Source organism: Cupressus sempervirens, chromosome 8 (genome assembly GCF_028749045.1).
Source record: "Cupressus sempervirens isolate cs-2001-9-10 chromosome 8, ASM2874904v1, whole genome shotgun sequence".
Taxonomy (NCBI): Eukaryota; Viridiplantae; Streptophyta; class Pinopsida; order Cupressales; family Cupressaceae; genus Cupressus; species Cupressus sempervirens.
In genome coordinates, this window is record NC_143125.1 from 137490848 (window position 1) to 137635026 (window position 144179).

General features: G+C 34.8%; 1 protein-coding gene across 1 annotated transcript; it reads right to left on the reverse strand.

Moving 5' to 3' along the window:
* Window positions 1–30469: 30469 nt before the first annotated feature.
* LOC149541931 (protein NRT1/ PTR FAMILY 4.5-like) lies at window positions 30470–59188 on the reverse strand. The gene is made up of 7 exons (XM_089796136.1): window positions 59009–59188; window positions 58692–58839; window positions 58306–58414; window positions 57653–57870; window positions 32164–32604; window positions 31794–31918; window positions 30470–31474 (listed from the first exon to the last, which is right to left on the reverse strand). Exons 2-7 carry the CDS (start codon window positions 58692–58694, stop codon window positions 30610–30612), a joined length of 1761 nt encoding a protein of 586 aa, XP_089652262.1. The 5' UTR covers window positions 58695–58839; window positions 59009–59188; the 3' UTR covers window positions 30470–30609.
* Window positions 59189–144179: the final 84991 nt, after the last annotated feature.

Sequence of the window (144179 nt, forward strand, 5' to 3'; positions counted from 1 at the left end):
GCTTGTGAGCAACTCATAGTAGTCATCTTTGACTTTTGCTGGAAAGAAGTCAGGAAATAGGGTTTGAAATTAAAAGCCTTCAATATATCCATCATCCTCATATGATGCAGTATGACATGTCTATTCTATAGTAGCCCCTAAGTTTTTATTTGTACTCTGACTCTTGGTAAAGTAAGATCCAGATGAGAGGCTAATCCTTGTGTAGTGAAATCATTGGATATAGGAATGAGAACAACATCACATTCTTTGTCATGAATAGACTCTTTAGATAATGATTCAAACTCCCACTTAGTGGAATCATCATCATCTTCATTATTGGAGGTGTCCATGAGTAGTTCTCTTGTGTGGTGTAAACCAAGGAGGGATAGATTTATATTTATTATATCAATATCCTTCTTGTTATTTCCGCCTCTTTCTTTTGTTTCCCATGCTAGAGTGGAAGAGGTAGAACCACTATGCTTGGGACAAGACTCAGGGGTGATATGTGCCTTGCCTTGTTTTCTATACCCGATCCCTATTTTGGATTTATTGGACCAAAACTATGCTACAAGAGGTTTGGAAATGCCTTTTCCTTTCCCTAAGGGACCATCTCCTATATATCCCATCTTTTTCATTAGATCAAAACTTTTTCCATGTAGATGGGGGGAGATGTCAATATTTTGTTTATTGATTTCTTCTATTGTGCTTGAGGGTACTCTACTTTCCTTAACAAAATGTGTGTGATAAGGTCTAGTAGTGGATGATGGTTTTCCACGAGATCTTGGAGAAAGTGGGGGATCAAATAAGGAGACTAAGTACTCACCCACCCCTCTGTGTTGCAATTTACACTTCCTATCAAACTCCTTCATCAACCTATCTATGTCTTCATAATGTATCTATTTAAGGTCCTTTGATATTGATGGTGAAGGAAGGGAAGAACTTGAACAACCAACTTTATCTTTGCCCTTAGTCAATATAGATGAGTGGTCATTATTTCAGCTGATAGAACATGAAGTGTTTATTGATGTGGAATGGTTGATCTCATCTATCGAGATGCCAATTTCTTTCCTATTATGAGGAACAAGGGAGTTATAATATTGTGCAAAGTTTTGATCCCTAGGTATGGTCACCTTTTGACCTATGTATGGAAGTTTAAGACATTGATGGTAAGTGGAGGAAACAACTTTCATGTCATGAATCCATAGTCTTCCTAATAGGATGTTATAAGTTAATTACAAGTCTAAGACTTGACAAATGGTTTCTTTCACAACTAGTCCTACCCTGATCGACATAATAACCATGCCTTTAAAGGATCTCTCCTCATCATCATAAGCTTTGATGGTGATTTTCTTCCTTGGATCAATAACATCTTTTGTATATCCTAGGGCTTTTACTAAATTTGGTGTGCAAATATTGAGACCTACCCCACCATCAACCAATGGTCTCTTAACTCCATTTCTATGGATAAAGACTTCAATATGCAGAGGGGAATTTTGTGGCTAGATGATGGACATGTCATCTTGGGCTAATAAGGAGACACAATGAGGAGTGACAAGATTGTTGACCATGTTTTGAAACCTACTCACATCCAGGTCATTTGGCACTAAGGCTTTGGTGAGGATTTCTTTATACTCTGATGAGATTTATAACTCAAAAATGGACATATAAGTAGGAGTATTAAGTAATTGGTTGACCAAGTTGTATTTAGGTAATGAGCAACTCGTAGTTTTATGATCAAATTTTGTCACGAGTCTTGGTAAAATGACTTTAGAGGCCTAGCCTTGGGTAACAGCATTTGATGATTGTTTCTTATTTTTTGTCCTTAATTATGATGACATTTATGGTGTCATCAAATCTAGAGATCATTCTGATGGTGTTATCATAGTGATGTGTGTACTTAACCTTATTATGAGGAGGTTCCTTCTAATTAGCTCTAGAGGATTCACCCTTTTCATGACTCATGAAAGGGTTCTTGAAGGTTGTATGGTCTTCATTGTTGCTAAGGTTATTCACTTTGATAGTTTCATCATCGATTAATTTTTGTATGGCCCCTTTAAGGGAAAAACAATTGTTTGTTAAGTGCCCCCTATTTTGGTGATAGGCACAAATGTGCTTGTCATTCCACCACTTTAGTTTGACTTGGGGTTCATAGGGTTTGGCCTCAAGTAGTACAATGAGTTCATCAACCAAGAGGGTTTGTAAAGCATTCTCATAAGACACCCCAATAGGTGTCTACTCCTTAGGTATATCGAAAGATTGATATCTTCGTAGAGGAGGAGCTTGATTATAAGAAACTTGTTGATTAGATGTTGAGGGAGTTGTTGTGTTACATCAATAAAATGGATTGGCATTATCTTTTCAAGGTGTGTTCGGATTGGTGTTGTTGATGATAGGATAAAGTTGATTTAGAGGGAGTTGAGTTTGAGGTTTAACATGGTTGGCTTCAACCACCCCATCATTAGTGGTGTTTTTGTTGTTGTTTCTCCATAAAAAGTTTTGTTTGTTAGTGGATCAATCAAAGGAATTGTGATTCTATGTGGAATTGTTAACCCTTACTTTCTTTAGATAATTTGATAATGTCATTGTTTATCAAGATTTCTTCTACTTAGTAGCATATTCTAAGGTGGTCCTGAAATCTTTAGGCCCTTGGAGTTAGAAGTAGTAATTTATGGGTTTAGAGAGACTATTGATGAAGATTTACATCTTCTCTTTGTTTGGTATGTCTCTATGATACTTGGAAAATGTGTGTCTCCACCATTGTAGGAAGACCTTGAATGATTCATGAGGAAGTTGTTTTGTGTTACAGAAATCAATCATGGTAACTTTCCTTTTGATGTTATAGGAATATTGGGTGATAAAAATGGAAGCCAATTGGTCAAAGGTTTTAAATTTGGAGGGTAGCTTGGAGAACCACTCATGGCTTGCCCCCTGAGGCTCTTGGGAAACAAACTCATTAGGTAAGTTGTGTTATGGACAAACTCCATACTTAAGGTATAGAATTGTCTAAAATGATCTGGTGGATTTGATGTATCAAAATATTTATCATATTTTGGTATCTGCACATTTTGAAGGAAAGGTGTGAAGGTAATGCTAAATTATCAAATGGAAGAGAGCATACCTTTTTGAGGTTGAATTCTATGGGCTGTAGTTTCCCTTGCTTCATCCCTTCCATTTCTAATTGTAAGTCTTGTAACTTTTGTGTGACAATATCTAAGGGTGACTTTTCTTCATCTCATTTTAGATTGGTCACATCAAAGTCAAAAGACAATTTTTCACCTTGTTGTGCTAATGCTAGTATGTAGCATTCTTTGTGTTTCTCAAGTATCTTGTCCATGATATCGACAATTTTGGGATTTTGCTGAAAGTCTTCAATTTTAGTTTCAATGCTCTTTTCATCCCATATGTTAGATGAACCCATTTTGGAAAAGAGATTTAAACTTTGGTTGAATATGGGTGACTTGTAAGTAATTGTGTTTAGTGAACAATCTTTTGGGGTAACAGGTTCAATGAGCTCTAGAGGTTTCATGCATTTGATGGTTATGCTGGCTATTTTGGCAATCACCCGTATAGGTGATCATTTTGGCTTCATGGTTACACTAGTTTTGTGTAGTGGCATGAGAAGTGAATAGGATTCCTCTAAATCTTATGCATTTTCACAATATGAGGGTTTCTGTTGACCATGATTTGTTTGGAGTAACAAGCTAGGTTGGATAAGGTATTTGTAATATTGATAGGATAAGTTCACTCTCACGAAGTCAGGTAGAGAACAAATGTGTGTCTCTAGACATTTCTAGCTTGATATGAAAAATGAAACAATAAGGACTATTGGATTAATAATATTGTTTGTATCTTTGCTATGTTCCAAACATGGGTGGCTTGCATTCAATTGGGAATGCAAGATTCAGAGGTGTTCCCTCTCACTGACCCTACTAAAGCAACTTGGGAGGTAGCCTTTCTATGGCTAAGTAATCCTACCTAGTAGGAGGTAGGAAAATGAAAATCCTAAATAGGTCCAAGAATTTGATGACTCTAGGAGAGTGAGAGCATATCCCTACTATACTAACCTTTCAAACACCACAAACAAGTTTTGTTCAATTCCAAGCCCTTAACTACAGTAGACAAAGGGGCTCCTTGTTAAATTATGTATTTGTTCTTTCCTTGTTTGACTATTACTAACCCTCATAGAAGGTTTGGCATTCTGATCAACTCTCCTAAGTTGAGAGCATAGGCCTACTTCTGATTAGATTAGTGAGATCAACTATACTATTTAGAATAGGTTATGGATTTTAAAAAAAATGTTGCAATCTAATTAACTATGGTTCAGATCTACTTACCTATTTCGGAGCTAGCAAAGGCTAGGTGCATTTTTTAGGGTCTTCATTCATGTCGTGTATTTTTACCAACCTAAGAGTTCTTGTCAGCTTAGATGAGGTTTGCACATAATAAAAAATCAGCTTTGAATATTAGATGTGAAGATTAATAGCTCGGATCAAATGTATGATAGAAAATAGCATATGCATCATAGAAAGTGGTATATGCACTATAAGAATCATCAAATGAACTATAAGGCTAAGAAGATGTGCTATAATAATAAGAAAATGCAGTATAAAATTGATCAAATGTGCTATAATAATGATTAGATGTGCTATAAGAATGAGAAAATGCACGACAAAATAATTCATATGCATTAAAAGAATGGGCAAAAGCATTAAAATAATGTACAAAAGTGTCACTACATTAGGCGAGTGGCAGATCTGATCTTTGTGAGATTGGAAACATCTTTGAAAGTTTGTTAATATTGTTATGAAGCTTCTCACACACTATAAAACCTATAGAAGGTCAGATTTGCACCAAAAACTAGAGAAAAAAGTAGATCTAAAAGGAAAAGAATAATAGATCTAAAAGAAAAATAATAGATTAGCAAGAAAACTTGAAGTACAGAGAGAATTTAATTCGAAGCCCCATGGTGGGTGCCATTTTGTACATGGTATATTCATATATTTATGAAACTTTAATGCAGAGTGTAGATAAAATGACAACGAACTAGACTAAACTCAAGAAGTCATTGTCAAAATGTAAACTCTACGAACATCCCATGTTTCCCTAACTACAACCACTAAGAACGCTCTCAGACTAGCATCTCAGTGATAGTTCTAGAATGATAGTATGCTTAAAATGCAAATCTACCAATATGTATACAAGATCTAAGATGAAAATTAAAATTATATGCGAGTAACAACTCTTAGAATACGATCAAAATGGACATGCAATAAGCTAAACATGTGTTAAAATGATACTAAATAACATTGAAACAAAGTTGAAATGCTATAAAAATGACATAAACTTGCTAGAATAAAAATGCTAATATGTTCATTATAGAAACTCTTAATATGGCTATAATGCAGATGTCTAAAACTTGGCTCCTTTTGCTCTTGAATTCTCCTTCTATTTATAGGGTTTTAGAAGGGGTTGGGGTAAGGATTTGGGTTTTACCTTTGACTAGTGAATGGATGTGAAATTGAAAATATCTCATAAGAGATAAGAGGAAGAGTCCAAAAGTCTTGATTTTGAGGATAAATGAGGATTTTTCCTATTCTTTCAAATGTAAAAGGGGGATTTTCATTTTTGTGAGGATAAATGGATTTATTGATTAAATAAAAGTTTCATTTATTTTCAAAAGTTTGTCTTTTTCCTTCTCTCTTTTGAATTTTATTTTATGATTTTGAATTATTTTTCTCTTTTTTTTGAAGTTGGTTTAGGTCTTATTAATTTGATAGATGATTTAATTAATTAATGACTTGATGTAATCCTTAATTTGAAAGTCAATTATCTTTCTTTCAATTTGCATTGTGAGATTGAGATTTGTGGTGTTTTATGTCTTTACCAATTTTTGGGTGTCTATAGTATCTACTAGAGGTCTAGAGTTGTTTAAAAAATGGTTTTTAGAAAGAAATATAGATACCCCTTTGAGAAATGTGTAGCAATTTGATATTAGCAAGTTAGTAATTCCTAGGGTGTTCATTGATGATGATCTCTTGACTCATATTGCAAAATGATATGACCCTATATCTAGGTTAGTCAAGAATCATAATGGTGATAACTTATTTAAGGTTACACAAGAATTGATTAGAGAAGGTTTTCATATTAACCTTAATCATGCATTACACAAACTGATTGATTTTAAAGATCTATAGATTAGGTATGAGGCTCAGAATGTGTATTTAAGAAATGAGCCACTGCAAGAACATTTTGTGAGGATAGGAAAATTATCTTTGGTCACAAAAATATTCTAGAAGCTTTTTTGAAAAAATATTTCAATCCCAGAGCACAAGCATTGTATTTCTCTCTTTTCAAGATTTTTGGAATGGATGAACAAGATCACATCCAGGGCTCTTTTGTTTTCATTAGGGAATAGACATTGTAGTATGGTATGAGTTCAATATTTGTTTTTTCTACCTACTTAGTAGAGAAAATTCAAATGGATTGATAGGTATAAGAAAGGCCAAAGTAAAGAAGCCTTCTTACTGGTATTCAATGTTTATGTATTTATGTTTGTATAAAGGCCATTTTGCATTTTCTAAGGAAATGAAACTGGAGATTGAAAGGGATGGAGATAGGCTCCCTGTACAACTATGGAGTGCAAACATGACTTGGGAAGTCACCGATGATAGTTTTGTCAGGTTTGATAGATATTTTCCTGCTAAATTAAGGGTTATACTAGCTAGAATTGTTCCTAGAATACCCTAACCCTTACTAGAATTACAAGGCCAAAGGATTATACAAAGGGTTTAAAAGTAAGTCATAATTGGGGAGACATCATTCCCTATTCAATTTCTACTATATTTAGAGTTTATGGCTTTTTTGGAATGCCACACGTACTACCATATCAAGTGCCTCTAAAGGTGAGGATTGCTGAGATTCTATGGTGAATTGGAGGACTTGAGGAGGTAGAGCTTAGCCACTAATTAGTAGGTACAATTTTCCCAAGTTTCATTGTTATTCATAATTTTGTAATCACTAAGGGTGTATGGAAGCATTTGGTGAAATTTTTAGATAGATATCTAATGGCACAATCCCACTCTCGATTTATAGACACTGAGGGATTTTATGATATGTTTAAAGAAAGGACCAAAGCTAAATCTTATTAGAATTTTGTATATTTTTCAAAAGATATAATTAGGAATGAATTTTTTTTACAAGAACAAGAAGTTAATAAGGGAAAATGGAAAGTATATAGTAGGGTTTGTTAGAAACAATAGTCTCCAAGATAATTGAGAGGGGGGGGTTGGGGGGGTGGTGTTTGAATTAGTTATCCAACAATTAAAACATTTATCGGCCTTAAAAAATCTTATCCATTCAACCAAAGTAAACAACAACCATAACAAGATGCACATAGACAATTACACTAGATATGTTAACTAGGGAAACCTTTGGTTAGAGGGAAAAGCCTGATGGGAATGATGCCCACAAGATGATGTACTAATATAAATATTCCTTGTTAGAGGATGGACCTTGTTAGGAGTTTATTACAATATTTAGTAAATAAGAGTCCCTATTAGGAGAATTTGAATCCATGTTAGGAGATTCCAATCCTGCTAGGAGTTGTACAAGAAAAAAGGACCCATTGTCCAAACAATTTCTAGGCCAAGGCCACTAAAATCACTATCCAACTAGTCTCTCAACTATTTCTTGTAGAATAATTGTGTGTATTATACTTTAAACTTCTTTCTTCTATCCTATCAACTAGACCAATCACTGTCACACCTTGTAGACTAGGTCAAAAACCTCAGATCCAAATTTCAAACCTTGAATCACACAATAAAACTATGGAAATGAAGTTTCCTTCACTTCCACTCTACTCTTCTTATCTTTGCATTTCTCTCTTAAATCATTCACATTCATACATATGTACATCTTATGCGTGTCACTATGATAAAGGAAAATGTCCTTCCTTTATATTGAATCCCTATAAGAACTCCCTAAGTTAGCTATTAGACCTTCTTAATTAATTATTATAGGGCCACATTAAGAACATGTTACACTTAGCAATAACATTAATCTTTTTCCTTGCAACTTAAATAACTTTCTATGCACACAATGTTGTGATGAGCGAGCTTAGCTACATCATCATCAATCACATCCTCGACCTCGATTCTTAGAATAGCAATTTTTCTAGGAGATATAACAAGTTTACCAGAACATGCCTTTGTAAATCTATCTTAGAAAAAACATCACCAAAACTTTCCAGACTTAAAATTTCTTTACCCAATGTTAATTTCATATGCTAGATACTCTGAAGTATCTCCCATAACCTTAGATAGTGAGAATACTCAACTAGCCATACATAGTAACTTGATCTTTCCACTATTCTTCTATCAAATACACAGATGATTGCTATGTTGACATCAATGACAAACTCAGTCATCAATGTAACATATCATCATGATAACATATCTATAATACTCCCCCATAGGAATATCATCAACATTCATGCTTCCAACAGGGTTCTTGATTTTATTAATGCTTTTGAACCTAAATATAATCCCCTTGTTGATAAGAAATACTGGGGAGCTAAGATAGACATGCTGATGAGCAATTTTGCTAGGTTCATGCAAATATTGAATGAAAAGAAAGTAATTTTAGCCTAGAATCATCCTGATAAGGTGATTGACATGGAGAAAAGATTGGCAAGAAGGAAATTTTTAAACCCATGGTAGTATACATTGCATAAAAGGCCTGGTTATTTGGTGGCAAGAAGTGTACAAATAGTACCTCCATACAAGAGACAACTTTTCGAGAGCCCCCCTTCTACACCCACTACCAAAAGATAGAATTGAGAACAAGGTTCTTCTTCTAGAACTAAGGAATACTCCCCTACACAAACTCCTCTTCACATTGAAGATGAAGTGTCCTTAAGGGAACAAATGAAAATAATGGTAGGAGAAAGTGATATTGTAATCACCATAGCTGATATAGATGAAGGAGCCCTTGAAGAACCCATTATGCCTACACTAGCCCTCACTGTGTGAGATTTTAGAGGAAAATAAATTGACCCTATAGTAAAGGAGGCATCTAAAAAATTTATATATGATGAAAGCTTTATGAAGTCAAGAGCTTTCACACAATTTTTATGGAGAAGTAACATTAGCATTTTTGAGACAAGAAGCAAAGCTATTAAAACATAACAACTTGGCAAGTAGGATTCTGAAATTGAGAAGGAGGTTAAGGCTAGTTTCATGGAAGAATTTGCACAAATAACCCCTCGAGGGGTAGGCATCTTCTAAAGGATTCTAGAGTTTTATTATTACCAGAGTGGGATATTGCTAATGCCATGATTTCTGATACAATAAGGAAATCAAAAGACACCTAGTTCAGAATTGAGGAGGAAGTCCTACAAGCCCATAAGGGGTTATAGTATAGTGATGACCGTCAGGCTTTATTAATATGGTCCATCCAAAGAAGAGACAAAGGTAGAACACAAGAAATTTTAGATTCTAAACATAAAAAAAGCCTTATTGTCTATAGAGCAAAGAGAGTGGACCATGAAAAGGTCTCATAGATGACCAAAGAAATGGTAGATTTTGGAGTTGTTGTTACTGCAAAGGATAAAAAAAAATTCATGGAACTTAATGCTAGATTTGAAAAGATACTAGAGGCTTATGAGGAAAGAGGAAACAATATACATCAATTGGAGGCTCAAATTACTCAAATGGATAAGCAATTAGGAAAAAGAAAATTAGGAGAATCTAGCTAGCCCAGGATTACTTATCCTTGTCCTCCAATTGAACCTTTCAAGTCAACTCCCTTTGTAGAAATACCAGATACCCCACAGAGATCCCAATTCTATACAACCAAGGATTTTGAGGGAGAAAAGAACAAATTATGGGCATTGTGTGTGAAATTGGATGTCCAATATGAGGATAAAATAAGAAAGACAATTATGTATATGGTAGACAAGATTGGTTGGCCTAGTTTTTATGAACAATTGTCAAGGTTAATGAATATATGGAATGAGTTGAAGAATAATGAGGTTTCTTTGAAGCCAATTGTGAATAAATGGAATAATAGGGATAGGGGTGTCACTCTTTTATGTTTCTTAGTCATTAGCCTATCTTGTGAGAAAATAGAGAAAACATTTGACATGACTAATGACCTCTCTAATTTTGATGACAAAAGAATTGCATTGTAGAAGATAATCATAAACTATTTCTCAAAATATCTTGATAAAAACTTTGAGCTTTTCCCTCATGCACTCAAAACTATAGATAAATTGAAAGACAAGAAAGAATGGGCCAAAAAATTGGATGATTTGATATGCCTTAGATTCAATAAGGTCATAAATATAAAGGGGCATGCATGGTTAGCCAAAAAAATAAGGAAGTTGTTAAAGTTCAAATATTCTTTGATTCTTTTAAAGGGGAGTTTGTTGAAATAAATAAACTAGGAGAATATGTTCTAAATAAGCAACATGAAATATTCAATTTTAATTGGCTAGATGACACACTTTTCAACAAGTGGATGGTAGATCTTGTACAATCAAATTAGTTGGTATTCAAAGAAATTGATGAAGATGAGGTAGACCAAGATGAATTAAAAATAATTGATGCATCAATTAAAGAAAAAGAGGAGAGAGATAAATAATCAACTGCAGCAACAAGTATTAAAGTTCATAATGATGACTTGGCAAAAAAGGAATCAAGTGTAACTATTGATTTGTCACTACATGATGATCTGGATGGAGAACCATGAGTTAAAATCAATTTTCAAATATTAGAACCTAGTCCATCATAGGTAAATCCAATAGTCACAAAATCTAAGGAATGACAATTGCATCAAGGACAATGATCAAGTGAAGCTCCTCAACAACAAGAAGTTGTAGCAAAAGTGGTCCCACAAAAGGAATTTTCATGATGTAAACATTTTATTGCACTAATTTTTGTCTTTTATGACAGTAATCTTTTTGTAATATCTTTCTATCTTAAGGATAGCTTTCATTCTTCTCTAAGCCTGAAGTTTTTTGCATCTCATGCTATATAAATGAGATCCCAAGGCTAGAGAAAGGGTCAAAACACTTATGTAACTTTTAGTTTTTGCTACAATTACATTCAGTCCATTCTTCTTGATGTTAATTTTGTGATGTATTTTTCTTTGCAAATCTGAGAATACATTAACATTTAAGGATCATGTTGTCTTGTCCTGAGTTGTCCTAAGTTTTACATCATTGTTGTGTCACTTTCAAAGAAAATTAATACAAAGGAGAGTTACCACCATATCTATTTTCTCTGAATCTTGTCTCCATTGTTATTAATTAGTTATCTTGAGGTTGTGTGAGAAAAAGATTATTCAATTTAATGCAACTAGGGTAGGTTGTATATCAATTTGCTATTGCTTGTAATTCAATGAATTAAGTAAATGCTTCAATAAGGCAATAGGATTTCCAGTCAGTAAGAAGGATATGTATAAGAATGAATTTTAAGGTAAACTACTGATAATATTGATTGTAATGAAATTGATTAGGTCAAAATAGCTGGGTAGACTTTGAATGCCAATGGCTGAGACACTAATCAATTATTTCAGTTTGCATATGAAGAGATGATAGATTTTCATCAAGAGAATTTTTAAAAATCAAATCAATTTTACTTTAATGTATGAAGAATTTAATTTTTGGGCAACACTTGATTGCATTTAATCCCTATGTGTTATAGTAAGCTGTTGAAACTCGGAATTATCTATAAATCTAAGAAGAATTGTAACCACATATCTACTATAGGGGATAATTTTTGTAAAAGAATAAAAATAAATGAATGAAGTGTGAAGATAATATGTAGTATTGAGCCCTCTTATCCATTGCAGAACATAAAGAGTAGAAAATCCTTTTGGTTTTGTTGAAGTTGGGTTCAGATCTAAAGACTTCTTAGTTGAACATAGGAAATAGCTAACCTTTAGACTAAGTTGTTCTTTACCATCTTGGTATCAAGTAATTTGTTGCTTGGTATTTTTAAAACACCAACATGTACTTTTTGTGTTTATTTTCATCTTTGTCTTCTATGTTTGGGCACCTTGCAACAATGTGTCCAACTTCTTCACAAGAGAAACATATTAGAGGAATCTTACCTTTATACTTTCCTTTACCTTTGGGATACCTTCTCGCAAGAAATGCTTCAATGGATTCAAGATCACTGTCATAATTGTCTTCCTCTTCACTTTCAGGTTGTTTTCTTTTAGATCTTTTATCTTTATTCTTGAGTGATACCTTGGCTTCAAATGTGGACTCAAGATTGCTAGAACTAGGAGTATAATTGTCATAGTTATCTAGTTCAAATGTTGTAAATCTTCCCACTAGAGCATCCAAAGTTATATTTCAATATTTGGATCACATCTCATCTCTTGAATAGTAGACACTCTGATTGCAAAGATAGAAATAAGGGTTTTGAGTACCTTGCTTATCACCATTACATCTTTAATTTTTCCTCTAGAGGATTTGATAGCACTGACATTGGCTTTGTTTCTTTCTACATATTTTGCAATGTTTTCATCCTCTCTCATTTTCATCTAATCATACTATCCTCTAAGACTTTTATCTTTGAATCTCCTTACATTGTCATCTCCTCCATAGATGGCTTTTATCATGATCCATAATTCATAAGCAATTCTATAATCTTTGACCTCATCAAATTTGACATAGTTGAGAGATGAAACAATATCAATAATCATGATATTATGACTCTTCTTCTGTGCAATTTCTTCAATGGTCATAGTTCAAGTAGGAGCCTTGTATTTGGTGTCTAGATACTTTATCCCTATATCTCCAATGGTTTCCAAGTGTAGCCTCATGAGTTCTTATCATGCCTTGAAGTTATCTTTGTTTAGCTTTGGGATCTCCCTTCTATAAGACAACCTAATATTTAGCTTAGGTCCTTGAAACCTTTTCTATAAGCACCAAAAGATCTGATACCAATTGTTGAAAATATAAGAGGAGTAACTAAGAGGGGAGGTGTGAATTAGTTACTAAAAAAATAAAGCTAAGATCCCTTAGATGTCAATATAAATCAAAACTTTGGTCAAACTATATTCTTCTATAACTTGGAAAACACACATGCACTTGGGTTTATACTAGTAAATGTTGTAACTTGGCAATAGTTGAATATACTAAACTTAATGTTATTAACTTTAAGATTAACTTAGTTGCATACACACAGAAGAAATAGCATGAACACAAGTGACACCAAGATTTAACTTGGAAACTTAATTAGGGAAAAACCACCAATTGCAACTAGATACTAATTTTCACTATTCTGAAATGAGTCCTATTAGGATCCAACCCTATTAAAGGTTAAAAAACATACTGTTAGGTGTGACCCTATTAGAGCATTTAATCACCCTATTAGGATTTTCCTTGTAAGAGGTCTTTATACAATTCAAATAGAAATACCACCTTATTAGAGGATTTACAAATTGCTATTAAGCCAACTGTGTTAAGAGATTTAGATCACTACTATAATGGTTAGAGAGTAACAATGAGATGACTTGATTTTTGATGCAACTAAATTTGTTGATTATAGACCTTAATTCTAGCTTGAATACTTGATCCTTCCCAATTGAATGTATCTTTGTAGCTCAACAAGGATATTCTACTTATCCTTCTAATTCACTCCTCTAAGCATCATTATATCTTCTATTTTTTTTCACACCATTCAATCCTCAACTTGACCTTATATATCTTACAAATTGTTAAGTCAGCTTGAATACAACTTAGAATGCTTAATATTCATCTTCTTATTCAAATAGAACCAAAAACTAAATCAATTGAACTCAATATGCTAAAATAAGAAAATCCTTTGTTAGTCGACCATGCTCGGTAGACACTAACTCAGAAATAATTTTCCTGTATTAACCAAGCAAACTTGATTAACACTACATATTCAAAAAGTTTATTTGGTAATAGAGTGATCTTGATGAACACTGGTTCCATCCAACATTTTCTTCATTAACTGAGTGAGCTCAATTAACACTCAACTTTAGTAAAGTTTCCTTTGATGATAGAGTGAACTCGGTAGACACTGTCTTCTAAACTTGGAAAACTCTAGAATGCTCGACAGACATAGGAAATTGTCCTCATTGCCTGAGTGAACTTGACATACATTGATTGGAAATATATGACATTTTGTGTAACATCAAAGAAAATACACAATAAGTCAATTGTTCTCAACAATTAGAAGGATAGTACAAGGCCTAAATTGAAAACAAAGAGACTGACAAGGAAAAGAGAGATGTGAATGAACTTTTGGCACCTTGTCAAGAAATAAAAGTGGAGATTCATGATCTCCACACTCCTGCAAGACACCCTATGTGATTTGGAGGTTCTTTTATGCAGATGTGTATATGGAGAAAAAACTCATGAGGTTCATTAGATGGAGTTCAGGTATGCTAGCAGGAAGATATGTAGATGTGAATTAGATGGATTTGATGAATTTGGAAGGGTTTAAATGATGGTAGGATATGGAAAGGTAATATTGTACTTTTAAGAATACTAATTAAGAAACAATATTTGAAAGCCAATGTATTATTGTACTTTTAAGATTATCTAAAAAACTTTACCTCAAGTGTTCTTGCTCCTAGTCTCACACCTCTAGCAAAATGAGTACTATGTGGTGTTCTCATATTGCTTGCTACACCCTACATTGCATATTGTTTGAACATATCAATCTAAAGTGCTCTAAAAAAAATTTTAAAAAATTTACTTTTATGACATTTAGGTGATTAAATAATATCATGTCAAAACTCATGAAGTTCATTAGATGGGCTTTGGGTAATGCCAGGAGCAAGAGATGTGGATGGGAATTGGATGGATTTGATGAATGGGAGGGTTTCAATGATGGTAGGAGATAGAAGAAGATCTATAAATGGGTTGTTAGTGTCATATCAATTAAGAAACAATATTTTAAAGCCAATGTATTATTGTACTTTTAAGAATATTTAAATAACTTTACCTCAGGTGTTCTTTTCCCTAGCTTTGTACCTCTAGTTGAATGAGTACTCTGTGGTGTTCTTGTACTACTTGCTACTCATTCTTCTTGTTGCACCTTGCATTTCATATTGTTCACATATCAATCTAGAGTGATCTATAGATTTTTTTTTCACTTTTACAATATTTAGGTGATTAAATAATTGTTGTAAATATGCAAGACTATGCTAGGTTACTAAGAGGGGAGGGGTGAATTAGTAAGCTCAAAAACTTTATCAAATACTCATCTTAATTGCAATAATCCAATAACCATTCAATCATTAAATCAGATCTAACTTAATGCATGAGAAACTAAAAACATAAACATTCATGACACATGAACACAATCATTTTGTGACCCAAAAACCTTCCAAATAGAAAGTAAAACTCAGGTGGGGATGATACCCACAAAAATTCAATACTGCAGCATAAAGTTGGCCTATTAAGGCTTATAATGATCACTTATGATGATCTGCCTTGTTAGGAGCAATTAGGACTACTCGGTCCACCTTGTTAGAGGATTTGCAAACATACAATGAAGTATGCACTCAATAAAGAGATTTGATAAAAAATTATTAAGTCTACCTTGTTAGAGGATTTGAACTTGTTCACTTGTTAGAATGAAATAGTAGATCTCTGACTTACAACTGATTTGCTAATAGAGATTCTTTGATGTACTAATCACCTTTATGTGATAGATATGACTTTGCTACTCCTTTGCTAACATGGCCTTACAATATACTTTGTTGCTAATTCACATTCACATGCTTCTTACTTATTCTTCATTCATGCATACATACATTCATATATTCATTGCTTCATACACACATATTGGTTATGATACAATACATTATATATATATATATATATATATATATATATATATATATCAATCCAATTTTAAAAACTATAAAGTCAACCAATAAACAAGTTAACACCAATATTACAAAGTCAGCTCAAATGAATACACTTGGGTTTTGAAGACTAACTTGGTGAAGTTCTGATACATGGTGTCCATTGTCATTAATCGACATCATCATGCATTTGGTAGCAGTAGAAGCTCGATTCATACTAATCATCTCAGATTAGTCTTGAACTTGGTCTCCACGGGTGACTCGATATATATTGGGTAACTTGGTAAAAACTAAATTACATGTTTACCATGACTGCACTCAGTAAACACTGATCATCACATAGCTCGGTTAACACTATCTTCACTTTACATGAACTTCTAGCTCAATTTGAATTGTGAAGCTTGGTAACCACTGAACTACTCAGGTTGAACTATTGGATTTCACACTACCTGAATTCACTTGGTAACCACTGGGATGCTTGGTAGGAACTATAAAGCTTAGTGGCTACTAAATCACATGGCAAACACTATAGACTGCTCAATGAGCTCGATAGCCATACATAATTTGAATAAGTGTTGTCACTAATAACAAACTTGACTTAATGTCAAAAATATCCCCCTTTGGCATTAGTGACAAAAACACTTATCAGCCAAAACTTATATACATCACAACGTGATAGTGGCTTGGTATTGTATACTATTTTTGAGATTTTTCATTTTTGTCTTTGTAAGTATATACAATATACTTTCCTTTCCTTTGCATGATTCTCCTCCATACAATATACATATTGTTTCTCATATACACATACTGCTTTTCCTATACATACTATTTCTCATACTGTTTCTCCCCCTTTTTGACAATAATGCCAAAGATTTATTCAAAATTTATTTACACAGAGACACCAATATAAGAAAGAAACTTAGAATGTAGAAAACAAAAAATGTAGAATCCAAAATTGTAGAACTTGAAACTATACTTATTGCTAAAGAACAAAAAATTGTAGAACATGCTATACTCATTGCTGATGAACTTGACTCAGGAACTAAAGAAGAGGCAGGTTGTAGCTTGGTAGATGAAGTGGTAGACACTTCCATTAGTGTTGTGCTGAGCTATGAGGGAGTGAAGAGTGATTGGACATTTGATGTATCTATTGTGGTCACAATCAAACTTTCTGAAGCTATCTTTGAACTTTATGTAGCTACTGATTTTCTTGGAGAATGAGGAAGTGATGCAATGACTATTGCTGCTATCTTCATAGGATCAATCTCCTCATCATCTTCTTTGTCTTCCTCGGTAGCTTCTTCCTCTTTATCTTCTTCAACTTCTTCATTGTCAAACTATATTGTCTCAAAGTATGTTCCTTCTTCTTCATCATCATTCTCATCATCCTTGACTTCTACTAGAAAGTCACTCTATTTATGCAAGTGATAAATGTTCTTCCAAATGCCTATAGCATTCTTGACTGCATGCTCTATATCTTTTAACAAAATTAAATAAGTATTGAATCTAAGAGTCATCTTGTCTTCATTTTTATTCATAGACTCTTTTACTTCGGCATTGGTAATGCTCAGTAACAATTGCCTCAAGGTTTTTTCATAGATATCTTTTTTTATCTACATAGCTAAATCCCATCTTGGCTTCAACTTCTCTAATAGCTCATTAAAGATCTGAGAGGCTATCTAATCAAGGGAATACTTCCATTTGCCCATCTTGGTTAGCACCAATTCTTCAATTTGCTTCTTCTTAGCCTTTGTCTTGGTCTCATACTTCAATGATTTGAAGTTGGTTATGCTTGTACCTTCTTCCAATTTTTTTATTTTTTCTTGGAAGGTTGGAGGAGGCTTGCTAAACACAACTTCACTACCTTTCTTCCTAGATCTCCTGGTAAACACTACAATGGATGGCTTGGGTGGCTTGGTGATGATCACCTTGCCTTTCTTCTTTATTGGCTCTTCTTCCTTTTTTGACTCTTCTTCATCCTCTACATTATCATCATCTTCTCCCTTACCCTTGGTTGACATAAGAGGTGTGCTAGATTTGAGTTTTACTATTCTCCTATTGCCTTTGTTAACCACCTGTGGAAGCTTGAATTCAAGCTCTATTCTTGCCTTGCCTCATCATATGTTCCAAAGTGTGGCACCTTTGGATTAACAGGCTCATTTATCAAGGCCTTAATTATGTCTTTTTCTTCATTAATGTTTACCTCATAGGGAAGATTTTTTGCCCATACAACTCTTGGAATTACTGCCTAAATGTAGACTTTGTCACTATCTATGATAAAAAACACATCATCTTTGTAATCTTCAACCAATTTCTTGGGAATCTTGAATCTATTATTCATTTTCTCCTTGAAGAAATCAAAGTAGTTATCCATTATGCCAAAAAAATTCTCACCTATTTTTGCAATATACTCGTTAATCTGATACAAAATTGGCACATCCTTTCTCCATATGACTGTACCTTTAGAAGGGAAAAACTTTTGAACATAGAAAAATAGACATGTCAATAATGAACCAAATTTTCAAGGGTTATTCTTGGATGTACTTATACTTACCATGTTTTTGTTAAACTATTTCAACAAGAAGTCTGCAAGATCATATAACAATTTTTTCTTCATGACTTTGAATGCAAAGTCTACTGCTTCACATGACACACTATTTAGATGACTAGAATTGTAGATCTTGTGTGCTATCACATGTATGAAAATTTTTAGTTCTGCATCTATTACACTACTAATCTTCATACCTCTTCCATCACACTCAACTAGGGATGTATCTAACCCATTTGATTTGGAAACTTTAGGGTAGGTAGGGAATTTGGGTTAAACCTTTATCTTCCAAGTACTTATGTTTGGATTTAAGAACACCAATCACACACAATTCACCTAGGGCATCATCCACCTCTAGGGTTCCAATTTATTGAATTGCACACTTAAAATGATTTCAAATATCATTAATGAGTAGTACCTTAGGAGGGATTTGCGATTGCACTCCATTTGGATCTAGGGTTTCTGCAATTGTTGGCACAAGTTTGAAATCTGGTGGTTTCCATTTGACTCCTTAGACCAATATTTTTTACCCTTTCTTTGCATTGCTACTATTGCTTGATCCTACCATGACTATTCATTAGGTTATGGAAAACTTTAAAAAAATGCACTGCAAACTCCACTCAAAATCACTCTATCACTTTGCAATTCATTTGATCACAATAAATCTTTAAATTTTTTTGTGAAAAATGAATTTGACCTTCTGCTCTTTTGATAACACTTCACCATTTATTCTCAATATGAAGGTATTTGTGATGACATCATTATGCATGACAGGCTGTCATCCACTATCTATTTGGATCACTTGGTGAATGATTCATAACTCAGTAACCAAACATGTGTGACTAGTTACTACCAACCTTGCTCGATAGAGTCCATGACCCAACCTTATTCAATAGACAAAGTAACTTGGTGATAACTGATCTAATCTTTTGTGATCCCTTTGTATCTTGAATAATGATTTGGATCTTTGCTTCCTTTCAATTTTGGAACTATTTAGATGTGATTGTGATAATGTAGTTCCAGTTCTTTCTTAAGAACTTAATTGGAGAGATTCTGCTCATTTAGTTGATTCAATTGATTCATGTCTACTTGGGATTTTATCATTCTCTCATTGACTTGTTTCTTAATGTTTAGGTCATTTTTTAATCTTTCACTTATTTGCTTTCCAGATCTCAGCTCATTTTTTTATTCTTTCATTGATTTGTCTTTCTGAATTTAGATCATTCCTTAATCTTTCATTGATCTGTCTTTGACACATGATTTCTTCATTTGCATTGGAGATTTGATCTATAAGATCTTCATGCTGAATGGATTGGTTTTGGATCTCATTGTTTCTTCCATCCATTTCTTCTTTGATCTTGTTTCTTTGTTCCAAGATTTCACATAGCCTTATTGACTAAATTTCTTTTTATGTCTTGAGCTTTCTTATTTCTTCTTGTAGGAACCATTCTTCTCTAAGGGTTCTTTGCTTGCATCATTTGCTTCATCTGAACTGCTTGAAGGGAAAAGGTCTTCAATCTTTTCTTCAATGTATTGATGATCATTCATCTGATTCGCAAGTTCCTTCCTTCTTTTTAGGGATTGGGAAAGTTGCTCCTTAGCTTTCTTGAGTTGTGCAATGGCCACTTCTAGATCTAGCCTTTCATTGTCAATTGCTTTATCAAGTCCAAATATCTCCATTGTCCTTGATCTTTGTTCAAGTTGTCAAGCTTTATCCTGAGAACCACAAATGCTCTGATACCAATTGTTGGAAATATTAAAGACTATGCCAAATTACTAATAGGGGAGGGGTGAATTAGTAACCTCAAAAACTTTATCAAATACTGATCTTAATTGCATTAATCCAATAACCATTAAATCATTAAATCAGATCTAACTATATGCATGAGAAACTAAAAATATAAACATTCATGGCACATGAAAACAATGATTTGGTGACCCAGAAACCTTCCAAATAGAAAGTAAAACAAGGTGGGGATGATACCCACAAAACTTCAATACTGTAGCATAACATTGGCCTATTAAGGCTTACAATGATCACTTATGATGATCTACCCTATTAGGAGCAATTAGGACTGCTAGGTCCACCTTGTTAGAGGATTTTCAAACATACAATGAAGTATGCACTCGGTAAAGAGATTTGACAAAAGACTATTAAGTCTACCTTTTTAGAGGATTTGAATTGGTTTACCTATTAGAATGAATAAATAGATCTTTGACTTACAACTAATTTTTTGATAGAGATTCTTTGATGTACTGATCACCTTTATGTGATAGATATGACTTTGTTGCTTCTTTACTGATATGGCCTTACAATATACTTTGTTGCTGATTCGCATTCACATGCTTCTTACTTATTCTTCATTCATGCCATGCATACATACATTTATATATTCATTGCTTCATACACACATATTGGATATGATACAATACATTACACACACACACACACACACACACACACACACACACACACACACACACACACACACACACACACACACACACACATACACACACACACACATCAATCCAATTTACAAAACTACAAATTTGACCAATATACAAGTTAACACCAATATTGGAAAGTTGGCTTGAATGAAGACACTCAGGTTCTGAAGACTGGCTTGGTAAAGTTCTAATACACAGTGTCCACTATCATTACTTGACATCTTCATGCATTTAGTAGAAGTAGAAGTTTGGTTCATACTAATCATCTCAGAGTAGTCTCGAACATGGTCTACACTAGTGACTTGGTAAAAACTGAATTACATGTTTACCATGACTGCACTTGGTAAACACTGATCATCACATAGCTCAGTTAACACTATCTTCACTTCACATGAATTGCTAGCTCAGTTTGAACTGCGAAGCTTGGTAACCAATGAACTGCTCGGGTTGAACTATTTGACTTCACACTACTTGAATTCACTTGGTAACCACTAGGATGCTTAGTAGAAACTGTAAAGCTCAGTGGCTATTGAATTACATGGCAAACACTATAGACTATTCAATGAGCTCAGTAGCCATACAAAATTTGAATAAGTGTTGTCACTAATAAAAAACTTGACTTAATGACAATAAATAATAATATGTCAAAACTCAAACAAACAAACCTATGTCCCTTGTCCACCCAAGACCATCACCATCAAATCATCCATGAATATGAAATACCCACCTTCGTATGAATAACAAGTATAGCCACAATGTACATGTGGATGAGATGATACTCCATCTTAAGATGCCTCCATATCTATCCCATCACATATGTGCTGATAGCTAAAACAAAAATGTTGATTAGGCCCCGAAGACTGTAATGATGATGCAAGTGGCACAAGTGAGGATGACACTAGTTGTACATATAACACAAGTGGAGATGACACTAGTGGTGCAAGTGAGATAAGCGGAGATAACATTGGTGGTGTAGGTGATGTTGAAGGAGTTGTCATAGGCTATGATGACTAAGGTGTCATAGGCAATGATGATGGAGTTGTCACATGCTATCATGAACCTTGTGCCATAGGCAATGATGATGGAGCTGTCATAGGTGCATGTGATGATGGTCAAGGTGCCATAGGTATAGGAAAACCACTTAACTATGAGCCATGCTAAATGATAACATTGTCAATGATGCAGCCACATGAAGATTTTGGAAATCAATAGACTCCTTTACAATTGATGGGAACACAACATGAGGCATGGGTTTTCATGTTTTACATCTCCTCTCATTTTGTGATACCACCCTATGAGCCACAAGTCTATCTTGTGAAGAGCCTCTCCCTCTACCCTAGAACTGATGGATGTCAAAGTAATTTGGCTTCTTGCCAAGGGTGAACTCACAATATAGATTTCTAAAAAATTATAGAGGCACCTCATAATTATTACATGGTGGTAGGTCAAATACCATATACCACCTATCCCAAAAACATGATCTCATCCTAGCATGAGTGCACCAATGAATAGAAAAAGTTTTGGTTGTGTGTAATAGTGAGTTGTCATATATAAGATTAGTGAAAAGAGAACATGTATAATACCTTTCTTTATGTCTTTATCTTTCACTTACTGAGATGATAACCCATTGACATAAAATGCATGACACCTATCCCTCCATATACCCTATTTCATAACCTCCCTAGACACCTCATTTGCATTTTGGGCTATTTGTTCATGTGTATTTGCTAGGGTTGAGTGGTGAGAAAGTGTAGATGACTGCAACCTATTAACCATTTGGGTAATTTTAGCACTATTATGTGAGAGGCGTCTTATGAAGTTCTCTTGTATAGTAGTTAAATGATGTAATTTTATGTGTAGAGGGTTTATAAGAGGTGGTGGTTGTTGAATGGGAACATTGAGTGGAGGGTTTTGTGGTCATGTCATTGCGGGCAGAGGGTTTTGTGGTTGTGTCACAATAGGTGGAGTGTTTTGTGTTTATGTCATAATGAGTGGAGGGTTTGATTGTGTAGTAGGTGGTCTTTCGTCTCTCCCTCATTTTATTGGATTCCATCAATATTAAAAAAAATTAAAAACAATTACAGAACATATAAATTACAAAACCACATTATAAAATTTGATTAAAAATACATAAACGATGAATAGAATGAAGACTTACCTCGTTTTTGAGGCACCATGGATGGAAATGCATCAAAAATCATTTTTTATGCTAAACCAACTCAGGTTTTTGGTTTCTTCTCTGTAATCCACACTAGTACTGCCATTTGAGGGTATACAAATACCCTCAAACTGAACAATAGACACAATTTATACTTTTAAAAACCTAATTGAGTTTTTTGGATTATATTATTTAATAACCTGATTGGGTTTTACAATATCTAATCAGGTTTTTAAAATTATAATGGGCAAGCTTGGATACCAAGACTATACGAAATTTCACTTTTAAATAACTTGATAGGCTTATTGAAATTTTTTCTTTTTTTTGGGGTGGTGTCCACTTTTTTGTACACTAACTTGGTGGACACAACTACACTTCACATAACTCTGATGCCTATCATGAGGTCCAATATGTCATCCTCCAAAAATTATTATCATAATCGACTTAGTGCACCTTGTGAATACCTAGGTCTAGCATGCACATTTGTATTCTCGATAATAAATGAATGAGAGAAGGTTTCCCCTAGTGTTTAAAAACCAATTAGAGCTAACAAAGCTGCCATAATGGTCCCATGATGAGAGGATTTAAAGATGCACCACTTAATAATTTTCTACTACATAAAAATGTAAGTTTTAATGTCAAGTGAAATGTGCTCACTAAAACCAAACTATGTGGAGTGTCAAAAAAATGAGGTACACACACTTAGACCTTAGGAACACTTCCTTTGTGCACTTTATGGATCTTTGATACCCATCATGAGGTTTGAGATATCACCCTCCAAAAATCATTATCATAATTGACTTGGTACACCTTGGGAACACTAGGTCTGAAAAGTGTGAAAGAATTCTTGATGCTTGATGAGTGGAATGAAATATCCCCTAGTGTTTAATTGACCAATTAGAGCTAACAAAGTTGATAGAATGGTCCTAGGATGAATGAATTTAAAGATGCACCAATTATTGAATTTCCATTGTGCAGCAATGTAAGTTCTTGTGTCAAGTGAAGTGTGCTCAACAAAATCAAATTGCATGGAGTATCAAAAAATGGAGATACACACACTTAGACCTTGGGAACTCATTTCTTGTGCACTTCATAGAACTTTGATACACATCATGAGGTTTGAGATATCACCCTCCAAAAATTGTTGTCCTAATTGACTTAGTGCACCTTGGGAACACCTAAGTCTTGCATGTGTGAAAGAATTCTCGATGATAAATGAATGAGAGAAGATATCCCCTAGCATTTACTTGACCAATATAAGCTAACATAACTGAGAGAATGGTCCCAAGATGAACAAATTTAAAAATGCACTTTTTAGCAACTTTCCACTATGCAATAATGCAATCTTTTGTATAAGGTGAAACATGCTTGCCAAAACCAAACTATTTAGAGTATGAAAAAATGGAGCTATATTTAATTGGACCTTGGGAAAACATTCCTTGTATAGTTCATAGATCTCCAATAGCCATCATGAGGTTTGAGATATCACCCTCCAAATATCATTGTCATAATTGACTTAGTGCACATCAGGAACACCTAGTTCTAGCATGTACATAAGAATTCTCAATTCTTAGTGAGAAAAATAAGATGTTTCTTAGCATTTACCTATCCAATTGGAGCTAATAGAGTTGACAAAATGGTCCCAGGTGTTAGATAATTGAAAGGGGTTGTGGGGTGGATCAAGTATGGCTAGGTCCTTAATACACTTTTCAACAACTTAGCAATTTCACCTTCCAATCAACAAGTTGGTAACATATCAAAAATTCACTACAATAATCAATTTAATCTTTTCCAATATATTGTTAACTTATATATCAAGTGTTAGAGTAACCTTCTTATATATACCAAGTTTTAACATGAAGTAATAAAAATGAAATAAACATACAACACAATCAAGATCCACACATTTTGATATAAGTATTTTAATGTGGAAATCCTATTTTAAGGGAAAACCATGTAGGAATTGGCAACCCAAAAATTTCACTCTTCTAAAGTGAGCTCTATTAGGAGCCAACATGGTTAAAGGTTACATACACTTTATTAATGTGACCCTGTTGGGGGATTTACACCAAAAATAATGTAGACCTTATCACTCCTTAATTGAATGGCCTGATCTAAAGAACTTACAAACATTCAGAGGAATGCCACCATAAAAATGGATTTACAAATAAGATTGTTAAGTCCACTTGGCTTAGAGAGTTTTTGCTACAATTGTTAGAGAGTACCAGTGGAAAGATCTAATAAAAATACAACTACCTTTTCTATTTCAAATCTCCATTTTACTCATGCTTTCTCCTTTTTTCTTCCACTTCTTTCTTTTGTTGATCCACTCACATACATATCAACTTCACACTTCACTTGCTAGATTTCACAATGCTACTCTTCTTGGTTTAACCTTCCACCTTCTGCTTCACAAATGACTCGATCAACAAAAAATAATGAACATGATGTTTATCCGTTAGATATACAAATTATTTCCACTTCATCAAATTCTCCTATATTTTTCCACTTACTCACAATCATCAAATATTTATCCAACTAAGATACATTGAATCTAGACACTCAGGTATCACACTTTCTCCTTGATTTTTGAGCTTTATTTCAAACCATTAAATCTCTATCATTAGATCTTCTTTGAACTTCTCTAGGCATAGATCTCATAACAAACTTCATCCTTATTGCAGATACTTCTCGATCAATCCATATCTTAAGATAAAATGTTGGACTTCAATTGAATCTTCTCCAAACCATTCTTCATTTCCTTTCTCTATTATCACTAAACTTGCTCAATCAATACTAAGCTCAATTAACATTGTTATTACTTTCCTAATACTATTCATTCTTCATTCACTTTACATATGCCATGTGACTACTATAATAGCTCAGTAACCATTAGTCCTTCATTTACCGACCTTATTGACTAGCTTGGTGCAACTTACTATTTCTTTTTCTTTCTACTTCAAGACTTATTTTCTTCTTTGTCAAACTATGATATTGCTATCAGGATTTAACTATGTAGTTTTTGAGTCAAACTCATTGGCCCATGTTTCATGAGTAGAGATTCACATGAATCCATCTCTCATGAGAATACATGGAACACTTAACACTCATTCGATCTAATTGATGCTTACAGGGGTGAAGGACCGAGAGTTCCTAGGAGGTCACTCATCCTAGTACTACTGAAGCTTGAGCATGCTTAACTACATAGTTCTATCCATGGTTAACCCCACTCTTCTTTCAACCTCATTTGGATGAATAATACATATAAGAGATAGAGAGCGGTTGATTATGTTGAGCTTCAAATGAATTTTTATAGCATGTAAGTTTATGATTAGTTAGCTCAATATTTTGGGTATGTTATCCTAAAGTTTAATATTTAGAGTTTTTGAAGAATTTAGGCATTGGGTCTATTTTATTTCTTTATTAACCTTTAACAAGGTTAGATCCTTCTAACAAGGTTTCAAGGTCTCCTAAAAGGGATTTTTCATCTAACAAGAACTATTGTACTAAATGCATTGTAATTGGCTCATAACATGATCACATCCTTTCACAAGGAACATATATACTAGTACACTCTCTTGTGGGTGTCATCCATACTGAGGTTTTTCCTTTGGTTAACATTTTCCCTATTCAAAAAATCATTGTGTTATGGTCTATGGTTTTCTCTTGTTGTGCATTAGTGTTATAATTGCTAGAGTTGTAATTTATAATTTCTGATTTAAGTTTAATTTGTCACAATTGATTCACCCCACCCACTAGTTGTGTGTGGAATTTACTTCTTAATAGTAATTACAAGGAGGAACAAAAGGCTTTTTGATCATCCATTGAGATAATAAGAGACATTCCAATGTTCAAGCATCCAAGACTATATCCAATCAAGCATTCAAGACATGACAAAGTTGCAAATGGATTGTGAAAATGCAAAGGAGTACTTTAGCCCTTGGGGGCTTTCTATGATTTCATGTTATTTTTAGATCTATTACTTATTTATTCATTTTTATACATTAGCATGTATTCAAACACACATTGACTACAATTTCATGTTAGAGTTTCAATCTTTATGGTTAGGTCTTAGCATTTTATAGTACACATTTCTTTTCCATTTTAGATCCACAATCTATATTGAAGAGCACTAGACATATTACATTCTTCCTAATGACTATACATGGAGGTGGAAATCACCAAAGTAGGGTGTTGACTAAGGTTGGTAGTTGTTAGAATAGATATAAGAGAGCCAAAATCTATATTTCTAGAGTTTTTGACTTGTTTTGAGCCTTCAATAGAGGTTGAGGTTATCCTCTACCTAGGGTCTAAGATGAGGTCAATTTGGATCCTTCAGGTTGACCTTCTCAAATAGAAAATTAAGTTCAATCCAATTCAAATTTTCTAATTTTCGATGAAATTATTCATGTTGGTGCTATGATTAGGAAAAAATAATTCATTTTTTAGCTTTATAATTTCATGTTTCAAATATGATTTACGTATTATCTTTATCACTCTTTAAATTATGAATAAAAAATCCACATAGTTGAGGTCTTGTGCTTTTCTCCTACTATCAACTGTGGCTCTAGCTAGATCTATTCTATGGGCTAGGATTCCTCTTAATTCTCATTTTATTTTGGTTTATAATACACTTTTGGTGAGCCTGTACCTTTTATGCATTATTCCATTCCTTTTAGGTGGATAGTCAGATCTTGCATGCATTTCAATCATATAAAAAAATAACAAAAACATTGCATTTTTTAAAATTCATTTTTCATATCTTGCATATTTAAGAAAAACACAAAAATAATTGCATTTCATTACTTAGTTTATTTTCAACATGTATGATTCCTTTTATGAGTATTTTGATGACTCCATTAGGCATGATGTTAGAACCCTTACTCTGGTGTCAATTCACATAGATGAAGTTGTGATGGATAAAATTTCCCATGATTCCATTCCTTAACATCTTCCTCCACATCTCTTCAACCCAAACTTTATCATACATTTCTTTCTTGCCTTCCTTTGAACAATTCTATGTTTAACATTCAAGCACCTAAAATGGTTGTTCATCCCAAATCATTAATTACAATTAAGGGATGCCCTCAACCAACTAATCTACCTCTTCTCACTATTGAGTGTTGTCCTCAAATATCTATTAAAGGGAAATCTATAAGTCCTTTGGAATTCTTTAATGATAATGAATTAGTTGATCATGCTTACCATATATAGAGTAATCCTCAACCAACTAATGTAAATGGAAGGTAACCTACAATCTATCAAGCAATTGTAGTTAAATGTACTCCTTTTGACAATTTACTCTATTCTTTTTACAACACAAGTTTGACTAGATGGGAAGTTATTATCTTTGTTAGTTTCAATGCTACAATTTGTTATGAATTTTTATTTTAGTATATCTTGTTTCATATTCATTTTATATTCTTTTGTGGTGAGATTTAATAGCCAATACTAGACCCTATATGCAAGCTATTCTAAGATTACTTGAATGATTAAAATAGTTCTATAGTTTTAAATGGTAGGACTACATTATTATTGTTAGTAAACTTACAAGCAAGTCTTAGTTACCATTTAATAGATATAGTGTGAGAGCATCCAATGAACTTGGATCTAGTCAACTTAAAACTACAATTTCTATAATCATTGTGGTTGTAACAATATTGTCAATTGCACTTTTTCCTAAATCTACACTAAAACTCCCTTTTCCTACCAGCTTTTGGCAGAAACTTTATTGCAATACAACTCATTTTTATATTCTTAAGATTTTCAACAACAAAATCAATGAAGAAAATGAGTTGTTTAGATGATGAAAGTTCTAAAGTAAATTTCACTCATGGGTTGTGTTATAGATTGATGGTCACAATCAAGTATATAGTTGGATTAAGATGCATTTGTGCCAAAAAAAAGGAATTGAACCAAAAGGTAGGTATTAAATTCATTGATTATTGAATCAGCATAGGAGTAAAAACTTTAATTCATACCTCACACCTTTGACAGATAGCCAGAGATGTGAAGTACAATTTGTAACTTTAAATGTGACAAGTCAAGATCGAATCCTCTCTTTCAGATTGTTTAAATTTCACACACTAAGGCTTGATTTCTAAACTAAAAGTGTTAAATAGTCAAACCAACTTACTTTTTTAAACTTTATTTTTTCCTTAGTGATACTAAAGCTTGATTCCTAGACTAAAAGGGCTAAATAATAAAAATTGACTTACTTTTTCCATTAGTATATAATGTTTAAAGACAACATGTATCCTCCAATACCTAAATACCTAAACTTGTAAATCACAATTTATATTGTGATTCCTCTAAATTCCTTCCTTGAAATCCCCATTACATGTACAAGAAATGTATGAACTCCCTTATATTTGCAAGGAACCCCTTAAATTGTAGAGATTCGCCTAGATTAGAAAGGCATTTACTTTTAACAACTTCCCTATTTCTTCTATAGGGCCCCATTTGGTTGCAGGAATTGAGTAGGAATAGGAAGATCTAAATACCTGCATTTGTCAATTTAATGTTTGTTTGCAAAATACAAAATTAGAATTAGAATTCACCTATCCTAATTTGACACCAAAATGAATTCCTAAAAAAAGATGGAACAAGAATAGCTTATTATTATTCTAGTTTTTAATAAACCCAATTTGATGGGTTGTTGGGTTCATGATTTTGCCATTTGATTGTATTTTGTCACCCAAATGCATTTTTCGACCATTTTCTCCATTCATCATAAGATATAAACTAGGTCAACATTATTTAACATTTAATATATATTTTTTTAAATGACAAAAAAGAATATAGTATCATCTATTTGATATATTTTCTAAACTTTCATAAAATTATCTTTACAAATAAATCTTGTGTTTAGTCTTATAACTAAAATTATGCTGAAAGATCATTTAAATATCATATTAATGATCATGACTTATTTGTATTTATTATTTTCTTTAATATATTAAAAAATAAAATAATTTTAGTTTTGATCTTATACTCATTAAAATAATTTAATTTAATTTAGAATTAAATTTATATTATACAATATAATGTTCTTTGAATTTCGATGGTTGTGGTATATCTTTCACTTATAAAGTCAATTTAAAAAATTAAATTAAAGGCTAATTAAAATAATTTGGCTTTTTAAAAAAAAAATTTAAAAACCAGTTTTTATAAATAAAAAATCTTGTTTATTTAAAATATTACCAAACTAAAAATAATAATTTAATTACTAAAGTTTTAAAACAGAACTTATTCCGATTCCTATTTCAGTTGTTGCAACCAAACATAGAATATGCATATTTCGACTACTCATGCAGGTCAACCAAATAGGTTCAAATGATATTCCAGAACTTATTTTAAGAATGCTTATTCCAGCATAGATGAATGCTGTATTGAGCAATTCTTGAAACCAAATTGATCCTAGTCATTTCATACATATCAAGGAAAACTAAGATATTTGAACAAAATTTAATTTTCATAAAAAGCAATCGAACTTCATCTTCTTTTTATATTCATATATAATTTGATAATAATTTTTTTGGTTATGACAAAAGGGATCTCGAATTCCACAAGTATGTATGTGATGTTAAATCCCATGGGATTCATGTGGATATCTTCATACATCACTTGTCTTCACAAATAGAGGCTTGTGTTTATACCACTTGGACCAGAAAAGGTAATTGACAAAGTTGAGCACATTGAGTATAGCAAGCAACCAGTAAAACAGATCAAGATGGTTGCGATTCAGATTGTTGCCACGAAGCCAACCTCGACTTTCTGTGATGTTTTTAGTTGCAGCATTCACAATATCAACTAAAATGGTGCTAAGGAAGTAGCCAAGTGCAAGTGAAGTATATGAGAATGCAGTGGCCATGGACCTCATTCTTTCTGGGGCTTCACTGTAGAAAAATTCCATCATACCCACCAAAGTGAATAAATCTGCAATTCCAAAAACAAAGTATTGAAATCCAAGCCAAAACACACTAATTGGAATGGGTGGCATGAACAATGGTATGGAATCCACCATTCCATTTTCTATTGCCACATTTCTTCTCTTTACCTCAACCAGAGCAGCAATGGTCATGGATATGGCAGATAACACCAATCCCACTCCAATTCTTTGCAGGTGGGTAATCCCTGTTTCATGACCAGTGAATTTTCTTGCAAATGGGACGAAAAATTTGTCATAGATGGGTATAATGATCACTAGAAATACGATAGGAACAATTGGGAGAGAAGCTGCTGGGATTTCGAAATTATTCCCCATACTTCGATCCATTGTCAGGCCTTGGGCCACAGAAAATGTCTGCAGTTGTGCTAATCCTGTACTCAGTATTATTGAGCTTCCAAATATTGGGATCATTCGAAGTATTATTTTAGTTTCTTCTACTTGTGTTACATTGCACAAAAACCACTTGCTCGGTTCGATTTCCTCATAAGTGGAAGGTATTTCTGTATATATTGCTGCTTTGTCCAGGAATCTGTTCAAGTTTCCCAAACAATGAAATGGTTGTTAAGATTGAAATCTTTTGAAGCATTAGCAAATTTTCACTATCTTGAGCTGTGCTTTTAGAATTGACTGTATAAAGATTTTTTTTATCAATGTTTCAAATTGATCGATCATTCTCAATCATCAGAATGGAAGGGAGAAAATAAAAAGAGAAAACAGATCACATCAATGTCTCCCAAAACATTCATGAAAAAATCTTTATACAATCGATTCCAGAAACACAACTGAAATATCTTTTAAAATCACTAATTTATGAATAAATATAGTGGTTTCCTGGAAAGACAACTTACTTGAACTGTTCTGTATTGAGAAGTTTCTGAGTCTCCATATTCGCCTCCTCATAAGATAACTCAAATAGGTCGTTGGGATTCTCTGGGAGGGCGAGATTCCGGTTATATATAGCAGCTACAAACACCTACATAAGGATGGAACCATTTTCATATATTGCACTGATAAACATTAAAATGTAAATTGTACTTGCTGTTATATTATTAGGGTTTTCTTTTGGGATTATTTTCTTAATGAACTACCTCCTCCAACTTTGCCTTCAAACAAAAACATTTCTTGATTTTGAAATTAAATCTTGAGATGGGTTTTCTTCAACTATTATTCAGGAGACGTGAGCCAATGAAGAATTCTAATATCTTAAGGTAAACATACCTGTAAAATGCGAGTAAGAGGGCTTCCTTGTGGAATTCTATTACGATAAGTTGTGGTGCCACTGACGAAGGTTAAGGTTGCAAGGAAGACAGAAACTGCACATATGCCGAATCCTATATCCCAACCCTTGGTGTTCATAAGCCACACTACTACTGTAACGCCGAGCGCTCCTCCTGCACTAATGCTGAAAAAAAAGGTGTTGAAGTAAGTGGAGACTTTTCTCCTCTCTTTGGGATCTGAGTAATTGAACTGATCTGCTCCAAAAGGTAGGAGAGAACCCTTGAGACATCCACTCCCAATAGAGATCAAATAGAGACCAGTGAATAAGATTGCAGCTTTGCCTCCACTTACTTTCTTACAGTTAGAGTTGGGATCGACTGGGTTGCAGGGTGGAGGCTTTAAAGATGGATGGTGTGCTTGCACTAACAATATAATGAAGCCCTGCAGATTAAAGAAACAAATGATTAGTATGACATGAGTCTTTCACAGTGGATATATATATATATATATATATATATATATGTATGGTGAGATGTGTTGTCGGTATTTAAGGATCTTCTTCTTTCTATTATTTTCTCACTATTTAGTCGTTTTGTTTATGTAAAGAAGTTTTAAGAGGTTGGCTATTTCTATCTATTTTTGTATTTATCAATGTATAACATAATATCATTTTATAAATGGTAATATGAATTTTCACTCATTAAAAAGTTTAAAATATGGTATAAAAAATATTGAGATTAATTGGTTAAGGATTTATTTTTCATTGTACATGTCCAATTTCAAATATTAACGGATATCATTAGAAAATCAGATGTTTGGTGATATTCCTCGTAGACATTACATGATCACCTTTCCACCATTTCTTTCATATTAATTAAAATTCAAAATATAACTTTATTTAATAAAATGGTAAAATCCGTCATTGATAAAAGTTCTTTTAATGCCTTAATAGGAAACAATTATTAGTGTAATTACCTACTTTTATGAGAACAATCATAAGAATTTGATTTCAAGACAAGTTCTCAAATATGTTATATATTATAGCAGGTGTTAAAGATAATATTATAAAGAATAATAATTACAAATAAAGACTTATATTATTATATGTACTCTACACTACTATATAGAAAAAATCCAGACTAACATGATTAATCTTATGAAAAAAATCAAAATCTTGTATGATCCTCTTACATCTTCTCCTAATGGGTACTTAAATAGTAAAAATCAAAAGTTTGATTTATCCTATCATATCCTTATTGTCCTAAGTGAATTTCAATATTTTATTTATTTATCCAAAATAATATATAGAATTACTAAATTCTATTTTAGATGTAAAACTCTAATATTGATATATAATAATAATAATAAATATTACAAATTATCATTAATAAAATAAAATAATTACTTTAAAAATAAATACAATCTTGGAGGTTGAGTAGGGATTAGCTCAAGATAGTGCATCAAAATTGGTAAGTGGTGAAGTTGAGCCCTTTCATTCTTAGAAAGTTTTATGCTTTACTTTGTCTCATTATTTGAAAAAGTTCTATTGGAACTATGTTGTCTTCTCCTAGTTTTAGCAACTGAAGTATAAGTTTCTCCTAGAGGTTCCCTTCTTTTGTTTTCTTCTTCCTTGTTCTTCCTTTCTGTGGAGAAAAGGTTTCTCTTAGGTTGTTGGTTTGGGGTTCCCACCTAAAATCCTATGTTTTCAAAGTTTAGTTTTCTTGGACTTAGGACAATGTCCCCAACATTTGTTGCTCTGTTCAAAAGTTTCTTTTGAATTGACACCCTATGAATTCTTTTTCTACTATCCTTCTGACTTGATGTTACTTTTTTGTTGGGGTTTGGTTGTCTAATACTAATTTATCTTGTTACAAAAAGTATACAAATACATATCTCCTAGTATAAGATACCAATGTTGTTTCAACATCAACATGTAAGGAACACTATTGCACAAAATAAATATAAAAAATACATGCTCAAAACTTGTTATAAGTTATTGAACTATGTAAAAACTAGAAATGTCCTTTGCCCATTTTATCTTCCTTGTGATCATATTCTTATTATGCTAGTTAAATTTTTTTTTAATCCGTAAATGGCTGAAGCCTAGATTCATTATTTTTCTTTTTTGTAATTTTTTATTTTATGTGTTAAGAATTTGAACTCAAGACCTCCCAGATGAGAGGCTCACAAGTTACCATTGTGTTGTAGGCTCTTGCCTATTATGCTAGTTCAAATCCAACTCTTTATCTATTTATAAATAATTTTAAAGATTTTTAAAATTTATTAAATATATTATTGATATAAAATATTAAGATTTAAAATGTATATCAATATAATATTATTGAAAAATAATGTATAAATATATAATATTTGTTAAATGTTTAATGTAAAAGTAAGACCATATATTATCTTTACACATAGTAGTTGTGAAGATTTAGGAAATCAAGCCTATATAATTTATAAGAAGCAACCTACTATACCCACTTTATCATTAACATAAGACTTGATTTCAATGCTTGTTGATCTTTACAATAAATTGAGTCCATGAAATCTTCTTTCATGTTAAGTTCTATTAGTCTTGTAAGAATTTTTCAAAGGGAAAAATTCACCCAAGAACTAAGAACTCAAACACAACCACACAACAGACCAAAGAGAGAGAGAGAGTATGATCAGAATGACAATGTATTCAATATGCCATGCAATTTCCAAGTACACTAGGAGTGCCTGTATATAAAGGCCCTTGAGATACATCCAAAATGCCTCATAATCAGAACCATGATGTGTCATACAACCAAGCATATGTCCACCAGATATGGGTTATCCTCCATTAAGCATGGAAGTAAGTGCGGTGATGAGAGGATAAGCCTACAAGGGTGTGACACGCAAAATAGTGTTGTAGACACCATGTGCTAAAATAGAGTTGCGTACTCCTTTGTTGTCTACATGACAACTCAAAAGGTGTGCAAACTCCTAAGTGTCTCACAAATAAAAATAATAAAATAATGCAAAATAATAAACTAATGCATTAACCTAAGTAAACTTAAGTAAGTGTAATAAGTAAATACTTATTTACACCAACACGCCCCCTTAAGTGCAACTTAGGGGAATGCCCTTAAGCTTACGAACTAGGATGAAGATGCATAATAGGCCTTGGCTACAAGGCCATGTTAGGTACCCATGTACATAATGAAGATGTAATCTCCCATAAAGTGGGGAAAGAGGGAAAACCTCATGGGAAAAATCCTCCCCCAAAAAGAGAGATAAATAAGGATGCATTGATGGATGGAGTAATCAAGGGCCCCCCATTATGACATAGATCCAATATATACATAAGAGAATAAGTGAAGGAAGAGAGATAGAATAGGCTCCCCCCGTAAAAGAAGAATGCCAACAAGCGAAAGCTACTCCAATGAAGAAGCTAGTCCATGAATGGAGAAAGGTGTTCCTCCCCTTAGGAAGAAAAAAAGGCAAAGGTACATCTTCAGTGCTAGCCCTAAAACCTACTCAAGTATCCCTATGCTGATGCTGAAGTTCATCCCTTCCAACTGTGCTGAAAAGAATGAATGCAAATCTGTCAAGGATGTCCGCTAAACCTGTTCCACTGAACCATATGTCTCCTCTACTGAGAAAAAAACATCCACTAATTGTTGTTCATAAGGATCTACAATCATGCCAACCTATGCAGATTGATCATGTAGAGAATGGACATGAGGGTCAGAGTGAGCCCTCGCAACAACTGTAGAAGAATCATCATCAATGAGAAGATATAAGTCCTCAAGTCTGTCTCCCAAGTCAAGTGAAGCTGGAGCTAAAAGATGAGATGTACCATGTTGTGTTGGACCTTTCACTATGGCAATATAAGCACATGGACTGGACTGATGTGACCTCTCACTATAACTGTTGATAGAACCCCACGTGTCTAAACCTATTGAAGCACTATCGCTGGTATCTTTATTAGTTTCCACTATGTATGATGTGCAAAGAGGAGTAGAGGAAAAACTTGGTGGACTTTCCTCAAAGTGAACATCCTTCTCCACAAAGATCTCATGTGTCTCTAGATCCATTGGTTTGTAAGCCCTCACATTGTCTTCATAATCGATAAAGGTACAAGGCGTAGGTGTCAGTGCCTTGTAACTCTTGGAAGAAAGGTTATCCCATGCTGGACAACCGAAGACTCTAAGGTGACTCACAACTATTTTTCTACCGCACCATGCCTCAAAAGGAGTCTTGCCATCTAAGGCTGGATGAGGAGACCTGTTAAGTATGTGAGTAGCACTGCTAATGGCTTCAACTTCAAGTGTAGGATAGAAAGACTTGGCCTTAATCATGCAACTTGCCATGGTCTTGAGAGTCCTAATCCTCATAGTTGCAACATCTGTCTTGTGCGGACTAAATGCTAGTGAGTTCTAAAGATCAATTCCCTCAATTCTACAAAAGTTCTTAAGTCTTAAGTGTACATATTTGTTCTTATTGTCCACCCTTAATACTTTGATGGCTTTTCTTGACATGTGTTCAACATGAGTCTTGAAATCTTGAAGCTTATGAACTAATTCATTCTTATGATGAAGGAAGAAGACCCAAGTGAATCTTGGAAAGTCAGCAACAAATGCGAGTATGTAGCGGCCTTGGCTGACTGAAGTCACTGCAAAGGGTCTTGCTAATACCATGTAAACTAGCTGAAGAACAACTAGAGCTTGAGACAACTTCTCTTTATCATACTTCTCCTTGAGATTCATATCCACTGAACAAGATGAACACTTTCCCTTAGAAGAGCTGATATTAGGTAGACCTTTGACCATGTGTTTTGAGCAAAATTGCTGAAGAGAGCGAAAGTCAAGGTGACCAAACCACTCATGCCATAAGTTGATGTTTGAAGTAGAGTGAGTTAACAAGGCTTGGGAAGGACTCTTAGGCACAAAGTGGGAGAAGGAGTATAACTTCTTATCATCATTGACTTTCCCCACTACTACCAATGAATCATCTTTGAGACTTCGCACCATCACAGAATTTGGAAGGAACTCAACCTTATGACCATCTCCTAGGTGAGTGATTTGGTAAACTAATAGGAGATTGGAGCTTAGATTTGGAACATAGAGAACATCTTTGAATTCCCCATCTTCTATTTCCACATGTCCTTTCCCTTCAACTTCCATCTTAGCATCATCTCCCATGAAGATGTGTGGTACCTTTGACTACTTCAATGAAGAAAAGTCTTCCCTTGAAGAACCCATGTGGTAAGAGGCACCTAAGTCAAGTATCCATTTCGAAGAACTTGAATTTTCCATAAGTGCTTGACCTTTACCCTTTGAAGAGGTTGGAGTAGAATCCTTGGAAGTACTTAGCACTTGAATCTCGTTCTTCTTGAGCAAGTTTTCTAACTCATCGATTCTTTTTGTCTTGCAATGATGCTTGTCATGATTTGGCTTTTTGTAATATGCACAAAAGATTTTGTCCTTCTTTTGATTACTTCCCTTCTTATTTGAAGAAGAACTGCCTTGTTGAGAGGAGGATTATTGTGTCTTAGATTGTGATTTCTGCTTCCACTGCTTCTTGTTGTTGTTGTTCTTCCCCCCTTGACTTGATTTGTGATCATCACTAGCCACCAAGGCTTTGGTTTTTGATGACTTGAGAAGTCCAAAATCTAGCAAGTGAGATTGTTCAACAATCAACATGTCTAAAAATCCACCAAAGGAAGGCTTATGGTAAGAAAATCCCATGGTTAACCTATGAGTATTAAAATTCAAAACAAAGTTAGTGTACTCAGAAGGTAGCCTCTTCAGGATGTGATGAATCAACCTGTCATCCTTTATGGGATTTCCACAATCTTTTAGAAGTGCCCTATACTCATTGACTTTGATGATATAATCCTGAATTGTGTCATAATTTTTAGGATCCAAGAGAAGTAGATCATCTTCAATCTGAAATCCCTTTTCTTCATCCACTTTACCATACAATTGTTCAAGTTTATCCCAAGCTTCTTTAGATTTTGAACAATTTTTAATGTAAAAGAGAAGATCCCCATGTACACAACTCCTGATAACACCTAAAGCTTGTCGGTCTTGTCTTTTCCAATCAATGAGTTCTTTAGCATTAGTAGGTTTGGTAATTGTACCATCAACATAAAGACTATATCCTTTTTCCATTAATCTACTCCATGCAATATCTTTCCATGTAGAATAGTTGTGTGAAGTTAGAGGAGGACATTTAAAACCCATGATGTAGAAAATGAAAGAGCACAAGAGAGAGACACAAAAACCACATTACACACCCCCCCTTTTCACTCAATCAAAAGACCCCCCTAAAAAAGATGCTTTGGCACTTTATAAGTAGTGCATTTATAATGAGCCACTTGTCAAAATGAACAAAGTGGACTTTCTAATTTTTCTTTTACAACTACCTTGTGAGGCGAAAATCTATCACTTAAGCACTGTAGCTCAAATTTACAACAATTTTGAAAAAGAATCAAAGCTTTACAATGCCAAAGAAGGCCTAATTCTAAAAGTGAGAAATTGGTCCACACAACCCTAGAATTTGACTTTAGATCTGGAAAGTAGACGAAAAAATACACACTTTCAAAAAAAAAGAAACCTTAAAAAGTGACCATATGTGCCTGTACGGAGCTTTTGAAGTTGCAAAATGCAAGATTATGCAGGTACAATCACCAAAAAATGCAATTTTTACAAAATTTGTGCACCAACACTAGAAATCAATACCACCACTAGAAAATTTAGGAAATTTTACTTGATTTCAAAAAAAATTGCACTTGAATCGGAGTCCGAATGTCCAAGATATGAGTTCGCAAAGTCAAGCTGCCAAATTGAAAAGCAATCTAGGGAGGGGCTTGGAAGGAAAACTGCGAGTCTAAATTTGAGGATCAAATGGCCATCAACGCAGTTAAAAATGCTTGGGAATGACGGTCAAATGGCCATCAATTTTAACCTAGCATTCTACTAACATCAACACAAAATTAGTGCCCTTGGGTGACGTGGCAAGCTTAGCTATCAGTCCATACTGTACGGAATGTACGGTTTGGCACGTCTCAAAATGTTAGGTTCCATGGGTGATGTGGCAGTCCCAAATTGGATGACAAAAAGAGATTGACATGTCACTGTGCAGTGTTGACTAATCTATCCACATGGCAATGAAGAGAACGATACAATGATCCCATGTGGCCTCTCTAGATTAGTTCGTGTGGACTGTTTCTAGGCGAGAATTTTGGACGGGAAGTCTGGAACCATGTGCTAGGCTAGAAGACATGTAGCGAGGGTCGAGGAAAATTCTAATAGGGTCGAGAAATAAATGCAATGGCCGGCAAATAGGAAACCCCCACTGAGAAATCACGCAGAGAACCAGATCTGATGGGTTTCATCCAAAGCACGGCCGAAAAAAGTGTAGGTTGCCCGAAAACAATAGTCGTAGGCAAAAAGTGAAAATGTAGCGCCAGATTCTTCATCGCAAGAATACTTTTCATGAGTTGCAGGTTTTTAAAAATGACGACGCTGAAAATTTGATCCAAACCCTGTCATGCCAGCTGGAAGAGTAACTGCAGACGCAAAAAATGCTTCACCATTTTCTTGTGATGAAAAATAGGGTTCAGGCGACTAAAAAAAGGCTGCCTAATTTCGAGATTTAATCCCACATGCAGTGGGTTGGAGCGCAATGCACTATTTAAAACCAAAATGCTGCTCAACCCAAAGCAAAGAGATTTTTTCTAGTTGTAGGGTTATCCGCCGGTTGAAGGCGTTTTGATGCGGCTGCCAAGAAAAGGTATTCAACAAAATTGTGAGAATATACCTGTGGCTTAGTACGGCTGCAAAGTGCATAGTCGAATCAATAAAATATGTGACTTGCAAATGCAAAATATACCCTCCAAATGACAGATCTGAGGTGTCACTGCCCGGGTCTACTAAAAAACTTTCTCTGTCGAGCAATGAAATTTCCACAAATTTGGACAAAATATATGACAGAAGTACAGAGAAAAATGATAGATCCAAAAAACTAAATTACAGATCTAAAAAAAATACCATACCCATACTGCAAATCAAGGCCTCCGGGTTCTGATTGCAAAAAAATTTCCTCACAGTTGACTTTGGGCCAAGGTAGCTGAGTTTGTAGTCAATTTTCACTGGTTCAGTGTTTTGGACGCAATGGCAAGGTCAGATCTAGCTCTCGATGCTCCCAATTTCTGCAGCACTCTAGATTCAGGCTGAGGTGATGAAGCAAGCAAGAGGTCTCAACAACTATGTGATGAGAAAGTCTCTATGCTCTGATACCATGTAAGAATTTTCCTAAGGGAAAAATTCACCCAGGAACTAAGAACTCAAACACAAGCACACAACAGACCAAAGAGAGAGAGTATGATCAGAATGCCAATGTATTCAATATGCCATGCAATGTCCAAGTACACTAGGAGTACCTGTATATAAAGGCCTTTGAGATACATCTAGAATGCCTCGTAATCAGCACTATGATGTGTCATACAACCAAGCACATGTCCACCATATATGGGTTATCCTCTATTAAGCACGAAAGTAAGTGTGGTGATGAGAGGATAAGCCTACAAGGGTGTGACACGCAAAACAACATAGTAGACACCATGTGCTAAAATAAAGTTGCATACTCCTGTGTTGTCTACATGACAACTCAAAAGGTGTGCAAACTCCTAAGTGTCTCACAAATAAAAATAATAAACTAATGCATTAACCTAAGTAAACTTAAGTAAGTGTAATAAGTAAATACTTATTTACACCAACAAGTCTATCTCAACTTTTTTTCTATTTGTTGAAAGTAGATTGTTTCCCTTAACAAGATTGAGTGAAAGAGGGGATAGTTGAATCTTTTAATGAGTAATGTTATCAAAATTTTGCAATATATGATATTTCTAGTATTATTTTTTGTTGGTGTAAATACGTACTTTACTATTTACACTTACTTAAGTTTACTTAGGTTAATGCATTATTTAATTATTTTGCATTATTTTATTATTTTTATTTGTGAGACACTTAGGAGTTTGCACACCTTTTGAGTTGTCATGTAGACAACACAGGAGTATGCAACTCTATTTTAGCACATGGTGTCTACAACACTATTTTGCGTGTCACACCCTTGTAGGCTTATCCTCTCATCACCGCACTTACTTTCGTGCTTAATGGAGGATAACCCATATCTAGTGGACATTTTCTCGATTGTATGACACATCATGGTGCTGATTAAGAGGCATTCTAGATGTATTTCAGAGGCCTTTATATTCAGGCACTCCTAGTGTACTATAATAATCGAATTATTGAATACACTATTATTCTGATCATACTCTGTCTACTTTGGTCTACTATGTGCTTTTGTTTGAGTTCTTAGTTCTTGGGTGAATTTTTCCCTTAAATAAATTCTTACATGGTATCAAAGCAACTTGAAAATTTTCTCATCACATAGCCATTCGAGACCACGCTTGCTTCATCACCTTAGCCTGAATCCAGAGTGCTACAGAAATTGGGAGTGTCTAGAGTCAGATCTGACCTCACCAATGTGTCTAAAATGCTGAACCGATGAAAATTGATTGTAACCTTGGCTACCTTGGCCCCAAGTCGATTGTGAGGCAAATTTTTTTTGCAAATCGAAACTCGAAGGCCTGATTTGCGGTATGGGTATGGTCATTTTTCTCATATTTATTTGATTAATTTCAAATCTGCAATTAGTTATTTCTCTCTAATTTTCGTTAGAATTAGCCTAATTTTCGTTGCCCCTTTAGGCACTAGCAAAGAAATTTTTTTAGTAGACCCGAGTAGTGACACCTCAGATCTGCCAATTTGGAGGTTTATTTGTTGTCGCAGGTCTGTCACTTTCCATTTTCTACAACGAGGTTGAACAAATCAGTGAGCTTCATATTTTGAAGCGGCTCATTACAAATCTGACCATGGCCATCTAGATTATACCTCTACCGGTGACTCAACGCTAGTGGCGTCCTCCACACCAAGCACCGCTAACTTTCCAATGGCCTCTGTTGCCTTTGTTTGATATGGTGGACTTATGTTTTTAAGCAGTGCTCAAATTGAAGACCTAGTAAATGTGGGATTAAAAATCTCAAAATCTGGCATCGCTGCTACGATACTTCGGTGGGCAGTCATTTTTCAGCATTGAGGTTCAAAAATTGGGCAAGGCGTAATAAATTCTGGTGCCCCACAAGGATCTCTAGCTTGCATAGTTGATAGCATATTCTGGCAATTGTAACAAGGTTTCTGGCTCACTGTTCTGACTCCCGTGCATCCCAGAAATCCTATCGGTGTTGTCTGAGGGTTTTGGCGACTACATTCAACTTTGCGGTCGTGCTCTACTATTTTCTAATGGTGATCTATTATTTTTGGTGAAATATTTTCAATTTCCCACCCACCCACATGACAGTGGACACACGGTCAAACAACAAGCCGCCACACGACACTTTCTAGCCCTCCATGCGGAACAAGTAATATTCTGCCACGTGTCCTAGTTGACATGCTAAGTACTACACATTCTGAACTACCATGTCACACATGAAACTGGAGACTAGTGACACATTAGCATATGGAAATCTTGACACGTGTCAACATCGTATAGTGTGGATAGTTGAGTCAACTGCCACGTCACCCAAGGGTGCAAATTTTTTGCTGATGTCATCATTATGGTGTGTTAAAATTGATACCCATTTGGACATCATTCTAAGGCATTTTATAACTACATTAATAGCCATTTGACCATCAAATTTAGACTCACAGTTTCTCCTCTAGACCCCTCTCTAGATTGCTTTTCAGTTTGGTAGCCTAACCTTGCGAGCTCATATCTTAGACATCCAGACTCTGATTCAGGTGTAATTTTTTTTGAAATCAGGTAGAATTTCCTAAATTTCCTAGTGGTGGTGTTGTTTTCTAGTTTTGGTACACAGATTTTGTAGAAATTGCATTTTTTGGTGACTATACCTACATAATCCTGCATTTTGCAACTTTAGAAGCTCCGTATGGGCACATTTGGTCACTTTTTCAGGTTCTATTTTTTTTGAAAGTGTGTATTTTTTGTCTACTTTCCAGATCTGAAGTTAGATTCTAGGGTTGTGTGGACTAATTTTTCACTTTCAGTATTAGGCCTTTATCGACATTATAAAGCTTTGATTCTTTTTTAGAATTGTTGTAAAACTAAGCTACAGTGCTTAAGTGATAGATTTTAGCTTCATAAGGCAGTTGTAAAAGAAAAATTAGAAAGTCTACTTTGTTCAATTTGATAAGTGGCCCATTGTAAACGCACTACTTATAAAGTGCTAAAAGCATCTTTTTGGGGGGGGTTCTTTTGATTGAGTGAATAGGGGGAGTGTGTACTATGTTTTTTGTGTCTCTCTTATGCTCTTTTCATTTCTGCATCATGGTTTTTAAATGTCCTCCTCTAACTTCACGCAACTATTCTACATGGAAAGATATTGCATGGAGTAGATTAATGGAAAAAGGATATAGTCTTTATGTTGATGGTACAATTACCAAACCTAATGATGCTAAAGAACTCATTGATTGGAAAAGACAAGACCGACAAGCTTTAGGTGTAATTAGGAGTTGTGTACATGGGGATCTTCTCTTTCACATTAAAAATTGTTCAGAATCTAAAGAAGCTTGGGATAAACTTGAACAATTGTATGGTAAATTGGATAAAGAAAAGGGATTTCAGATTGAGGATGATCTACATCTCTTAGATCGTAAGAATTATGACACAATTCAAGATTATATCATCAAAGTCAATGAGTATAGGGCACTTCTAAAAGATTGTGGAAATCCCATAAAGGATGATAGGTTGATTCATCACATCCTGAAGAAGCTACCTTCTCAGTACGCTAACTTTGTTTCAAGTTTTAATACTCATAGGTTAACCATGGGATCTACTTACTAGAAGCCTTCCTTTGATGGATTTGTAGACATGTTGATTGTTGAACAATCTCACTTGGTGGATTTTGGCCTTCTCAAGTCATCTAAGACCAAAGCCTTAGTGGCTAGTGATGATCCCAAATCAAGTCAAGGGGGGAAAAGCAACAAGAAGAAGAAGTAGTGGAAGTAGAAAACACAATCTGAGACACAACATGACTCCTCTCAACAAGGCGGTTCTTCTTCAAACAAGAAAGGAAGTAATGAAAAGAAGGACAAACTTTTTTGTGCATACTACAAAAAGCCAAATCATGAAGAGCACCATTGCAAGACAAAAAGAATCGATGAGTTAGAAATTCTACTCAAGAAGAACAAGATTCAAGTGCTAGGTACTTCCAAGGATTCTACTCTTACCTCTTCCAAAGGTAATGGTCAAGCACTTATGGCAAACACAAATTCTTCTTCAGAATGAATACTTGACTCAGGTGCCTCTTACTATATGGGTTCTTCAAGGGAAGACTTTTCTTCATTGAAGCAGTCAAAGGTACCATACATATTTGCGGGAGATGATACTAAAATGGAAGTTGAAGGAAAAGGACATGTGAAAATGGAAGATGGTGAATTCAAAGATTTTCTCTATGTTCCAAATCTAAGCTCCAATCTCCTATTAGTTCATCAAATCACTCACCTTGGAGATGGTCATAAGGTTGAGTTCCTTCTTGATTCAGTGATGGTGCAAAGTCTTAGAGATAATTCATTGGTAGCAGTGGGGAAAGTCAATGATGAGAAGAGGTTATATTCCTTCTCCCACTTTGTGCCTAAGAGTCCTTCCCAAGCCTTGTTAACTCACTCTACTTCAAACCTCAACTTATGGCATGAGCGGTTTGGTCACCTTGACTTTCGCTCTCTTCAACAACTTTGCTCAAAAAACATGGTCAAAGGTCTACCTAATATCAGCTTTTCTAAGGGAGAGTGATCATCTTGTTCAGTGGATATGAATCTCAAGGAGAAGTAAGATAAAGGGAAGTCTTCTCGAGCTCTAGTTGTTCTTCAACTAGTTCACATGATATTAGGAGGCCCCTTTGCCATGACTTCAGTCAACTAAGGCCGCTACATACTCACATTTGTTGACGAATTTTCGAGATTCACTTGGGTCTTCTTCCTTCATCATAAGAATGAAGTGGTTCATAAGCTTCAAAAATTCAAGGCTCATGTTGAACACAAGTCAAGAAAAGCCACCAACGTACTAAGGGTAGACAATGAGAACATATATGTAGATAGAAGACTTAAGAACTTTTGCAAAATTGACAGGATTGATCTTCAGAATTCACCAGCATTCAATCCGCACAAGACAGATGTTGCAGCTATGAGGATTAGGACTCTCAAGACCATGGCAAGTTGCATGATAAAGGCCAAGTCTCTCGATCCTACACTTGAAGTTGAAGCCATTAGCAGTGCTACTCACATACTTAACAAGTCTCCTCATCCAGCCTTAGATGACAAGACTCCTTTTGAGGCATGGTGTGGTAGAAAACAAGTTATGAGTCACTTTAGAGTCTTTGATTGTCTAGCATGGGCAAACCTATCTTCCAAGAGTTGCAAGGCATCAGTACCTAGGCCTTGTACCTTCATCGGTTATGAAGACAATGTGAAGGCTTACAGATTGATGGATCCAAAGACTCAAAGGATTTTTGTGGAGAAGGATGTTAACTTTGAGGAAAGTTCTCCCAGCTAATCCTCTACTCCTCTCCGCACATCATACATAGTGGAAACTAATAGTGACACTAGCGATAGTGCTTCAACAGGTTTAGACACATGGGGTTCTATCGACAGTTGCAGTGAGACGTCACATCAATCAAGTCCACATGCTTACATTGCCATAGTGAAAGGTCCATCTCATCATGGTACATCTCATCTTCCAGCTCCAGCTTTACTTGACTTGGGAGACAGACTTGAGGACTTACAACTTCTCATTGATGATGATTCTTCTACAGTTGTTGTGAGGGCTCACTCTAACCCTCATGTACATTCTCTACATGATCAATCTGAATAGTTTGGTGTGATTGTGGATCCTTATGAACAAAAATTAGTGGAGGTCTCTTTGTTAGTAGAGGAGACAAATGGTTTAGTGGAACAGGTTCAAAAGACATCATTGCCAGATCTGCATTCATTCTTTGCAGCACAGTTGGAAGGAGTGAATATCAGCATCAGTACAGGGATACTTGAGTAGGTTTCAAGGCAAGCACACATCTTCAGGACTATACCTTTGGCTTTGTTTCTTCCTAAGGGGAGGAACATTATTCTGCATTCTTGGACCAACTTTTTCATCGGAGCAGCTTTCACTTGCTGGCATTCTTCTTTTGGGGGGGAGCCTATTCTGTCTCTCTTCCTTCTTTCATTCTCTTATGTATATACTAGATGCATGTTGTAATGGGGGGGTCTTGATTACTCCATCCATCGATCCATCCTTACTTATCTCTCTTTTTGGGGGAGGGTTTTTCCCATGAGGTTTTCCCTCTTTCCCCACTTTATGAGAGATTGCATTTTCATTATGTACTTGGGTACCTTACATGGCCTAATAGTCGGGATCCATTATGCATCTTCATCCTAGTTTCGTAAGCTTAAGGGCATTCCCCTAAGTTGTACTTAAGGGGGGTGTTGGTGTAAATACATACTTTACTATTTACACTTACTTAAGTTTATTTAGGTTAATGCATTATTTAATTATTTTGCATTATTTAGTTATTTTTCTTTGTGAGACACTTAGGAGTTTGCATACCTTTTGAGTTGTCATGTAAACAACACAAGAGTACACAACTCTATTTTATGTTGGAAATTATTGAAAAGATCATGAGGGAGATTGTTGGAAATGATTGAAGAGATCATACATAAAAAGTAATGGAACTAGTAAAAAATGTTTTCAATCATTGTTTTGTCATTGATGTCAAACTTGCTACTTGTAGGAATGAAAATTGCTTTAGTGATCCAAATACTATCAATTGGTTGATTGACAAGGAGGCAATCAATAAGATGTAACTAGAACACCTAGAGAAAGGTTGAAGTTATGATGTTACAATGAAGTACAAGGATTAGCTAAGTCATTGATGAAAAAGTGTATTATGATATACTCTAAGACACAGAGAATGGGCACGCTAAAACACACCAAAGATGTAAGGTTTTAGCTAAGTCATTTGTAAAGTCTAACTAAGTTTATTAGAGAGAGAGCCAAGCAAGCTAGTTAGTGCCGAACAGATTCCTAGTTGAAGACGAGCAAGTTCAACTTTAGTAAGTGTCGAGTAAAGAAATAAGTGCCGAGTCAAGATATCAAGTGCCGAGTAAAGATCAGATGCCAAGCGAAGATTAGGTGCTGAGCAGGATTCAAGTGTCGAGCATCAATAAACCAATAATACCGAGTTGCTACATTATTTCAAAGATTGAAGATTCACCAGATCTAAGCCGACAAGGTTGTTATCTAGAATTCTGTGGATCAAATAGAAGATAAGAGTAATGAGCTAGTGGCACAGAACACCATATAAAACATTTTTGGAGAATACAACTGGACTTTAGACGAAGTTTCTAGATAAGAGAAAGATATGGGGTAGATACATTGTACCCTACCTAATCTACCTGAAACCCTAAAATTGGAGAGGAAGAATCGAGCAGGAAAGGGACTCCAAATTTCTATTTAAGGAGTCATAAGGTCACGAAGCAAAACAGGAGTAGGTCAAGCATGAAAGTGCTAAAAGAGGTACTAAGGAGTAAGAGAGAACAATTACTCTGCTTTGATAGATGACCAAAGATATAGTTGCATTGGTATGATGAGTAAGAAGACTCAAGGAGACAAAGCTTGAGATGACAAGCTGTCAGAGCTGAAGTGATTAAAAGCCAAGCAAAGGATTGAACTAAAGTGTGATTTGAAATTTGCAAAATATGTTGTAAGTTGTATCAGATCAAAAAGCTATTATTGTTACTCTCTAGCAATTGTAATAGTTAGTTTAAATCTCATGGACTTAGGTTGGTTTAATAGCCATGTTGTAAATCCTTTAACAAGGTGGCATTCCAAGAGAATGTTCTAAAATCCTTTGACCAAGCCCATTCCTAATAGTATGGTGAAATCCTCTAACAAGGTCACATTTAATAGTGTGTTGTAAGCCTTTAACAGGGCAGGCTTTTAATAGGGCATCACTTTGGAAGAGTGAGAATTAAGTAGCATGTTACTGGTGGTTTTTCCCAAATTGGGTTTCCACGTAGATCACTGTGTTATGTGTTGATCTTGCATGTTTTATTCCTGCATGTTGATTTGTTGTAACTTGCTAAGATGATTGATTTAAGCTTGGATGGATGAAAAGTTTATGTGCTCACTATAATTTGAGAAAAAGTATTATTAGGGCATTTAGACCTTGGATAACCGATTCACCTCCCTTCTTAGTTATTCTAAATAATTCTAACATTTTAGCACATAGTGTCTACAACATTGTTTTGTGTGTTACACCCTTGTAGGCTTATCCTCTCATCACCGCACTTACTTTTGTGCTTAATGGAGGATAACCCATATCTGGTGGACATGTGCTTGGTTGTATGACACATAATGGTGCTGATTACAAGGCATTCTAGATGCATCTTAGAGGCCTTTATATTCAGGCACTCCTAGTGTACTCTAATAATCCAATTATTGAATACATTGTTATTCTGGTCATACTCTATCTACTTTGGTCTACTGTGTGCTTGTGTTTGAGTTCTTAGTTCTTGGGTGAATTTTTCCCTTAGGAAAATTCTTACATTTTTGAACTAGATTGTGTAAGAATTTCTTTAATTAATGTTTTGGGCCACATTGTGTTGCATCATTAAAATGTTTAGAGGTTGGATGAAGATGAGAAATATATAAGAAGATAGAGGTGCTATTCAATAGCAATTGAGTAAAACATATTTCTATATAAAATGATGCACATAATAATCAACTCTCTATTAGCTAAGAAATGCATGGATAACTGAATTGAGCTCATAAGATCATAGAATGGTGGGACTTCTTTCTTAAATTTTTTAAAACTTTGGTCAAAATATTTGTTTTCCCATTTGATGGTCTTAAGTTTTTTAACCCACATGAAAGGCATATGGAAGATAGACATATCTAAACTTTATTTCTAATTGTTGAAAGTTCAAATGAGTTTCTCTTAATAAGATTGAGTGAAAGAGGGGAAGTTCAAAATAGTCAAGAATCACGTTTATAAATTCCCACAACCTATGAGATTTCTTGTGTTGTTTTTGAACTTGACTGTGTATGAGTTTCTTAAATCAATATTTTGGGTGACATTTTGTGATGCATCATCAAGATTGTATGACTTGATAAAAATATATTAGAAGATATAGGTAATAGCCATTAGGAGTTGTGTAAAACACTTCTATAGGAGAGTATATAGATAATAATTAGCTTCCCAATAGCTAAAAAATGCATGAAAAACTTAATTGAGCTCCAAAGAATATAGAATGAGAAGGCTTTTTTCGTAATTATTCTAACTTTGATTAAAATTTTTTTGTTTCTCTTTTATTTTTGAGTCCTACTATTGGCCAAACTTGTCCCTCTTTTCTTTATAATTATTATTGTTATAATTTGTAATTTATATAATGAAAACTTATAGAAAACTTAATGTTCAAGTTGTCCTCCCTAACCTTTCTATTTCCACCTTGACCCCCCAAATTTCAACTAAGATTATGTCTACTATTGATACTAAAATCCGTAAGACCTCTCCAGACCATATCCTTTAGCAAATAAAAATAGAGAAAGATATTCATATTATGGACTTGGATGTGGAAATAGAAGGGTGAAATGTCCCTTTTTATGATTTTCTATGATATTTCAATCCTCTAATCAGATTTTCAAAATCAAATAACCAATATTACAAAGATCCACCAATTTCTCAATAAACCCCAAATCGGGTATGTCTGAAATAGTGCCAAAAACTTCACAACTTCACATATTATTAATAAATCTGAAAATGAACATTTAAAAAAAAATTTCAGCAGCATAACAGCCTACAAAATGATATTTTCATATCTGTATAGCATCTACACAACAGCTCACAAACGTAGGACAAAAACTATGCTCATCGGGCTCCCGAAATAACACAAAAATGTCTGGAAACACCACAAAAACACTAATAAAATATCTCAAAAGTTTAACCATGTCCCAATACATATATTCAGCTCTATTTTAACATCTTAAATTCTGAATTATAGAAGCAACCCAAACTGATATGAAATACCCAACCGAAAACACCAAACTCTTACAAAAAACACACCCGAAAACTCACAAATTTGCACTGTTCAGCACAAAGGCAAACTCTGCATGATCTTGCACATGGAATGGCTTCAAAATCCCATCCTTAGCCTTCCTAGAAACCTTAAAACTCTCATCCTTGGGTCTCCTTCTCCACAAGTTTGGCAGCCTCTGAAGAACAACAAAGCAATAAGCAAAAATCAAGTTCTGAAATGAGCTCAAAATTCCTCCAAATCCCTTAAAAGAGGGCATAAACCTAACTCACATCCAAGAGGGGTTAATAAAACATATTTTAATAATAATTTTTATTTATTAGTCCATTGGTTTCCAAAGATTAGCCCCCTTTGCTGAAACTTCACCTTTTTTGGGCCTGCCTACGTTAGCAAAGATTATTATTTTCAAATATTTGAAAAGGGGACATGACAAGTCCTCCCCTCCAAAATATTGCTTGTCCTCAAGCAATGAAGGTTGGAATGTTCAAGAATATGTGCTCCTTCCCAAGTTTCATCCTCCAGTGGTAATCCTTTCCATTTGACCAAATGCTCCTATTTCTCAATCTTTTCTCTCTTGTATCCAAAATCTCTTCTGGTATCAAAACTAACTTCCCTTCATCATCAAGAGGTGGTAATTCTGTAGATAGTATGGTCTGCTGGCCTAGAACCTTCTTCAGGCAAGATACATGGAAAACATTATGTATTTTTCTATTTGGTGGGAGCTCCAATTCATAAGCTACCTCTCCTACCTTCTCGGTGATCTTATAAGGCCCATAGAACCTTGGCTTGAGTTTCTCTACCCCACTCCTCTTCAAGGTGCTTTGCTTATATGGCTGCAACCTGAAAAATACCAAATCTCCCACCTCAAAAGATCTTTCTTTTCTTTTTCTTATCAGCATACAACTTTTGTTGGTTCTGTGCATGTTGTAGATTATCCTTGAGGGACCTTATTATGTCTTGACTTTGCTTGATGAAATCACTTACTGTAGGTACTTTGCTATCTGAAAGTACTAAATCAACAAAGGAAAGGGCATCATAACCATAAAGAGCATGAAAAGGAGGCATACCAATAGACATGTGATGAGATGTATTATAACAATACTCCCCTAGGTGTAACCATTTCACCCAACCATGTTGTTGATTTGAAACATAGTTCCTCAAATATCTCTCTATCCATTTATTAACTATCTCTGTTTGTCCATCTGTTTGAGGGTGATAGCTAGTACTGGGAGTGAGTTCAGCTCCTACCAAATGAAAGAGCTCCTTCCAAAAAGAGCTGAGGAATCTACTGTCCCGATCACTGACAATGTTTCTAGGCAAGCCATGTAATCTAAAAATCTCCTTGAAGAACAATTCAGGCACTTGTGATGCCTTGAAATTAAATGTGATGGGAAAGAAATGTGCATACTTAGTTAGTCTATCTACCACCACATATATGCAATCCTTACCTTGAACCTTGGGCAACCCGGTGATGAAGTCCATGCAAATACTTTCCCATTTTTGTTCAAGAATAGGAAGTGGCTGCAACAATCCTGTAGGAAAATTTTGCTCACTCTTGCTTTGTTGGCATACCATACATTCCTTAATGTGTTTAAGAAAATCCACCTTCATACCCTTCCATGAAAACCGCTCTCGAATTTTCCTATATATCTTGAAGTATCCCTGGTGACCAGCCAAAGGTGTGTCATGAAAGGCCCTCAATATCCTCTCCTTAGTTTTTGATCCTGGCACTAAGAAGATCATGTTCTTGTAATAAATCAATTCATCAACAACCTTGTACCTATTATCATCCACTAACCTATCCAAAATCTTGGTGGCAAAGGAATCTTTAGCATACTCTAAAATTATGGAGACTTTCCAATCAGCAGAGATAGATGTTAAGGAACACAGAGTGGGCTTTCTTAAGAGAGCATCAACAACCACATTATTCTTTCCTTTCATGTATTCAATATCAAAATCATAATCTTGTAATTTGCTTACCCATTTTTGTCGATGATCATTCAAATCCCTTTGGTTCAAGAAGAACCTGAGGCTATTATGGTCTGTCTTTACAATGAATCTCCCACATGCCAAATATTGTCTAAACTTATGAAGTGCATGCATGATTGCTAACATTTCCTTATCATAGATGGAGTAATCTTTCTTTGATTGATTTAGTTTTCTACTTTCATATGCTATTGAATATCCCCTTTGAGTTAGGATAGCCCCTCTACCTTCTCCAGAAGCATCACATTCAACAACAAAAGGTAAAGAGAAATCTGGAATTGCAAGCACAGGGCATGAACTCATTACCTTCTTAAGCTTATCAAATATTTTTTGTGTCTCTTTTGTCCAAAAAAAAGCTCCTTTCTTTGTCTAATCAGTCAAGGGGGCAGCAAGCTGAGAAAATCCCTTGGAAAATCTCCTATAGTAGCTACACAACCCAAAGAAACCTCTCAACTATGTAAGATTAGTGGGTGGAGGCCAATCCAAAATTGCTTGGATTTTTTGTTGATCAACTTGTACTCCTTTAGAACTTATAATATGTCCCAAATATAGGATCTCTGTCAAACCAAACTCACATTTAGATAGCTTAGCATAGAAAGATTGCTGCTCTAAGATTCCCAAAATAGTGTCTATGTGCTTTAGATGCTCTTCCCATGTTTTACTGTAAATCAAGATATCATCAAAAAATACCAAAACAAATTTTCGAAGATGCTGGTTGAATACTTTATTCATACAAGATTGGAATGTTGCAGGTGCATTAGTAAGGCGAAATGGCATAACAAGAAATTCGAAGTGCCCATAGTGACATCTGAAAGCAGTCTTTTCCACATCGTCACCCCTCATTCAGATTTGATGGTACCCTGATCTTAAGTCAATTTTTGAGAAGTATACAACACCATGTAACTCATCAATGAGTTCATCTATGCGTGGTATGGGATACCTATTTTTTATGGTCTTCTTGTTTAGAGCCTTGTAGTCTATACACATTCTCATTGTACCATCCTTTTTCTTGACAAGTACCACAGATGATGCAAATGGACTGGGGCTAGGCCTTATGAATCCCATGTCTAGGAGTTCCTTAATAGCTTTTTCAATTTCTTCCTTATAATCTCTTGGATGGCGGTATGGGGTTGTTATAACTGGTTTGGCACCTTGTTCTAACTCTATAACATGCTCAAAACCTCTATCTGGTGGTAATCTTGGAGGCAAGTCATTGAAAACTATACTATGCTTATCAAGAATATTTTGAATTTCAAAATGGAAATTACCTTGATTCTTTGGAGAGCTTGTTGGATGGATTATGACTCCTGCTGCCCATGTTACTTGTCCTCTTCAAAAAGTCCTCTCCATCCTCGTTGCAGAGACCGCCTTAGGTGCTCCATTTGATAAGCCTCTCAATAAGACTTCTTTCCCATTGGAATGAAATTTAAACTCCATAGTTTGATGGTTCATGTAATAGCCTCCAATAGAGTGCAACCATTGAACACCCAATACAAGATTTGTCTCCCTAATGCCAACAACATAGAAGTCATCACATAACTCATAATCTCCTATGGTCATCTTGAGTTGTTTCACCACCCGTGTGCAAGGCATAGTGAATCCATCAGCTACAGTAACATTGAATGGACTTCAAAATCTTCTACTTTAAGCCCTCTTTTCATGGCAAATCCCTCATCAATAAAATTGTGAGTTGCCCCACTATCAAGAAGAACTGTCAACCTTTGCCCTGCTAGTACCCCTCGAATTCGAAAGGGATGGTATCTTGGGACTCTTGATAATGTTGCTAAAGTGCCATCCTTTCTGATTTCTTTTTCTTTCTCTTCTTCTACCTCCTCCTTAGTGTCATGAAATTCCTCATGCTCATTTGAATCAGATTCTAAAGCAACTTCAATATAGTGCACTTGATCTTTTTCCAAACATCTGTGTCCTGGAACCCATGGTTCTCTACAAGTAAAACAAAGCTTTTTCCTTCGTAATTCACTCCTAATCTCTTCATCTACCTTCTTTTTTACCACATTTATCACATCTTTTGGTGGTAGTGTTGGGAAAATCTTTTTTTGAAAATTTCCCTTATGTTGCCAAAGATTTGGGGGTTTTTGATTAGTGACTAGTTTCATAGGCACGCAAGTTTCAAGTTGCAAGCTTCTTTTGATAGCTTCCTATAAGGTTGAGGGTGAGAAAGCCTTAACCAAACCCTTAACAGAATCTTCTAAACCATCAAGAAAAAGATAAACAATCCTCTTTTCACTCATATCAGGTACCATAACAGCCACTTTTTGAAACTCTTCTATATACTCATTAACTGATTTGGTTTGCTTCAACTTTGACAATTCTTTAAAGTACTCTTCATCATCCTTGAGGTCAAATCTATCTATCACTCTTTGACTGAAATCATCAAATGTAGTTACCTGATCATGACCTTGAGTAGTCATTCCATGATACCACCAATCATAGGCTGCATCTTCCAAGTGTAGACTTGCAAATTGAATAGAATCACTCTCCTTCATGGGGTTAAGTGTGAAGAAAGTCTGTAATTTTTGTAGCCATGCTCTAGCTGAAATTTTATTTGTTCCATCAAAAGTAGGTGCTGTAAACTTGCTTATTTTATTTTTGAGCTCTCTTCCACTTATGTCATGCTCCCTCCTGTTCTCTTTCTTGGGCATCAAAGTGTTCATCATATCCACATATTCTCTAAAAGGAACCGAACTAGAAAAGTCATCATCTAAGCCATTGTAAGTAGCTCTTAATGCAATCAAGTTACCTGTAACATCTTCCACGAGATTAAGGGCTAGATTCGGTACTGGTGGCTCATCTGCAGGCAAGAAAATAGTTTTGGTTGATTTAGATGGTGTGGATTTTAGATTTCTTGGCTCCTCTGAAGTGCTCCCTTTCTCATTAATAGATGCAACTCCTTGCAGTTTTTCTGTCAATATTCACAAAGCCTCTCTAGTTTCTGCCAAACTATCTACTATCTCATCTGGATCAACCATACTTTTTCCTTCCTTGGATTTTGTACTTTTACTTTCAACTGAAGATTTGATCAAAATTTCTTTATTCTTTTCTCGCTGCAAATATCTCTTTTCTCTTTCACTTGGTTGCATGCAAACTTCTACAAACCCTCAGGTTGGCAAGATCATAGCTCTGATGCCACTGAAATGTCTCTTTTTCTGATTTCCTATGATATTTCAAACCTCTAATCAGATTTTCAAAATCAAACAACCAATATTACAAAGATCCACCAATTTCTCAATAAACCCCAAATCGGGTATGTCCAAAATAGTGCCAAAAACTTCACAACTTCACATATTATTAATAAATATGAAAATGAACATTTTTAAAAAAATTTCAGCAGAATAACAGCTTACAAAATGACATTTCCAGATTTGTATAGCATCTACACAACAACTCACAAACGCAGGACAAAAACTATGCTCATCGGGCTCCCGAAATAACACAAAAATGCCTGAAAAAACCACAAAAACACTAATAAAATATCTTAGAAGTTTAACCACGTCCCAATACATATATTCAGCTCTATTTTAACATCTTAAATTTTGAATTACAACAGCAACTCAAACTGATATGAAATACCCAACCGAAAACACCAAACTCTTACAAAAAACACACCCGAAAACCCACAAATTTGCATTGTTCAGCACAAAGGAAAACTCTGCATGAGCTTGCACATGGAATGGCTTCAAACTTCTGTCCTTAGCCTTCCTGAAAACCTACAAACTCCCGTCCTTGGGTCTCCTCCACACGTTTGGAAGCCTCTGAAGAACAACAAAGCAATAAGCGAAAATCAAGTTCTGGAATGAGCCCAAAATGCCTCCAAATCTCTTAAAAGAGGGCATAACCCTAACTCACGTCCAAGAGGGGTTAATAAAATATATTTTAATAATAATTTTTACTTATTAGTCCATTGGTTTCCAAAGATTAGCCCCCTTTGCCAAAACTTCACTTTTTTTGGGCCTGCCTGCCTGCGTTAGCAAAGATTATTATTTTTAAATATTTGAAAAGGGGACATGACAAAGGGGGATGATGGAGGTCCCTAAGGAATAAGAAAACAAATGTAAAAATGGATCCTAAGGGTAAACACGAGCACCTTGCTAGTTCAAATTCCACTGGTAGTGGAAAAAGAAAGCCCTCGCAGAAAAGGCAAAAAAATAGTGCTTCCAGGAAGAAATAAATTGAGGATGAAGAAGAGGAGATGACTAGTGAAGGGAAAGGGGGAGAAAGTATCCCTACCGATAGCCAGTTAAGCCCTATTCCATCCCATGTTCCAGATACTATCAAGAATGGTACTATTGACAACTCTAAACATGTTAGTGATAAGGGTGAGACTCTCACCTCGCCTCCTCATCAACATGAAAAAGGAAAGATCCAGGATAAGCACCCCCAAGGGACTCCTGAAGGTGCAAATTAGAAACATGGTAAAGAGTTGGTGACCATTGGGAAGAGTTTCAAGAAACAGGAGGAGAGGCAATATATTGTTGAACAAAGATTCGATGATGTGGCCAAGTTTGCTGTCAAGGTCATGCACTCTATGACATCGATGCTTCATCTCTTGCATACCTAAAAAAGAAGGCCTTATTGCTTTGGTGGGGGTAGATACCACATGCTCTCTTTATAGGTTCCTTGTTGATGATTGGCTACAACTGTTGTTGGACAAATTGGAGGGGAAGGAGAAGAACAAGGAGAGTTAACTCTCCTCATTTTAGTTTTAGTATCATTATGTTTCCTAATTTGGCACTTGACCCTTTTGGGCTTTGTTCATGGTGCTTTTAGGGACTCTATTAATACTGGCTATGTGTATATTATGTTTATGACTGCTTGTATTTTCTTAGCGATGATTAGATTTTGGGACACTCTAACATGGGGGCTTTTGAAATTAAGAAGGGAGGTAGTGTAGTATGTGTTATATTTGACTTATAGTCATTCTACAACATTTTGTTTTATGGGTCAGCTCCCATTTTTTGTTGGTTTTTAATTTCAAAAACTTATAGAAAATAATATAACTATTTTGAACAATCTATTGAAAGTGTTACGTTGACTATAGATTTTTAAACAATTAAGTCCCATATTCATTGAAAAGGATTACAACATCTAAAAGAGCCAAGATGCACCATTGACCATAATTATTGATTAATTAATGATAAAAAATAATACAAAATTCGTTTAAGGGTTTTGCATAGGGTTTTGTTTATGCAAAGTTCAAAATTGTTGATTAAGACTATTTTTTTTATTGTTCTGCACAGACTTTTCCCAAAAGAATTGTAGGGTGCTAATAAAACAATCAGTTTAACCCAAGCCAGAAAAAAAGGTAGTTCAAGCACACAGGAACTTGAGAAGTTAAAAGAACTTACAACTAGTTCTACAAAAACAGAAGAAAAGCTCATCTTGTATCTGTCGATGTAGGAATCAGAAATCAGTCCTCCCAGCAGCGCCATGAGAAATGCAGTGCCAACGAAATTGGTGAGCGTTGTGGCTGCTTTCGCGATTTCCATATGCATAACCCCATTGAAATATGTCACAAGGTTCACAATTACAGTAAAGAAAGCCACGCTATCAAAGAATTGTGTCACTGCGAACAAGCAAAGCCAAATGGAAAATCATTTAAGAATCATGTCACAAAATGCGAAAACATAATTTGAATTTCAAAGATCTGTAAAGAAAAGGCGAAATTTCATTGAGATTTGTCACAAGGTTCACAATCGTAGTAAAGAAAGCTACGCTCTCAAAAAATTGTGTTAATGCAGAGATGGAAAATCATTTAAGAATCATGTCAAAAATGAGAAATCCTATCTCGAATTTCAAAGATCTGTAAAGAAAAGGCGTATTTTCATTGAAATATGTCACAAGGTTCAGAATCATAGTAAAGAAAGCCACGGTCTCAAGAATCTCTGTTACTGAGAGAAGCAAAGCCAGATGCAAAATCAATTAAGAATCATGTCACAAAATGAGAAATCTAACTCGAATTTTAAAGATCGGTATAGAAAAAGCGAAATCGAAGACGTACGATAAACTAAGATCGCGGCTTTTCCACTGTTGTGAACCTTATGCAAAGGCCTTCCTTTCCAGTCAACAAATCTTTCCACCTCATCGCTCTCGCCTTTCATGGAGTCTCCCTGCATATTATCAGTATAAAATCTCACTTCTAACAGTATTATAAAAAACAAATCCTAAATATTTTCAATTGAACTATGAATTGAGCATGAATATTTGTGGATCGAATTATGAGAATATCTTTCTTCAGCTCTTTTCAAATTGCATTCCATTATTTAGGATGAATAAAGGTAAAAGAGATTACGAAATGTAATTAAAACAGTTACGATAAAAATCTGGCCTAATCTTTTCCAAAAGCGTTTGATATCTTAAAATACAAAGCTATTTGCAAACTTTTACCATCAAGTTTGCAGAATGAGTGTCGATGCAGTTCGCCTCTTTTGGGCAATTCTGTTCAATTTCTCAACTGTAATTTGAGCACTTTAAAGAGCAGAGGAGGCTATATTTTATTTGAAAGCAGGCCCCAGTGATTGGCGCTAATGGCAAGCTGCCGTCCATCAATAAAACAAACTGTCTTTATAAGAGATCGTGAAAGTTCTCTAATGGAGGATTCTTTCACTATTACATTAAGAATCGTTCCTTACTGAAAAAAACATGTCTAAGATAACTACAAACAGACAACTTAAATCTCAAATCTTTAACAAAGTAGAGGATACCTAGAAAAGATATACTTAGAACTCCAAAACCTGCAGAGAAAACAGAAGAATATTCCAAAACGTATCCATTAAAGACTCTTCAAAGTATTATATTATTCATAAAATGAGGAAATTCCGATAATAATTTCCTGTCAGAGCTTCAAAATTTCGGTTTCGAAATCTTAGAAGGCTGTTGTAAATGTAAGATTTCTGTCCGAGGTTGGTGTATATCTCAAAGGCATCTTTTAACAGAATCTTCCGTCCTTGTTTGTCCATGTTAGTAACGGCAGATACCTTGCTTGCTTTTATATATATTTATAGTCTGGGATTAAATGAGAGAAATTGGAAAGAAAAACAAGTCAAACTATAAAACAAATTGAGGGCAACAAACATTTAGGATCAATAGCTATTTGATTTGATGTATATGTTATTTTAGAGATAATAGGATATTGGTACATATTATTTATTAATTATTTTATTATATTTAAAACGAAAAAGAAATTGGAGAGAAAAACAAGTCAAAGAAGAATATAAACTATAAAACAAATTGAGGGCAACAAACTTTTACTACTTGATTTGATGTGTATGTTCTTTTAGAGATAATAGGATATTGGTACATATTATTAATTATTTATTTTATTATCTTTTATACTTATAATTAAATACTATAAATTTATTAATCATTAGTTTAGATATCTTACATACAACAATATGAGACAAATAATTAATTTAATTAACAAGATTTTTGTTTGATATAATTTTATGTAAGATCTTTAAAGTAATTATTAATATTTTTATGTTATTTAGGTATAATATATAATAAATCAATGTTGACTCTTGGTGACAATTAGTAGAAAACATCCACTAAAATCTAAGAACAATTTTGAGTGGTCAAATCAAAGGAAAGAATGGAAGAAGTAGGAAGTACAAAAATTTACAAACAAAAGAAAGTATGCTTTTATAGAGAAATGATTATTATGGTAGAAAATAGTTACTTTCAAACATAAACTACCAACTCTATAAATGTAATACATAAAATATTCTTCTTGCAGCTATATATTCACTTCTCAAGGGTAGGTGGACAAGAAAAAAGGGGAGGATATTCATAAAATTTTCAAAATTGCTCAACTCTTGTTTCATTTCATATCTAGATGAAATAAATACATAATAAAAAAGAAAGAAAATATAGGTGGATTGTGAGGAAAGTGATTTAAAAGGAAAACCTCAAGGATAGAAGTTGGATCAAAGATAGGGGTCACAAACGATCTCCTTCCTAACAACATTCCATTTTCTTTTACCTCTAAGCATGCGACTTCTTTAAACCCTTTGCTTCAAAAGTATAGTCAACATCTTATTGGGAAATATTTGCAAGAAGGAATTGATTATTAAAATAAAGGTTGGATGGAATTAACATGAATATTGTTTGATTGGATAGAATTTCAAAAACAAAAGGAGGATTCAAAGTGTGAGAGTTGTTAGGTTGTAAAGATGGGTAAGAAAAAAATGTGAGCAAGCTGAAAAAAAATTCCTTGATGGGGGTTAGCAATTTTTCTCACAAAGGAGTGGGGAGGAATGAGGTAGAAAAGAATAAAGGTAAAGCTTCAAATTAGTTTGAAAGGGAGGTAGAAAATGTGGGATTGGATGCAAATGAAAAATGAAGAGACTAGGAGCAAAGTTTGATATCAAACCTAGAAGAAAATAGACATTATAGATCAAATTAAATTAGGAATTACATTTTCATATGAGATTTTGTAGTTTCAGTTCAAATACTTATCCCAAAAAGCTTTAATATGTAAATTTTAGAGTACCTCTTTTCATTTAGGTGAGATATCAAAGTGGATAGAAGTTAATTGGCTGGAGGTGGAAAGGTTCAATTTTTTAGATAAAGAAAATGGTATTTTCTTAGTGATTTTCAATTCTAATGAAGGCAAAGATAATGTAAATTATAATATTTTTTTTTTTTTCAAGAACTCTAGATTTCATATGTGAAATTGGGAACCCATTTTTTCTCTTAGAGAACTTAAATATAAATTTCATTTCCTTTTGTATTCAACTTAAGAAATTATTCATGCAATACATAAAATAATAATTTTAGAGTCCATATGTAACAATTTGGGAGTTTTTAAAAAACTAATCCACTCCTTTCGGAGAACCTCAAGTTATCACCCTTGATTTATATCTTCTTGCATACAAGTGAAACTCTCTCTTATACCATCAAAATCTTATCAAAATTTGGCACATGGGAGAAGAATATTTTTTTAATGAGGAAGATGAGTTATCCATAAGTAATTATCACTTGATAGATATTTAATTTAATCATGAAGAAAACACTATGTTACAAGAGGATACCTTCCGATAGTCAGAGTTTCTCAACACAATTAAATTAGGTTTTAGAAGTAGAAGAAATAATAACACAAAACATTTACCATAAATCCCATTTCTAGAGATCCAAATATGAGATGTGAATGAAACATTTATGCTTAAAAGTCTGAGGAAAAGTGAATGAAACATTGAAGTAAGTGATGAAAACACTAAATTTTAAATTTTTTTTTTTTATATATAAAGTGGATCTTCTATTATTTTATGGATACTATTTTGGAGCATACAAAATAATTTTTTTAAAGAAGGGGCCATTTGTATATGGAAATTAAGAAGAGAAAGAAATTAATTCTATTTTCTTTCTCATAATACATAAGATGTTGATTTGTCAAGAGGAATTCACGGATCATTATGTATACATCTTGAATCTCTTTTTCCAATGAACAAACTACCTCATGGAAGAATACAAAACTGAAAATATATCTTAAAAGGAATGGAGGATCTACAAGAATGATAATTAAATTCAACAATGGGATTTCAACCCAAAAATGTCAAATTTAGATGGTCAAAAAGAGAACTCATAACCTAGTATTGTAAAGATGATTATGAATATCAAGATGACTTAGAAGAACCTATAAATTATAGAATTATTGGCTACTTCTTTTCAAAGTTTTGAAAAAACTCTCTTGCCTCAACAAAATGTCAAGGGAAATCAAATAATCTTTTGAATTATATAGTTAACACCAAGAGGGAAACCTGATTGCCCAGGACATGGACAATTTTGTTAAAGAATGTATTATGAAAATAGAGTTAGGTCTATTAGTAGATATTTTAGATCATGTTTTGGCACATGTCCCTCCATTGGGGAAATTAGTTACCAACAAAAGAATCTACAGATATCAAATCCAATAAAGTAGACCTTTGGAAAGTTCTAGAAAGGAATTAAGGAGAGCATAATTAAATTTTGATATTTCTAATTCTTCGATAACTAAAAAATCAAATTTAGGAGGTAGAAAATATGTGAAACTAATAGAAAAAAATTATCATGAGAAGAACAAAATTAATATCACGAATTTGAAATAAAGACTATAAGGAATGATTAGGATAACTACAAAAGGAGAGAAAGAGTAGGGGAGGGAGGAAAATGATATGCCAAAGGAAGGGGATTCAAAATAAGAGATTGATATACAAATGGTGTTTCCCCTTTGAATAAAATTCTAGAGGAATCTCTTGTAAAGAAGAAAGTATGTGATCACTTAGAAGAAAAGGGGAAACAAATTCAAATGGATATAGAGGTATCTTATGCCTTTCATGGTTAAAATGAGCAATATAAGAAGGTTTAGGAAGAAAGAGGAAATAGAATTTAATATCTTATAAAGAATTGTCAAAGAAAACTGAGTTAAGAATGAAAATCGATAATGTATCCCTATCAATGAAGAATGATTTCTATTAGAACATAACAAAAAAATAAATATATGTTAGATAAATTCAATAAAAGTAAAATTAAAGCTAGGGAATTCAATGAGAAAGAAAGGAAGAAAATCTTCTCTAGACATTAGGAAAATAATGGAGGGACAAGTCTTTGACCAGACTAGAACCAATGAGTATTGACATATAGGAACTTGGGGAAGTTCATTCCTAAGGGAAAATCAAGATCATATCATGGAACACTGGGGACATGAGTGATCCTAACCAAAAATATATAATACAATATCATATTTTTTAGTTAGAGCATATATCTTCTTGTTATAAGAGACAAATTCATAGGCATAACAATGAAAAAAGTTTAAGGAAAAGAAAAGGATAATGGGGAGATAAAGTACTTGAGGCAATGGGAGACTCAACTGGAATGACTATTATTTGGAATTTAACTAGAACTAGCTTTCACAAATTAGTAGAAAATCAAAACTAACAAGGTGGTTTCAGTCTATGCTATAATAGTAATGTAAAATTCAAAAGTATAGAGTTTAATAATAAAAATAAAATAAAATTCAATAAAAAATAATAAAAAATAAATGTATAAATATATAATTAATAAATATAATGATCAATTAAATCTTACAAATTAGATAATAGATATGTTGACATGTTAGAGATGTCAAGAACCAACTTACTCTACATTTAGTCATCTCTAAAATGATTGGTTATCATATTTATAAAGGAATGACTACGAATGGTGAAAATTGTAATACCATGATAATATTTAATTAAGGAGGAGCTAATATTAACCACTTACTATATAGAAAGGGTGAAATTTCTTAAGAGAGAGAATATGTCATTAGAGGATTAAAAGACATTCTCACATCATGTCCTATTGTGGAGTATTTAAGGGTTGACACAAGATCTCCCATAGGCACATAGAATATACATGATACTATAATAGATCAAATAATTATGAATAGTGTAGAGCTATGGAAGTTAGTATGCAAAGAACATTAAACAAAGGTTATAACATTCACAAACCAAAAACTAAACCCACACATAGATTAGATGAAAGAAGGTGTAAAATGGAATGCAAACCAAAAGGAGAGCACCCAACAAGCATCCATGATTGTGTAGATGTGTCCAATGATGGTGATGTATTCTCAAACATGCTTCAAGCCTTCAATGGATGAGAACCTTAAAAGGGTAAAGCATGGTGTATAGGGTGAGTGTATATTCCTGCATGGTAAGGGCATGGTTGGGTGATGTGTTCTCCAAAGGGGCATTATGAGTTTGCATGAAAGTTAGTTCTCTAAAATGGCATTATGACTTTAGTTTCAAGGGTGGATGATTTATGAGAGGAAAGGGGTTTCATTTATATGCCAAGGATGTAAGCATGGAGGAATAGGATACAAGGATGGAGGAAGGATGAGGGAGGGCTAGGATAGAAGTAAAGGGAAGAACATGGATTGCCCTTCTTCAAATCCATAGCCTTGTGACAAATGTCTTAAGGGGATTGGATGTGAGGGGATGGTCAAAGTAGAGGGTCAAAGGGATTTATGAGGGAGAAGGAGTGTGGAAGAGGGATGTAAGAGGCCTTAAAGAGCCTTCAAGTCATGTAAGAGCCTTTAAGTATTTTGGATAGGAATGTAAGAGGGATGGGATATAAGTTTGACTTTTCTTTGGCTTAGGATTTCTTAACCCCTAGTTAAAGTTTTGCACATTTTTAGGGAAGGGATTAGGCTAGGTTAGGAGGGGATTAGGATGCAAGTGGTATGTTAGAGGGATGCAAGAGGGCTAGCACTTTTGAGGTGGGTTAATTAGTTGGCTAAGCAAGGTTAGCATGGGTGAATGAGTTGGATTTAGCTAATGATAGGGATTTTGGGATAGTTGGAGGTTGCGGATTTGATTTGAAATGATTTATTAAACCAAAGGGGATTTTAGGATTAAATTAAATAGATATTATGTATTTATTTAATTTAATAGGAGAATAGGGATTTAATTGACAATTAGACTTTGGGTTTGTCATTTGATTTTATCAATTGGGCTATAGTTGATTAACTGAATTAATTAACTATGGGATTACTTTGAACTAATTAATTATTTAATATTTAATCAATGATACTTTAGGAGATGAATAAATATGATTACTTGAGTGATGTAATCAGATTTAGGTGTCTACATTTTGCCCATCTTTGACGCAGTGTTGGAACAATACTATTTCAAAGAAGATTTTTAAAGAAATAAAGTTTCCCTTGTCTCAGATGCAAAGAATAGAGACTGAACTATGTGATGCCCCCTCAAGAAGGTAGTGGGGAGAGAAGATGAGGCCTGACAATTTCTTGAAAAGTACAAAAATTTGGGGCAAGAGGGAGGACACATATTGATTAAGAGAGGATCAAAAGTGACTTAGACTCTCACTATAGGAGAATGAGACAAAAGAGAACTATGTATACAAGAATACCATGCGTTAAGGACTCAAGTTGGAGATGGGGCGGGGGGGGGGGATTGGCTTTGTAAAATGAACTTGGGGGGAACAATGTGGGAGATGGAAAGAAGTTGGGAAACTAGGGATACTTTTGGGATCGATGGATTTTCTAGATCATGATTGTAGGATTGATTTTATTAGATGCTTGGATAGGATGTGGAAAAATAGTTGTGGATTTGTTGGAATGCAGACATGAGGGAATCCATTGAATCTTGAGCATGGGGGTGTTCCAAAGGGGAGCACCACCATGTAGTTGAGAACTTATTTTGATATAAGAATATTGGAGACATGCCATGGCTAAAAAGAACAACAAGTGTTAGGATTAACCTTAGATAGAAATAATAGTTAAATGTAAAAATAACCAATACTAGAAAATAGTAGATTGCATAAAAGAGAACACAAGACAACAAGATTTAACATGGTTCATCCAATCCCTAGGCTATGCCCACCAACAATAAGTGCAATATTATTATTTGCAGTGATTACAACCTGATTACAATTTGTAATCCCTTATAGCTCAATACCATTGCAAAAAGCTACAATATCACCATTACCTTATGAAATCCCTAACCCTAAGCCCTTTTATATAAGCTTTTGTCACTTACAAAATTAGGGCCAGAATAATAGAAAAAATAGTAGCCAATGCCTTTTATAATATAAGGGTATTTTTGGCTTTGGGGGTGCTACCCTCAAGAACCCCTGTGGGGGAGTTGCCCCTCAACCCCACCCTATACTACAACAGGGAGTGCACCTGGGGTGCTACCCAAGAAACCCACAAGGGTGATATCCTTTGTCCCCTTCTTGGGGGCACTACCCCCAAACCCTCATAGAAATAATATGGGAAAAAAATTGCACCAAATAAACCTCTAACTCTAATTAAGTTCCACATCATAATAATCTCCCACTAGGAGACTAATCAAGATCCACAACAATAACCTCCCACTTGGAGATTGATCATAGCACTACTAAACCTGTAGCTCGCATTGGAATATCTCAAACCACCTTGGACTTTGATGTTCTTTTATTCTGTTCAGTCGAGAAGACCAACCAAAGTTGAAGAGGAATTCAGCTTCTCCCTTGTCCCTACCTTTGTAAACATATCCACTAGATTGTCACTTCTATGTATCTTCTCTAGCTTTAATTGTCCATCATCCAAAACTGATTGAATGAAATGGTACCACAATGGTATGTGTTTTGTCTTTGAATGCAAAACTGAATTCTTTGCAAGATGAATGACACTTTGACTATCTATAAACAAATAATTATCCTTCTTAGGGTGTCCCAATTATTCCAAGAAGAACTGAAGCCATATCATCTCCTTAGTTGTCTCTATAGCAGTAACATACTCTACCCTTGTAGTGGATTAAGCATTAACCTTTTGTAACCTAGAAACCCAACTCATGGCTGCCCCACCAATAGTAAACATAACATGTAGTACTCTACATGGTATCAATATCCCCTACCAAATATGACTCAACATAGCCCTGCAAATCAGTAGTAAAGCCCCCAAAGAATAAACACTTATTGGATGTTCCTTTCAAATATCAGAGAATTCATTTAATTGCATTCCAATGCTCAAGCCCTAGATGACTCATATACTTGCTAATAACTCCCACTGCATGTGCAATATCTGGCCTAGTACATACCATAACATACATCAAACTTCCTACAACTGAAGCATAAGGTACCTTAGTCATCTTGTACTCCTCTTCTTGTATCTTGGGACACATCTCCTTAGTCAACTTCAAATGATCAGGTAAAGGTGTGATGATAGCTTTAGCTTCTCCATAGAGATATGTTGCAACACCTTTTCAATATAATCAACCTAAGATAATGTCAATTTCTTGTTCTTCCTATCTCTGCAAATCTTCATACCAAGGATTTGTTTTTCTGCCCCTAAATCTTTCATAGTAAATGAATGTGCTAATTGTTCCTTTAACCCCTTAACATGATCCATGTTAGACACAACTACAAGCATATCATCAACATATAAACATAAAATAATATAGCTATGATCATCCAACTATATGAATGACACCTACTATATCCATGTTCATGCATAAAATTGTCAAATTTTAGATACCATTACCGAGGTGCTTGCTTCAAGCTGTATAAACTTTTCTTCAATCTGCACACTAAGTTCTCTTTACCATTGAACTCAAATCCCTATGGCTAAGCTATACATATCTCTTCATCCAAATCATCATGAAGGAAGGTTCTTTTAACATCAAGTTACTCCAAATACAAATCTTTAGTAGCCACGATACTTAAAATAGTGTGAATAGAAGTCATTTTAAAAATAAGAGAGAATATCTCATCAAAATCGATGCCTTTTTTCTATGCAAATCCTTTTACAACTAAATTGGCTTTAAATCATTTCTTACCTTCATCCTCTTCTTCCAACCTGTAAACCCACTTATTCTGTAAAGCCTTTTTACCTATAGGCAACTTGCATAAATCCCATGTCTTATTTTTAAGCAAATAGTCCATTTCTTCTTTCATTGCAGACTCACATTGAATCTTTTTATCAATCAGCATAGCTTCATCATAACATTCAGGTTCACCAACATCAGTAAGTAAAATAGAATGCAAGGAAGGAGAAAATATTTTTGAAGGTCTACTCGTCCTTGTTGACCATCTAACATTCATTGGGGTGTGTGGTGTTTGTTGTTGTGGTTGTTACACATCATGAGGAATTGTTGGAACATCAACTTTTGGAGTTCCGTCCAACACTACATAATCATTTTCTTTCTTCTCATGTTGTTGCAATAGATCTTTGTTAAAAACTTTGTCATTGAATATGACACCCCTATTTCTTATAATTTTACAATTTTCAAAATCCCAAAGCCTATAACCAAATTCATTAATGCCATATCCAAAAATTACACATTTATTTGACTTAACTTCTAGCTTGGTTCTATTTTCAAAATCTATATGAGGAAATGCTTCTCAACCAAAGGTTCTAAGGAAAGAACAAATCACCTTCTTACCAGCCATGCATCCTATAGAACACCACAACCCAAAGGAGTAGAGGGACCTTGATTAATCAAATATACAACAATATTAACCGCCTCTACCCACATGTTTAAGGGCAACCCTACATGCAACCTCATGCTTCGTGCATGCCCCATTATAGTCATGTGCATTCAGCCAGTCCATTTTCTTGTGGAGTCTTTGGAATATTTTTCTATCTATGAATTCTATTATCAGAACAATAATCTTCAAATTCATGATTGCAATACTCACCACCATTATCAAATTTGAGACATTTTAATTTCTTTCTAGTCTCATTTTCAACCAAGCATTTTCTTTTCTTAAAATTTTGAAACACATTAGGTTTCTATCTAAGGAAATAAACCCATGCTTTTCTAGTTGCATCATTAATAAATGTAACATAATAATAAGAGCCACCAAGGTAAGATACCCGAGCTGGTCCCCATACATCTGTATGCACAAGCTCTAATTTCTCACTTTTATTTTCCTTCCTAGTCTTCACAAAACTCACTCTCTTTTGTTCTTTTGAGTCCAACAATATTTCTTCTTATACCCTAATTTCCCATAGTGCCAACAATCTCTTGGTCCTCATGATTGATACCTCTTCCCCTTTGAGTTTCCTCTTGATTTCCCATGATTTCTGGAATTATTTCCTCTCTCAATTGTTCTACCTCGACTTTGTGCATTCAAAGCACTTCTTGATGTAGATCCACCTAAGGTTTTTCTATGAGTTTCCTCACTCAAAATAACATTGATTACATCATCATATTTTAGGGTACTAGATCTAGAAATAGAATTACTCACAGTCATTTCAGCTTTCAAGAAAAGAACACAAAATCAAGAGAGCCCTAATTTCTTCATCAAAATTGATATGCACAGAAGATAACTAGATAGTAATAGTATTAAACTCGTTTTAATGATCCACAACAAATACACCTTCTATCATTTTCATATTAAATAAACATTTCATGTGAAATACCTTGTTTGAAGTAGAGGGATTTTCATACAATTTCGCTAGGGTTTGCATCAACTCTTATGTTGTCTTCAATTTTGTAATACTAAATGCCACCAATGGTGCCAAGCATAATCAAATGCTTCCAAGTGCCTTTCTATCCAAAATATCATAGTTGTCATTTGTCTTAGATCCCTAATTCTTAGTTTTTCCTTCCAATGACTTCCATAAATCCTTTTGATAAACATAGTTCTCCATTTACATTTTCCATGACTAAAAGTTCTACCTATTAAACTTTTCAACCATTAGCATACCCTCATCTTCGATCACTCCCACTCAACTGTGAGACCTTCTTGTAGAGGATTGCCAAAAGAAAATGACAACCATCTAGCTCTGATACTACTTGTTAGGATTAACCTTAGACATAAATAATACTTACATGCAAATATAACCAATACCAGAAAATAGTAGGTTGCATAAAAGATAACATGGGACAACAAGATTTAACATGGTTCACCCAATCCCTGGGCTACATCCACCAACAAGAAGTCCAATATTATTATTATCTAGTGATTACAACATGATTATAATTCATAATCCCTTACAACTCAATATCGCCACAAGAAGCTACAATATCACCATTACCTTATGAAATCCCTAACCTTAAACCCTTTTATACAAGCCACTTACAAATTAGGGCTAGACTAATAGAAAAAATAATAGTTCATGCCTTTTAAAATATAAGGGGTGTTGTCCCTTGACCCCATCTTGGGGGTATTGCTGCCAAACCCTCATAGAAATAATATGGGGAAAAAAATGCATTGAATAAACCTTTGAGTTTGATTAGGCTCCACATCACAACAACAAGACCTTTTCACCAATATTACATAGGACTGACTCAAAATAAGCACACAAGGATTTTCCTTGCATCACACATGAATCCCACTAGAATTAGAGTTGAAATGATACTTGGTAACCCACATGTAAATGATATTTCCCAAGTTCATCATGTAACCACAAGTGATAACATGTTTAAAACATGAAAGGATCACATCCAATTGACTCAAAGAAGAAAAGAAAAGATGAAAATAACTCATCGAGACCATGCTCTCAAATTTCCCTATTCATAATACACTAGGATATAAAAGATCATGGAAACCTTGAGGAGGGAACAACCAAATTTCTTGGAAAAGAAAATCAAGAACCAAGATTGAAGTCCAACATTGAAAGAAAGAGTAAATCCATAGAAAATAACCTTTTTCCAAAGAGATTGGTTGGACGGGAGACACATGGGCCAAGATCAAATGAGAGGAAAGTTGTATCCTACAAGGATCTATCAATGGTATCTAGAGTGGTGATAGGATTTAGGCAAACTAAAATTTTTAGGTGAAAACTTGGATGATAGAACATCTTGTGTTAGGACTTTCTAAAATTCATAGCTAGGAAAACTCTAGATTCTAATCAAATGTGAACTGATAGGAAAAGATGGGATATATACAATGGGATGAAGCTAAGGATTAACACTCAAAGAATATACAATTGATTGACCAAGGTATTTACAAGGAGCACTATACAAAGGCATAGTAGGATAGGATAGTGGAGCTGATCTGATATGGTACAATGGGAAAAATCTCAGAATGAGTAGATAGAGGGGATGAAAAATCTCAGGATGAGGAGATAGTAGAATGAAAAGCTTAGGATGAGGAGATAGAGAAATGGATTGGATATGGTACACTAATTATAAAATAGGGGTATGATACAAAAATATGATACATGTAGGAATGTCATGATATAATACACTACCTTGATTCAATTTCCAAGCTTAGTAATTGGGATAGTGGTACAGACATTGCAGCAACTTGATGCTGGGACATCATGGGAGGGTGTGGATTGCTGATAGATAATGGTAAGGCCAAGTAGATATGGCATCTATTGCTAGGTTTTTACCAAGGTACCTATCCAAGGCACTTTAATTGCCAAGTTTTTACCTTTGGATGCTTAATTTTCTTTACTATTGTCTTTTTCTTTTTTAGATTTTTTTTTTTGGGGTCTTTTTCTAGGATTAGCAACATACATTGATGGGCTTAGACATAGAAATTCTTAAGGTGAATGATGTTGATGGGATCATTTAGAGTTTCACCTTCAATTGTTGTTAGTTGATATGCTATTGAGCCAAAAGTGTTGTGACAACATATGGACCAAGCCACGTGGACTCAAACTTTCCCTTATCTTCTTAATCTGCTTGGACTTTCATGCTCACCTACTTGAATCCTTGTGGGTGAAACTTTTTGTTGAAGTTGTGCTTGAGCCAATTATAATGGGCTATGAGGTGGTCATAGGCCTATTGTCTTCTTTCATCTAGTAGATCTAGCTGTGTGAGTTTGTCAACTATGTAGTCCTCATCTAATATTTGTCCTTGTAAAGATATGTGCAAAGATATTAGTTCAACCACAATAGGGAATAATACTTTAGCACCATAGGCCAAGGAGTATGGAGTTGTACCTATAGATGTATAGAATGAGGTATGGTAAGCCCATAAGGATGGGTTAATTTGTAGATGCCAATTATAGCCAGAGTCATTGACAACTTTTTTGAGGATTTTAAGCAGGGTTTTGTTAGTTTCCTCAACCTAACCATTACCTTGTAGAAATTATGGGCCAAACAAATAGTGATGAATGTGGAGGGACGTGCACAACTCTACCATATTAAGGCTTTCAAAGTTACCTCTGTGGTCTGTGAAAATGGTGGCAAGGATATTGAAGTGAAACATAATATGATAGAGGATGAATTTAGATAATTGAACACCTATCATAGTGACAAGTGGAACAACCTCAACCCACTTGGTAAAATAGTTTGTGGTAGTGATGATCCATTTGTATCCTTTTGAAGATAGGGGTGTAATGACACTAACAAGGTTAAACCCCCAACATGAAAATGGCCATGGTGGTGTGATAGGCTGGAGATCTTGAGTCAGGGCTTGTATCAAATTTGCATGTTGTAGACAAGGTAGACACCTTTTGAAAAATTCACAAGAATCATGTTCAATATTAGGCTAATAGTAACCAACTCTCAAGATTTGTTGTACTGGCACTATACCACTCATGTGAGCACCACAAAGTCTAGAATGTACCTCTTTTAGTGTCATAGTGGCCTCATTTTGGTCTAAACAATGAGAGAGTATCATGATAACCTTAGCAATATAGGATGTTGGCCATGATAGTGTATCGAGATTCTTTGCGAATGAATTTTTGGTGTTGGTTTCATGTGAGGTGAGGGGATATGATACCATTTTAAAGATATTCATGAATTTCATGGTACCATGAGGATTGGGGACCAATCAAGATGCATACCCATGTCGATTCATCATTATCCTATGCTAGCTCAAGTAGTTGCTCGACTATGAACTCATATTGTGTAGCTTCCTAAGGAATCTCCAAGAGTGAAATATTAGTGGCCATTTTATCTACAACTTTTTTTTGCAACCATGGTATTTGCATGAATTGGATCTGGGTGAAATATTGCTTTAATTGACCAACCAATGCTTTGTTGGGTAGAAAGTTGTCATTCTTTGTTTGGTATTGATCAAGAACCTATTTGATAATCAACTATGAGTCTCCAAAGGCTTGTAGTTCTAATATGTTCCATTGAACTCCTCTTTTGAGCCCTGTAATTAGAGCTTCATACTATGAGATGTTATTGGTGCATTAGAATCATAGCTTGAATACTTTGGGAATGTAGTCACCTTGAGGGGTAACCAATAGTATGCTTGCTCCTAATCCATAGGAGGTATAAGATCCATCAAAATATAGCTTCCTCGATGGTTGTTCTTCTATCATGTAGAGATGTTCATCTGGAAACTCCATAAGTAGAGGATAGCATCAACTAATGGTGCATCAACCAAGTGATCTGCTATAGCCTATCCCTTGATTTCCTTTCTGTCAACATATTTTATGTCAAATTGACTAAGGAGCATGACCCATTTTTCTAGGTCGCTTGTGAGTGTTGTGTGTGATACCATATATTTTAAAGGATCAATCTTGGAGATGAGTTGCATAGTATGGCTCAACATGTAATGGTGGAGCTTCTAAGTGGAAAAAACCACAACTATAGACGAATTTTCTATAGGAGAGTAATTAAGATCATATTCAACCAAGGTGCAATTGATATAGTAGATATCTCTTTCTTTTCCTTTGTCATCAAGTTGTGCTAGAATTGCACCTAATGTTGTTGGCTTAGTTGTGATGTATAGTATCAATGGTTGCCTGATAGATGGTAGAACTAAGATAGTTGGATTGGAAAATTATTGTTTGATCTACTCAAAGCTAGATTAACATATAGGATCCCATCTAAAATTTTGATCCTTCTTGAGCAGATGTGTAAATGGTTGGCATTTATTGGTGAGCTGTGAGATGAATCATCTTACTAATTGTAACTTATCCTAGAGAGTACAAAGCTATCACACTGTCTTGGGAAGAGACATGTCCATAATGGCTTTGACCTTATAGGGTTCGATCTCAATGTCACACTATGATACAATAAATGCAAGGAGCTTTCCAAATGTGATGCCTAAAATTCATTTCTTGGGGTTAAACATGAGGCGATACTTTTCTAACCAATCAAACACTTCTTCAAGGTGAGATAGGTGATCTAGGGCATTAATAGATTTGACCAAGATGTCATCTACATAATTCTCAAGGGTTTTGTGGATGAGGTCATGGAAGATGACCATCATAGCTTGCTAATAGGTTGCCCCTATGTTCTTTAACCCAAATGATATCATGTTGTAGAAAAAGGTTCCCCAAGGGGTGGTGAATGATATCTTATATTGATCCTCTTCTACTATCTATATCTGATTATACCTAGAGAATCCAACCATGAGGGATAATATCTCATGGCTAGATATGAGATCCATAATCATGTCAATGTTTGGTAGAGGAAAGTCATCCTTGGGACAAGCCTTGTTGAGATCCCTGATATTAGTGCAAATCCTGATATCACCAGAGGGTTTGGTGATAGGTGTCATGTTAGAAATCTAGTCTGAGTGATCAATTAGGAAGATGATCTTCACTTCTAGCATCTTTTCTACTTCCTCTTTTACTGGTAGAGTGACCTTGGGATGCATCTTTTGAAGCTTCTTCTTGTCTAGTTTGACCTTTGGATCTACTACAAAATGATGTACCACTAATTTAGGATATAATCCTAACATGTCTTGGTAAGACCATGCAAAACAACTAATGTTATCTTAGATTACCTTAATTAGAAGATTTGTCTGATCTGATGGTAAAGATGTTGCAATGTAGGTGATCCTAGGTGTTTATGTGAGACTGATGTTGACTAGCCTGGTATCCTTAGTTAGGATTGATGACACTATAGGCCTTTGATCTTGTGGGGGGAGGATGAAATATCCATCTTCAAACACCTCAAAGAGGTTTTCACCATCAAATACGTCCTTTATTTTTTGAATGAATCAATGGTGCTCTAGAAGTGTTTTCACTAGAAGAGACCTTTTCTTTTATTTTTAATTTTTTTTTCCTTTATTTTTATCACTTTTGTGACTAGATTTTCATCTTCCCAAAGTACCCCTTTGAGTCCAACTTTTAGACATAAGCTGATGGTGGCTTTGGTTTCTTGTGTGGTGTCTTGACCTCGATGAATCTTAGGAGCATGTGCTCCATAGAAAAACCATCAATAAGGATTACACTTGGTTGGTCCCAATCAATGTGTTTAGAATAAGTGAGGGGAAGGTTGATGAGGTTGATGGATAGCTCACAGAGAACATAAGCTCTTAAGGTGATTTCATTAAGGAAACAATCACCATAGGCTTTCTTTTCAACTTTTGCCAGGATGTCTTCAACTTCTCCAATGTCACACTAGATGTTTAAGAAGGCATGACCATTCTCAGTAGTTCCCTTAGTTGTGGGGAGTCCATAGCCTAGACCTTTATTTTATTCCTTATATGCTTCTAGTAGTTATCTAATGCCTGACTCCTCTTTTCCTAGGCCACCACCTTGATAATCTCATTGTTCAATAGCAAGTCAGTATGAGTGCAAATATTTCTATTTGAATTAATCATGGAGTTTTAATTTTTTTTAGGTGGATCCTTGTATAATCATGTAAAATTTCAAGGGTCATTTATTCTCCATTAAGGATCCCATTGGAAAAAAATGTGGTGGGCCCAAGTTATTTGAGCTGAGAAGTTGTATCTATCTTTGGCCCTTGATAGGTCAAGCACCCTTGAGTATGTCGGTCAAGAGGTAGAGAACCAAAAAAAAAGCATCTCAGAGACTATATTTAGCACAAATTTGGTGGTTGATCTTAATAGTGGAGAGTGTTAAGGCTAGGATAGTGTCAGGATCATGGTAGGTATTGAAAAAACTAGCGATGGTAGTGCCCACCTAAATTCTAGGGCAATGATTATCATAGGATTCTTCTACCATAGTGCAATATGAAAAGGGTTCTAGATTGGCATGAATGGTTATCTTAGTGCCATGATGCAAAAATTTGATGCACTACTAATAAGTTGATGGAATGAACTTCATGGCATGAATCCATGGGTGACCAAGGAGGATATTGATGGGTAGTTTAAGATCAACCACATGGAAAATAGTTTCCTGAGTAGCAAGCCCAACTTTGATAAGAAGCAAGATGGTTCCTTTAGTGGTGCACTCATTGTCATAGGCTTTGATGATGATGACTTTATCTATGATGTCTCCCTCAATGTACCCTTCTTGTTTGATGAATTTCAATGTGTATAGGTTTAAGGCTGATGCATTATCTATCATAACCCACTTGACAAAAATATTGGAGATCATGATAGATATGTGGAGTGGAAGGATGCGATCTACTTCAAATATTAGGATATCAGAGGTTTTGAAGGATAGTTCACATGGAGTGGAGAGGTGGCCTACCAAATTTCAAAATTCTATAGCACTCATATCAGTAGGGACACAAGATTCATGAAGTGCACTGTCAAGGATTTCTTTATAAAGTGGACTAGTGTAGAGTAAATCTATGATGTAGATTTGGGTTGGCATATTCCCAAGATGTTTCAGAATATTGCATTACACCATTGAAGGAATGTGTTAGATTGTGGTGACTGATCAGGAAAGTACCATACATACTTCATAAATTCTTTGGGGTTTAGGGCTGGCAAAATTTTTAGGCCATGGTTGACATGTTGTAAGCCTAAAATGGCATAAAATAATAGTATAAAAGGGTTTAGGGTTAGGTATTTTCATTATGTTGTGATGTGAAATTGCTTCTTGCGGCGGTATTGAGCTATAAGGGATTACAGATTGTAATCAAGTTGTAATCACTGGATTGTAATAATATCGGACTTGCAGTTTGGTGGACATGGCCTAGGGATTGGGTGAACCATGTTAAATATTGGTGTTTTGTGTTCATTTCTGTGCAATCTATTATTTTCTATTATTGGTTATATTTGCATGTAATTTTTATTTCTATCCATGATTTTAATCCTAACAAGTGGTATTAGAGTGAGGTTGTCATTTAGTTATCCTCTGCAGGAAAGTCTCACGGTTAAGTAGGAGTCTCACAGTTGAGTGGGAGCAATGGTAGATCAAGGTAAGTTGAGGGTTGATAGGTTTAATGGGAAGAACTTCCAATTATGGAAGATGCAAATGGAAGACTATCTTTATCAGAAGGATTTATGGAAGCCATTGGAAGGTAAAGCCAAGAATTAGGGATCTATGTCAAATGATGAATGGGATCTTTTGGATAGAAAGGCACTTGGAAGAATTCGATTATGCTTGGCACCATCAGTGGCATTTAACATTACAAAAGTGAAGATGACAGAAGAGTTGATGAAAACCCTAGCGACACTATATGAAAAGTCCTCTACTTCAAACAAGGTATTTCTCATGAAGAATTTATTTAATATGAAAATGGCAGAAGTTGGATATATTTTAGATCATTTAAATGAGTTTAATACTATTACTAGTCAGTTATCTTCTGTGGGTATCAATTTGTATGAAGAAATTAGGGCTCTCTTGATTTTGTGTTCTTTTCTTAAAAGACTAGAATGGCTTGGTAATGGCAGTGAGTAATTATGTTCCTGGATCTCATACCCTAACATATGATGATGTGATCGGTGTTGTTTTGAGTGAGGAAACTTGTAGGAAATCCTCAGGTGGATCTACATCAGGAAGTGCTTTGAATCCACAAAGCAGGGGCAGAATGACTGAGAGAGGAAGTAACTCTGAAAATCGTAGGAAATCAAGAGGAAAGTCAAAGGGGAAGAGGTCTCAATTGAGAGGACCGAATGACTACTGGTACTGTGGGAAACCAGGTCATAAAAAGAAAGATTGTTGGAATTGAAAGAAAAATGAAGGAGATAAATCAGATAGAGACAAGGAGGTAAATGTGGTAAGTAACAAATCTAAAGAGGATGCTTTGCTTTTATCTTTAGAAAGTGTTGATGATTCATGGGTTTTAGATTCTGGTGCTTCATTTCATGCGACACCTCGTAGAGGTTATTTCATTGATTATGTCCAAGGGGATTTTGGGCTTGTTTATCTGGGGGATAATGAACCCTGTCAAATTGTTGGAAAGGGAAAAATTAAGATTAAGTTGCAAAATGGGAATCATTGGCTACTACATGAGGTAAGACATGTTTCAAGGCTGAGTAGGAATTTAATTTCAGCAAAGCAACTCGATGATGAGGATTGTGTAGTTACTTTTAATGATAAAAATTGCAAGGTTTCAAAATGTTCCCTTGTAGTAGCAAAAGGTGTGAAAGTAGGAACTTTATATCTTTGTACAGGTCATATTGTTCCTTCTACTTTGATTGTTTTAGAGAAAAAAGAATGTTCAAGAACAATTGCTACCGTTGAGCAGGGAGAACAAATAGCTGTTGTAGATTCTGATACAACATTGTGGCACAACAGACTTGGTCACATGAGTGAGAAAGGTATGAAATTACTTCATTGAAACAAAGTTTTACCAGGTCTGAAATGTGCTAATATGGATTTTTGTGAAAGTTGTGTGTATGGAAAACAACAGAGAGTGAGTTTTATAAAGATTGGGAAAGAAAACAAAAAGGAGAAATTAGAGCTTGTGCATATAGATGTATGGGGACTAGCTCAGGTATCTTCCCTTGGTGGCTCTCATTATTATGTTACATTTATTGATGATACAACTAGAAAAGTATGGGTTTATTTCCTTAAACAAAAATCTAGTGTATTTCAAACTTTTAAGAAATGGAAATGCTTTGTTGAAAATGAGACTAGTAAGAAATTAAAATGCCTTACATCTGATAATGGTGGTGAGTATTGTAGTCATGAATTTGAATATTATTGCTCCACTAATGGTATTCATAGATAGAAAATTATTCCAAGGACTCCATAGGAAAATGGAGTGGTTGAATGCATGAATAGGACTATAATAGAATGTGCAAGGAGCATGAGGTTGCAATTTGGGCTGCCCTTACACATGTGGGTGGAGGATGTCAATACTACTATATATTTGATTAATAGAGGTCCCTCTACTCCTTTGGGCTATGGTATTCTAGAGGAGACATGGACCAGTAAGAAGGCGAGTCATTCTTTTCTCAAAACCTTTGGTTGTGAAGCATTTGCTCACATAGATTCTGAAAATAGAACCAAGCTAGAAGCTAAGTCAAAGAAATGTGTATTTTTTGGATATGGCATTAATGAGTTTGGTTATAGGTTTTAGAATTTTGAAAATCATAAAATTGTAAGAAGCATGGATGTCATATTCAATGAGAAAGTGTTGTACAAAGATCTGTTGCAGCAACATGAGAAGAAAGAAGATGATTATGTAGTGCTAGATGATATTCAAAAAGCTGATGTTCCAACCATTCCTCATGATGTGCAACAACCGCAACAACAAATACCACACAAACTAGTGAATGTTAGATGGTCAACGAGGCAAATTAGACCCTCACAAAGATTTTCTCCCTCTTTGTATTCTATTTTACTTACTAATGTTGGTAAACCTACAAGTTATGATGAAGTTGTGTAGGTGGATACTAAGATTCAGTGGGAGTCTACAATGAAAGATGAAATGAACTCTTTGCTGAAGAATAAGACATGGGATTTGTGCAAGTTGCCTGTAGGTAAAAGAGCTTTATAGAATAAGTGGGTTTATAGGTTGAAAGAAGAGGAAGGAGGTAAGAAAAGATTTAAAGCCAGGTTAGTTGTAAAAGGATTTGCACAAAAAAAAGGAATTGATTTTGATGAGATATTTTCTCCTATTGTTTAAATGACTTCTATCCGCATTGCTTTAAGTCTTGTGGCTACTGAAGATTTACATTTAGAGAAGCTTGATGTTAAAATATCCTTCCTTCATGGTGATTTGGATGAAGAGATATATATGGCTTAGCCACAGGGATTTGTAGTCAAAGGTAAGGAGAACTTAGTGTGCAAATTGAAGAAAAGTTTATATGGATTGAAGCAAGCACCTCGGCGATTGAATCTAAAATTTGATAGTTTTATGCATGAGCATGGTTATAGTATGTGTCATTCAGATCATTGTGCTTACTTTAAGAGGTTGGATGATGATAGCTAAATTATTCTATGTTTATATGTTGAGGATATGCTTGTAGCTGGGCCTAACATGGATCACATTAAGGGGCTGAAAAGTCAATTAGCACATGCATTTTCTATGAAGGATTTGGGGGCAACAAAACAAATCCTTGGTATGAAGATTTGCAGAGATAGGAAGAATAGAACATTGATTCTATCGCAGGTTGATTATTTTGAGAAGGTGTTGCAACGTTTCTCTATGGAGAATGCTCAAGCTGTCAAGGCACCTTTACTTGGTCATTTGAAGTTGACTAAGGAGATGTGTCCTGAACTGCCTCACAATAGGTGTTCCACAGTCATGCGCTAGGCCTGGCTTAGGAATAATCTATTCAAGCTAAGGACTACTTTTCCCCTACCATGAGGTGCATTTAGATTGTCAACCCAAGGACGTATACTTGAAATGGTCAGCAAAGTATGTGCACTAGGTACTTTGACGAGTCATTATGCTTGTGCTGCAGGAAAGTAAAAATGCAAAGGAAGGAAACTACACTACTGCTATGGAAAGGAAAATACTGAATATATGAATGTTGAAAACACAATGACAAGATAACAGAGATTCCATCTTGACTCATTCACTAGACTGTTCTCACAGATGTTGTAGGAATGTTCATGAAGTGTGATGCTACAGGAAGGAATTAACTAGCTATGTCTTACTTAAAATACTGCTAATGCTAGTAAAATGAATCTATTCTATCCTAATCTAATCCACCTTCCAAGTGGGCCCCCTTGGTTGGCTTCTCTAATCTACCAATGTAGGATAGAAGCTAAAGAGAACTAATTCATTTCATTAATTAGTCATCACATGATCCAGAATTGTAAAATACAACTGCAACAAACTATGAATCAGTGTTCTCTCTTACTCGATAAAACTTATCAAAAACCAAAACTAAAAAAACTTCACACATAGGAGTCGATCCTGACATATATAGGGAATCTACTCTTTATTGCATAACAGAAAAGTAACTATCCTAAGTTAAGTCCATAGGAGAGAATATAGGAGAACAACTGAAAGTGAAAAAGGAAGGATAATGGAATTGAGGAGGGAGCAATGAAGTCTCAGCATCTGCTTGTTACAACATAAATGCAGAGAAGGTAATGGCTCATAAAAGCTCCTCCTTATTTGCTGCCATGTTTCCTGGAGTGGTTATAACTTCCTTTTCATGGTTGTTCCTTGATGCTCGTTTCTCCTTGAATGCTGTCGGCAACCAACTTCTAGATTCTTCCGCTCATCCTTTAATCCTTATTATCAGGTTAGTTATGATATAAGACATATTTGCAAATAAACATCCATCAAACTAAATTCAATCATAAGAATGCACATTTGGATATTTATATGAAATACTACATATTAGATATAATTTAGGCAAAAGATGACATAGTTTTTCTACCCCATAAATCATCAAAGGTTTACCAAACATAGGCTTATAAGTGTTAAAACAAAGATAAATAGAGTATCACAAAGTATCTTGAACATAACAAAATAAAGGCATTTTTTAAGACTCATCATCTGCCCACTACTAAAATAATGCTTGTTTTCAAGCATTACACTTCTTTGTCAAAGATCTAAACTCCCCAACTTCTGTCTTTCCCTTTCTACTACTCTTGAAGGTGTAATAGAATCCTCTAGTCCTTTCCCATACTTCTCGCCTGTGGTCTTCCTGCAACTTATCAAGTTTGTCAACATCAATATCATATAGGGGCCATAAAAGCATTAGAGGTTGCATAGTCAAAGGACACCATAGCTCTGGCCTTAGTTGCTTTCCCAGTTCTAAATATTTTGGAACTCTATATAGTGCTGCTTCCAAATTAATAGGACTGTGCAGCTCTAATTTCTTGAGAGAATCAGGTAACCATGCCCATCTACCTCTTACTCTAGTCATAGCTCTTTGGAATGCAAAGTAGGGAAAGTTTTCATATTTGGCATTAACTTTGGCTCTAGCAGCAAATACTTTCTTTCTAACTTTTGGATTACTCTTCCCATAGGTCAATGTAAACCAGTCTCGAAGCATTTCTTCTGGTTGTTTACTTTCTGCCCTCAAGGGTAACGATTTTGTTCTCTCCTCATCTCTGTAATTAACCAGTTGTCTGTCATAATTCACCTCATTAGACATCCATGACATTAAAGCTTTCAAATGCACATCTCCTATATAGAGCAAAGGATTCCACTTAGTTTCTGCAAGAATGAAAAAATTATGAATATACAACTCACAGAATAGATTTTGCTGCCATGGTGGTAAGGTTTGATATAGCCCATAAAACTCTTGTGCGGTTTTGAATTCTGCATTTACATTTATGAGGGTTAACATCAACTGAAACAAAAGATATTGTTTTTCCAAACAAAAAGCATATACTCGAGGAGGTGGTCTGCAAGCAAGAGCTTGATCAGCTAATTTAAGTGCATATTCCATGTGCTATTTCTATCTTTCTAGCTATTCTTTCAATTCTTCAATCTCCTCATTTTGTGATGTTATGATCTTGCTCATTCTTTTCTTCTCCTCTTTTCATAGTGCTTCAGAAAATAAATGCTGTCCATATAATTGGAAAAGGAGTTTTTGCAAGGTGACGGCACTATTATCCTCTTCATAATCCTTTTTCTTTTTTTGTTCCCGCCATAGATGTTCTGCCAAACTATTGATCCATGTTAACTTATATGGGACTAAGGCAGTATTCAAATCATGACATTCAGGAACTACTTCATTCTCATGGCTTGAAACACCTGGTAAATCCATTAAAATTTTGTTAATTTCTTGCTCACATGCTACAAGAGGATTACCAGAAGCTTCTGTCATCTCAGTGTGAAGGGGAGAATGGTCAAAAATTATCTGCACAGGAGACTCTGGAGCAGGTGCTTTAGACAATATAGGATCTTTAAAAATCTGCCCTCTCATTCTAGGGCTTCTTCGCAAAGGAGTCTCTTCTTGTACAACTATCTTTTGCCTACTTTTCTATTTTGGTATCACTACTGCATGATTAGTTTCTGCAAGAACCTTCTTTGTTTTCTTTTGTTGCTTAATTGCAGACTAGATTTTTGTTGAGCAGTAGTTTCTTCTGGAGACTTTCGTTTCCTTTTAGCTTTACTAGTAGTGGGTTTAGGGATGTCTTGTTCAGGTGGAGGCACATTCTCTTGAATGGAAGCAAATTCTGGTTCAATCCCTTGTGCGTTTTCTATTTCAACTCCCTCAATATTTTGTTCTACAAGCTCACTACTGGGAACTACATTTTCCTCACCTTGCCGTTCACTAGGGTCAACTTGGGGTTGTAGGGTTTTAAATTTCACAAAGTCGTCCCATGTCAAAGGGGATACATCCCTAAAAGACCTTTCTATTAACAACTTAATCAAGGCATGGTGAGTGAAAGAATTATCTTTCCCTTTTTGAGTCTCTTTTGCACTAATACAAAGCATATTATATAAAAAAATTTGGAAGATTCATGGCAATATTGTGCCTTATACAACTAAGCAACTTAAAATGGTGTGCATGTAAGTGAAAAAAATCTACCTTCACAAGTGAAATACCTGATGATATGTATTGCTAGCTCAGGGTATGGAGGCGGCAAAGAAAATCTCTTGCACCCCTGCTTTGTAACATCCAATGGAGGGTCATGTGGGGTAGTGAACTGGGCCCTTGCTGACCTAGCATCATGCAAGCTCGGATAATGCTCTCCAAAAGAAGGTAACCCTGTTACTTCTATAATTCATTCTTCTGTTGCAATTACTGTCAAACCCCACACAGAAGCTTCATCTTCATCAAATGTCCTGGTGAATTCTACAGCTGCTTCTTCATCATATGCTATTAAATTCAAACAATAACCTAACCACCCGCATGCATTGAATCTTCTTACTACTTCTATGTCAGAGAGCAACAAAATGTGCTCAACTGGCTCTCTTCTCTATAAACCTCCTCCAATTTCTTGATACTTCTTCTACTACTCCGTTTCTCTCTCCCTTTCTGAATGCAAACTTCAAGACTCTGCGTTATTTCTTAAATGGTTCACCGCTTCTTTTTGGGGACATTAATTGCCATAACCAATTGTTATGTGCCATTATTAAACTTTAGGTAAAAGTAAATCATGAATTTGTGTGGGAATCATCCAGAAACATGGTTCAAATGCCAAAATTTTAAAAATTAGTCACATCATGGCTTAGCAAAAAAAGTTTAAAAAAATTCATTCAAAAAGTGGGAGTACAACACTTGACATGGCATACTTATGGCAAAAAGTTCTCATTAATAAAGGGTAATGCCAAGATTTTAGAAAATTATCACAATTAATCAGGCATGTCATTGGATAATAAGGCACTCCCCTGCCCCTTGCTAATTTTATGACAAGTGTCCTCACTTGTCAAACTAGTATGAGTGAGGGACTGGAATACACCATAATTATAGAGACTATGTAGTATTATATATAATTAACAAAATCTGCAAACTTATAAATTAATAATAGTTTGAAAATGTTTATACCTGCCAAGTGGATTGTCACATGCTCAAAAAAAAAAGGTGGCCGAAATAATGTAAATGACAGCATCCATCAGCATGTGCAGATTTGATTGAAAACACAAAAACTTAATTATGTAGAAAGTGAGTGGATGAAAGATTAAGAAATGGAGTGGGGTGGGTGGATGGAAGATTAAGATATGAATGGAAAGAAATATCATGAAAAGAAAATGGACTTTATGCGAACATAAAGTTATTATTATGGACATGCAAATTAGAATTAATGTTGAAGAGGAGCAGGCAGAAGGTTTTCACCTTCTGCTGCAGGAAGAGATACTTGAGTTGTTGTTGGATCCGATTGTTTGAACTGTTGCATGAATTCAACTTTTGTTTGAGGCTATTTGTAAAGTTTAAGTCAATGACCATTGATCATCATTTTAAAAGGCACATCATCAATTGTGGTTAGTTGAACTATTCCATTGTCAAAGACATGGATGATTTGATATGGTCCTAACCATCGCGTATGCAACTTCCCTGGCATATCCTTAAAGCGAGAATCATACAATAATGCCCAGTCACCAGCTTTGAACTGTTTGTTGAGGATATGAGAATCATGCCAGTGTTTTCTCTATTTTTTCACCAATTCAGTGTGTTCTAAAGCGGTCTTGCGCATTTCATCCAAAGAATTAAGATGCAGGAGGCATTCTCTTTGTGCTGCAGGAAGATCAATATCTAAGGTCAAGATTGTTCTTAAAGTCTTGTGTTCAAATTCAATTGGAAGCATTACCACTTTCCCATATAAAAGCTCAAATGGTGTGAATCTGGTAGTGGTTTTCCAAGTTGTTCTATAAGTCCAAACAGCTTCTTGTAATCGGCTAGTCCAATCCCGACGATGCAAATAGACTATTTTAGTTAGAATATTTTTCAACTCACGGTTGGTAACTTCTGCTTGTCCATTGGCTTGTGGATGATACGGATTGGATCTGCGATGCCTGATGTTATACTATTTCATCAATTCTAAAATCAAGTTGGAAGTAAACTGTGTGCCTTGATCAGTAACCAATTCTTTAAGAACTCCATAGCGTGTAAAAATCTCTTCATATAGGAATTCGGAAAATTTTTCATCACGGGCATCCTTCATAGCGTTAACCTCAACCCATTTGGTTAGGTAGTCAGTACAAACCAAAATATAAGACTTCCCATTGGATGGAGGATCAATAGGACTGATGAAGTCCATTTCCCATTTGTCGAATGGTGTTAACACCGCTTGAGGATTCAGAGGCATTTCATCTATTTTGGTTGGGCGACCCATTCTTTGGCATTGGTCACACTTCCTTGTATAATTGATTACATCTTTATGAAGGGTAGGACAATAGTAACCAGTGGCTAAGATTTTGAAAGCTATTCTTTTGGCTGCAAAATGTCCTCTGCAGGGCTCATTATGACATGCATGCAAAATATCATATGTCTCATCTTCTCTTACACATCTGCGCATAACTTGATCAGGTCCAATATAGAACAAAAAATTGTCTATCCATGATAAATGGAAGCTTTTTTGTATGAGAAGCTTTCTCTCCTTATAAGAATAATGCGTTGGTGTCTTATTAGCTGCAATGTAGTTAGCAATATCTGCATAGCATGGAACTTTAACAGCAATGTGAAACACATGTTCATCTAGAAATGCATCATCTACCAGAGTAGTGTTAGTATCATGATGATTGATTCTTGACAAATAATCAGCTACAACATTTTTTTTCCTAGGCTTATCCACTATGGTTATGTCAAATTCTTGTAGCAATAATAACCATCTTGCTAACCTACCAGTTATAGCAAGTTTGTTCATGAGATATTTGATTGTTGCATGATCAGTATGAACATAGATAGGATAACCTGTGATGTAATGCTGAAATTTATTTAGAGCATAGACTACTGCTAACAATTCTTTTTCAGGCACTGTGTAATTCAGTTATGGACCTTGAAGACTCTTACTGATATAATAAATGGCATTCTCCAAATTTGACTGTTTTTGTGCTAAAACTACACCTATGGCATAATCAGAAGCATCTGTATATATGTGAAAAGGTAGGTTCCAATCAGGGCCTTGTAAAATTGGGGTTGTGGTCAAAAGTTGCTTAAGCTACAAGAAAGCTTTATCACACTCAGGTGTCCAATTAAATTCAGCTTCTTTGGTGAGCAACTTGTACAAAGGACTAGCTATTTTACTAAAGTCTTTTATAAAATGCTTGTAATATCTAGCATGTCCCAGAAAAGATCTGATATCTTTTAATTTAGTGGGTATGGGTAATGTTTGAATTACCTCAATTTTAGCTGGGTCTACTTGTATACCTGCAGTAGATATGAAATGACCGAGTACCACACCCTCTTGCATGAGCATGAAACACTTTTCACTATTTAGTGCCAAATTACATTCTTGACATCTTACCAGAACTTTTTCAAGATTTATAATTGCTTCTTCAAAAGTAACTCCAAATGTTGTAAAGTCATCCATATAGATTTCCATACAATCATGTGATATATCAGCAAAAATAAGAATTACAGCCCGTTGAAACATTGTAGGAGTGTTACAAAGAACAAATGATAAAATAGAGTATGCAAAAGTAGCCCATGGATAGGTAAATGTAGTTTTGTCTTGGTCTTCAGGAGCAATACTGATTTGATTATAGCCACTGTATCCATCTAAAAAGGAGAAGTACTTCTTTCCAGCTAGTGTATCCAAAACTTGATCTATGAAGGGTAAAGAAAAATGATCCTTTTTAGTAGCCTTATTCAACTCTCTATAATCTACACAAATTCTCCATTTTCCTCCTTTCTTAGGTACTATAACCAGCGGTTATACCCATTTACTATCAGATATAGGATAGATAAAGCCAGCATCAAGTAGTTTTTGCAATTCTGTTTTGACTATTTCTCTGAGGCTTGGATTTATCCTCCTCTGAGGTTGACGAAGTAGTTGAAAACCTTCATTAATGTATATCCTATGGGTACACAGTATAGGGCTTAATCCTTTCATATCACCATAATCCCAAGCAAAAGTCTTCTCATGCTTCTGAATCGATTCTTTTAATTGTTCCATCTGTACAGATGTCAATTTGGGGTTAACATGCAGTTTATGGCCTTTACTCAATTCAATAGGAATAGTGGATTCTACCATAGCAATTCCAGAGATTGGGCTTCCTTCTAATTCATAGGGAAGTAGTGAACAAATATTTTCAAGTTCCTTAAGTAAAGTACAACTTGTATCACACTCCTCATATGTAATCAATTCTAATACAGAGCTTTCAGACACATCTTTTCCTACCACACAAGTGTTGGTAAGGATGCTTTGGATTACTGAATCTTCTTCTTGCAACTTTAGAAAAGATTGCCTATGTAACATCATAAGTTGTACTATGGAATTTATCTCTTCTTCTTCATCTCCTAATTTTGGCCAAAAAGATGTACTCAAATCTGGTAATGGTTGTGTAGGAGGATATAGATCAAATTGCTTGGTTGCTTGGCCATTTGATATGGTCATATTCCCTGATTTGTAATTTATGTTTGCATCAGCTATGGCCAACCATGGTCTACCTAGAATGATAGGATAGCCAAATAGGTTTACTTTAGGGGACAAAATCATGAAGTCCGCAGGATATTCTAGGGAATCTAAGGTCACAACAATATTTTCTATCATTCCATCAGGAATGATAGTGGAACTATCTGCAAGCTGAAAAATAGTTGGTGTGGGCCTTAATCCTTCTATTTGTAACTTCTTCATGGTTTCTTTAGTCATCACATTTATAGAAGCTCCAAAATCTATTAAGGCATTTTTAACAAATTGACCATTTATGCTGACACTTACTACTGGACTCCCTAGGTCAGAATATTTTGGTGAAATCACTCTTCCTAACATGATATCAGCTAAGTGTCCAACAACATGAACTGTGGTAGGATCCTTCTTCTTCCCTCCTGGTTTCTTTAGACAAGCTTCCCTTATAGCTTTTCCATAAGCAGGAATGTCCTTAATAGCTTGAAACAAAGGTATTTGGACATGCATATTCTTTAACTGATTAACAATGTCAAAGGGTTGTTCCTTTTGTATTAGTTGGTCTAGAAATGGAGGCTCTACTGCTGGTTGAGCTGGTATTGGTATGGTAACATTAGTTGGGTCTACAAGTTCATCAACCAAAGGTTCTGATGCTACAGGAGTTTCTGATACTTTAGTTATAAGAGGTGGCTTTGGTACTAGTAAGGTAATTCCAGATCTCAAATGTATATCTACGACATCTAGGGCATAAGCAAGGTACTACTGGGTATTAGCACTATACATGGGCTACTGTGGTTGACTATTTGGATTTGGCTGAGACTGTGTAGGTAGCTGTGTTTGTTTTTGAGGTCCACTATTTGTAGGTGGTGGCATTAAAGTAGGTTGTTGAGCTAGAGGGGGTAATTGTGGAGCACCGTTATTTTGGTTAGGCCATTGTTGAGATCCCTTCCATTGGTTTGGAGATTGCCAATTCCCTTGGGGTGGTTGCCATTGGTTCTGCTAGTTCTGGGGCCATTGGTTATTCTGCTGGTTAGGGCAAGGTTGTTGGGAATTTTGAGACCATTGAGACCGTTGTGGGTTATTTTTCCCAACATTATTCCAATTGGGATGATTTTGTGGAGGACCTTGGGTATTGCGGTTTTGCTATTGATTACCATATGAATTTGAATTTTGCAAGGGGTCTTGAGGCATACCTTGACATTGAGCCCATGGTCAGCATTGAGAAACAAAGAATACTTGCTCATCATCCCCATCTATCTTTACATATCTAGTTGGTAGATGCTGGTTCTCCATGCTTGCAACCAATTTACAGTGGCAATCCTTCTTTTGCTTTCGGCAATGTGGACAGTACTTAGCTAGTTGTAACTCACCCTTTTCTTGCTTCTTCTTTGCAATCATTGTATCCCACTTTGTAGTGACATTATTAATGATGTCTTGTTTGAAATCTGACAACAAATTAGATATTTCAAGTTTTGAAATGCCTTGACTAATTCTTTTTGTAACCGTAGAACGGGTTCCTCGACCTTTCTTCATGGTTGACCTTGAGTAGTTCTGACATATCTTTTTGAGGTCATCCCATTGAGCTTGATATACATCTCCACCGGCCATCAAGTCCAATGCTTCCAAATAGTCTTCATTCACTCCTCTTAGAAAGACTATTTTTTGGGAATCTTCAGACAATGTGTGTTGAGGATTCATTTGTAGTGTATATAAAAATCAAGAAACATAGTCTTCTAATGTCTCTTCCTCCTTCTATGATATCTTAAAGATATCATCTCCTCTTGTGCCAGATGCTTTTCAATATTCTTTATATTTTTCCAAAAACAAGGCTTGCATTTCATCCCAATTTGCAGCTGCATTGGCTCCTAAGCCCATGAACCATCGTAAAGCTAATTCTTTTAATGTGGCTAGAAATAATTTAAGCTTATGGAAATCAGTGTTGTAGTCGAAATTGCGACAAAGGATGTTGAACTCAAATAAGAAGGTATCACGTTCTTTAGTTGCAAGGCCATAGAACTTCGAAAGAGCAGTGGGAGGTATATTCTTGAGATTGGCATTGGTTATGAGACTTGGAAGTGGAAATGGAAAAGTGGGTTGTGCCATGACTGGTGGGACTAGATTATGAGGTTGCTGCTGAAAAGGAATATTAGGCACTGGATGATTAACAACTAGTGGATTTGAGGTAGTGCTATCAAGAAGACTGGTCAATACTTTAGTGAAAGGGTGGAGACCAGATATATCTAGGGATTCAGCTCTTAATGATGATACTATGGGGAAAATAAGACTTGCGTCTTCAAAGGGCAACTCAACTTCTTCTTCAACTTCTTCATTCAAATTAATAGATCCTTGTGGAAGAAATCTACCATATTCATCTCGTCATCTTCCTCTTCAATGCATGAAACTAAAATTTTCACACTGGTAAAAAGAACTTAATCTAAAAACTATGACTCAAAAATGCTCCTAGCTTGACACCATCCCTAGCAACGGTGCCAAAAATGAACCACCTCACAATAGGTGTTCCATAGTCATGCGCTAGGCCTAGCTTAGGAATAATCTATTCAAGCTAAGGACTACTTTTCTCCTACCATGAGGTGCATTTAGATTGTCAACCCAAGGATGTATACTTGAAATGATCGGCACAATATGTGCACTAGGTACTTTGATGAGTCATTATGCTTGTGCTACAAGAAAGTAAAAATGCAAAGGAAGGAAACTACACTACTGCTATAGAAAGGAAAATACTGAATCTATGAATGTTGAAAACACAATGACAAGATAATAGGGATTCCATCTTGACTCATCCACTAGACTATTCTCATAGAATTAACTAGCTACCTCTTACTTAAAATACTACTAATGCTAGTAAAATGAATCTATTCTATCCTAATCTAGTCCACCTTCCAAGTGGGCCCCCTTGGTTGGCTTCTCTAATCTACCAACGCAGGATAGAAGCTAAAGAGAACTAATTCATTTCATTAATTAGTCATTACATGATTCAAAATTGTAAAACACAATTGCAAAAAACTGTGAATTAGTGTTTTCTCTTACTCAATAAAACTTATTAAAAACCAAAACTAAAAAAACTTCACACATAGGAGTCGATCTCGACATATATAGGGAATCTACTCTTTATTACATAATAGAAAAGTAACTATCCTAAGTTAAGTCCACAGGAGAGAATATAGGAGAACAACTAAAATCGAAAAGGAAGGATAATGGAATTGAGGAGGGAGCAATGAAGTCTCAGCATCCACTTGTTACAACGTAAATGCAGAGAAGGTAATGGCTTTTAAAAGCTCCTCCTTATTTGCTACCATGTTTCCTGGAGTGGTTATAACTTCCTTTTCATGGTTGTTCCTTGATGCTCATTTCTCCTTGAATGTTGTCGGCAACCAACTTCTAGATTCTTCCGCTCATCCTTTAATCCTTATCATCAGGTTACTTATGATATAAGACATATTTGCAAATAAACATCCATCAAACTAAATTCAAGCATAAGAATGTACATTTGGATATTTATATGAAATACTGCATATTAGATATAATTTAGGAAAAAGATGACATAGTTTTTCTACCCTATAAATCATCGAAGGTTTATCAAACATAGGCTTATAAGTGTTAAAACAAGGATAAACAGAGTATCACAAAGTATCTTGAACATAACAAAATAAAGGCATTTTTTTAGACTCATCATGTCCCAAGACACAAGAAGAGGAGGATAAGATTTCCAAGGTACCCTATGCTTTAGCTATAGGAAGCTTGATGTATGCTATGGTATGCACTAGGCCAACTATTGAACATGCAGCGGGAGTCGTTAGTAGGTATATGAGTCATCCAGGAATTGAGCATTGGAATGCAGTCAAATGGATTCTCAGATATTTGAGAGGCCGATCCAATAAGTATTTACACTTTGGGGGCTCTACTACTGATTTATAGGGCTATGTTGACTCAGATTTGGCAAGGGATATTGATACCAGGCAGAGTGATACAGGTTACGTCTTTACTATTGGTGGGGAAGCCATGAGTTGGGTTTCTAGGTTATAGAAGATTAATGCTCTATCCACTATAGAGGCAAAGTATGTTGCTCCTATAGAGGTAGCCAAGGAGATGATTTGGCTTCAATTTTTCTTGGAAGAATTGGGACATCCTCAGAAGGATATTATTTGTTCACAAATAGCCAGAGTGCCATTCATCTTGCAAAGAATTTAGCTCTGCATTCTAAGACAAAACACATACAGTTGCAGTACCATTTCATTTGGTTAGTTTTGAAGGATGGATAGTTAAAGCTGGAGAAGATACATACAAATGACAATCCAACAGATATGTTGACAAAGGTTGTAACAAGGGAGAAGTTGAACTCCTTTTTAGCTTCAGTTGGTCTTTTAGACTAAACATGAATAAAAGAACAACAGAGTCTAGGGTAGTTTGATCCAGTGGCAGCCCCATGTGGTAGTGGTATTGCTATCGGATTAGTCTCCGAGTGGAGATTGTTGTTTAGTGTGGAGCCTGATTAGTTCCCAAGTGGGAGATTGTTAGATTGTGGTGACTAACATATGGTGGACATATGGCTGACATGTTGTAACCCTAAAATGGCATAAAATACTTGTGTAAAAGGGTTTAGAGTTAGGTATTTTCATTATGTTGTGATGTGAAATTGCTTCTTGCAGTGGTATTGAGCTGTAAGGGATTACAGATTGTAATCAGGTTGTAATCACTGGATTGTAATAATATTAGACTTGCATTTTGGTGGACATTGCCTAGGGATTGGGTGAACCATGTTAAATCTTGGTGCCTTGTGTTCATTTCTATGTGATCTATTATTTTCTATTATTGGTTATATTTATATGTAGTTTTTATTTCTGTTTATGGTTTTAATCCTAACAGAATGAGTGGAGGTGTAGGTGGCCTTGTGATGTTGAGTCAAGTTCTTTTTGTAGTGACTACACATTGAGTATCATGGCCTTTGATATTAATTACATTAATAATGGATTCCACCTATGATAGGTATCTAATTAAGCTACCTTAATCTAGGTATGCAAAAGAGTAATCTTGAGATGTGTAATGATTGTTACCTTGCTTGGTCTGGGCATTGTTTGTTTGGTTGGTGTTGTTGGTATTGTTGTTTTGGATAGGTGCCTTGCCAACATTTTTATTGTTGTGTGGTGGTAATGCATTTTGATAGATTAATAGCCCAAAAATTGAAGAGGCTTGTGCTCTAACCATGATTTCGTTATGATTGATTAGATCTTGCATGCAATATTTGAGTTGCATTCATCTGAGGGTGAGATTCCCTTTGACACAATTAAAACTGTAGAACTCATTCTCTCTATGCCATGGAGCTTTGGATTGATTTGGGTCTAGTGGTTGTGTTTGTGCGTAGTGGATGAGATTATCCTTGGTCAATTTGTCAAAAATGACATCTAGTGGTTCCCCCAAGGAAGTGTATTCTTGGGATTTTCTTGGGACTTGTGGTTTTGGTCCGACTGTGATAGTGAGAGCATTGGTTTGATTTGGTTGTCCTTGGTAAGTGGGTGCTAGTGTGTAATGTTGATATTGGTGTTGCAAGGATTGTTGATATGGTTGTTGATAGAATGTGTTTAGTTGATATGATGGTTGATGTTGAATTATTGGTTACTATGGTGTTTTTTGTGTGTTAGGCATTGTACTGACCACTTGGACATGTCGGGTGTTAGTGGCACTGTCTATGATAGTATTATTGTTCATGTTCGAGTATCATGGTTTTTTCATTAGAATGTCCTCACTCTTGGTTATTTTCTTTATGGGTCTTTATGATTCCATCATTATAACCCCTCACTCAAGGCCCATGCCTTTCTCTTTCATCTCTTTGTATGTTTGTAGACAACTCATGACCATGTGGTCAGAGAGTCTAGGATATGTTTTGTCAATGAACATTTTTACAAGGTGGCACTTTGGTATTTTGCAAGAAATTTGGGTTATTAGAGTTTTCCATATTTACAAGTAATCAACAAGGCTTTCACATTCTTCTTTTTTGGTGTGGACTAAGTCGACTACAAATGACCCAGTTTCAACAAGATGGACATATTGCAACACAAAGAAAAAGTGTTAACTGTGCCTTGGGGTATACGTCATAACCATTGAAGAGATGGACCTCCTAGACTTTTAGGAAAGAGTCACATGAGGAATATGTCATTTTAGGGAACTTATTGGAAATTAATGTAAAATTATTTGACATGCATGATTAGATCTCCTTTCCCTCTTAATTTATCAAATTTGGGGATTTCAAAGTGTTCAAGAAAAGGTATCATTGTGATAGCTCTATCAAATGAGTACAGAAAAACATCTTCAAATTTGAAGCTCTTGGATTTAGTTCTATCTTTGACTACTTCAAAGTGTTCTTCATTTCTTCCCACTTAGGGTTGATATGTGTTATTGCTAGTGTCCCCAATCTCGATGCTCTCGGTGTAGGGTATGCATTAGATTGAGTTGGTAAATATGGGTAGTTTAGATGAGTATACTCTAGTGGGTGGAATGTGGATTGAATTTTCATTTGGATGGGATCTATGGGTTGTTGGGGTGGTAGTTTTATGTAGTGCTATATTTTTTGGGTAGATTAGTGATATTACAATTTCTTCTCAGGTGGATAGTTGTTAGATTGTTATCCAAATGGAGGATTTTGTATGGGTTCTTTCACATACTGCTACTCTAGGGGTTTCTTCTAAAAAGGTCATGGTGGATATGTGTATGCTATACTTTGGGTTTACACATTCTGTCCAAAATAGGTTCGTTGCACTCATTCTTAAGAAGGTAATTAGGTATTGAGGGGTGCCAAATAGTTGATATATGGAATAAATCATACTACTAATTGTTGTTGTTGCGGTGTCATTTGGCTACTTCCTAAGGTTGGCATAGAAAAGTAATTGGTAATAGGTGGTAATAGCTTGGTTTTTGGTGGTGATTGATGTGCTTGAAAAGTTGGCATGAATGAAGTACTAAGTAAGAAGCTTGTGGTGGGTCCTATGATTGTCCAAAACTCCAAAGAACAAGTGTGAATGAAGTGGTGCTGTTTGGAATACATGTAAATGGACTAGGCATAATGAAAGGTGGCTTGGTAGGCCTTGACAATGGCATCCCTATAGTGAATTGCAATATTGATTGGGTGCTTGACTACAATATGCTAGGTGCACTACTAGTGGGCATGTATAAAGTGGAAGCAACAACTTGGGAGGTGGAAAGTCCTATGATATTGAATGAGATGGATGTGAATTGTGAAGTAGTAGAAACAACAATTATAGAAGTGGTTGTAAGTTGTGTGATGGTAGGTTGTTGAGGTGTTGTGTGGACCAATGACTGTGAAATTGTGGGTTGGTTATTTTATGGGATAGAAGCATTGAGTTGGGTCGATGGTATATTTGGATCCACAAGTTTTGGTTGTATTGTTTAATTTCTTCTTACTAGTATGAAAAAGGGGTCATTGGGATCAGATGGACCAATGGGTGGTGTTAGTTTACCAAATAAGCGATGGACATGATCTGATATGTCCAAAGGTGGTGGTCTCCCAAGCCAAAGACACGAATGTTGTCTCTCAGGAAGCTTTCCATGATGGTTTCTCTATTCCTATCTATGATAGCATTGATAATGTTTGGATGTCTTGGTTGATTCATAAAGGAATCTATGTCTAGTGAGGGACCCAAATCTTCTAGATTTTGTGGTGGTGAATCATGTGTATTTGTAGATACCATTGGGTATGGTTGTGTGCTAGTTGAACTACCACTAAGACTAGATCCATGTCCTTCTTCCTTTTGTTCTTATCGAAATGTGTGGTAGGTGGAATAAAATGATAATGCTCCTAAGGATGAAATGCAAGATGGTATGATAATGGGCATAAATATGTAAAGGGGTATTTTTTTGTAACCTTTCTAAGGACATGATCACTATAATGCAAGAAGTTTCTAAGATGTATGATAGATGCAAAGGAGGATCTTTACTTCTAATGGTATGATATCTAGGGGACCTAAAGGTTGAATGATGTGATCTCAAAGTGAAAAAGAGATGTTTTTCTATGTGGAAGCTCAAGATGTGATGGTGATGTCAACTTTAGGATAGACTAAGGACCCTTTGGAAGACAAATGATGATCAAGTGTGGAGCCCAACCTTTAGCTCAAGGTGATGAGGGACACAAGTGACAATGATGGACTACCCTAAACAATACTTATTCAAAGGGATAAATCCTGATGAGATGATGGATGGAGGATGTAGGATAGACAACTCTATCAAAGTGACACCAAAATGCTCAAGGGCAATGGGGATGGACTTCTGAAGCATGATCTAGGATAATGAATCTATAAAATGGCTAAGGAGGATAAGAAACTATATGATAACTAATGTAGATAGCATAACTAAGAAGCTTCAAATGGGCTTCCCACTCTTATAATGAACCAACTGGCTATCAATTCTTCAACTTTCTTACAAGGTTTCAACATACCCCAATCCTCCAATGGATCAAAGAAACACACTCTCCAACATCACCAATAATCCAAGGACAAATACAACCAATCTTGCCTACTTTATGGGTTTTGCACCAATCTCCCACAACTAGCTCAATACAAGGAAAACACCCTATAAGTTTGTCCCAAGGGTTCTAATATGTTAAAGAATCTTAGGGTGCCTATTACCACAAACTACACAACTAGTTTGAATCATAGGCTTGCACAAAGCCTCAAACCCCAATTTGGCCTAGTAGCCCTATGATCCCCTTTTAGCCTTGTTGGAATGGCTATTTGGATCTAGCTTCACAAAGTTTCAAAAAAAACCTCCCAAAAATTAGGTTTTTAAATACCCTTTTCCAAGTTTCTTCAAACCTTAAAGCACAAAGTTATAGCCCCACTCTAGGATTCCTTTTCCTTCACAAAGCAACATAGACCTAATGATCAAGTTAGGCTTGGTTTACAAAGGACCTAGTAGGAAATGGGGTCATGGAAATGAACTCAATACTAAAGAATGATGGGAAAAACTAAATATAACTTACTTCCAAATGCTCATCCCTTCACCAAGTCCCAAACTCCTATCATTCATAAATCAACACACTACAAGAGGTCAAATCCTTCATGACACTTGACTTAGGGATTGGTTGGAAAAATCACAAAACATGTCCTCTAGTTTTGGAACCTTGGAATATTCAAGAGGACCCTACTAACTAGCATTTCCTAAGTGTCCATGAAATTCCAACCAAGGAAATTATAGTTAGAGGCCCATCTTTATTGAATGCACCAAAATGTTGTCTTAAAAACCTAGTTTCACTAAAATTGCAATAACCTAAACAAGAAAACACTTATAATGATGAGACTAGAATAAAAAGAAATATGATTGAAAGATCTATCTCAATAACCCATCAAATCTTGTTTGACAATATGTATAGTACATGCAATGTGCAAACAATAGTAAAAATGACTCCAAAACTGACTTTTCTTCTTTGCAACTTCTTTCAATCCGTACATTAATGCCCTCCATACCTCAAAAATGAGGTATAAATCTCCCCTATTTCTATTTCAATGGTTACAATCAATATTTTAATAGTTATATCCCTTTTCCCACTAAGTTACAATTTTGAGCAACTTTTTACAACTTTCAACAATGCAACTTTGCACAAAAAGTGCAATTTTTAGTTTTTTCACTTGATTCCACTTCTAAGACTTGGAAAAGGTTCCAACATACCTAAAACCACCTAATCCTAGGCTTTATTTACCAAAAACATTAATAAACCAAAATTTTCCTAATGAGCAACTTTTGCTTATAAATTATATAAAGTGCCTTAAGCATACAAAATGGTGTCTTGCTTTGACAACCATGGACTTTTTATCTAGGGTTTATTTACTATAGCCTAAGTAGGTGAAAAAAAACATAAAAACCAAAATATAAACAAAGTGCCTTGGTGCTCTGCATTGTACTCCCCAGGAGAAAAGAAACTCAAGTCTCTTGAGTTGGAATGTCTTCAAGTCTACTACCAAGCTTGATGATATCTCTCTTTGAAGGCCAACTTGCATCCTCTAATGGTTTATTTTCCCACATGACCAAGTTTTCATAATATCTTTTTCTCCTTATCTTTTGTTTTTTCCTTTTAGCCAAAATGGCTTCAATGGTAGGTTTAGGAACTTGTGGTAGCTCTTGTAGTAAATTTGATCCTTCTTGTTGCTACACTACCTCAACTTCCTCATTATCCTTTGGACCATTGAATGCATAGATATCTACCAAATTAAAGATAGGAGATATCCTTAAATCAAAAGGCAAGTCAATATGATAGGCATTTTTGCCACATTTCTTCATAATTTTGAATGGTCCTCTCTTCTTCATCATTAACTTAGTATACTTCTCCCTTGGAATTCTCTCCTTCCTTAGGTGAATCATTACTTGATCCCCTACTTGAAAATGTAAGTTCCTTCTCTTCTTATCAACATGTTCATTTTACTTGCTAGCTGAAAGGTCCAACTTTTCCTTAACTTGCTGATGGATGTCCTTCACAACCTTTGCAAAATCTTTATCTTGTGTGCTCCTACTGTGATTATCTCCCAAGTCTCTCAACTCCAAGACTCCTCTTGGATGGCCTCCATATATAATTTGGAATGGAGTTAAACCTATACTTGTTTTCACTAATTCATTAAATGAGAATTCAAACTGTGGAAGAACAACATCCCAAGAAACTCCATATTTTTTGGTTAGACATCTTAGTAGGTTACCCAATGACCTATTGATAACTTCATTTTATCCATCTAATTGGGGATGGTATGCTGAATAAAATGATAGTTGTGTGCTCAACCTCTTCCATAATTTTCTCCAAAAATTTCCAAGAAATTTAGAATCTCTATCAGACACAATGTTCAATGGTAATCCATGGATTCTAACAACTTTTTAAAAGAAGATACCAGCTATGTGAGAAGCATCATGAGAATGTAGAAAGTGACCCATCTTAGAGAGCCTGTTAAAAACAAAAAATATGCTATCAAATCCATTTTTAGTCCTAGGATACCCCATGAAAAATTCCATGTTGATGGAGTCCCATGGCTTAGTGGGTGTCGGTAAAGGAGTATATAGTCCAACATTTGATGATCTCCCTTTGGCCTTTTGAAAAATCATGCAACATTCTACAAACTTCCTAATATCTTCCTGCATATTTGGCCAATAAAAAAATCTTCTAATCTACTCCAATGTCTTATCAATGCGAAAGTGCCCTGCAAGACTCCCACAATGCTTTTCTTTGACAATGTTCTCCCTAAATGATCCTTTAGGTACACAAAGCTGATTACCTTTAAAAAAATAAAATATCTTGTAATATAAACTTAGAAAAATTAGTATGATACCTTTCATTCATGGCTTGAAAAACCTCATATGCCTCCTTGAAGTCATCATCTGTTGCATTTATGTTCTTCATGGCTTCAATACCAACACTACTAACTTGAATTTCTTTTAATATTAAATTCCTCCTGCTAAGGGTGTCTACAGCTTTGTTTGCTATCCCCTTCTTGTGTTTTATGGAGAAAGCATAAGCTTGGATGAATTCCATCCACTTCATGTGCCTGTCATTCAACTTTTCCTACCTATTCAAGAAGCTAAGAGCTTGATTGTCAGTAAAAACAATAAATTCTTTGGGAAAGAGATAATGCCTCCACTTTCTCAAGGACTAAACCAAATCATACATTTCTAAATCATAACTTGAATACTTAGTTTTTAGCTTCATTTATCTTTTCACTAAAGAATGCTATAGGCCTCCTTTCTTGGCTTAACACTCCTATTTCCTTGTTACTAGTATCACATTCCATTGTGAACACCTTGTGAAAATTAGCTAATGCTAAGATTGGTTGCTCTATAACTATCCTCTTAAGATAATCAAATGACTTATTTGCCTCATTATTCTATACAAATTTACATTTTCTTCCTCCTTTTATAGTATCAATCATAGAGGAACAAACACCACTAAAGTTCTTCACAAATTTTCTATAAAACCTTGCAAGACCATGAATTTTTTTTACCTCAATGCTTGTCCTAGGTGTAGGCAAATTCAAAATTGCTTCGACCTTGGATGGATCCTTCTTGAACTAATTTTTTGAAATGATGAACCACCAACTCTTCTTGCAAAAATGAACACCTCTAAAAATGTATCTTCAATTTCTCCTTATGTAACCTTTCAAGGACTAACTTCAAATTCTTTAGGTTCTCCTACTCGCTCTTGCTAAAAAAAAGAATGTTATTTAGATAAACAACACAAAATTTGTTAATAAAATGTTTTAAGACTTCATTCATAATAATCATAAATGTGCTAGGTGCATTGGATAGGCCACTTCTTTTTCTTGAATTTTTTTTTCCATTCATCACCTTCCTTTATATTGATTTGATGGTAACCACTCTTTAAGTCCATGTTTGAATAGTGACTTGCACCTGCTAGACAATCCAAAGATCTTCAATTCTTGGCATGGGGAACCTATTTCTGATAGTTATATTGTTAATGGCTCTAGAATCCATACATATCCTCCATGTACCTTCCTTTTTAGGTGCTAGTACAATAGGTACATCACAAGGACTAACACTCTTCCTTATAAAGCCCTTGATCAATAATTCTTCAATTTTCCTTGCTAATTCTATATTTTGTTCAGGGGTAAGATTGTAGGCTTTCTTATTTGGTAACATAGCACCAAGTATCAAGTCTATGCAATGACTTATCTCCCTTTGTGGTGGTAAGCTTTCTAGTTCCCTACCTACAACAAGACTCTTATATTGTTCCAACAACTCCCCAACCTCTCTAGGTCCTACTTGATGTTCCATATTCTTTGCTTGGGGCATAACTTTGAATTCCTTCTTAAGTCTGACTATGATGGAAAAAAATGGTGTTTTTTTCTCCTTTTGGTCTACGAAAATTCTTTACCTCCTACCATCATGGCATTAGTCACCCTATGGCTTCCATCATTAGGGAGTGGCCTCATAGTGTATGTTTCTCCACCCTTGGTTATGCTATAAATTTTTTTTTTCCCATCATGCCTAGCATCTACATTATACTTCCAAGGCCCCCCTAAAATAAAATGAAAAGCATCCATTTTTGTCACATCACATAGAATTTTATCTTTATACTCCCCAATCTGAAATTGTATCCATACTTGTTCACTAATCAAGGCATGCTTCTCCTTGTTCAACCAAGACACTCTATAGGGGTAAGGATGAGGTATTCTTTGCAATCCTAACTTTTCTACCATCTCCTTAGAAGCCAAATTATCAATTGAACCAAAATCAACAATAAATTTACAAACTTTACCACCTACCTTTTTGTGGTTCTAAACAATCACCTTCTTTATGGTGACTTCTTATCAATGGGTACCCTCAAGAGAGTTCTTTTCAGCATGAGGTACTCTCCTATCTTTGGGTCTATTGTCTTGGCATTAGAACTTTCACTTTGTACATCCTGATCTTGAAGTAAATTAATTCTTCTTTCACTTGGGCTGCTCACTGATCCTTGCTTCTCTGGACACCTAAAAGATTGATGACCCACTTGATTGCAATTGTAATACTTTTCTATGAAAACACTTGTTCCCCTTCCACAAAATTTTCCTCTTTGATTAGGTTTCCTTCCTCTAAGGGAACCTCTATTACTATTATCATTCTCATCCCATTCACAACTGCTAGCTTCCCTTTGGTTTTTTGGGTAGTTTCCTCTTCCTTTGAAAGAGTTCCCTATTCATCTACTACTTTGCTCACCTTTTCCTTTTTATTTCTCCTCAATCATAAGGGTAGGCTGATAACATTTATAGATTGATTCTACTATCACCAAGGTTAGTTCATCTTATATACTATATCTAAGCCCACTAATATACCATACAAGCTTTTTCTTTTCATTTTCATACAACTTAGCTCTAAGAGTCGAAGTATGAAATTCTTGAGTATAAGCACTTACATCCATGTCCTTTTGGTTGAGGTTGTGTAGCCTTTTGTGGAGCATCACTTCATAGTCCTCTAAAAAAAATTGCTTCATGTTTTCTGCCATCATCCTCTTCCATCTATAAATGGGCTACTTCTCCTCTTCTACCCTTTAATTTTGGAGAAAGTTCCACCAACATAGGGCTGGTCCCTTCAATTTGGATTTTTCCACTCTCACCTTCTAATTTTTAGGTATCTCCTATTCTTCAAAATGGTTTTCAAGATCCTCCAACCATTCCATGCATGCCTTAGGTTCCAACTTTCCATCAAACATAGGTAAATCCCCTTTGTCTTTTCTTCCTACCCTCTGTAGGGCTTATATCATAATACTTTCATCTTCAAGAATGCTAGGAAAGTTATCTTTTTCTTCTTCTTCTTCTTCAAACTCCTCATGGTCTCCTATTCATACTTTCCCTTTCAACTTATCAATCTCTCTTTTCACTGCTCTATTTTCTTCTCTAGCTACCCTTCTCTTAGCCATTTTTTCTTACACTATCTTTTCCAACTCAATGTTGGTTATCCTCACAAGTATATCTTCCCCTTCTACCATATTTTCTTTCCCAAAAGATACTTAGTGGCTCTGATACCACCTGATCCAAAGAGAACAACTAAGAAGCTTCAAATGGGCTTCCCACTTTTACAATTAACCAACTAGCTATCAACTCTTCAACCTTCTTAAAAAAATTTAGCATAGTCTAATCCTCCAATGGATCAAAGAAACAAACTCTCCAACTTCACCAAGAATCCAAAAACAAAAAGAACCAATCTTGACCACTTTATGGGTTTTGTACCAATCTCCCACAACTAGGTCAATACTAGGAAAACACCTTAGAAGTTCATACCAAGGGTTATAAGATGTTAAATGATCTTAGGGAACCTATTTACCATAGACTACACTATTAGTTTGAATCATACACTTGCACAAAGCCTTAAACCCTAATTTGGCCCAATAACCCTCCTGAAATGGCTTTTTGGATCTAACTTCACAAAGTTTCAAACAAGACCAAAAAAAATTAGGTTTTTGAATACCCTTTTCAATTTTTCTTCAAACTCAAAAGCACCAAGTTCTAGACCCACTCCAACATTCCCTTTCCTTCACAAAGCAACACTGACCTAAGTGATCAAGTTAGGCTTGGTTTACAAAGAAACTAGTAGAAAATAGGGTCATGGAAATTAAATAAATACTTAGTAATGAATAGATACACTAAAATAACTTATTTCCAAATGCCCAACCCTTCACTAAGTCCCAAACTCCTACCATTCACAAATCAACATACTACAAGAGGTCAAATCCTTCATGGCACTTGATTTAGGGCTTGGTTGGAAAAATCACAAAACACATCCTCTAGTTGTGGAAGCCTAGAATCTTCAAGAGGACCCTATTAACTACCATTTCCCAAGTGGTCAATAAATTCCAACCAAGGAAATTGCAGTTAGAGGCCCATCTTTACTAAATGCACCAAAATGTTGTCCTTGAAACCTAGTTTAACTAAAAATGCAATAACTTGAACAAGAAAAAATTTAGAAGAATGAGACTAGAAGAAAATGAAATATGATTCAAATATCTATCTCAAAAATCCATCAACTCTGGTCCGATAGTCTGTATAGTGTGTGCATTATGCAAACAATAATAAAAATGACTCCAAAACTAAATTTTCTTCTTTGTAACTTCTTTAAATCCATACATTAATGCCCTCCAAACCTCACAAGTGAGGTATATATCTCTCCTATGTCTATTTCAATGGTTACAACCAATATTTTAATAGTTATAAGGGGATTACATTGAATTAATTAAATATTTAATATTTAATAAATGATGCCTCAAGAGATCACTAAATAAGATAATTTAAGTGATGTAATCAGATTTAGGTGTCTACAAATAGATCAAATATTTATAAGTTGATATGAATAGTGTCATGTCCCCTTTTCAAATAATTAAAAAATAATAATCTTTGCTAAGGCAGGTAGGCCCAAGAAAGTGAAGTTTTGAAAAAATGGGGTTAATCTTTGGAAACCGTTGGACTAATAAATGAAAATTATTATTAAAATATGTTTCATTAACCTCTCTTGGATGTGAGTTACAGTTATTCCCTCTTTTAAGGGGTTTGGAGGCATTTTTTGGGGGGGGGGGGGGGGGGGGGAGAACTTGATTTTTGCTCATTCTTTGTTATTCTTCAGAGGCTGCCAAACCTGTGGAGAAGGAGACCCAAGAACGGGAGTTTGCAGGTTTCCAGGGAGACCCAAGAATGGGAGTCTGTAGGTTTCCAAGAAGGCTAAGGATGGGAGTTTGAAGCCATTCCATGTGCATGCTCATACAGAGTTTGCCTTTGTGCTGAACAGTGTAGATTTGTGGGTTTTTGGGTGTGTTTTTTGCATGAGTTTGGTGTTTTCAGTTGAGCATTTCATATCAGTTTTGGTTGCTGCTTTATTTCATACTTTAAGCTGTTAAAATAGAGTTGAATATATGTATTTTGACATGATTAAACTTTTGAGATATTTTATTAGTGTTGTGTGGTGTTTTCGGGCATTTTTGTGTTAATTTCGGGAGCCCGATGAGCATAGTTTTTGTCCTACATTTGAGAACGGTTGTGTAAAGGTTATACGGATTTGGAAATGTCATTTTTTAGGCTATTATGATGCTGAAATTTCTGTAAAAATTTCCACTTTCAGATTTATTAATAATTGCTGAAGCTGTGAAGCTTTTGGCACAATTTCTGGCATACCCGATTTGGGGTTTCTTGAGAAATTTGGAGGATCTTTGTGATATTAGTTGTTTGATCTTAAAGATCTGATTAAAGGTTGGAAATATCATGTAAAATCAGAAAAGGGACATTTGAGTGGTATCAAAGCCATGATCTTGCCAGCCTGAGGGTTTGTAGAAGTTTGCAGGTCAGTTTTGACAACTACCCAGATCTTGCATTTCAGTTTTGAGAACTACCCAAATCTTGCATGTCATAATTTATGATTGCATGTTGCTTCTAATCAGCTGCATGTCAAAATTTATGGTTTCATTCTACTTCTAATCATTTTCATGTTAGTTCTTGGTGAATTTGGTGGTTGTAGAAGTTTGCATTTCAGTTTTGACAAGTACCTAGATCTTGCATGTCAGTTTTGACAACTACCCAGATCTTGCATGTCATAATTTGGTGGTTGCATGTTGCTTCTAATCAGTTGCATGTCCAAACCTATGGTTTCATGCTACTTCTAATCATTTTCATGTTAGTTCTTGGTGAATTCGGTGGTTGTAGAAGTTTGCATGTCAGTTTTGACAACTACCTAGATCTTGCATGTCAGTTTTGACAACTACCCAGATCTTGCATGTCATAATTTGGTGGTTACATGTTGCTTCTAATCAGTTGCATGTCCAAATCTATGGTTGCATGCTACTTCTAATCATTTTCATGTTAGTTCTTGGTGTTTGAAGAAGTTATATCCTATTGGGGTTACACTCTACTTTATCCAAAATGGACAGGTATAGTATAGAGTCTCAGAGGGAACGATCTTGGACAATTGATAGCCAGAGTCAAAATAGTAGAAAGGATGGTTATTTAGACATTCGAGATAAACTTATGAAAATAAGCCATGACATGTCTAAACAGTTGGTTGAGCACCACCATATAATGAATGACATGTTATCTGACCCAGCTAAGGTGGATAAGTTGACAGATGACACAATTCCCAAGAACTTGCACGAAGAGTTTGAGAAACTAGCTGATAGCCAGTTAGAGGTCTCAAATTCTACTCTGCCACAGGAGGTGGTGGGAAAGGATATTACACAGATTAATAGTAACGGTCAACTTGATACTCAAATTGAGACAATTGTTTACAGGTTGTCAAAGGGTGATGCCACAGGTATTCAAGATGGTATAGTTACAACAGGCAGTGACTACAGTGTAGTGGGTTCAGATGATGATTATGAGGATGTTGTTGTGCAGGATGGTGAGATACCTGGTAGAGATGAGCAAACATTGAGCATTCATGACTTTGCTGAGAAAGAGTACCAGGCATAGTTAGATGCTTCATCACATGAGGTTGAGGCAGGTAGTACTTCACATGATTTATCCTGCTAGCTGAAGGTGAGTGAAGATAGTATTTTGACTTCATTATCTCATCATGATAGGTATGTGGAGTTAGTTGGTATTGGTCATATTACTCAAGTGAGGATTTTTCTTGAGTTACTAGCTGATTCTAGTTTACAGATATGGACTCAAGTTTGTTATATTGGCATTTGGGGATTCAGTTGACAGGAGATCTTTAACACTTTTTGGTAGCAGTGTTTGTTTGGGTGCTATCATGGATTTGATTAGCAGATTGTATGGTGTTGTCTTTTCTTGTACTAGCAGCTTGTCCAATGTTGGTATTAGTTTTTATACACCGATGTTGGGCTTTGTTCATATATCCAGTCGACCATATTTGCTAGAATGTGTTGATGATATTTCATATTTGGCAGTGTGTATAGATGAGTCCCAGGATCATATTGGCATTGATGACATCCAGGAGGATGCACTGGGAAATTTTGAAGACTTAGTTCCTTGGGTATAGAGGAGTTGGACAGCAATGCTAATGTTTTTGATACTCCGTATGTTGATATGAGTTTTAGATTTGATTCACAGGATATGGATGGTAATACTCTAGAGACTAGTAACTTTGACGATACTCCTTTAGACAGTGCATCAGAGGAGGTTTTTAGGAGACAGTCAAGCCAGTGCCATCATGTGTCTAATCAGTTGAGAGTTAGTGACCAAGACATTGCTATCACTTGCCAGCATTTCGATGCTGCTCGTCAGTTGTTAACATTTTATGGATGGGATTCTCCTACTAGTGATGAGTAGGGAGGCAGTTATCTTTCCTTGACAGAGTTCCACTCTTTATGGGAGGCTATCCAGATTCTAAGATAGGATTATATGCAATTGGTAGCCGACAGAGATTATCTTATGAAGTGGGGCAGTACAACATATGATGCATTGTTGGCCAAGGAAGATGAGGTGAGTGAGCTTACTGAGCAGCTTGTGGTGACTTATGAGATTCTTGAGAGTACACAGTTGGCATTCAAGGAGTCACAATTTCATTTGGCTAAGGCGACCATGGAGTTAGAGTGACTACAGTCTTCAGCTGATTCTATACAGTCACAAGCAATGGTGTTTGGTGATCCGAGGATGTCCATGGCCGAGATTGTCAGAGACAGTGGAGATGGGGATGCATCCATTCTTGATACTAACATTGGAATATCAGGTTCATTCCCACTAGAGTTAGGTTCAGTAGAGTTGGGTGTTGTAGCAGATTGTTGTATGCCTGACATGGTGGTGGCCTCTAGTATTGATGGCACAGAGACTAGAGATTTATCAAAGATCATGTGTGATGTTGGTGAGTTGGCATTTGGCATGGTTCCTACTAGTAACACTACTCCCTTGGTGATATCTTCGGAGGTAGTAGTTAGTTCCAACATGGTTAATGATCAATTGCAGTTAGTTTCATCTGGATTACAGTCTGAGCCACTGACTGAGATTGGTGCATTCTATTGGCATTACACTATGAGGTATGCTCATCAATTTACCTTTGATGACCATGTTGATGAGATAATGATACAAAGATGTACTTTGGTTCCTAGTGCTTATCATCAGTTATGGGACAATTTGATGCCTCAAGATGAGAGTTGTGATGGGCATGACATGGCGATAGGTTCTACAGTTGATAGCTTGATAATACATGACTTAGAGCAGGAGTTTCAGAGTGATGCTTCAGCAGGTGTTGTTATTGATTCTACTCCTTTGGCTATGACATCTCCTGACTTAGCTGGTGATTAGTCACAGTGGGTTGTATCACTTGTTCATGGTGAGTTGTTGACTAAGGTTGGTTTTTTTTATCAACATTATATTGCAAGGTATGTACATCAGTTAGCATTTGATCCCTGTGTTGAGGAGTTGATGGCAGGAAGATTTGGTTTGGGTTCCAATTCTTGCTATTTATCTTGTGATGGCTTTTCACCATCAGGGGTGCATGGTAGTTATGGTTATGAGATAGTGGCCGGTGATTTGCAAAGTTGTGTTGACTGCAGGAGTTGTACACTGTGTGGATTCTCCATACTTGGTACAGTTTCATTCGAGAGCATTCACCATTGTTGCAGAGTTGGATTGTGCATTCTGTATAGGCCAGTGGGATGCGTTGATGGTATTTACTATGTTGGTAGTTTGATTTGTCCACTTTTCTTGGGTTCTGATGTTCTAAGAGTTTGTGCCTCATGGGTTTTTGATTGTGGTAGTGGTGATTTCGGAGTTTGGTTGAACTATAATTGTCAGTTTGATTATGGATTCCTATTGGTCATATTGCAGAGGATATTGCAGGAGCCTGTGTTAATTGGTAGTAGTATAGTTCATGACTACATTTGGGATCTAGGTGGATTGATTGGTTTATTGTTCAACCATTTCTTGAGGACAAGAAATGTTTGGGAGGGGAGGACTTTTCATGTCCCCTTTTCAAATAATTAAAAAATAATAATCTTTGCTAAGGCAGGCAGGCCCAAGAAAGTGAAGTTTCAAAAAAATGGGGTTAATCTTTGGAAACCGTTGGACTAATAAACGAAAATTATTATTAAAATATGTTTCATTAACCTCTCTTGGATGTGAGTTACATTTATGCCCTCTTTTAACAGGTTTGGAGGCATTTTGGGGGGGGGGGGAGAACTTGATTTTTGCTCAGTCTTTGTTATTCTTCAGAGGCTACCAAATCTGTGGAGAAGGAGACCCAAGAACGGGAGTTTGTAGGTTTCCAGGGAGACCCAAGAATGGGTGTTTGCAGGTTTCTAGGAAGGCTAAGGATGGGATTTTGAAGCCATTCCATGTGCATGCTCATACAGAGTTTGCCTTTGTGCTGAACAGTGTAGATTTGTGGGTTTTTGGGTGTGTTTTTTGCATGAGTTTGGTGTTTTTAGTTGAGCATTTCATATCAGTTTTGGTTGCTGCCATATTTCAGACTTTAATTTGTTAAAATAGAGTTGAATATATGTATTGGGACGTGATTAAACTTCTGAGATAGTTTATTAGTGTTGTGTGGTGTTTTCGGGCATTTTTGTGTTAATTTCGGGAGCCCGATGAGCATAGTTTTTGTCCTACATTTGAGAACTGTTGTGTAAAGGTCATACGGATCTAGAAATTTCATTTTGTAGGCTATTATGCTGCTGAAATTTCTGTAAAAATGTCCACTTTCAGATTTATTAATAATTGGTGAAGCTGTGAAGCTTTTGGCACAATTTCTGGCATACCTGATTTGGGGTTTCTTGAGAAATTTGGAGGATCTTTGCGATATTAGTTGTTTGATCTTAAAGATCTGATTAAAGGTTGGAAATATCATGTAAAATCAGAAAAGGGACATTTCAAATAGACACGAGTTATATCTTTTACACATGACCCTTTATCCAACGTATATGATATACTTGAAAGAATTCATATCTGAGGAGAAGGGGTGATATAAGAGATCATACAAATGAAATAGGAAAATATAGACAACTTAAGCATCACACACTAAGGCTTGATTCCTAGACTAAAAGTGTTAAATAGTCAAATTTTACTTTTTTTTGCAAGATTATTTTCTTCCTTAGTATGTGATATTTAAGAGTGGTCAAAAATAATATCAAGAGATGGTGGTGACTATTATAGAAATATCTAGAATCATATATATAATCAACTAGAAATATAAATTATTAGTATATATAAATATTTGTTAATGAAAAAGACCAATAAAAAAATCTAACAGATGACATGGACAGATTTTTTTGAAAACCTGAATGGCAAGGAAATTGTTCAGAGAGGTAAACGATAGTTAGAGAGATGTAAAGGTGAGCAAGGGTTCATAACAAATGACTAGTAGAATAGTAGACATCTAGTAAGTACATTCATATTTTCAATCATAGTGGAAAATTTAAAAATTGTAGAATGGATAGACGACTATTTTTGACATATGTGAAGGTACCCACATGGTCTCCCAAATATAATAATAATAAGATAGAAGTTGATCAGTCAAAAGGGTGTTCATGGAAGTTTAACTGGTTGAATGGGTAGGGAGATGAAATATCAAACAATGAAATGGTTCAAATTATAATATTAATTTGAATTAACACCATGTCTCACCTCAAATTAATTTCTTTTAAGGGAAAAAACTATCATTGGTATTTTTTGGGACCATTTGTTACATATCACATAAAATCATGATTGGAATAAATAATCTTGGAAAGGAGTCAAGGATGTTCCTCACTTTCATGCAGATTCAAAATATTTTATTTCTCTATTTGATTCTAAAGTAAATAGAGATACAATACATAAGTTTAAGGGATGATTTTGCAAGGGGTTAGGGGCATATATTTTGACATGGATTCCAAATTTTAAGCTTGGTCCTAATTTGTTAACTTCATGCCATTTTTTATTACATTTTCATCTTTACCTTTAGAGTACGGTGATCATGAATTTACTAAAAAAAATTTCAATAAGTTGGGAGTCCTTATTAAATATGATGTAATTCCCTTTGATCATAATTATATTCTAGTAATGGTATATTTTCTTCTTAGTTCGACCAAACCATTTCCCAGTACATTATCTATCTATTTTGAATGGGGTGTTTGGAATAAGAAAATAGAAATGCAAGATGATGTTAGACAAGCACAATTTTATTTTTATTTTTAGGGAATTATAATATTCAATGTCAAGGCCCTGATCATTCAATCATATAAATTTGCAGTGATTTTTCTACTAATCTATTTCAATGTAACTTTTTTCATATTAAAAATATAGGAAGACATGTTACAAATTGTGCAAATGCACTGGGGGATATCACAGGACTCTATCAATGTGCCTCACCAGATGGCCATGATAACAAAACCATCATGATAATACAATAAGTTGATGAAAATCTTTCTTAATTTAATTCTTTTGGGGACACAAATTTCTTTTTAAGCTTATTTTTATCCTAGATGGTTATCTTAAGGTGTAGCCATGAATAAGTAAACATTGTATTACCAGAATAGAACAAAAAAATGACATTTCCTTAAGATATGAAATTCCTTTGGAGAACCCAAATCTAAACTAGTCTATTGGCCCCTCAACAATAATAATAGTGGCATTTTGGAAACATCAAAAGGTAAAGGAAGTGTCACTATCTTAATGCTCCTTGGGGAAATTTTTCTCTTAAGTTCATGTTAGATGTTGATGTCAACTTTCTGCTTTATGGTTTATGGAGCTTTTAGCCAAATGGAAACAAGGGTTTGAACTTGAATTGGATCTTCACTATATGGCCCCTCTTTGGGTTAGAATCCTAAGGCTTCCCCTAGAATTCTAGGATGAAAGGGTCCTCTTAGGGATTGGGAATTCACTTGGGAGCCTCATCACTCTTGATGAGGTAACTATATCTAAAATTGAGATTGGTTTTTTCTGGTATCTCTATTAATGTTTCCATTAACCAAGCCCTTCCTACCTCTATTTCCCTCAACTCTAAGCGGGGAAATAATTCTCAAGCTTTGGTGTATGAGAATGCTACATTTTTCTGTCAATAGTGTTTAAGATATGGTCATCTAGACCTGGAATGAAAAACCTTTTTGCTCAAAGAAAAGGTAAAATTGTCTATCCCTAGTGTGGTTATTGTTTACAAGAATGAGGTGGATTCTTCCTTAGTACCCCCTCAAGCATTGGGCCTACTTGAGATGTCCTCCTTGGTAGCTCCCTAGGTGGGTGAGAAAGTATCTACAGTGGCTTTCCAAGTTGTAGGGAAAGAGACTACTCTGGTGGCCCCACTGGTGGTAGACTTGTAATAAAACATGGATATCATGGTGGCCTTAGGGTATTACCCCTTTCTAGAGGATATTAATGTGAGATCCCCTAATTCTCTAGTTAATCCTATTTGATGATGATTAGGTTAGAAGAAGGAGAAATACCCTTTCAACATCTAGAGGTGGTCCTCAATTTAGAAACTAAGGCGGGGAGTGATTTTGTGGTGTTTCTATCCATGTCACCTACCTTGAAAGGATCAATCAAACAACTTTGGTAGATTCTTCCTTGGTCTTTCCTTGTTCTACGTTGGGAATTCCTAGAAGTTTGGCTAGGCTTAATCCCACCTTAGGTACACAAATCATCACTACCTCTAATGATTTGGGAGGATGAGAAAATTGTTAAAGGATAGCTTATTGACACTCAAAGGCAGATGTGGGAAGTGAGGTCAAAGTTGATAGACCCAATGGTAGAAATGCAAGATAAAAAGAAAAAGAAATGAAAATTACCAACAATAAGATTGTTGGCAATTTGGATAGGGTAGATAGTATATGGTTTTTATTTATGGAAACATATACTTATTATTAAGTGATAAAATTATGAAGATGAAGTTTTGGTAAGAAGACTTCGAAAATTTTCTAAGTATCATAAAGTTTATCTATCAATAGAGACATCATTAGCATGTACACAGTTAGAAGATGATAGAGTGGATGTTATACTACATATATGTAACTACACAAGTCATTTGGATCAATACAAACAAAGTTATTGTACTTTTACTAGTTGCAGTATGAATAGACAAAACATGACAACGTTAAGAAATTGGATATTTTATGTTAAGGAATTTTTTTTTACCAAAGTAATTTGTTGACTAATTAGGGATGACATCCTAGATATAATTTGAGACATGTATGAAACTATGAATTTTGATAGAACATAAGAATATGGAATAAAGGAAAAATTTAAAGTGCAAAATTATGTGTGACAATGTGTAAGTGTTATGAATGTAATGTGATCATTTGTGATGCAAAATTTGGCGTTGAAAGAAGTAAGAAGTAGTACATAAAAAGTCAGTGTAGAGAGCTATTAAGATCATATTAGATATTGAAGATATCAACATTGAGAAAGAGGGTTTTGTATCTATTCCTTTTATATACAAAATATCATTGTTTTTTGCATGTTTGGTCAGTGAGCTCATCTTGCACACATTTTATAATTGTAATAAAAATTCCTAACAAGGTTGAGGATTCTAACAAGAGATAGTCCTCTAAAAAGGACAAAGACACTATACAAATGTAATAGACTCCTAACAAGGTTAATATCTTCCACAAAATACTTTTGATTAGTGGATCATTTTGGGAATACCATCCCCACCGGGGTTTTCCCTTGCACATGGTCTCCCTAGTTAACAAATAATGGTGATATGCGTTGCATTACTTTATGGTTTTATTTACTATTCAGCTTAATCAATTTAATTACTTATGAAATTTATAAGATTGTTAAAGATATCCATAGCTAGGCAAAAAATTTTGAAATATTGATTCACTCCCCCTCTTAGTATTTCCTATTTCTAATAATTGGTATTAGAGCACTGTTACTTAGAGAAGGCCTAACAACTTGAGTAAGATCTCTATGGATATAGATTAGTTACAGAAGAACTTGGATGAAGCTATTAAGAAAATTGATGTACTCACAAAAGAAAGAAATACTCTAAAGCATAAATATGAAAATGCAAAAGACTACATTGAGAAGATGAAAGAAAAGATATAATCTATTAGTTTCAAGAAATAGTCTAAAGATCAAAACAAGGATATAAATTAAGTTTCAAGGATTAAGAAAGGAAATGATATCCTAAAGCATGATCTAGAGATTAAAAATATGAAGTTGAGTCTAAAGGATGATGAGAAATAAACTAAATCAGATTTGAGATATGAGAGTGTAGATCTAAGATCAAAGCTTACAAAGGTGACACCTAAAATTCAATATTTGAAGTTATAATATAGAGAACTTGAGAAGTACAATGCAATTTTTAAAGGAGCTCTTACAAAATCTAAACAACATCTTGAAAGGTTGTATTCAAGAAGTGAAATCTTGATGAGCATATTTTGGCACAAAGGCCTTCTTATGATTAGACTAGTCTTGGATACTTTGGAGGAGAATCATCTAAGAAATTTGAAGTTACTAATGAACTAGATCTTGTGATCCAACCATGTGAACCATAGAAATAATATCAAGTAAGAAGGTTGAGTCAAATTAATTTGAAGATGCACCTAAAAAATTTGTACCACCTAAAGAAGTTAGGAGGAAATATACTAGAAGATGTTATGGATGTAATCAAATTGGTCATAGAAAGAAGGATTATATAGGAAAGTGTACTAATCCTATTTTTGGTTATTGTTATAACTATTGTGGTTTTGGATATAAAGCTAGTGAGTGTAGGAAACCTATATTTAATAATATTATGTATCAAGGTACTAACCCTATAACTAGTCGACCTATTGGAGGAACCAATGTTATAAGAAATGGTATAATATGTTATAAATGCAACAAATTTGGACATATTGCTAGAGATTGAAGATTATAGATAAATCAGTTAGCACCTAGATATAGAAACAATGTAATAACATGTCATATTTGCAACAACATGGGACATACAACAAGATTTTGTTGGATGAAAAATGTAAGAATAGTAAATAACTTGAGGAACACCATGAGAAAACCAAACTTTAGGAGGACTATGAACAATTACTGAGGGGATGAGAATACAAGCAACAATCAGAAAGAAAATTTAAAAGAACATGTAGAAAATCTCAACAAGACATTTGCTAAGTCTAAGACTCTAGAAAGTTCACAAGATTGTGTAGAAGTGAAGTGAAGTGAGACACTTGAAAACAAATTCAAGTCATTAATTATTGCTAACTAACACCTATCTATTTGAGCAACTTTTTCATACTTGTGTACCTGTGCAATTAATGCAAAAGTTAATTTAAAAGGATTAAAAGGATGAAATCAAATTTATGTGTACCATTTGATAGAGAAAGAAGTTAAGGACAAACCAAAAGTTTAATTTTAAGAGTACTTGAAGTGAGTTCAAGAAAATTTAGAAATGAAGTCAGTGAACCCTAATTCTACAACTTCATAGGTATTTTTATGATCTTGCATGATTAATTTGTGAAGTTGTGTTGAGTCTTTTATTACAACTATGATTCATAGTGTTGATGACACTCCTAGACCTAAGATCAAGTTAAACCCTATTATGCCATTAGAAGATGAACCCACAACCATGTTTTTCCAAACCCTAGACAAAGTGTTATATTTGAAAGACATTGGTAGTTATAAAAGATATAAATTTGAAATAGAAGGTGAAGGAAACATAACTAGTGAATTTCACAACATTTACAATCAAGACATGTCATTCAAGGTAGCTTATGAACACCTAGGTCAAAATGATGTTATAAAGTGCATGTTCTGCTATGAATTTGACAAAAAAGACTATACAAAGCTAATCCTTAGCATAATTCATGATGGAAAGTTTTGGATGGGAGGTAATGTAGTTGAGATTTCAGCCAACTTGATACATGAAGTTACTAGTTTAAGAAATGAAGGCTCTATCCCACTAAATGAGAAAAATGTTAAGAAGGTTGTACTTGAAAACACTAAATCAACATACAATGGCAGAGGCATAATTCTTAGTACGATTAAACAAGATGATGTGATGTTTGTAAGAAAGATTATGGAAACCAAGTTGTGTTAAATTTCAAGAGATGATGACATGAAAAATTTATTTTTTCATGTAGCATACAATATGTGTATTGAGAAAACCAAAGTTAATATGTGTGAGATTTTGAGAATTCAGTTGATAAAGAATATAGAAAAAATCAATAAAGTGAGAAATTGATAGTTTAGATTTCAATCCCTAATTACTTATATATTTTTCCACTTGTTGAGAAGATTCCCTTTCATGCCACTTTTTGATTTGAACAATAGTGACAAGTTTAATATGGAAAAGATCACAGGCCTACACAGAAGACACTTAATTGAAAAAAAATGAGAGTGGTGCAAAACCTAAAGTAAAGGCATTTCAAACTAAAATAAAGGAAAGATTTAGATTTCCACCCACAATTATAAGAAAGTATAAGGAAGATATATGTTTTATGATTGACGCAGACTTTTCCTACATTGAGGTATTTGAACCCAAAATGCTATATGTTGACTCTCTTGGTTATGAGACAACTCAAGAGGAAATTGAAAGGTATGTTAAAGCTATTTTGAAATCAGAATTAGATGATGAATTTGACAAATTTGGATCTTTTGAGGATAACATGCATCTAACTTATCAATCTAAGCTTGAGAAGTCTGCTAAAAGAAAAGCATAGAGAATAATGAAGAAAATTATTGATGAAACATAGATGACACCACAACAATTAACTACAATAAGGAAGACCACATTTGGAATGAAACTAATTAGATAGGAAAACATTATGTTTGTGCCACCATTGGCAGTAGTAGGACCTAGATATTTAGCACCATTAGCTATGCAAGAAACAATTTCTAAATCATCAACAAAAGCATCTTCAACACTATATGCAATAGTTGCATAATACAACCACTAGTTATTCTAGCTCTACTAGTTTAGTCTAGTAGAGAAGAAGAAGAAGAAGTCAGTATTGTAGAAGTTAAAAGAATTTCATGTAAATAAATAAGGAGATTTGTGAGATTAGTAGAAGTAAATAAATAGTTAGTGGAGGCATCTAGACCAAACAAAATAAAGGAAATGGCTATTGGACCAGTTAAAAGGTAGAAAGTGCTTGTATCATATGTAGGAAAGAAAAAGATGAGAGGATAAGTTATCACTCTCAAGCTTAACGAATAAAGACAAGAATCAAAAGAGACAAACAACCCTAAAGGAAGAAAGACATGGAAGGCAAAGATTGAAAAGTCAAATTAGATTATCATTGATGATGAGAAATTTGCACAATTGAATAATTTTTATCCCCTATATGATAACTTTGAGAAATTTTAGCTACAAAACACAATTATTATACACACAATCTTGTCTAATAAGAATTTCATATATGCTGAAAGGAAAATACCTAAAGATCTATATGAAAAAATAGTAAACAGAAAGAAACAGGTAGCAGAAGAAGACAAGGCAATAAGTGAAAGACTGATAAGAAAGCTTTGTGAAGTAGAAAATGAAGAGCACCTTCAAAGGATAATGAAGATTCTTAAACCCTTACTGAGAAACTAGATAAGAATTTTCCTAGTCATGGGAGATAATTATGAAGATCCTAGAAGTTGATAACACAAGCATAAATATTGACACAATAGAAGATCCATTTTTGGGATTATGGCCCTAGTGTTAATAATTTGGTAGGGTACACTAGTTCTAAGAATGAAGAGGAAGATAAAGATGAAAAATGAGAGGTAGATGAAGAAGGGAAGGATGAGGAAGGTGAAAAGAAAGATAAGGTAGAAGAAGAGAGGTAAGATGAGGAAGAAAATCTTGGAATTTACAAGTGGGAAGATTTACTTCTTGGGGGGGGGTGTGAATCAAAAGTAACTAACTTGAACCTTTTAAAAACCTTTTAATTAATATCATTCACATGCATCTAATTCATCTAATAACCATAAAAGTGAAGACATGCATGAAAATAGATGACACAAGAATTTGGTAACTTAGAAAGCCTCCAAAATGAGAAGGTAAAACTGGGGTGGGGATGACACCCACAAAGTATCACTGCAACAATATGTAACTATTCAAGGTTACAAAGTTTGACCACTTCCAATGGTCTACCCTATGAAAGGCATGTCCTATTAAAGACTCTACACCCTATTAAAAGTGACCTGGTTAAAAGATTTACAAACATTCACTTGGAATGTTACCCTATTAAAGGATTTAGAACATTGTTTAAAGGCTTACAACATGGCTATTAAACAAACCTATCATCATAGGATTTTCATTCCTAATAAAATTTCTAGAGAGTATTAGAAAGTATTCACCTGATGACTTGCAATCCTCAATTGCTAATTTTAGATCCTTGTTTTGCTCTAACTGCTCTGATCCTTGCTTGATATTATATGTCTCTTCTCAAAATTTTGATAATCTATTCTCAATCAACTGAATTCTGTAATGTTTTTTCTCTTTCTAAGTCTTTACACCCTTTTGCACTTTGCTATAATTCACCCATACACTTCTCTTATCTATGCATACAGTGGGGTTTCATCCTCCTTTTAAAGGCTTCAAAGACTTAGGGTTAGGTATGAATTTATCATCAATATTTACTCTGCATTTCTCGCTCAATTCTTTCACTTTTCCTATTGGTTGCATGCCTTCTCCATTTTTCTTATTGGTTGCATGTTGATTACATAGGTAATGAAAAAGATTTGATCTAATCATCAAGATCCTTTGAGATTCATCGTATGTCAGCTCAAAAAAATGGTTTACGTCTGAGTTTGTGAAGGCACAAACTCATATGTTGATTTTGTGTTACTCGACACTTACTAGTTGTTGATGCTCAACACATATAGGAATTCTTTCTCACTTGGCATCTATACTTTTCTCGGCATCTATAGTGACTTGGCATCACTTATCACTCAACACTTAAACTTCACTCGGCACCTGAAGTTCACTTGGAACCTATTGAATCTCTAGCTTGACACACACTCTAGCTTAGCTTCTATATTATATTTGACATCATCTTGAGAATTTGGTTAAGTGTGTTGATACTCAAAAGTCAAAACCAATTTGAGACCAATAGAAAAATATAAATAAAATGAGGAAGAGCAGAGAACATGAAGATAATAGGACCTTGTAGCTACAAGTAGTCACACCTATTAAGGACATTACAAGAGAACAAACTAGTTCCTCAAAGTCACCCTTTGATACTTTTATTGAAAATATAATGAGATCTACACCATAGACACCTATAGAAGATCCCAAAACGGAAATTCTCAACAAGATATCATCTTTGTCCACCATTAGGGTGGTAGAGAAAACCAAAGGGATTACGAGCACACTTGAAATTCTTGATAACATGATCACGAAGATGGAGATTTTAATGAGTATCTAGGTAAATGAGGAAAATCCATAGAAGAAAGAAGAGTTTTGGTAGTCACCTCAAGACTATTGTAGAAGTAGCTATAGTCAAGGCCTAAGCAGAGCATGATGAAAATAATTTTAGAAAGGTATGCCAAAACATGAAGGATAACTAACCTAATTTGGATATTTAGATTAAAGAATTAATCAAATGTATTCACGAAGGCAAGGAGCTATATATAAAATATGCACTTGCACATGAGAATATGAGTTCCTTCACATATCAGATCAAGGCAAAAGAGGATGAGTTAAAAAAATGTGATTAGTGAGCTTAAGTATGTAGATGTTCTAGAGAAAAATATCAGTATGATTCAGAATGAAAGGAGAATTTTGGATTAAAAAAAAAGAAAAATTATTGGAACAGTTCTCTTTGTTGAGAGACCATCTACCTTTGAAGATTGTCACAGTACAAAGACAACTTGAAGATTTTTTGAAAGTGAAGGCATCGTATGAACACTTCAGAGATCCATAATTTCAAGCCATTGAGTTATCATCCTATGGATTGTGTGTGCTTTCAACAGTGTCAGATTAAATGAAAGGAACATGGATCTAAGGTCTAACAAAATTGAAGAGAAACTTTTTTGATTATATTGCATTGTCAAATAGTTCATCAGAAGAATGGTGGTAGTAGTAAAATTTAGATTTGTACATATATTTTCACTCACCTTTTTCATTGATGTCAAAGGGGGAGTATAGTATGGAAAATTGTATTTGTACTTTGTAAAGGGAGCTATAATATAGAGTATAGTCAGAGGAAGAGTAATATGATTATTGTAATTAGGAGATATAAGGATGTAAGATGGTATAGATAGAAAATGATCCACATTTAGAAATTTTGTAAAAAAAGCCATGTGAAAATTCACAAGTTTTAAAATTTTGACTTTTAGGTTTTAGCTAATTTTTCTATATGTTTCCATCAATGACAAAGGGGGAGATTGTTGGAAATTTTGCCAGGGTAGATAGTATGATGTTGTTTTTTATGGAAACATATACTCAGTATTAAGTGAGAAGATTATGAAGATGAATTTTTGGTAAGAAGAGTAGAAAATTGTCTAAGTCTCATGAAGTTTATATGTCAGCAGAGACACTATGTTGATTGGAACGCTTCACCAATACATCATTAGAACATACACAATCTAAAGATGATAGAGAGGACATCATACTACATGCATGTAAGTGTAATGGATCATTATAGATGAAGTCATTGTTGTTGTACCATTTACAGTATAAACATACATGTAACAAGACAAAGTTAAGAAATTGGATATTTTATGTCAAGGAATTATTTTATTTACCTAAATAATTACTTGACTAATTAGGGATGACATCCTAGATGTTAACCCTAAGTGGAAAAAGTATAGTTTTATATTTTGGGACACATGTGAAACTATGAAGGCTAACATCATAGAAGTGTTAGAGTGGGTTTCCATTGCACCAAAAGACCAATCTATTAGTGCTTGATACAAACCAATCAATTTATAGTAGATAGGTGGTGGTTACGGCCTTGTCACAAATCCTAAGGGGAGCACTGTAAATTTTTCCAACAATCTCGCCCTTAGTGTTACTCGAAGGTTTGAGGATTTGAACCTATGACCAAGCTCTGATACCACTTGTTAGAGTGGGCTTGTCATTACACCAAAAGATGGATCTGTTAGTGCCTTATGTAACCACTCAATTTATATACATAGGAGGTGGTTAAGTTGTTGTCACAAATCATAAGGGGAACATTATGCATTATAGGAACAAGAAGAATATGGTATAAAGAAAATATTCGATGTGCAAAATTATGTGTGATGATTTGCAAGTGTTATGAAAGTAATGCAATCATTTTGTGATGTGAACTTTGATGTTGAAAGTAGTAAGAAGTTGTACATGTGAAGTCAGTCAATAGAACTATAAAGATCATATTAGATATTGAAGATATTAACATTGAGAAAGAGGTTTTTTTATCTATTTCTTTTATATATATAATATCATTGTATATTGCATGTTTGGGTAGTGAGATCATCTTGCATACATTTTATAATTGTAATAACAAATCCTAATAGGGTTGAGGCTTCTAAAAAGGCCTAGTCCTCTAACAAGGACTAAAACATTATATAGATCTAATGGTCTCCTAACAAGGTCAATATATTTCACAAGATACTTTTTTTTAGTACATCATTTTGTGGGCACTATCCCCACCAAGGTTTTCCCTTGGCTAGGGTTTACCTGGTTAAAAAATAATAATTTTATGTGTTGCATTACTTTATGGTTGTATTTACTATTAATCTTAATTAGTTTAATTACTTATGTAAGTTATGATATTGTTAAAGATATCCATAGTTGGGAAAAAGTATTTGAAATATTGTTCACCCACCTCCTAGTATTTCCTATTTCTAACAAGGATATTGACCCTAGAAGGATCTCAAAGGGAAAATAAATGAAATTCCTATCCTAGAACATAAGGGGTCTAAACAACCTCCAAAATAGTTTGTGATTAAATTATTAGAATTCTTTAGAATAACTGAGGGGGGGGGGAGTGAATCAGTTATCCAAGGTCCAAATGCCCTATTAATATTTATTCATTACTTTTAATGAATCCATACACTTTTCAACCATCCAAACTTTAAATCAACCATATTAGCAAGTTATAGTAAATCAACATGCAAAGATAAAACATGCAAGATCAACACATGACACAATGATTTACGTAGAAACCCAATTTGGGAAAAACCACCAGTAACATGCTACTTGATTCTCACTCTTCTGAAGTGATGCCATGTTAAAAGCCTACCTTGTTAAAGGCTTACAACACACTGTTAAATGTGACCTTGTTAGAGGATTTCACCAAACTGTTAGGAATGGGCTTGGTTAAAGGACTTTAGAACATTCACTTGGAATGTCACCCTGTTAAAGGATTTATCTCATGGCTATTAAACCAACCTAAGTCCATAGGATTTAAACTTTACTGTTACAATTGCTAGAAATTAACGATAATGGTCTTTTGATCTGATATAACTTACAACATACTTTGCAGATTTTAGATCACACTTTTAGTTCAATCCTAATGCTTGGCTTCAATCACTTTAGCTCTGACTGCTTGACTTCTTCTCAAGCTTCGTCTCCTTGAGTCTTCTAACTCATTGTACCAATGCATCCATATCAGGGGTCTTCTTACTAAAATAGAGTTACTGTGCTCTCTTATCTCCTTAGCACCTCCTTCAGCATTTCATGCTTTCATGCTTGACTGCCTCTCTCTCTCTTTTCATTAACTTATGACTCCTTAAATAAAAATCTGATTTTCCTTTTCCACTCATTTCTCCCTCTCCAATTTTAGGGTTTCGAATGGATTAGGTAGGATACAATGTATCTAACTCATATCTTGTTCTTATCTTCAAACTTCGTCAGTTGTATCCTTAAAATGTTTTACATGGTGTTCTGTGCCACCAGCTCATCATTCTTATCTTCCATTTTAATTCACAAACTTCTAGATAACAACCTTGTGGGCTTAGATCTGGCAAATCTTAGATTTTCAAAATAATGCAGCAACTCGGCATTATTGATTTACTAGTGCCTGACATCTCTGTGTTACTCAACACCTATCTCTACTTGGCACTCGATATCACTCGAAACTTGAACTTGTTTGGCACTTGAAGTTTACTCAACACTTGAACTTGCTTGGCACTTGAACTTTACTCAACACTTGAACTTGCTCGGCACTTGAAGTTTACTCAGCACTTACTAGGAATTTTCTCAGCACATACTAGCTTGCTCGACTCCTTCTCTCTAATGAACTTAGTTGAGCTTTAAAAATGTCTTATTAAAACCTTACATCTTTGATATGTTTCAGTGTGCCCATTCTCTGTATCTTATAGTATGTCATCAAATACACTTTTTCATCAATGGCTTAGTTGATCCTTGTACTTCATTATAACATTATAACTTCAACCTTTCTCTAGGTGTTCTAGTTACATCTTATTGATTGCCTCCTCCTTGACAATCAACTAATTGATAGTATTTGGATCACTAAAGCAATTGTCATTCCTGCAAGTAGCAAGTTTGACATCAATGACAAAACAATGATTGAGAACATTCTTTACCAGTTCCATATATCATTCCAACAACTTTTCTTATGATCATTTCAATCATTTCCAACAATCTCCCTCTTTGGCATTGATGGCAAACCAAACTAATCAATTGATCAACTTAGTACCACTAAGATTGTATACGTTGTCTGCTATATTTCTTTGCTGCTGCATCTTTTACTATTGATCTCATATATCTCCCTCTTTCATATATATCTCCCTCTTTCTTATATATTGATAAGGTTTATGCACATTTCTCCCTCTTTGACATAAATGCCAAAGATGTAGCATCTTTATCATGATAAATATGAGCTTTGGCTTCTTGTTGTTTTCTCCCTCTGTCACCATGCTTGTGACTGATTTGGAGTTTTTGCTCCTACTGTCATCCTCTGCATCACTCTTTTGATATTTCAATGATTTGTTTCTGTTGATGCAGGGCAGCATCCTTGTTGGTTTAAACTACTTTAGTTAGGGGTATTACCCCCAACTTGCCTCTAAGATATTCATAAGGATCCTTGAGCAATGGTTTGGTGAAGATATCTGCAGTTTGTTCCTTTGTGTGAATGTATTCCAACTTCACTTGTCTATCTTCTACCAATTCTCTGACATAATGATACTTGATTGTGATATGCTTGGTTTTTGCATGCATCACTGGATTTTTGGATATGTTTATAGCACTTGTATTATCACAATATAATATTATAGGTTTTGTTACCTCTTCTTTCATTCATTTCAATAGATGTGTGAGCCATACAATGTTTGTGCAATTGACTATAGCTGCTACATATTCTGACTCTGCAGTGGACTGGGATGTACATGTTTGTTTCTTGCTAGTCCAGGTAACTAACCTTTTGCCTAGAAATAATGCACCTCCACTTGTGCTTTTTCTATCATCAATGTTGCCTCCCCAATCTGCATCTGTATATGCATTGAGCTCAAATTTTTCATTCTTTTTGTAGTATAGACCAAAGTTATTAGTTCCTTTAAGATATCTCATTATTCTTTTTACTACTATGAGATGATTTTCTTTGGGATTAGCAAAGAATCTGGCTACTATTCCAACTACTAATGCTATGTCTGGTCTACTATGTACAACATATTGTAGTTTTCCAATCATGGATCTATACATTGTTTGATTGACTTTAGTTGATTCATCATTTTTGGATAGCTTATTTCCTATTGCCATTGGTGTGTTGATTGGTTTGGATTCCTCCAATCCAAACATTTTAACAATCTCTTTGATGTACTTTGATTGTGTCACAAATATACTATGTTTGAGTTGATGTACTTGCAATCCAACAAAGAATTTGATTTCTCCAAACATAGACATCTCAAATTCATGTTTCATTTTGTCAACAAAGCCTTTGCAAAGCACTTCCTTTCCACCAAACACTATGTCATCCACAAAGATTTCAGATACAATAATGTCTTTATCTTCTTCTGCTTTGATGTACATGTTGCTGTTATCATCAGTTTTTTCAAATCCAATTTGCACTAGATACTTTTGAAGTCTCTCATACCATGCTTTAGGTGCTTGTTTCAAACCATAGAGTGCTTTATGTAGCTTACACACCATATCACTATTGTTTTCATCAACAAATCCTTTTGGTTGTTCAATGTAGACTTTTTCTTCTAGTATACCATTTAAGAAAGCAGATTTTACATCCATCTGATAGACTTTAAAATCTTTGTAGGAAGCATATGCAAGTAAAGTTCTTACTCCTTCCATTCTAGCAACAGGGGCAAATTTTTCCCCATAGTATATTCCTTCTTCTTGAGCATAACCCTCACATACTAGTCTAGCTTTATTTCTAGTAATCTCACCATTCTCATCTAGCTTGTTTCTAAATACCCACTTGGTGCCAATCACATTCTTGTCAGTTGGTCTAGGAACCAAACTCCAGGTTTTGTTTTTCTTTATTTGATCAATTTCTTCTTCTATAGCTTTACACCAGTTATCATCTTGTAATGCACCATATACTGTCTTGGGTTCATATTTGTTGATCAGACATGATTCATGTCTTAGTCTATTCCTTGTCATTGGTCTTGCATTTTTGTCACCAATTATCTATTCAGCAGGGTGATGTCTTTTTACATATTTGGATAATCTTGGCTCTGTCCTTGTTTCCATGTTTGATCTTTCTGATTTAGGATCACTATGCACTTCATTGTCAGGTTGTTCTTCATCATGTGTACTATCTTTAGAATCAGTTTGTACATTTTCTTCATTCTGCAACTCGGCATTCACTGGTTGTGACTCGGCTGAAACTGATTCTTGTTGTTGATTTTTAATTTGATTGACATCATCCTCATCAACAGTCATTCCTTCATAAGAATACACAAAGGTTCTGTACCCTTCCATTTTCTTTGGTACTTCAGCTTGGACTTCTATGTGCTCATCAAAATTTACATTTGCACTTTCCACAATTTTTTTAGTGTTAATATTCAAACACTTATATGCCTTACTTCTAGTGGAGTAACCAAGAAATATACCTTCATCACTTCTTGCATCAAATTTTCCATTTCTAGCATCTTTAAGGATAAAGCATTTGCAACCAAACACTTTGAAATGTTTTACATTGGGTGAGTGACCATACCATAATTCAAAAGGTGTTGTATATATACCTTTCTTGACTTGTACTCAGTTCAGTGTACGAAAAGCTACACTTACAGCTTCTCTCCAGTATTTTAGAGCAACAGTCTTTTCCATCATTAGTGTTTTAGCACAGTCAATCACAAATCTATTTCTTCTTTCAGCAATTCCATTCTGTGGGGGAGTTCTAGGAGCTGACATTTGTCTTTTGATTCCTTTATCATTACAAAATCTCTCAAATTCATTTGATGTGAATTCACCACCTCTGTCTAATCTTAGGCATTTCAAGCTTTTTCCTGATTCCTTTTCAACTCTAGCCACATACCACTTAAACATTTGAAAAGCATCAGATTTTTGTTTTAAGAACATAACAGTCATCATCTTGGAATAGTCATCAACAAACAACATTATGTATTTATCTCCTCTATAGCTTTGTACTTCCATTGGACCACATAAGTCAGTATGAACTAATTGAAGTACTTCTTTAGATGTATAGTTTTTTCTCTTGAAACTTGACTTAGTCATCTTTCCTAGCTAACATTGTTTGCACATGATATTATCAAGCTTCTTGAATTTTGGTAAACCTTTGACTTTCTTCATTTTACTAATGTTGACCAGATTGTCAAAGTTGACATGACATAATCTTCTATGCCATAACCATTCATCATCAAATTTTGCAATAAAACAAGAAACATCATCCATATCAAGGTAAAATAGATTACTCTTTGTTTGATCTCCTTTTCCTACCAGTTTACCATCAGTATCATAGATTTTTGCAATTTTGTTTCCAAATTCCACTTTGCATCCTATATTGCCTAACTATGAGACACTTAGTAAATTGTAGTTTAATCCTTCAACATAGTATGCATTATCACATGAAATTTTTTTTGTGAGCTTAATGGAACCTTTTCCTTTGATTTTACATGGAGCATCATTACCAAATCTAACACTATTTCCATCATACTAAGTAAAGTTAACAAACTTACTTTTATCTCCTATCATGTGATGTGAGCATCCACTGTCTATGATCCACCTGTCATTCTTGTTCATACATGTTACCAGTGCTGTGGGTTCTTCTTCATCAGATTGATCCTTCATGGCTACACAAACAACTTCATCATCATTTTCATCAAAATTTTCTTCAACAATGTAAAACTTCTTACCCTTTTCTTTGTAATCTCTTTTGTCATCATCTCTTCTAAATTTTTTTTTGTTGCCTTCCTTGTAATCCTTTTACTGTGTACACCTGGCAGCAATATGACCTACTTCATTGCAATTGAAACAAATGATAGGCATCTTACCTTTGAATTTTCCTTTACCTCTGTGAAATCTTCTAGCAAGCAATGCTTCCAATTGTTCCACATCTTCCTCATCAGTGCTGCTGTCACTAGATACATACTTCATTTTTCTTCCTTTCTTTGATTTCACCTGTTCGACATCTTTCAGTGATAACTTGGCCTTAAAGGTAGATTCAACATTTTTGGTCTGTATTTGTCAAAATTAGATAACTCAAATGTAGTGAGTCTACCTATTATACCTTCAAAACTTAGATTGTTTCCTGGTATACATCTTAGCTCTTGTATTGTTGATGCTCTAATAGCATAGATAGGAAGCAAGGTTCTTAAGAACTTACTATTAATAGTATCTTCATCCAATTGACCACTCAAGCATCTTATTGCACTTACTACTTCCTTTATTCTTGCACCATACTGAGCAACGTTCTCATTTTCCTCCATTTTCATGTCATCAAACTTTCCTCTAAGACTTTCTCTTTTTTCTCTTTGTACATTCTGATCTCCTCCATAGATGTCTGATAGGTCTTTTCACATTTTGAATGCAGTATCACATCCTTTGATATCATCAAATTCAGAATAGCTAAGTGCAGAAGCAATTTCCAACATTGTCTAATTGTGTTCTTGCTTCTTTTTCATATCTTCTACAGTAGGAGCACCTGTTGGATCTACATGTTTAGTGACAATTGAATTTTGGGCATAATCTCCTATGGATCCAAGATGTAGCTTCATCAAGCTTTTCCATGCAACAAAGTTGTCTTTATTGAGCTTAGGAACTTCTCTCTTCGGCATTTTGATCTTTTTTGCTTATAGTTCCTTTAAACTGAGTCAGTAGCTAGGCTCTGATACCAATTGTTAGAATTCTTTAGAATAACTGAGAGGGGGGGGGTTGAATCAGTTATCCAAGGTCCAAATGCCCTATTAATACTTTTTCACTACTTTTAATGAATCCATACACTTTTCATCCATCCAAACTTTAAATCAACCATATTAGCAAGTTACAGTAAATTAACATGCAAGATCAATAGATGACACAATGATTTATGTGGAAACCCAATTTGGAAAAAATCCACCAGTAAAATGCTACTTGATTCTCACTCTTCTGAAGTGATGCCCTGTTAAAGGCTTACAACACACTGTTAAATGTGACCTTGTTAGAGGATTTCACCAAACTATTAGGAATGGGCCTAGTTAAAGGACTTTAGAACATTCACTTGGAATGTCAAACTGATAAAGGATTTATCTCATGGCTATTAAACCAATCTAAGTCCATAGGATTTAAACTTTATTGTTACAATTGCTAGAAAGTAATGATAATGGTCTTTTGATCTGATATAACTTACAACATACTTTGCAGATTTTAGATCACACTTTCAGTTCAATCCTAATGCTTGGCTTCAATCACTTCAGCTCTGACTCCTTGAGTTCTTCTCAAGCTTCATCTCCTTTAGTCTTCTAACTCATTATACCAATGCATCCATATTAGGAGTCTTCTTACTGAAACATAGTCACTATGCTCTCTTATCTCCTTAGCACCTCCTTCAGCATTTCATGCTTTCATGCTTGACTGCCTCTCTATCTTTTTTCATTAACTTATGACTCCTTAAATAGAAATTTGATTTGCCTTTTCTGCTCATTTCTCCCTCTCCAAATTTAGGGTTTTGAATGGATTAGGTAGGATACAATGTATCTACCTCATATCTTGTTCTTATCTTCAAACTCTATCAATTTTATCCTTTAAATATTTTACATGGTGTTCTGTGCCACCAGCTCATCATTCTTATCTTCCATTTTAATTCACAAACTTCTAGACAACAACCTTGTCAGTTTAGATTTGGCGAATCTTCAATTTTCAAAATAATGCAGTAACTCGACATTATTGATTTACTGGTGCTCGGCATCTCTATGTTACTCAGCACCTATCTCTGCTCGACACTCGATATCACTTGGCACTTCAACTTGCTGGACAATTGAAGTTTACTCGGCACTTGAACTTGCTTGGTACTTGAATTTTACTTGGCACTTGAACTTGCTTGGCACTTGAAGTTTACTCGGCACTTGAACCTGCTTGGCACTTGAAGTTTACTCGACACTTACTAGGAATTTTCTCGGCACGTACTAGCTTTCTCGGCTCCTTCTCTCTAATGAACTTAGTTGAGCTTTACAAATCTCTTAGCTAAAACCTTACATCTTTGATATGTTTCAATGTGCCCATTCTCTGTATCTTATAGTATGTCATCAAATACACTTTTTCATCAATGGCTTAGTTGATCCTTGTACTTCATTACAACATCATAACTTCAACCTTTCTCTAGGTGTTCTAGTTACATCTTATTGATTGCCTCCTCCTTGACAATCAACTAAATGATAGTATTTGGATCACTAAAGCAATTGTCATTCCTACAAGTAGCAAGTTTGACATCAATGACAAAACAATGATTGAGAACATTCTTTACCAGTTCCATATATGATTCCAACAAATTTTCTTATGATCATTTCAATCATTTCCAACATAAATAACCTATTCTTACCAAAAATATCAACTTTTTATTAATCTATGAGGTAAAGATGAAATAAGGAAACTTTGTTCAAACTATTAATAACCTTTTTCCTAGAGCTAGTTTCCATTATGTAGAGGTGAATGATGCTTCTAGAGGTATTGCTACCTTATGGAACCCAAGTAAGATGTATACAAAGGCTTTTTTTTTCATAATTTCCTAACTATTTTATTTAAATATTAGGACCTCTCTTGGCTCTTTGTTAATGTTTATGCTCCCAAATCTCAAGCCAAGAAGTTATTGGTCTAGAAAGACAACTCAATACTTCTGTGTCATAATGATAAGGTTAAGGATCTATGTATGGAATATTTAATACTTCCCTTTTCCATCTTGCAAAATCTAGTGGTTTAGTGAACTTAATGATAATATGCTAGATTTGGCAAACTTCATCAACAAGAGTGACCTACTAGACATGGACTTTCTTGGTTCTTATTTTACCTCGGCTAACAACATGAAGCTATATGACCTTGTTTAGGTCAACCTTGATAGACTTTTTTGCTCTACATGATGGGATTTTTTTCCTCAACCCTTTAGGCTCTTCCTTGTATGGCTTCAGACCACTCTCCTATCCTTCTTGACTAGAAGGAGAATAGTTGCAAAGGATCATGTCCCTTTTGTTATGGAATTATTATGACCCTCACAACTAAATTTATATAATAAAGTGTGTGATTGGTGGAGTATAAAGGTGGAGGGAATTACTATGTTTAGAGTGGCCCAGAAATTGGAAAATGTCAAAAGGGAGGTGGATGGTTAGAGTAATTCTTCCTTTAGGAACATCTTTAAATAGAAGCAGGTCACTCAAGAGAAGCGAACATTTTTCCATGAGTGAATGGATAAAGTAGGGTCAATGTTTGATGATTACCTTGAGGACTAGAGTTGGAGGAAGAAGTTGAATGAAAATATTGATAGAGAGGAATTATTCTCGAAGAAGAGTTCCAGAGTTTAGTGGCTTTCTAAGGGGGGATAAGAATATGTTCTTCTTTTATAGGCCAGCCTCTGCTCACTACAAGAGAAATACAATCATTTCCCTCCTAGATGATAATAATGTTACCTTGACTAGCCTAGAGGACATTGGGGGTGGGCTGCTCAATTCTTTAAATACTCTATGGGTACTCAAAATGGTTTCCTTGATATGGTATTTAGGGATAAACTCAATATCACTCCCCCCACTATATTGTATAATGATGATAATGAGGAGATTATTTTCTTAGTCATGGAGGAAGAAATCAAGTTGGTAGTATTCTCTATAAAGGGTTGCAAGGCTCCAAGCCCTAATGGTTTCCCTCCTATGTTCTTCTATTACTTCTGGGATCTTATCAAGAATGATCTCACTAAATCTACTAAGGATATATTTAGGAAAGGAAAACTCCTAAAGTGCCTTAAAAATACATGCATTTTTTTGGTGCCAAAAATTATGGAACCTAAGTCTTTAGAGGACTTCAAACCCATTAGCTTATGTAATATGGTGTATAAAACTTTCTCCAAGGTTTTGACTAATCATATCAAACATCTCCTAGATAAATTCATAAGCCATTCTTAGAAAGGTTTTGTGATAGGTAGGTAACTCCTTGACACTGCTACCTCAACACATGAGATCATTCACTCTATGGTTAGAATTCAAAACCTTCACATGGAACCCAAATTGGACATCTTTAAATATTACAATTGTGTTAACTAGGATTTTCTATTTGTTGTCATGTCTAAAATTGACTTCACCAATCATGTCATTTGATTGTTTAGAGTTATGGTAGGGATTATATAATTATTTTTGATTGCTAATGGCTCTTCTTGGGGTTCCTTTAACTCTAGCTAGGATCACTGTCAAGGGGCCCTCTCTACCTCTTCATCATCATGGTGGAGGTTTTGGGAAGAAATTTTTATCTCTATAACTTTGGAGGGATCTCTACATAGAATAAAAATGCATACGTCCCTCTCTCTATATGTACTTAAACAATTTATTCATGACACTTTTCTGTCTAGGTTTTCATCAATTATTGAAGCCATGCACTATAAGGGTTTTATAGACCAACATGCTCATGTCTCTGTTGTGATGTGGAGCCTAATCAAACTCTAAGATTTATTTGGCATGGTTTTCTCCCCATATTATTTATATGGGGGTTTGGGGGTAGCACCCACAAGATGGGGTCAAGGGGCAGTACCCCTATGGGGTCCTAGAGCCAAAAATGACCTTATATTGTAAAAGGCATTCACTGCTATTTTTCCCATTGGACAACTTATTCAAGCCCTTTTTTTATAAATGGTAAAAGATTGTATAAAAAGGGTTAGGTTTAGGGATTTCATAATGTAATGGTGATATTGTAGCTTCTTGTAGTGGTATTGAGCTATAAGGGATTGTGGATTGTAGTCATTGGATAATAATAACATTGGACTTGTTGTTGGTGGACATAGCCCAAGGATTGGGTGAACCACATTAAATCTTGGTGTATTATGTTCTCTTTTATGAGATCTATTATTTTTTGATATTGGTTTAATTTTCATATAACTATTATTTCTATCTAAGGTTTAATCCTAACAAGTCATATCAGAGCTAGGTTGTTCTCATTTTCTTTTTTTAGCTAGACTATTGTTAATTTTTAGCAATCCTCTGTAGGAAGGTCTCACAGTTGAGTGGGAGTCTCATAGTTGAGTGGGAGAAATTGAAGATGAGGGTAAGCTAAAGGTGAAGAAGTTTAATGGGTAGAACTTTCAGTTATGGAAGATCTGAATGGAAGACTATCTTTATCAAAAGAATTTATGGAAGTCGTTGGAAGGAAAATCCAAGAAACAAGGAGCTATGTTAGATGAGGACTAGGAGATTTTAGATAGAAAGGAACTTGGAAGCATTTGATTATGCTTGGAACCATTAGTGACATTTAATATTACAAAAGAAATGATGATAGAAGAGTTGATGCAAACCCTAGCAAAATTGTATGTAAAGCCCTCTGCTTCAAACAAGGTATTTCTCGTGAAGCATTTATTTACTATGAAAATAAAAAAAGGTGGATCTGTTATGGATCATTTAAATGAGTTTAATATTGTTACTAGTCATTTATCTTCTATGGCTATTAATTTTGATGAAGAAATTAGGGCTCTCTTGATTTTGTGTTCTTTGCTTGAAAGCTAGAATGGCTTGGTAATGGTTCTAAGTAATTCTATTTTTGGATATGATACCCTAAAATTTGATGATGTGATTAGTTTTATTTTGAGAGAGGAAAATCGTAGGAAAACCTTTCATGGATCTATAGAAATAAGTTCTTTGAACACACAAAGAAGAGGCAGAATGAATGAGAGAGGAAATAATTCTAGAAATAACAGGAAATCAAGAGGAAAGTTAAAGGGGAAGAGTTCTCAATTTAGAGGACCAAGAGATTGCTGGTACTATGGTAAACAAGAAGGGAATAAGGAGGAAAATATAGTAAGTAACAAATCCAAAGAGGATGCTTTGCTTTTTTCTTCAGAAAGTGTTGATGATTCATGGGTTTTAGATTTTGGTGCTTCATTTCATCCTATACCCCATAGAGGCTATTTCATTGATTATGTCCAAGGGAATCTTGGGCTTGTTTATTTGGGGGATAATGAACCATTTTAGATTTTTGGAAAGGTAAAAGTTAAGATTAAGTTGTAGAATGGGGATCATTGGCTACTACATGAGGTAAGACATGTTCTAAGGCTGAGTAGGAATTTAATTTCAGCAAGACAACTAGGTGATGAGGGTTGTGTAGTTACTTTTAATGATAAAAATTGGAAGGTTTCAAAAATTTTCCTTGGAGTAGAAAAATGTGTGAATTAGGAACCTTATATCTTTGTATAGTTCATACTATTCCTTCTACTTTGATTATTTCAGAGAAAAATGAATGTCCAGGAACAGTTGTTGTTGTTGAGAAGGGAGAACAAGTAGTTATTGTAGATTTTGATACAACACTATAGCATAATAGACTTTCTGACATGAGTGACAAAGGTATGAAAGTACTTCTATTAGAAATTTTTATGAAGTCTAAAATGTGTTAATATGGATTTCAATGAAATTTTTGTGTATGAAAAACAAAAGAGAGTGATTTTTGTGAAGACTAGGAAGGAAAATAAAAGTGAGAGATTAGAGCTTGTGCATATAGATGTATGGAGACCAGCTTAGGTATCTTCCCTTGGTGGTTCTCATTATCATGTTATATTTTTTGATGATGCAACTATTGAAATCTGATTGAAAAGATCTTTGTAAAAGAGATTGTTAAGAAGGAGATTTTTGAAGAAGATTATGTGTTTCAATCATTGTTTTGTCACTAATGTCAAACTTGCTATTTGGAGGTAAGACAATTTCTTATAAGATTCAAGTACTATCACTTAGTTGATTGATGAGGAGGATTTGATCAACAAGATGTAACAAAAGCACCTAGAGGAAAGGTTGAGTTATGATTATGTAATGAAGTGCAAGGATCAGTTGAGACAATGATGACATGATGTATTGATGATCTACTTAAGGTTACAAAATAGCTGGCTACACTTAGAAAGTTTAGAAGAATATGTTAAATAAAGTTTGTCTACCAAGCTTGACTGAGTGGATAGTAGGTGTCAAGAAAAGTTAGTGCAAGTCAAGTGAAATTTTAGTTGGAGATAAGTGAAAGAAAATTTTAGTGGATGTCGAGCAAGATAGTTGATGTTGAGTAAATTTTAGTTGATGTCAAGCACTAGTAAAATCTAGTTAATGATGAGTGATTTTATAGTTGATGCCAAGTGATGTAGTATGTGTCGAGCATCAAAAGATTGATAATGTTGAGTTGTTGCATTTTGACAAAAATCATAGATTTTCCAAATATAAGGCAACAAGTTTATTTTCTTGAAACTTGTGAACCAAGATGAAGAGAAGGTTGATGAGCTGGTGGCACAAAATTTGATGTAAACTATTTTTGAGGTGAATTCAAATGGATTCTAGGAGAAATTTTTACAAAACAAAAGATATGAGGTAGATACATTGTATCCTACCTAAATCATCCAAAACCCTAATTTAGTTGATGGACAATGAGTAGGAAAATATTCTAATTTCCTTTATATATGAATGTCTAGTCATGAAGCAAAGAGGTTAGAGAGGTTGGTGTCATGTGCAAGAACCTAAGGAGGAGAAGGAATTAAGTGTTTTGCTTCATCAAGTGACCCAAGAGAAGAGTCTATAATGGCATACCAAGCAAGAAGCCTTAAGGAGATGAATGCTTGAAGGGTGAACAAGCTATCAAAGCTACAAAGTGTAAAGGCCAAGCAAAATTGAGGACTGAACAAAGATCTATAATCTGCAAGTGAAGTTATAAATTGTATGAAATCAAAGCTCTACTATTACTCTCTAACATTTGTATCAGTCTAGGATAAATCCCTTGGAAAAGGTGAATGCTTTATCCACTATAGAGGCAACCAAGGAGATGATATGGCTTCAATTATTCATGGAAGAGTTGGGACACCCTTAGAAGGATAATTATTTGTTTACAGATAGTCAAAGTGTCATTCATCTTGTGAAGAATTCAGCTCTACATTCTAAGAGAAAACACATATAGTTATGGTGCCATTTCATTTGGTCAATTTTGGATGATGAACAGTTAAATAGGGACAAGATACATATAGATGATAATCCAATATATATGTTTACCAAGTTAGTAACAAGGGAGAAGTTGCATTTCTCTTTAGCTTCTATTGGTCTTTTAGACTAAACAAAATAAAAGATCATTAGAGTCTAGGGTAGTTTGATACTCCAATGGGAGCTACAGGTTTAGTAGTGCTATGATCAATTTCCAAGTGGGAGGTTATTATTATAGAGTTTGATTAGTCTCCAAGTGGGAGATTATTATGTCATGGAGTCTAATCAGACTTAGAGGTTTATTTGGTGTGGTTTTCTCCCCATATTATTTCTATGGGGGTTTGGGTCCAGCACCCCCAAAACAAGGTCAAGGGGAAGCACCCCAAGCGTGCTCCCTATCATAGTACAAGGTGGGGTTGAGGGGCAACACCCCTCAGTGGGATTTTGAGGGTAGTGCCCTTGAAGCCAAAAATGACATTATATTACAAAAGGTGTCAGTTGCTATTTTTCCCATTGTACAACTTATCCTAGCCCTAATTTTGTAAGTGGAAAAAGCTTGTATAAAAAGGCTTAAAGTTAGGGATTTCATAATGTAATGGTGATATTGTAACTTCTTGTGATGGTATTGAGTTATAAGGGATTATGGATTGTAATCAGTAGATAATAATCATATTGGACTTGTTGCTGGTAGATTTAGCCTAGGGATTGGGTGAACCACGATAAATCTTGGTGTCTTATGTTCTCTTCTATGTAATCTATTATTTTTCCATTGGTTATATTTGCATGTAACTATTATTTCTATCTGAGGCTTAATCCTAACATGGAAAACAAATCACCTCTGAGAAAAGAGAAGTTTACTTCTTTAATATTGAGATCTCCTTACAAAACCATGTTACCCACATCTTAGGTTTATAGGAAGCTACCCTTCCAAACACCTACCTAGGCCTCTCACTCACAGTGCAAGAGGTTAGTAAATAATTTTAGTCTTCTATCCTCAAGAGCTTGCAAAGCAAACTTGTAGGCTACAAATGGAAGGTTCTTATTAATGTGGGAAAACTATAAATTCTCTAGGGAATTTCAGTCTACTTCTTGTTAACATTCAAAATATTCTTCTCTCTGGCTATGGTTCTTGAGAAGATCCAGAGAAAATTTATGGGGACAGGGATGGAAGAAAAAACTAAAATCAGCCTAGTCAACTAGGACACTATCTATAAATCCAAGGCTTTAGGTGGTCTATGGTTTAGAAGTCGGGGACCTCAACAAGGCCTTTCTCACTTTTTTTTTTTGGAGGGTGGCTAAGGAAACTTGAGGCTGGCAGAAAATTATGAAGGTTAAATATTTCCATGACTCCTCCTTTACCTCCCATTTTTTTAACAATGATCTCCCCCATGACTCTAAGTTGTAGAACAATGTGACCAAGAACTATACCTCCCTTCATTGTGGTTTGAGGTGGATGGTTTTAACAAGGGTGAAAAAATTATATTTTGGGATGATAATTGAATGGGAGGTAAACCCCTCATGTTTAGAAAAATTTTCAATGTCATGAATGACTCAAAGATCAATTTTGTCTTGTGGATCAGGGACTGCATCTCCCCTTCCCATGATTGGGATCCCCTTACCTTGAATTGGAGGGGTCCCTCCAAGGCCTAGTTCTTGTAAATGAGTTGCAACATCTTATCAATGTTTACATAATCCATGTCTTTTGCAATTATGACAACTTCATCTGGGAAAAATGTGAGTTGAGAGTTTTTTTTCTATTTGATCCTCCTACCTTGTATTAATTGATTTGGAGGACCCTCCTCTCTATTGTAATAATGTTTTGATATAATATTTCTCACCCCCAAAATCAATTATTTTAAGTGAGATACTCTTTATTAAAAACTTATGACTATGGATAACCTAAGACACCAAGGATTTCAATTCTCCAATAGATGTGTCCTTTGCAAATAGGCAGAGGAAGATATCTACAACCTATTTATCTCTTGTTTGTTTTTTTTACAAATTTGGGCTAGTTTTAAAGTAAATTTTAGGTCTCCTAGGTGTTTGGGATTAGCATTAACTAGTTTTTTTTTATTGGTTGACCTTGTCTACTCACCTACCCATTGAAATCATAAAGAAGTTGATCCCTCTGCATGTATGTTGAAGTGTTTGGAAGGAAAGGAATAATAAGATTTTTTATGGATTCTAAGACCCTTGTGGGAGTGATTTCCCATGACTATTAAATGATTGTGGTAAAACTTTATGATGGCTAGTTGGAAGTTTCCTTCTTGACCTCCCACCACTTGGGATCCTCAATTGATGATAATGTGGTTGCTTCTCGATTCTGCCAATAACATTAACAACTTAAAACTATTGGCTTAAGCTAATATGTATTGGACATCCCCCAAAGATTAGATAAATCTTATTGTTGATGGGGAATTTAAAGATAGCTTGGTGGTTGGGGATGTACTTGTTAGAAATGAAGAGGGGGAGCTTATCTTGGCCTTCTTTAGTAAGGTTGGTTCTAACTCTAGCAGTATCGTAGAGGTCATTGCTCTCTTTTGGGCCTCAAGTCCAAAATCTCCTAGGGAGACAAAGGGTTATGGTGGAGTGGGATTCCAAACTAGTTATTGATGCTATCAATTGGCCTTCTAATGTATGGTGATCTATTGGTAGTGTGCTAACAAATGTTTGGCCTATCCTTGATGCCCTAGAAGAGACTAGAGTCCAACACACATACACTGAAGGCAATAAGGTGGAAGACAAAATTGTTGGGGTTGGTATGGGGTTCTATGTGATGTAATTTTGGAAATAGGTGGCTTCCCTCCTAGTTGAAATTCAAAATCTCATATCAAGTGAAGTGTCACGTAACCCTCTAAATGATGTTTAAGTTGATTATGCATCTTAGCTAGGTTAGTGGTAGTTGTTTCATTTTGTTTATCTTTGGTGATATTAATAAGGGTAGTATGATGTTAAGTCATTATTACATAAACTTGGACTCTATAAGAAATTATTCTCATAAATATATAATTAATAAATTAGGTAAAGTTAAAGAAAGTATGCCTTAACTAGGAACATTAATTATGATATGATGGGGCCTCTTTTTCTTGTAATAGGAATTTCAAAAATCATAACATTTGGTTGTAGGTTTTTATGAATTTCCTCTCACACGTGGCCTATTGAAAATATATATGATAGGCTAAGTTATTGAGAGGGGAGGGGTGAATCAATAACTTATAAAACTTAATCTTATTTCTCTAATTAATCCTTTATGTGAATTCTGATCTAATTGCATGCATGAAAAATTGAAAGTATTAAAAACATTCATAACACTTGTGACACACAATATGGTGACCCAGAAACCTTCCAAATAGAAAGTAAAACTAGGGTGGGCATGATACCCAAAAGCTTTAGTACTGCAATATAAAGTTGGTCTATTAAGGCTTACAACGATCACTTATGATGATTTACCCTGTTAGGAGCAATAAGCACTGCTAGGTCCACCTTGCAAAAGGATTTACAAACATACAATGAAGTATCCACTTTGTAAAGAGATTTAAAAAAGACTGTTAAGTTTACCTTGTGAAAGGATTTAACCGATCCACCTATTGGGACGAAATAGAGGCTAATCTTTGATCTGTAACTTGGTTTGCTAAATGAGATTCCTTTGAGTGTAATTATCACCTTGCTATGATAGATAAATCTTTGCTGCTCCTTATACTATTGTAGCCTTTTTACTTCACACTTCTTCTCTTCAAATTTTCATTATACTTGTCATATATTCTTCACTTTTTGGATGTGATAAAATTTATTACATATATACCAATCCAAATTATAATTCAACAAATTTGGCTACAATACAAGGTTACACAAAATACACAATGTCAATCCAACTTCAGGAACTCAAGTTTTGAACACTATCTCAGTGAGGTTTTGGTACTTGACATCCATTATCAATGATCAACATCATCATGTATTTGGTAGACATAGAAGCTCAGTCCATGCTGATCACTTCCAAGTAGTCTAAACTTGGTTTGCACTAATGACTTAGTAAATATTGCAAAACTTGGCATATAAACTAAATCACTTGATTCACACTACATAGCTTGGTCAATGCTATCACTATGAGCTTGGTATAAACAAAATAACTTTTTTAACATTGAGTGGCTTGGTCAACACTGGATTCACATCACTATAACTGTGAACTCAGTAAACACTGAATGACTTGGTAAACACTAAGAAGCTCAATTTACAATGATGATCACCATCCTCATAGAAACTGCTCAGTGCAAACTAAATACTATTCCTTGAACTTGGTAGCAACTATAGAACTCGATAGAGCCTAAAATGCTTCATCAATACTATTAATTATATAGTAAGCTCAGTAGATACTATCTATCTAAATAAGTGTGTGTCACTAATAACAAACTTGACTGCAATTTCAAAAATCTCCCCCTTTGGAATTAGTGACAAAAACACTTATCAAACAAAATTGAAGTCTCATTTTTTTTTTTTATAAATAATCTTTATTCTCCAACCTATGTCTCCAACTCAGTAAAGTATACTACTTTTGAGATTTTTCAAATTTTCATTTTAAAGAGATGTTTCTCAGAATATTAGTATATATTTATAATATGTTAATGCTCCCTCATACATATATATACAATATACTTTACATCTTTCTCACATCTTCTCCCCTTTATTCATATCTTCTCCCTTTGATAGTATGCTTTATATACATCTACATATTCTCCCCCTTTGTAGTATGCTATATACATCTTCTTCCCCTTTTTGACATTAATGCCAAAGGTGTATTTTATATACTATATAATAATGCCAAAATGAGACAAGAAATTAGAATGTACCTTTAGAATTAGTGCCATCATCTTGTCCAAATTTTCTTGCAACACCTTGCATGTGTGCAATGCAACTTGAACTTCTACTAAAAGTTCTATCATGTGGTCTACAATAGAGAAGTTGTTATCATGGATGAGCATTTTAGCATGTACAATATGTTTTTGCAATGCATCCATGTTTGGGAGAATCATGCCCTGTATGTCTACCAGTGTAGCTCTTATCATAGCTTCTTTTCTTAGTAATTTTTCCTACATATTTGTTAGAAATTTGATCTTTGTATAGTGGGTGGATCTATAACTTGCATCAAGTTGCAACTATTGTGCACTTGCCTTTAGATCTTCATCAATCTTAGAAATTTTATCTTTAATTTATTTGGTGAAATTTGAAGTAACATAGAGTTTACTGAATAATGAAATTACATTTTTGCAAGAGGTCTCTAATGAGCCTAGAATAGTAGACAAGTCTATTTGAATTGCAATCTTTTTGTGCAATTAGTTCCAATACCTTATTCTCAAATTTCTTTTCTACTATCTACAAGAATTTCTCCTATCCATTCAAATATTCATTGAATTTTTGGACTACCTTTGCTAACTAAGCCAAAATTGGTTGAGAAGTGTCAACCTCTATGCTGATTGCCTCTGCTAGAATATTCTTTGCATCTTCAAGCACTTGAAATTCTTTATTCCTTTCTTCTCTAAGCCTTTTTTTCTTAGCTTTCTTCTAAAGAAGTTCTCCAATGATGTGCATTTGATCAGGATTAAGATTGGAGATATCCCAATTCAGGATAACTATCTCCCCATCAAGATTAATTTATTCTTCCTTCTCTTTACCTTTACTCAAAAATTTTGTACTTGGTTGAGGCTTGGGCTCAACTTTCCTTGTACTTATTAGTTGCATGCTTGGAATGGAAACAATGGTAGCAATAGTAGGACTGGAAGAAAAAGTAGATTTTGCACTTATTGAAGAAATACCTTTTGTAACCAAAATTGATGGAGGAAATGTTGATTGCTTTGTAGATGAAGTTCTTGTCACTTCTGTCAATAAAATACTAAGCTAAATAGGTGCAAAATTTAATTGAGTTCTTGTACTTGCAATGTTTGACATAATCAATTCTGCACTAGCTTTCTCTAAGATTGATGTTTTCAATGCTTTGCTCAAAGAATGCAAAAGTGAGGCTATGGTTGTTGCTACAATTTTCTCTGGGTCAGTCTCCTCAATGTTCTAAACTTCATGTAGATCTTCCTTGGTAGCTTCCTATTCCTAAATTCCTCATCATCTATTTGTCAATTTTGTTTTCCTCTTCATCATTATTTCCTTCTTCTTCCTTATCACCATCATTATTGTCATCCTTGTCACTGAAATTAACAAAAAAATCACTCTTCTTATAAAGATTTAAAATATTTTTCCATATGTTGTTAGCATTCTTCACTACATGTTCAATGTCATTGATTAATATCAGACAAGTGTTAAACTTCAAGGTAAGTTTTTATTCATTCTAATTGATGGAATCATTAACTTCTTTATTACTCAAGCTCGACATGAGTTTCCTCAAGGTTTTCTCATATATATCTTTAGCAATTTTCTTGGCTTGTTCCCATCTTGGCTTAACTTTCTCCATCAATTCACTTGAAATCTTCTAAACAAGGTGGTCTAGAGAATATTTCCATTTTCCCATCTAAGACACATCCATGTCTTCAATTTTCTTCTATTCCTCTATAGTTCTTGTCTCATACTTTAGTGATTTGAAATTTGCCATACTGACTCCAGAGTCAATTTCCTTCAACTTTTCTTGGAATGATATTGGTGGTCGTTTAAAGATTACATCTCCTCCTTGTTTCTTACTAGATGCCCTCCTTGTGAATACTGGAGTAGATAGTTTTGAAGGTTTGGTTATAATAACCTTACGTTTCCTCTTTACTGGCTTCTTTCTCTGACTTCTATTCATTTACTACTTCATCTTCCTCAATGTCATCACCTTTTACTTTAGTCAACAAAAGAGTGGAGCTAGATTGTTTCAATTTTTATATCCTCTTCTTCCCTTTGTTGACCACCTGAGGGAGTTTTATTTCAAGTTCTATTCTTTCTTTAGCTTCATCATAAGTACCAAAGTATGAAACCTTTGGGTCAACAGGCTCATTTAACAGTGCTTCAATAATATCTTTGGTTTTGTCAATGTTAACCTCATAACCTGGAGGCTTGACCCATACAATTCTTGGTCTAACTACTTGTGTATACACTTTATCACAATCAACCATGGAACAAATATCATCATTGTCGTCATCTAAAATTTTCTTTGGGATTCTAAATTTTTTATTCATCTTGTCCTTAAATGCATCAAATAGTTATCCATTATACTAACATAGTTTTGCCCATTTTAGCTATATACTCATTTATTTGGTAAAGAATAGATACATCTTTTCTCCACAAAACTGTACCTTTTGATGGTAAGAAATTTTGTACATAGAAAAATTAGAAAAGTTAAGAGTGAACCAAACTTACAAGGATTTTTCTTTGAAGTTATGATGCTCTCCATGTTTTTGTCGAACCGATTCAACATCAACTCGACAAGGTCAAATTACATATTATTCTTGACCACTTTGTAGGCAAGATCCATAGCTTCATATGATATAGCATTGATTCTGATTGAGATATATATTTTATGTTCAATAATATGTATCCCAAACTTCAATTCTGTATCCATAGCATAGCTGATCTTCATTCCTCTCCCATTCCACTTAGCTAGGGTTTTCTTTTCTAGCTCAACCTGACTTAGAGTTTTGGTTGTCTTTGCCTTGGTTAGCATTGGGAGACCTATGATCCTATGAATCATTTTCTTTGTTATCACAATAGGTTGCTCCAACCACAAGTGACCATTATGCACATGGGTAAGGATAAATCTTAGCCATTTAATTTGAAAGTCTTGTGGCATGTGAGGAATGTGAGTCAAATCCTTAGCTTCAAGGTGTTGATGTTCTAGTTTTAATATATCATGGCTTCTCCAAGGTTTCATCCATTTCTAGGGTTCCAATATCTTGAATAGAACAACAAAAATGTGAACAAATATCATTAATAAATAGTACCTTGGATGGAATTTGAGATTGTGCTCCTCTTAGATCTAGAGTTTCTACAATAGATGGACTCAGTCTGAAGTCTGGTGCCTTGCATTCCATGCCTCAAAATAACATCTCTATCACTTTCTAAGTCTTGCTTCTAGAGGATGCCATTTTATTGGTAGGGTTTTCAAAGACATAGAAATCTTCAACAATAATTTTCTCAGATTACTCGAATGAATTTGATTTCATCTTTTTATCAAAATTTTCCTTTTGATCCCCATAAATGTCTAATATGATCATTTACTCAAATGATAGACTATCTTCCACTTGGCCTGCATTGAATGCTCAATAGGAACATCCACAAATTGGTTTCCACACAATAATGAGCTACTTTTGATCTTTCTCAGTAGGGTCTTGCAACCCAATCTCACTTGGTAAGGTCTGCAACTTGAGCTCACTCAGTAATGACTGGCATCTTCTTGAATTCTTGGTGATCCCTTTGCATCTTGAATGTTGATATGGATCTTTCCATGTAGCCGACTGGAACTAATGTGAGATGTCTTCTTTAGAATCCTAGTTCTAGTTCTCCTTGTGGGAGATCAAGTGGAAATGCTTGAGTCATTTAATTCTTGAGTGACAATTGCTTCATTTCTCAGACTTGCATTCTCAAAAGATTTTTGAATCCATTGCTATCTCATCTACTTTCTGATGTTATTAACCTTGGCTTTCTTTTCATCTTCAATTCTTCTAGTATTCATAGAGTTCTTGACAAGATGACCAAGTTCTATACAAATAAAACATCTTCTGGTGGTGTCTCTTGTCCTCATGTGATGTTTTACACAATTCATTCGAATGTGTCTAAATTCTCCACAATAATGACATCTACACCAAGTGTTATAGTCCCAACCAAATATAGCTTTTACAATCTTTTTTGTTGGATTCAATATCTTAGTTTTTCATTTTGAGGATTTGTGCCCATGCTTTTTACATTTGTGACATTTTCCTTCAAACTTAGGTTTCCTTTTGCATTCATTAGCTCTATGACCATGTTGATTAAAATTGTAGTATTTTCCATTGAATTTAGCCTTCTCGTTGCTCCAACATTTGTTTGATGTATGACTTATCTTACCACAATGACTACAAGTAGGCCTTTGATTCTTTTGAGCTCCTTGCTTGGATGATTCACCTTCTGTATATCCAATTCCTTTTTCCTTGTGTCTATATTGGATTTTCTCATTGATTTGTTCCATGTCTACTTGAGATTTCATCATCCTCTCATTGGTTTTATTTTTAGTGTTTAGATCATTCTATAGTCTTTCATTTTCTAATCTTAAATTTATGATTTTTTCATTTGATTAGTGAGCTAATCAATGAAGTCTGTCTACTAAAGGGATAGGTGTTGAATTTCATTGTTCTTTCCTTCTATCTCTTCTTTTATCTTATTTTTCTCTTCCATTACTTTACATAATCTTACTGACTAGATTTATTGCTCTCTTCTTAGCTTTCTTATTTCTTAAAGTGTATTATTCTTTTCTAATAGTTCTTTTATTGCCTCATTTGCTTCATTTGAATTTCTTTCTGAATAGATGTCTTCAATTCTTTCTTCAATGTAGAGTTGGTCATTCATCTACTACAAGATCTTTTCTTCTTTTCAAGGATTGAGAGAGTTGCTCCTTTTCTTTCTTGAGTTTCCCAATAGCCAATTCCAAATCCATCTTTTCACTATCAATAGCCTTGTC

Coding starts and splice junctions, on each gene's coding strand:
- LOC149541931 (XM_089796136.1), bottom strand. Junction 32,605..57,652: donor CTGTTTTTGTAGAACTAGTT/GTAAGTTCTTTT, acceptor TTTAATCTGCAG/GGCTTCATTATATTGTTAGT. Junction 31,475..31,793: donor CTCAATACAGAACAGTTCAA/GTAAGTTGTCTT, acceptor AAACTTGAACAG/ATTCCTGGACAAAGCAGCAA.